The sequence below is a fragment of the Panthera leo genome, chromosome D3 (assembly GCF_018350215.1).
Source record: "Panthera leo isolate Ple1 chromosome D3, P.leo_Ple1_pat1.1, whole genome shotgun sequence".
Lineage (NCBI taxonomy): Eukaryota > Metazoa > Chordata > Mammalia > Carnivora > Felidae > Panthera > Panthera leo.
The window spans coordinates 22,705,855-22,850,033 of record NC_056690.1 but is presented as its reverse complement, the minus strand read 5'-3'; the positions used below and the strand labels follow the sequence as shown (position 1 = coordinate 22,850,033).

Sequence of the window (144,179 nt, the reverse complement as noted above, 5' to 3'; positions counted from 1 at the left end):
GAAGGACATTATATAATGATAAAGGAGCAATTCATCAGGAAAATATGACAACTATAAATATATATGCACCTAACACCAAGCAAATATACGGAGCAAACATTGATTAAATTGATGGGAAAAATAGACAGTAACAGAATAGTAGTAAATTTCAACATCCCACTTTCAATACTGGATGGAATGACCAGATAGGGTATCAACAGATCAACAAAGAAAGATGGACTTGAATGACACTATGGACTAACTGGGCCTAAGAGACATAAAGAAAACTTCATCCAAAAACAGCAGCTACACCTTCTTTTGAAGGGCATATGGAACATATTCCAGGATAGATCACAAATCAAGGCCACAAAATAAGTCTTAAGAAATGTAAGAAGATTGAAATCAGACCAAGTACCATTTTTTTAAATTTAAAGATTGTATTAAAAAAAAATTTTTTTTTAAATGTTTATCTTTATTTTTGAGACAGAGAGAGACAGAGCATGAGCAGGGGAGAGGCAGAGAGAGAGGGGGACACAGAATCAGAAGCAGCTCCAGGCTCTGAGCTGTCAGCACAGAGCCCGATGCGGGGCTCGAGCTCGTCAACTGCGAGATCATGACCGGAGCCAAAGTTGGACGCTCAACCGACTGAGCTACCCAGGTGCCCCTAAAGGTCTTATTTTTAAGTGATCTCTACACCCAACATGGAGCTCAAACTCATGACCCCAAAATCAAGAGTCGAATGCTCTTCTGAGACAGCCAGGCACCCTACCAAGTATCATTTCTAAGCACAATGGAATGAAACTAAAAATCAATAGCAGAAGGAAAACTGGAAAATTCACAAATATGTGGAAATTAAACAATACATTTGAATAACTGATGGGCCAAAGAAAAATCACAAGGGAAATCAGAAAATATCTTGAGACAAATGAAAACAATAAAGGGTTAAGAATTTGGCAAATGAGGGGCGCCTGGGTGGCTCAGTCGGTTAAGCATCTCATTTAGACTCAGGTCATGATCTGGTGGTTTGTGAATTCAAGCCATGCACTAGGCTCTGTGCTGACAGCTCAGAGCCTGGAGCCTGCTTCGGATTCTGTGTCTCCCTCTCTCTCTGCCCCTCCTCTGCTCACACCCTATCTCTCTGTCTCTCTCTCTCAAAAAATAAAGAAATGTTAAAAAAAAAAAAAAATTTGGCAAATGATTCCAAGGATGATCAAAGTTAGTAGAAAGAATATGAGATTTATGATGTGTTTACCTAGGTTTCAATCTCCAACTTTACCCCTTACCAGCTGCGTGACCTTAAGATAAACATTTTAAGTTCTCAGCAATTCCATTTCCTAAACTGCTTAAAATGGGATATTCATGGGGTACATGGCTGGTTCAGTTGGTAGAGTGTGTGACTCTTGGTTTTTGAGTTGTGAGTTCGAGCCCGCATGTTGGGTGTAAAGATTAATTAAAATCTTAAAAAAGTAAATAAATAAAATGGAGTAATCATAATTTCTTCATAAAACTGTTGTAGGATCAAATAAAATATTAGGTAGGACCCTTTAAACTGGAAGCCTGGATGTCACTATTCTTTGCCCTCTGCTCTGCCTTCATTGGCACTCACTCTTACCCTATTTATTGCACTGCTCAGGTGCTCCACGTCATATGTTTCAGCTTGAAAACAGCTTTTCTGACCCACATGGCCTGTTTTCATATAGTTGTTAATGTACATATTATAAAAAGCAGAACTTAGAGCATTAAGCCTAGATTATAAAATGTGATTAATTCCTGGTTTCACATTCACTATGTATGCAGTCTGGTCAGGTACATGAACTTTTAGCTAAGTCTTTCCTAATTAGTGAAATGGCAGAATCAATTAATGCCTTGCCTGTCACTGTTGGTGGTTGTGCTGTCTGAGAACATATATGGGAAAGCATATTTAAAACATGATTATCATTATTATTAGCTCATCTGTCTGGCATGTGATAGAAAAGTTTGTAAAGACTATATAAGAAATACACCTAGTCCACAAGGAGTAACCTTAAGTAGATATCTTCAAAGAGGATACAAGTTGGTTTTTTCAATAAAGACCAGTGTCACTAAGAACTCCTAGCACACAGTGACAGTATTACTCAGAATGTTTCATAAGACAAAAAAAAAAAAAGAATGTTTCATAAGACTAGGCTCTTAATACGATTTTACATTTCTCAACTGAGAAATCCTAATTTCTTACCCATTATTGTTCTAAAACTTTAGTTTCTCTCACACTCCTGGAACACACTTAACTCTCTCACTGTAAGCAAACAAACTTTAAAAAAAGGAAAGAAAATCTTCATTCTCTCTCTTACCTGCCTTCTATCACTGCACTATATCTATACATCCCTAGCACCTTCAATCCTGTCTCAGAGGATAAAGACCCTGTCTCTGTTCCCATGCCAGATATTCCTTTTTTAAAATTTCCTTTTAAGTTTTAAATTTATTTATTTATTTTAGAGAGAACAAGTGAGTGGGGGAGGGGAAAAGAGAAAAGAAGAGAGAGAATCCCAAGCAGGCTCTGCACTGTCAGCACACATCTGGATGCAGGGCTCAAACCTATGAACCATGAGATCATGACCTGAGCCGAAACCAAGAGTTAGACACTTCACCAACTGAGCCACCCAGGCACCGCCAGATATTTCCTCTTCATCTAGGGCTTTATGCCATAAGTCACTCCCTATATTATCTTATCTGTAGTCGCTCTTTTGCCACAAGATTCTTCCATTTTACAAACACGCCTGTGTCTTCTCAAACATAATTGTCCTTGAATTTTTTTTGGAAAAATTTTAGTTGGTTAGGGAAAAGATAATGATTAAACCATATTTAGAGGGGCACCTGGGCAGCTCAGTCAGTTAAGCATCTGACTTTGGTTCATGATCTCACAGCTCATGAGTTTGAACCCTGCATCAGGCTCCGTGCTGGCAGTGCAGAGCCTGTTTGGGATTCTCTATCTTGCCCTCTCTGCCCCTTTCCTGTGTGTTCTCTCTCTCTCTCTCTCTCTCTCTCTCTCTCTCTCTCTCTCTCTCAAAATAAGTAAACTTAAAAAAACAAACATTTAGAAAGAAAACCAGTAGTGGGGTAGTTTAAATCAGAAAGAGGGTGAGCTAGAAATTAATTGTTCAGGTGCACCTGGGCAGCTCAGTCAGTAGAGCATGCAACTCTTTTTAAATGTCTATTTACTTTTGAGAAAGAGAAAGAGAAAGAGAAAGAGAGAGAGAGAGAGAGAGAGAGAGGCAGAGTGCGAGTGGGGGGAGGGGCAGAGAGAGAAGGAGACACAGAATATGAAGCAGGCTCCAGACTCTGAGCTATCAGCACAGAGCCTGACACGGGGCTCAAACCCACGAACCGTGAGATCATGACCTGAGCCAAAATCAGACGCTCAACTGACTGAGGCACTCAGGTGCCCCTAGAGCATGCAACTCTTGATCTTGAGGTTGTGAGTTTGAGCCCTACATTGGGTGTAGAGATTATTTTTTTAAAAAAAGAAAGAAATGTTGTTGTTCAGTTTGGGTGTTTCTATAGTAATCAAGACAAGAAGTAGCTGGGACCTGAGCTAGAGTGGTGCCATGAGGATGAAAGGGGTGAATAATAAAAAAAAATTATGTAATTAGGGCTCAGTCAAGCAATCAAATTCAGCTCAGGTCATGATCTTGCGATTCATGAGTTTGAGCCCCATGTTGGGCTCTTTGCTGACAGCTCAGAGCCTGGAGCCTGCTTCAGATTCTGTGTCTCCCTCTCTCTCTGTTCCTCCTCTGCTGTCTCTCTCTTTCAAAAATAAATAAACATTTAAAAAATTATATAATTAAAACTGATCAACCTTGGCAAGTGAATGAATGTGAGACAGAGGGATGGAACAATAAAATAGAATAGTTTTCAAGCAGAGACTTCTATAGCCATACATAACAAAGAATACAGACTTTATAGAATTAGTTCAGGAAAGTCACGAAATAAATAGTGAGCTCTGGTGGGGAGGGCTGATTTTCAGAGTTGCCACATTATATTAAATTGTCCACTTTTCACCAAAAATTACAAGACATGCAAAGAAAGAAGAATTAACCGCCCCCCAACACACACACAAAGCAGTCAAGAAAAACTGTCCCTGAGCAAGCCCAGACATTGTACTAGACAAAGACTTTAAATCAGTTCATAAAAATGTCTAAGTAACTAAAGAAAACCATGTACTAAAGAACTAAAATGAAGTATGAGAATGATGTCTTACCAAATGGAGAATATTGATGAAGGAATAGAAATTTTATACACATACACAATGTGTCTCTCTCTCACTCTCTCTCTCTCTCTCTCTCTCTCTCTCTCTCTCTCTCACACACACACACACACACACACACACACACACACACACTTAGAATTCTGGAGTTAAAAAGTAAATAGCCATGGGGTGCCTAGGTGGCTCAATCAGTTGAGTGTCCAACTTCAGCTCAGGTCATAATCTCATGGTTAGTGAGTTTGAGCCCCATATTGGACTCACTGCTGTCAGCAAAGAGCCTGCTTTGGATCCTCTGTCACCCTCTCTCTCTGCCCCTTCCCTGCTCATTTTCTCTCTCTCTCTCTCTCAAAAATAAATAAATATTAAAAAAAGTAAATAGCTGACATAAAAAATTCACTAGAAGGCTCAACAGCAGACTTGAGCTGCAAGAAGAATCAGTGAACATAAAAACAGATCACTTGAGGTTGTCTGGCCTGATCACCAAAAAAATAAATCAACAGACAGAACCTCAGAGGACTGTGGCACACTTTAAAAGTACCAATATATGCATAATGGGAGTCCCAAAGGGGAAGGAAAAAAGAAAAAAAATATTCAAAGAAATAATGGCTGAAAACATCTCAAATTTAATGAAAAACATTAATCTACACATCCCAGCAGCTCAACAAACTCCAAATTGGATAATATGAAAGCGATCTACACTTAGACACATCATAATCAAACTTCTGGTAGTCAAAGACAAAGAGAGAATCTTGAAAGCAATGAAAGGGAAACAAATCATCACATAGAAGGTATCCTGAATAAGGGAAATGAATGATTTTTCATCAGAAACCGTGTTGACCAAAAGGCCATGGGATGGCATATTCAAGGTGCTAGACCATCAAGCTAGACCATTCAAAGACCATCAAGCTAGAATTTATATCCAGAAAAACTATCCTTCAAAAACAAAGGAGAAATTAAGACATTTCCAGATCAACAGCTGGAGAGAGAATCACTCACTATCAAATCTGCTCTACAATAGGGGCACCTGGTGGCTCAGTCAGTTAAGCATCCGACTCTGATTTCAGCTCAGGTCTTGATCTCACAGTTGGTGAGTTTGAGCCCCATGAAGGGCTCTGTGCTCACAGCATGGAGCTTGCTTAGGATTCTCTCCCCCTCTCTCTGCCCCTCCCCTGCTTGCATGTGCGTGCTCTCTCTCAAAATAAATAAACTTAAAAAAAAAAGAATAAAAAAAAAATCTGCTCTAAAATAGAAGGAATCCTTCAGGCTGAAATGAGAGGACACCAGACAGTACCTTAAATTCATATGGAGAAATAGAAACCACTTTGGTAAAGTAATACACAGACAATTATAAAGAGAACATAAATGTATTTTCTGTTTGTAAGTTGTTTCTCCTATCTGATTTAAAAGAAAACTGCAGTAATTATAAAGCTGTGTTGCAGACTTACAACGTTTATGTATAATGTATATATGTGATGATAACAGCATGAAAGGAGGGAGAGGAAAGGGAGCTACAAATAAGCAAAGCTTTTATAAACTATTGAAATGAACTTGCATTAATCTGAACTAGATTGCTATAAATTAAGATATTAATTGTAATCCCCAGGAAACCACTAAGGTAATAACTCAAAAAATTGTCAAAGAAATGACAATAGCCAAAACAATCTTGAAAAAGTTGGAAAACTCACACTATTGTGATCTCAAAAGTTACCACAAAGAGGTGTGCCTGGGTGGTTCAGTCGGTTAAGCATCCGACTTCAGCTCAGGTCATGATCTTACAGTTTATGAGTTCAAGCCCCATGTTGGGCTCTATGCTGACAGCTCAGAGCCTGGAGCCTGCTTCAGATTCTGTATTTCCCTCTCTCTCTGCCCTCCCGCCTCCCCAACTCTCTCTCTCTCAAAAATAAATAAACATTAAAAAAATATTTTTTAAGTTACTACAGTCAAAAATATTTTTTAAGTCCTATATACTGTTAAGACAGTATGGTTGTGGCATAAGAGCAGACATATGTATCAACGGAATAAAAGCTTAAGTACAGATATAAACCCTCACAGTTATGGTCAATTCTTGACAAAAATGAAAAGATAATTCAACAGAGAAATAATAGTCTTTTCAACAAATTATGCTTAGTTAAGTGGATATTCACATACCAAAAAAATGAAGTTGGATCCCTACCTCACATTATATACGAAAATTAACTCAAAATGGGCCGAGGACTTAAATGTAAGTACACTTAAATGTAAGTATAAAATTCTTGGTAAAAAGCACTGGCATAAATGTTTGTAATCTTGGATTGGCAATGGTTTCTTATATATGATACCAAAAGCACAAGCAACAGAAAACAGATAAACTAAAACCTTTTGGGTATTGAAGGACACCATCAAGAAACTGAAGACAACTCATAGAAAAAAATATTTCAAAATCATGTATCTGAGGAGGCACTTATATCCAGAATATATAAAGAACATTTACAACTCTGCAATAAAAAGACAAATAGCCCAGTTTTAAAGTTGGCATAGGATTAGAATAGACTTTTTTCCAAATAAGAAATACAAATGGCCAAAAGGCACATGAAAAGATGCTCACCACAGTCATTAAGGAAATACAAAGCAAAACCACAATGACATATCATTTCATACCCACTTGGATAGCTATTAAAAAAAAAAAAGTTGTGGGGGGGGGGAATGGAAATGACAAGGCAAGGATGTGAAGAAATCAGAACCCTCATACATTGTTGATGGGAATGTAAAATAATGCAGCTGCTTTGTTAACAGTTTGGCAGTTCCTCAAAAAGTTAAAACCAGAGTTACCATATGATCCAGCAATTCCACTCCTAGGTGTACACCCAAGAGACATGAAAACATATACCCAATCAAAAACTTGTACTCTGGGGCACCTGGGTGGCTCAGTTAGTTAAGCGTCCAACTCTTGATTTTGGCTCAGGTCATGATCTCACAGTTCGTGAGTTTGAGCTCCACGTCAGGCTCTACGCTGACAGTGCAGAACCTGTTTGGGATTCCCTCTCTCTGCGCCTTCCCCATTCATGCTCTTTCTCTCTCTCTGAATAAATAAACTTAAAAAAGAAAAAATTTCTACACAAATGTTCATAGCAAGATTATTCTTATTTACTTATTTCAAATTGAAGTATAGTTGACATATAACATTATATTTAGTTTCAGGTATACAATATAGTGATTCAACATTTAGATACATTACAAAATGCTCACTATGGTAAGTGTAATACCATTTGTCACCAAAGTTATATTATTGACTATACTCCCTATGCTGTACTTCGCCACCACTATTACATATTTATTAATGGAAGTTTGTACCTCTTAATCCCCTTTATCTATTTCACTTTGCCCATTCCCCAACCCCCTCCCCTCTGGCAACCACCAATTTGTTCTCTGTATTTATGTGTCTGCTTCTGTTTTGCTTTATTGGCTCATTTTTGTTTTTTAGATTCTACATATAAATGCAATTACACAGTATTTGCCTTTCTCTGGTTTATTTCACTCAGCATAATACCCTCTAGATCCATACATGTTGTTGCAAATGGCAAGATTTTCCTCTTTTGATAGATGAGAGGGGAAGATGGTGGCAGAGCAGGAGGACCCTCGGCTTCCCTCATCCCCAAAATTAGATAACTATGAAATATCCAAAATACTCCAGAAATTTATCTGAAGACTGGCAGAACAAACTCCATAACTAAAGGCAGAGAAGAGGACACATCAAAGAAAGAAAGTACAGGGATGTGGCTGGGGAAAGAAATGGATTGTGGCCACTGCAGTGGAGAGGGAGCAGTGGTGAATGAGAAGAGACAGACTAGCACACAGGGAAGTGCTCAGGGAAAACAAATCCCTGTAGCAATTGGCTTGGAAGGCAAGAGGACTCAAATTTCATGAGGTCTTGCAATCAGCAGGGCTTAAAGCCTGGAGTAGTTGTTGTTGTTGTTGTTTTTTAATGTTTATTCATTTTTGAGCTGGGGAGGGACAGAGAGAGAGAGACACAGATTCTGAAGCAGGCGCCAGGCTCCGAGCTGTCAGCACACAGCCTGACACAGGGCTTGAACTCATGAACTGCGAGATGATGACTTGAGCTGAAATTAGACACTCAACCGGCTTAGCCACCCAGGTGCCCCCAAAGCCTGGAGTTTTAAAGGTCAGTGCACTTGACTCTGGGAGAGCTTGGGAGACACTGGCACTGCTCTTGGAGAAAAGCCAGGGCAAATAGCCCTTCAGTGATCTGAAAAGCACCTAGGGCACAGAGTAGGGAAGTTAGTTGCCCTCAGAGCATGTCCCAGACAGGCAGCATTCACAAAAAGACCCCTCCAGGAACAAAGGAACTGGCTGGTGCCATTTCCCTTCCCCACCCCTCAGCATAAGCACAGGGCCACTTGCAGGAACCAGCACAGCATAGACATGTCCTGCCTAACTTGTTTAGATCAAACCCTTCATTCCCCATGCTCCAGAAGAACCACCATTCCCAGTCACACTTGCCTCAGTCCCAGTGCAGTAGGTTCCTTGTCCAAGAAGACCAGCCCAAACCCCTACCATCATGTCTCCCCACTGAGTTTTGGGAGGCCTTGGTTCCAGTGGCGGCAGTGACAGGTCTCATTTTACAAGCAGACCACAGCACATCTAGTAAAAAATGCACCACATTCAGGCCAGGGACCAAACACTACCTACAACAGGCAAAGAGAGCTTCTGCAGATGATGGACTGAAGGATAAAGCAGATAGGACACAACAGCAGAGTGCATGCAACACACATTGCAGACACTTCCAGAAATGCCAAGTGCTGGGGAACAGGGGGCACTACACTGCAGGATCTCTTCTTCATAAAGTCATTACTCTCAAGAACAGGAAATGTAACTGACTTTCCTAACACACAGAAACAGGCACAAAGACTTAGACAAAATGAGAAGACAGAAGAATTTGTTCCAAACGGAACAGGACAAGGCCATGCCTAGAGATCTAAGTGAAACAGATGAAAGTAACATGACTGACGGAAAATTTAAAGCAATGATCATAAGGATACTCACTGGACTGGAGAAAAGAATGAAGGCTATCAGTGAGATTATTAACACAGAGATAAGGAATAATATAGCAAAGATAAAGGGCTCAATAAACAAAATGAGAAACATGCTTAATTGAATGAACAACTGACTGGAATAAGCAGTGGAACAAATTAATGACCTAGAAGACACAGTAATGTAAAGTAATCAAGCTGAACAAAAGAGAGAAAAAAAATTATACAAAAACAAGAATAGACTTAGGGAACTCAGTGACTCCATCAAACATAGTAACATTCAAATGATAGGAGTCCCAGAAGAAGAATAAAGAGAACAGGGGGTAGGAAATTTGAGGAAATAATAACTGAAAACTTCCCTAATCTAGGGAAGGAAACAGATATCCAGATCCAAGGGGCACAGAGAACCACCAACAAAATCAACAAAAGAAGATCCACCCCAAGACATAATGTAATTAAAATGGCAAAATATAGTGATAAAACAAAAATGTTAAAAGAACAAGACCAAAGAAGACAGTTATGTACACAGGAAACCGCATAAAGTTATCAGCAGATTTTTCAACAGAAAGTTTCCAAGGCAGAAAGGAGTGGCAAGATATATTCAAAGTGCTGAATGGAAAAAACCTATCCAAAGAGGCTATCATTCAGAATAGAGAGATAAGAGAGATAACAAAAACTAAAGGAGTCCATGACCATTAAACCAGCCCTGTAAAAAATATTAAAGGGGACTCTTCAACGGGCACCTTGTGGCTCAATCAGTTAAGAGTTCAACTCCTGATTTCAGCTCGGGTCACGATCCCAGGGTTGTGGAATTGAGCCCTGCATTGGGCTCTGCACTAAGCGTGAAGCCTGCTTAAGATTCTCTCTTTCTCCCTCTACCCCTGTTTCCCTCCCTCTCTCTCTCAAAAATAAAAATTTTTAAAAGTTTTAAAAAAGGGGGACTCTTTGAGCAGAAAGGTCAAAAGACAATATGAAGGTAGGAAACACAAAAGCAATAAAAATAAATATTTCTGCAAAAATATTGCAGAAAAATATTGCAGAAAATATTGGTTTTCTGCAAAAAAAAAAAAAAAAAAAAAATCACTCAAGGAAACCATAAAATAAAAAGATGTAAGGGATGCCTGGGTGGCTTAGTCAGTCAAGCATCTGACTTCAGCTCAGGTCATGATCTCATGGTTCGTGAGTTAGAGCCCCGCATCAGGCTCTGTGCTGACAGGTCAGAGCCTGGAGCCTGCTTCAGATTCTGTGTCTCCCTCTCTCTGCCCCTCCCCTGCTTATGCTCTGTCTCTGTCTCTCTCTCTCAAAAATAAATAAACATTAAAAAAAATTGTTTTAATTTAAAAAAAAGATGTAAAATATGACACGATATATCTAAAGTGTGGAAAGGACAGGACTGAAGAATAGGTTCAAACTTAAAAGGACCATCAACTTAATATAAATTGCTATATGCAGAAGATATTATATACAAACCTAACAATAACTGCAAATCAAAAAACATTAATAAATATGCAAAGAATGAAAGAGAAAAAAATCCAATTATATCACTAAAGAAAACCAGCAAACAATGAAAGAGAGAAAAACAAGGAAGGATCAGAGAAAATGTTTAGAAACAACCACAAAACATGTAAAAAAATGACAATAAATACATATCTATCAGTAATTACTCTGAATGTAAAAGGACCAAATGCTCCAACCAAAAGACATAGAATGACAGAATGGATTAAAAAAGCAAGACCCATCTATATACTGCCTACAAGAGACTCATTGTAAAACTAAAGACACCTACAGATTTAAAGTAAGGTGATGGAGAAACATTTATCATGCAAATGTATGTCAAAAGAAAACCAGAGTAGCAATACTTACATTGGACAAAACAGACTTTAAAACAAAGACTGTAACAAGATGAAGAAAGGCACTGTATCATAATGAAGGGGACAATCCAACAAAAAGATATAACAATTGTAATTATTTATACACTCAATATAGGAGTACCTAAATACATGAAACAGTTAATAACAAACAAAGAAACTAATTAATAAAAATACAATAATAGTAGAGGACTTTAACACCCCACTTACAGCAACAGACAGATTATGTAAACAGAAAATCAACACAGAAACAATGGCTTTGAATGACACACTGGAGCAGATTGATTTAACAGCTAAATTCACAACATTCCATCCTAAAACAGCAAAATACACATTCTTTTCAAGTGCACACAAAACATTCTCCAGAAGAAATAACAAGTTAGGCCATAAAACAGGCCCCAACAAATTCAAAAAGATTGAAGTCATACCATTAATTTTTTCTGACCACAATACTATGAAAGTAGAAGTCAACCACAAGGAAAAATTTGGAAAGGCCACAAATACATGGAGGTTAAATAAGATGCTACAAACAAAGAATGGGTTACCCAGGAAATAAGAAATAAAAAGTACATGGAAACAAATGAAAATGAAAACACAATGGTTCAAAACCTTTGTGATGCAATAAAACTGATCTAAGAGGGAAGTTTATAGCAATACAGGCTTAACTCAAGAAGCAAGAAAAATCCCAAACAAATAACCTAACCTTACACCTAAAAGAGCTAGAAAAAGAACAAACAAAACTTAAAAACAAAAGAAGGAAGGAAAAAATAAAGATTAGAGCAGAAAGAAATGATATAGGGAAAAAAAACAAAAAACAAAGCAAAACCCAATAGAACAGATCAAAGAAACCAAGAGCTGGGCCTCTGGGGGAAAAAAAAAATCAAAACTGGTAAACGTTTAACCAGACTTATCAAGAAAAAAAGAGAAAGAATCCAAATAATAAAATCACAAATGAGAGACAAGAAATAACAACCAACACCACAGAAATTCAAACAAGTACAACAGAATATTATTTTTAAAAGTATATGCCAATAAACTGGACAACCTAAAAGAAATAAATTGCTAGAAATCTATAAGCTACCAAAACTGAAACAATAAGAAATAGAAAATTTGAACATACTGATTACCAGCAAAGAAATTGAGTCAGTAATCAAAAAGTTCCCAACAAACAGAAGTCCAGGACCAGATGGCTTCAAAGGTGAATTCTACCAAATATTTAAGGAAGAGTTAATACCTATTCTTCCTAAATTATTCCAAAAAATAGAAAATGAAGGAAAACTTCCAAATTTATTGTATGAGGCCAGCATTACCCTGATACCAAAACCAGATAAACACACCACAAAAAAAAGAGAACTACAGACCAGTATCTCTGACGAATACAGATGCAAAAATCCTCAACAAAATACTAGCAACCGAATCCAGCAATATATCAAAAAAATTATTCACCACAATCAAGTGGGATTTATTCTTGGGTTGCAAGGTGGTTCAATAATTGCAAATCAATGTGATATATCACATCAAAAAGAGAAAGGATAAGAACCATATGACCATTTTAAGAGATGCAGAAAAAGCATTTAACAAAGTACAAGATCCATTCATCATAAAAACCTTCAACGAAGTAGGTTTAGAGGGAATATACCTCAACATAATAATGACCATATATGAAAACCCCACAGCTAACATCATCTTCAATAGGGAAAAACAGAGAACCTTTCCCGTAAGGTGAGGAATAAGGCAAGGATGTCTACTCTCACCACCCTCATTCAACATAGTATTGGAAGTACTATGCAATCAGACAACAACAACAAAAATAAAAGGCATCTAAATCAGTAACAGAGAAATAAAACTTTCACTATTTGTAGATGACAGGATATTCTACATAGAAAACCCTATGGGGCACCTGGTTGGCTCAGTCAGTTAAGTGTCCAACTCTTGATTTCAGCTCAGGTCATGATCTCACAATTTGTGAGATCAAGCCCTGCATCAGACTCTGAGCTGACAGTGCGGATCCTGCTTGGGATTCTGTCTCTTCCTCTCTCTCTGCCCCTCCCCCACTCATGCAAACCACTCTCTCTCAAAATAAATAAATAAACATTAAAAAAAAAAAAGAAAACCCTAAAGACTCCAACAAAAAACTACTAGAACTGATAAATGAATTCAGTTAAAACCACAGGATAAAAAATCAACGTACAGAAACTTATCGTATTTCTATTCACCAATAATGAAGCAGCAGAAAGAGAATTTAAAGAATCAATTTCATTTACAATTGCACCAAAAATAATAAGATGCCTAGGAATAAACCTAACCAAAGTGGTGAAAGATCTGTACTCTAAAAACGATAAAACACTGATGAAAGAGATTGAAACAACACAAAGAAATGGAAAGATATTCCATGCTCATGGATTGGAAGAACAAATAGTGTTAAAATGTCTATACTACCCAAAGCGATCTACACATTTAATGCAATCCCTATCAAAATACCAACACCATTTTTCACAGAACTAGAATAAACAATCTTCAAATTTGTATGGAATCACAAAAGACCCCAAATAGCCAAAACAATCTTTAAAAACAAAAGTAAAGCATCACAATTGTAGACTTCATGTTATATTACAAAGCTGTATAGTCAAAACAGTATGGTACTGGCATAGAAACAGACACACAAGTCAATGGAACAGAATAGAAAATCCAGAAATAAACCCACAATTATATGGTCAATTAATCTTCAACAAAGCAGGAAAGAATATCCAACGGGAAAAAGTCTCTTCAACAAATGGTATTGGGAAAACTAGACAGCAACATGCAAATGAATAAAACTGGACCACTTTCTTACATTATCCACAAAAGTAAATTTAAAATGGATTAAAGGCCTAAATGTGAGACCTGAAATCATAAAAATCCTAGAAAAGAGTAAAGACAATAATTTCTGTGACATCAACTGTAGCAACTTTTTTTCTACATAGGTCCCCTGAAACAAGGGAAACAAAAGCAAAGAAGTATTCGAACTACATCAAAATAAAAAGTTTCGGGGCGCCTGGGTGGCTCAGTCGGTTGAGCGGCCGACTTCGGCTCAGGTCACGATCTCGCGGTCCGTGAGTTCGAGCCCCGCGTCGGGCTCTGTGCTGACAGCTCGGAGCCTGGAGCCTGTTTCGGATTCTGTGTCTTCCTCTCTCTGCCCCTCCCCCGTTCATGCTCTGTCTCTCTCTGTCTCAAAAATAAATAAACGTTAAAAAAAAAAAATTTAAAAAAAAAAAAAAGCTTCTACACAAGAAACAATCAACAAAACCAAAAGACAACCTACAGTATGGGAGAATCTATTTGCAAATGACATATCCGATAAAGGGTTAGAATCCAAAATATATAAAGAACTTAATAAAACTCAATACCCCAAAACCAAATAATCCAAATAAAAAATGGGCAGAGGACATGAACAAACATTTAGCCAAAGAAGACATCCAGTTAGCCAACAGACATATGAAAAGATGTTATCATCACTTGCCATCAGGGAAATGCAAATCAAAACTACAATGAGATATCACCTCACACCTGTCAGAATGGCTAAAATCAACAACACAAGTTGGCAAGGATATGGAGAAAAGGGAACCGTTTTGCACTCTTGGTGGGAATGCAAACTAGTGCAGCCACTATGGAAAACAGTATGGATGTTTCTCAAAAAGTTAAAAATAGGGGCACCTGGCTGGCTCCATGCATAAAGCATGCAAGTCTTGATCTCAGGGTTGTAAGCTCAAGCCCCATATTGGATATAGAGATTACTTAAAAATAAAATCTTAAAAAAAAAAGTTAAAAATAGAACTACCCTATGATCCAGCAACCACATTACTATTTACCCAAAGAATACAAAAACACTAACTCAAAGGGATACATACATGCACTCCTGTGTTTACTGCAGCATTATTTACAATAGACAAACTAGGGAAGCAGCCCGTATCTATTGATAGATGAACAGATTAGGAAGATGTGGTGTATATGTGTATATACATATATACGCATGCGCACACCCAATGGAATATTATTCAGTCATAAAAAAGAATGACATCTTGCCATTTGCAAACAACATGGATGGAGCTAGAGAGTATAAAGCTAAGTGAAATAAGTCAGTTAGAGAAAGATGAATACCATGATTTCACTCATATGTGGAATTTAAGAAACAAAACAAACGAGCAAAAGGGGGGAAAAAGAGAGACAAGTCAAAAAACAGACTCTTAACTATAGAGAACAAACTGATAGTTACAGAAGGGAGGTGGGGGGGAGAGATGGGTGAAATAGGTGATGGGGATTAAGAAGTGCACTTGTCATGAGGAGCACCAGGTGATTAAAATAAAGACTTAAAAAAATTTGGGGGGGTGCCCACGGAGAGCACAGCAGGGGAGAGGCAGAGAGAAGGGGACAGAGGATCTAAAGCAGGCTCTGTGCTGACAGACAGACAGACAACAGTGAGCCTGATGTAGGGCTCCAACTCACAAACCACGAGATCATGACCTGAGCCAAAGTTGGACACTCAACCAACTGAGCCACCCAGGTACCCCGATTAAAAAAAAAAACTTAAAAAAAAGTTTTTATTCTTTTTTCCACATGCTCACCAGCACTTGTTATTTGTCTTTTTGATACTAGCCATTCCAACCCATGTGAAGGTGATATCTTATTGTGGTTTTGATTTGCATTTCCCTGATGACTGGAGTTGTTGAGCATTTTTTCATGTGTCTCTTGGCCACCTGTATATTTTTTTTGGAAAATGTATATTCAGGAGGATTTTTTTTTTAAATTTTTACTTTAGGTAGGCTCCATGCCCAATGTGAGGCTCTAACTCATGACCCTGAACTCAAGAATCACATGTTCTAGAGGTGTCTGGGTGGCTCAGTCAGCTAAGCATCCGACTTTAGCTGAGGTCATGATCTCGTGATTTGTCAGTTTGAGCCCTGTGTCAGGCTCTGTGCTGACAGCTTGGAGCCTGGAGCCTGTTTCAGATTCTGTGTGTGTGTGTCTTTCTCTCTGCTCCTCCCCAACCTGCACTCTGTCTCTCTCAAAAATAAATAAACATTAAACACAACAAAACAGAGTCACACAGTCTACTGACAGAGCCAGCCAGGCACCCCAGGAGGATTATTCTTAATAGCCAAAAAGTGGAAACAAGCCAAATGTCCATCAACTGATGAACAGATAAACAAAATGTGGTATATCCACCAACGGAATATTGTTCAGCCATAAAAAGAAATGAAGTGTTGATATGATACATGCTACAACATGAATATCACACTTTAATTTTTATACTAAATGAAAGAAACCAGACACAAAAGACTATATATTGTATGATTCCATTTATGTGAAATATCCAGAACAGTCAAATCCATAGAGGCAAAAAGTAGATTAATGGTTTATAGGGGCTAGGGGAGAAAGAAATGAGGAGTCATTGCTGAGCATGGGGTTTCTTTTTGGGGTGATAAAAATGTTCTGGAATTAGTGGTGATTATACCACTCTATATAAATATGATAAAAAACACTGATTACACTTTAAAGTGGTGAATTTTATGTATATGTAAATAAAAGGTAAATTTCATTATTTTTTGTTTCTTTTTAATTTTTTTAATGTTTGTTTATTTTTGAGAGAGAGACAGACAAAGTGTGAGCAGGGGAGGGGCAGAGAGAGAAGGGGCAGAGAGAGACCCACGAGCTGTGAGATCATGACCTGAGCCAAAGTCGGACACCTGACTGAGCCACCCAGGTGCCCCCCCCTTTTTTTAAATTTACTTTTTGAGAAAGATATAAAGAGTGAGGAGAGGAGAAGCAGAGAGAGAAGGTGACAGAATCCCAAGTAGGCTCCATGCTATCAGCACAGAGCCCGATGTGGGGCTCAAATTCACGAACTGTGAGATCATGACGTGAGCTGAAACCAAAAGTCAGATGCTTAACCGACTGAGCCACCCAGGTGCCCCAGTGAAAGGTACATTTTAAAGAGAGGATGGTTTTCTGTACATACGCTATACTTGAAAAAAAGGTAACAAAAAAAGATAATGATTTCAAATTAGGATAAATGGAAAAATAATACTAACAACAAAAACAGGAAATTTGCAATGCAACCTTTTCAAAGATCAACTCCATTAGGCATAATTTGAACACATCCAGTTCATCACTGGGATATTTGGGGTTCTTCAACATCTATGCATTCATTCAATGTGTGTTTATTATGTCTTATGTCTAGGCACTCTTCAAAAAATAAAGGGAGAGGAATGTCCACAGAGGATTGATAAGGTGATATTTTGAATTCTTCCAATGCCTCTTACTACAGTAAATCTTTCTGCTCTGTGCACTAATGTGACCAAGATTAACATAGCCCCAAACTCCTGGCATATTTGAAAATACGACTTTCACAGGAATCTGGCTTTCTGGGAGTTTTGTTAGGTGTGAGTCACAGTAAATCTCTAAATGAGGTCTTCTTGAAATTCTTTCTCCCTTCCATTTTTTTTAATTTTTTTTTTTTTTTTACATTTATTTATTTTTGAGAGACAGAGTGAGACAAAGTGAGAATGGGGGAGAGGCAGAGAGAGAGGAAGACACAGGATCGGAAGCAGGCTCCAGGCTCTGAGCTGTCAGCACAGAGCCCGATGCGGGGCTCAAACCTACAGACCGTGAGATCATGACCTGGGTCGAAGTTGGACGCTCAACCAACTGAGCCACCCAGGCGCCCCCTCCCTTCCATTTTTAAAAGCTATGTACGTACGTGATTTTCCTGTTAATGTCTTACTCACTTTCCACTTGTTAAATCTTTCTCTTGGCAGAAAGAAATTGCTTTTTGTTTGTTTGTTTGTTTTTCGAGAAGAGATAGAAAAGCCTGCATTGGGGGCACCTGGCTGGCTCAGTCAGTAGCACATGTGACTCCTGATCTGTGTGTCACGAGTTCAAACCCCATGCTGGATGTAGAGATTACTTAAAAAAAAAAAGAAAGAAAAAGAAAGAAAGAAAGAAAGAAAGAGAGAAAGAAAGAAAAAGAAAGGAAAATAAAGGGGCAATAATTTAAATAAAAAGAGAAATAAAGAACATCTTGCCTCAAATGTCTTATATTTGCATTCAATTTGTGCTAAGATTAAGATCATAAGTATTCTGAATCTTAAATTAATAACCTTCTCAACCAGAGGTCATTAATACACATTTATCACTGAGTTAGTATAAATTAAAGGAAGAAAAAAAGCCTCTCAAAGGGCTGAGGCTGCACTACGGTCTCACAGGAGTTCCAAACCTGTTTTGTGGTAACTGTCACGTTCCAAGCATCAAAATGTGTAGAAATAAAGGGTTTCAAAATACAGGCTGTCAGTACTGTGGTAAATTTTGAACATCACCTCATCTCAGATCTCTATGAAGATGAACCAAGTAGCAGTTACGAAAAACCAGTTTAAAATCTATTTCATTTGAAATCTTTCCTATTAAATGATAAACATTAGGAAGTATAACATCATTTTACATGTCACCAAAACTCCTTAGTCAGCAGAAAAGAGAAACAAGTAGCCAAATAGAACATTTCCATAATGTTTCAGAATTATTACCTGCCCTGACATCATTTCTTAGGGCATTCAAGCAGGCAGCAACATGTCCCTTATAGCCACTGTCATTTCCTATTCCAATTCATTAAACACTAAGTTTTCCTCAGAAACATACAACCCACATGAAGATTCTTCTGCCAGTCAGAAAAGATCAATTCAAAGGATGTAGAAATCAATATGCAACTCTGAATGGCCATGAAGGCCGTGATAAATTGTCACCTACACATGGAATTGTATTTTGTAAGTAGCCAGGGTATGGGCAGAAGCAGCAGAAGCTTATAATAAAACCTTATAGTTGGACTTATTTCATTTTGAAAGGCCTATTTCATACTGACTGGCTTCTCTTTGGCTGCCAAAGAATGGATCAAGTTCAAAAGTTAAAGCCACGTTGGTAATCCTTTCTATTTGTCTTTCTCTCTAAAAATTACCCTAAATAAGTTAGGCAATATAGCTAGCTTACACATAGAGGCTTGATTCAAAATTTTAGTTCTTGGGTGCCTGGGTGGCTCAGTCAGTTAAGCATCTGACTTCAGCTCAGGTCATGATCTCATGGTTCATGAGTTCGAGGCCTGCGTCAGGCTCAGAGCCTGGAGTCTACTTCAGATTCTGTGTCTCCCTCTCCCTGCCCCTCCCCTGCTCTTGCTATCTCTCTCTCAAAAATAAAATAAAAACATTAAAAAAAAAACAAAACACTTCAGTTCTCTAAATCATTTTGTTTCTCTTCTCAGTGACACTTAAAATTCTGGGACTCCAGAGTCACATTCATAAAAACATTTATAAACACCACTGACAATAATTAATTAATTAAAAATCTCATGGCTACTATATGCCCCAATGGAGACCAGAATAAAATAACAACATAATGTGGAAATAAGGGCTTGAAATAATGCAGCTGGCACTCTCCTCTTAACTATGAATGAGGCATTTGGGATTGTTAAGGTAACATCCAGCTTTCAGAAGCATGCTGCTACCAGGAATGGAAAAAAAGAATCTTACACCTCCTTTTCTTTCCTAGTTCTAAAGTGGTGGGCAAAATGTCTGCTTTTACCGGTTTGAAATTGTCTAACCATTGCCAAAGAATGAGCAAAGGAAATTATATATACATGTTCTCCTCCTAAAATGTTACCTTCTTTGTGAAGCTGTCTTGATTCATTATTTAGAATGCATAGCTTCCTTTTCTACATTCCATCTTATAATTTATACTTCCATTAATATAGCATTAATATTTTCTATGTGAGTAATGTGTTTACAGGTATTCTTACTAAACTGTGAACTTCCACAGCTCAGAGACCAAATTATTATCTCTCTGGTCCCCACAATGCCAAGCGAAGTGCTTTACAAATGGCAGGTATAAAATAAATGCTTGATGAATGAATGCATATGGTGGTGTTAGCTTTATGAAGATTGTAAGTTATGATTTTAAGAGTTCTAATAAAAGTTGAAAGTAAAGAGGATAAAGAAACCACACTTTACTCTTAATTTCTCCCTCCACCCCAATTTCTTTTCTCTGTATTTGGTATCACGATTGTGTACACTGAAAAGGGAAATGCATCTAGAGATGTCCTCTTGAAAATATATTTTATATTCAATATGTCTATTTTTGACAACCTTCATGTAAACCATCTTTCGGAGAAGACTTCCAAGCTTAAACTGAACTTGATGGGGAAAGTTCCAATCTGTCAGACATTTATCTATTCCCTGTGACTAAAAGTGCTGTCAGATGCCTCAGAAAAAAAAAATCCAAAATCCTAACAGCTGAGAGGATGCCACAAGACTCTACTAACCAGGTGCTGCCTAGTTAAAATAATCAAGAAGGTAAAAGAAGGAAGCCTGAATTTAACTGAGAAGGAAAAATGGTCTTTAGCTCTCAAAAAACAAAGGTCTAACCAGAGACTGATTAATGAGGAGTGACAACTGTTTCAGGAACACAGAGTAAAAGGAAACATACATGTCTAAAGAGTGATAGGCAAGGAAAGTCATCTCAAATAAGATTCCCCTTCCCCACCTTATTTTAATTTGTTTCACATGTTATTTTTCTACTGGATACAGGGTTTGGCCAAACTTTAACTGGTTATTTGGAAATTTATACACAACGATCAATTTCTCCCACAATGTACATTTTTCCTTCCAAAACAAACAAGGTACTTTGCTCTGACAGGGACAATTTCCAATCTCTAAGCACTGAAAGGTACAAGAGAAGATGGGTAATCGTTTGAATATCATACACTTTTGAGCTCATTAGGCCATTATCCCCAGGGTAGATTTAATCAAAAGATGAAGGATACAAGCTCAAAAGCTTTTAGTTGACAAGAAGCAGGTCTTTGGCTTGGGATTTTCATGTTTGAGCTCTAAGTCATGTTCACAGAAAAGGAATAAGAAACTAGGTTGGCTGGAGATTAGAAAAGAGACTTGAAAGAAAGGTGTGAGACTTGTGACTTGGTGTCTTAACAAGCTTGAGGACTTTGCACAAATTACTTAAGCTCTCATCCCTAAAGTACCTTCCTCCCTTCCCCTTCCCTTCCCTTCCCTTCCTCTCTCTCTCTCTGTCTCACACTTGTGATGGGGGGGCGGGGAGTGGAGAGGGGGAATCTCTGTGCTGAGCGTTGAGCCTGAGACAGAGTTCCATCCCACAATCCTGGGATCACAAAAAAGTTGAAATAAAAAGTCAAGGCTCAACCGACTGAGCCACCCAGGTGTCCCTAAATTGATAATTTCTAAAGCCCCCACTGTTCCTATCAATTTTTAATTGTCTAATATTGTTCCTTAAAGTCATAGATTGGTTCATTCAACTATATGAATACCTTCAGTGAACTTTATAAAGGACAGTTTCTGCCCTCAAGGAGTGGATCAGTGGGAAGAGTGAAGAATTTAGTCACAGCTTCTAGGCGTTCATTCTTCCATTCAAGTTCTAAACAAAGGTCACAAGGAGCCCAGCAGGGAATGAGAACGGAAAGGAGTAGGAGAAACTCCACAGACGTACTTAGGAGGAAGAGAGGGTTATATATTTCCATCCTCCAATGTTTATTGAGTGATCACTGTGTACCAGGCACTGGGATGGTCACTAGACATCCAGGAGTGACCCAGACGGATGAGAACTCTACTACGGCTTACTGTACTCTAGGTGGTGAAGAAAAACAGATTAACAAATAAATGAAATCCAGACTGTGATACGTTTGAGGAAGGAAAAGTAGTAATGAGAGGTAATAACTGCATTTGCGAGCAGGGTGGAGAGAGAGAAACTTTCATTAGCACAGGGAAGAGGGGGAAGGCTCTTTGCATAGTTACCAAAGCTGAGACTTGAGGGCAGATGAGGAGAACAGCTACCACGGAGGGACTAGTGGTCCCCCCAGATGGAAGCTGGTAAATACTGACGATGGAAAGGGCTGGAGCAGAGAGACCATCTGCCAGGCTGGAGCTTAAAGACAATTACTTCTGGAAAGTTTGGGATTAAATCAGTTGATCTCAACCAAGGGCGATTTTGCATTTGACCACATCTGGAGACATTTTGGGCTATCACAATTTGGCAGGGAGAGGATGAGAAAACCTGCACTTGGGGCACCTGTGTGGCTCAGTCGGTTGAAGCCCAGACTCTTGATTTTGCTTCAGGTCATGTTCTCACGGTCGTGGGGTCCAACCCTGGGTCCAGTTCTGCCCTGAACGGGAAGCCTGCTTGGGATTCTCTCACTCCCTCTCTCTCTCTCTCTGCCCCTCCCCTGCTCGCACAGGCTCTTTCTCTCAAAATAAATAAATAAACATTAAAAAAAAAAAAAAAAACTACGCTAAAGAACAATTTTAGCCCAAATTATGGCTTAGTCATTATGTTATAAACTCATGTTTTTACCAACTGGTATCTTTTTTTCCTTCACTGCAGAAACAAAGTAAAACTAAGGTTTCAAGTGACCCCATGCTTCCTTTACCCATTTTCTAAGAAATCGCATTGCAGAGGTTCAAAGGACTTCACGAACCTTAGAAAAGCTCCACAAGGCACTGAGTATGTCCCTGAACGCGTGAGAAAGGATCTGAGGAGACCAACACCCGACTGCTTACGGGGATCACCTCGCTGAGGTTTCATTTGCGTAATTACAAATCAACGTTCGAAATAACGCAAAGTTGGGTCTATGCTAGGAAAGAAGTGAGATACCCTCAAGGATGAAAACGTCTGTCTCTAGACCTGTAGCTCCCGCTTCCAGGTTGACAGCCGTCCCCAAAAGCTCTAGATGCTTCTCCCTCATCCCACTGTGCAGTGGCCTCAGGCCTCTCTGTCCGCCTCACCACCCCCCACCCCCACCCCCGGCCGCCAGTCCCGGTCCCAGGCACGCAATAAAAAGCGGTCCTCCGGGCTTTAACCCAGCACCGCCCGCGTCGGCCTCCCCGCCGCCGCCTCACCTGGGCCGGCAGGCGTCTCCTCAGCAAGCCCCGCGGCGGGCTGTCCTCGACGTGCCGGCTGCGCAAGCCGAGTGGTCCTGAACGGAAGGGCCCGTCGGGGTTCGCGTGCGGCGCCGCGAGCCAGGCACGGGTTCCTCAGGCCCGGGAGCGCGTGGCCAGCCTTCGGAAGGGCGAGAAGGCGGCAGAAGAGACGCGGCGCCGGCGACCGGGGGGCATGTGGCGGGGAACCCAGAGCGAAGGAGGCCAGGCGCGGACGACGCCGGCGCCGAGGGGGCAGGGATCTCCAGGGGGCCGTTAGCAGCCTCTGGCAGCTTTTTGCATATTCATGAAGCCGAACAAGGCGGGCCGCCCGGACTTGACTTGGAGAGGTTATGAATTATTCATGAGTAAGAGTCTCTCGCCCCACCCAGAAAGGCGTCGTTGACTATTCATGAGCCCGAAAGGGTTTGGGCTCGAAAAGGCCGTTGGGCATCCTTCTGAGAGATCTGAGAGAGACCTCGAGGAGCTGAGGTGAGGGCTGTGCAGAGGCAAGGTGCCCGGAGAAAGAGGGCGCTTGAGCATTGTTACTTCCGTGTTCTTAGTTTAATTTTTTTTTTCCTTTCCTTTTACTTGAGGCTTTAAGTTTGATTTGAAAGTATTTCGCTGAGCCCCGAAGTACCCTGAGGAGAAGCGGGAAGGCGGGGGGGGGGGGGGGGGGGGGGGGGGGGGGGGGAGCTGAGGAAAAAAACAAAGAGAAGCTTCTAGATAACACCCTCCCCACCCACCCCCGCCGCCCTCAGGGCTCGATTTCGAAAATTTTCGCATATACCAGGAAAAAAAAAAAAAAAAAAAGAGTGGCGATAATTGTAGTGTGAACACCAAAGTAGCTATTGAATTCAGATTTCGGTGGAAAAGGAGGATTGAGTCTTGGTGAGGAAGCTGCAAGAGTAATCAGCGGCCAGTCAGGATGGGGCGGGGTGGGGGAGTGCGTTGGGTGTGGAGCTTTGGGGGTGAATTTAGCTAGGTCAGGTTTTCTCCAGACATGGAGGTGTTCTGCCAGAATCAGTCCTTGCCAGAATCATCAGGAGATGACAGAGCTGGGGATGGGTCCGCACGGAATGACCTTGACTCCTTTTCCACCTTAACCGGGACGTGCGTTTAATCTCCGTGGACTTTAGTTCCCCAAACAGTACAGGGGAGAAAGTGTCTTGAAACGCGAGATTAGCCAATCACCGACGTGTGTTCGGATGTGCAGAGCATGGGAGGGGGTGTGCGGTACATCATGTACTCGCTGGTGGAAATGAAGATAAAGCTGGGTGCTTGCCCCTAAAGGAATTTTCTTTCTTTCTCTTTCTTAATATCTATTTTGAGAGAAAGCGAAAGAAAGCGAGTAGGGGAGGGGCAGAGAGAAAAGGAGAGCGAGAATCCCAAGCAGGCTCTGCGCAGTGAGCGCAAAGCCCAACGGTTCTCATGACCTGGGCAGAAATGATGAGTCCCTCTCTTAATGAAGTGAACCACCCAGGCGCCTGCCCCTATAGGAATTTTTAATTTAATTAGGCTGAGAGTCTAATGTCTCCCCCATTAGAGCATCATCAATCTCTTGCCATGTGAACAGTATTATTTTACATCACTGTAATCCTAGATGATGACTGGCACATTGTGGTCACCCAGTAAATGTTGAATGAATGAATAATTGAGATAGCCTGAAGAAGATATTAAAAAACCAAAATAGCATGTACAAATACCCAGTTAATATAGTGGAAACCATTTATTCTGAGTGAGCTGGGAGAAGAAATTACCAGAGCCAAATGGGATTTATTAAAATGGTGAATGATAATTTGTGGAAGCAAATTCTGTGAAACCTCTGAGTAACTGGGTGACCTTTGACAAACCAAGTTCTTAAAAAAAATTTTTTTTTAAATGTTTATTTATTTCTGAGAGAGGGAGAATGCAAGTATGTGAGCAAGGGAGGGCAGAGAGACAGAGAGGGAGATAGAATCCGAAGCAGGCTCTGCACTGTGGGGCTTGAACTCACCAACCATGAAAGAGATCAAGACCTGAGCTGCAGTTGGACACTCAACCGACTGAGCCACCCAGGTGCCTCAATAAACCAAGTTCTTTTGTTGAACTTCGTTTTCCTCTTCTCTATTGTCAAAATCCATGACCCATTTTTTTTTAATTTTTTTTTTAACATTTTATTTATTTTTGAGACAGAGAGAGACAGAGCATGAACAGGGGAGGGTCAGAGAAAGAGGGAGACACAGAATCCGAAACAGGCTCCAGGCTCTGAGCCGTCAGCACAGAGCCCGACGCGGGGCTCGAACCCACAGACCGCGAGATCATGACCTGAGCCGAAGTCGGACGCTCAACCGACTGAGCCACCCAGGCACCCCTCCATGACCCATTTTGAATTAATATTTGTATACAGTGTGAAATTTAGGTTGAGGGTTTGTTTTGTTCTTTTTTTGGGGGAGGGGGGGTTGTTCAGCCTATGCATGTCCTATTGTTCCAGTACTATTTGTTAAAAAGACTATCTTTCCTCCACTAAATTGACTTTCCTTTTCTTTAAAGTGAAGAGATTGGATTATCTGTAGAGGATGTGTCCTTTCCCTTCCAATTCTATGTTGCTGAGCCCATTTAGGTCAAAATGTACTTCCTTTCAGTAAAGCCATCCTTCCAATCAGGCAAGAAAGATCATCTAGTTGCATTTATTAGAATCCAGCTATTCGATATTACTCATTTGAGAGAAAGGGGATTTGTTGGGAAAAAATGGTTTTGGAAGATTGAGAAAGATGGGTGGGGAGTGTTAGGAAATCAACTATTATTGTCTTTGGGCAAACATAATAAAACTGGTTTTTGCTTCACTCACAATGGCCAAAGAAGGAAAAAAGTGGCTTAGGCTTTAATGCGCTGAACAGTAGCTGGTTAATCTTTATCTGAATCTTGGATTCACACATAAAAGGGTAAAACAGTAAGCAATTGTGTCACCATTTTAAATAGGGCAGTTGAGATGTAGGTCAAGAGGTAAGCCTAGCATGAGTCTTTATCTGAGAAAGCACAGAAATCTTTTCTCTTTCTCAAGATCATAATTCTTGTCACAGAGTAGACAAGCATAAAAATGAAAGATATTGATGCCCTGTGAAGTTTCAGATGTTTGTGGGTCAAATATGCAAGCAAATATATAAGTGAAAGACATTTGAAAGTTAGAGTTCTGTTCTTCAAATCCATAGTTATGAAATCTCTCCTAGGTTTTTAGATAATGAGTTAGAACAAGGTGATAAAAAAACAATCAGAGTTATTCTCTAAGAGTGCATTATGTGTAGTGTCATACCTCCTGGGGCTGTTAGCTTGTGAGCTTTCAAAATTAAGCAGAGTTTGTACTTGAATAGGAGACTTCCACAAAACACCTGCTCAAAGGGAAAACAACAGTAACAACAGAATAGTTAGAGGTTGAAAAGAGCCTCGCTATTAAAAAAAAAAAAAAAAAAATTAGATACATTTTGCCTTCCTAAAGCGAACTCATTCTAGAAAAACAGAAAAAGACACAAAGACACTACTGTATTTAGAAATAAGCAAGCGAGCCCAACAACTAGGAAGGCACTGGTAGTGCATAATTTTATTTATTTACCTATATTTATTTATTTTGAGAGAGAGAGAGAGAGCATGCATGAAATGTGGGGGAGGGGCAGAGGGAAGAGAGAGAGAGAATCTTAAACAGACTCCGTGCCCAGAGCAGAGCTTGACGTGGGGCTCCATCTCATGACTATGAGATCACAATCTGAGCTGAAATCAAGAGTTGAACACTTAATGGATTGAGCCACCTAGCTTCCTGGGTAGTGCATTATTTTAGGTGGGATGAAAGCAAAAAGGGATTTTATTTTGGGGAGTCATTGTAGAAAAACCCCTAAATTGTGAGTCAGAGTTTCTTGAGTTTTATTCTCAGTTCTACCACTAAATGTTTGATTGACCCTAAGTCAGTTGACTTCTCTGGACCTTGATTTCCTCATCTAGAAAATTAGATGTTTGGAGTAGATGACATTCAAAGTTCCTTCTACCTATTAATATTAATATTCTGTAATTCTTTTCTAGATGCTTAATTCTTCCTTGTTCTTGTAGTATCTCTATTGATTCAGGAGATACTTATTGAGCATCTATTTTGTTTCAATACTGTAATCGTGCTGAGGATTCAAGAATGAAGTAAAGCAGGGGCGCCTGAGTGGCTCAGTCGGTTGAGTGTTCGACTTCAGCTCAGGTCACGATCTCGCAGTTTGTGAGTTCGAGCCCTGCGTGCTCTGTGCTGATGGCTCAGAGCCTGGAGCCTGCTTTGGATTCTGTGTCTCCCTGTCTTTCTGCCCCTCCCACGCTCATTCTCTGTCTCTCTCCGTCTTTCAACAATAAACATTAAAAAAAAAATTTTTTTAAAGAATGAAGTAAAGCAGACACAAAAGGTCACATATTACATGGTTTCATTATATGAAATGTCCAGAATAGGCAAATCCATAGAGATGAAACATGGATTAGTGGTTGCAAGGTGTCGGGGAGGAGAGAGTGGGGAGTGATTGGTAATGGGGACAGAGTTTCTTTTTGGGGAACAAAAATCTTCTAGAATTAATAGTGACAGTTGCAAAACCCTGAATATACCAAGATCCACTAAATTGTACCTTTAAAAAAACTTTGAAAAATAAATGAGCTAGACAGACACAACTTTACTCTCATGTTAGCTCACAGTAGGGTGGGATGGATACATAAATACAACCATGATACAGTATATATTACAATGGGCACATAACCCAACTTGCTCGTTGTAGTGAATCAGGAAATATTCCTTGAGAACATTATACTAAACCATGTCCAGGAGATAAGTAAGAATTGAGAATGGAGGAGAATGTTTCAGGCAGAAGGAATATTGCAAAAGCCTGAAAGCTGTAGAGAATATGGTCCTTTAGGGTAATCAAAGTAGATAAGAATAGCTGATTCATAAAAGTGTAAGGGAAAATGGTTAGAGATGTGGCTAAGAAGGCATGAGCCAGATCTTGAAGCCATGGTAAGGAGTTTGGATTTTATCCTGAGCAAAGTGGGAAACCATTGAAGAATTTCAGTCTAAGAAGTTACATAATCAAGTTCACAATTTAGAAAGAAAACTTTGGCTACGGTACAAAAAACAGCCCGGAGAAGGGCAGGATCAATGACAAGCAGACTAGACTGGTGGTTGTAGCAGTCCAGACAAAAGATGAGGCTAATTTGATCTAAAGCAGAGATAACAGCATGTATAAAGTGAGTAATGGACATATTTGATAAATGTTAAGGAGACTGGATGTGGAAATGAGAGAGGGAACAGAGTTGAGTCATAGTTTTCAGGCTTGAACAGTTAGGTATTTGATGATGTCATTTACTGAGCTAGGGAACAGAAATAGGTTTTGGGGGGAAAGAACTGACATTTAGATGTGTTGGGAACATCAAAGTGGAACTGTGTCATAGACTGAGGTATAGATTTCTAACTCCTCAGAGAGACCTGGGCTCCTTATATCCAATCATGTGAATAGATACAGTAATTGAAACAATGGGAATGTGTTTGTTCATCCAGGGAGTGTGTTTAGAAGTAAGAAAAAAAAAAAAAAAAAAAAAAAAGAGCTCCTAGTACAGAACCCTGAACACAAATGCTAAAAAAATGGGCGGGGAAAAAAGTCTGAAGTAGACAATGAGAAGGAACAACTGGAAGGCCGGAAGAAAACTAGGAGTTCAAATACTAACATAAGATTTTAAAAAATAAACATGCTTTATTACTTATAATGAAATATTTGTCAGTGTTCTAAGTGCCCTCTATATACTGACTCATTTAGTCCTCCCACAACCCTGTGAAGCTGGTACTATTACTATCCTTGTTTTAAGATGGGGAAACTGAGGCACACAATCTGCCCAAGATGATATGGCAAGTTAATTGTAGACTGAAATTTGATCCTAGATAATGTGACTCCAGAAGAGTGCGAGTACTTAACCATTATGCTAGATATGCTCTCTGGATGTACACATCCCCATATAAACATTGTAAGAGCCCTGAGAAGTTGGATTTATTGTCTCTGTTTTACAAAAAAGGAAACTGAGGCCCAGGGTGATTGCGTGATATGGCCAAGTTACAAAGCTACTAGATAGTTGAACAGAATTTGAACCTAGGTTTCTTAACTCCAAAGCTGCTTTCTACTACATTATACTGCTGTTTATTTCTCTCTTCACACACACATATATGTGTAAATAAAATTTAACTTTACTTATTTTAGAAATGTTAATTCCTCAGGTATTTACCAAATGCTAATAGTAACCAACTTTGAATCCTTTCTCAAAAACAAGTGCCCTGATTTGTCTCAGAGTTTTCAGTGATAGTATCAGTTTAATCCAGGTTTCTGTACATTCCTATATAGATATAATGTCCTAGCCATTATGTCCTAATTGAATGATGCTTTTTTCAGTGCTTGATTCTCTAGAAATGCCATCAGAATGTCTTATGATCATAGAAAATTTTTTTTAAGTTTATGTATTTAAGTAATCTCTACACCCAATGTAGGGCTCAAACTCACAATCCCCGGGATTATGCTCTACTGACTGAGTCGGCCAGGCACTCCCATAGAGAGATTTTTGTTTTTAAATCAATGAAGAAATCTATTTAAAAATTCTTCTCATTATTATTTATTATTTTTTAATGTTTATTTATTTATTTATTTATTTAGAGAGGCAAAAAAAGAATCCCAAGCAGGCTCAGCACTGTTAGCACAGAACCTAATGTGGGGTTCCATCCCATGAACTGTGAGATCATGACCTGAGCTGAAATCAAGAGTTGGAGGCTTAACCAATGGAGCCACCCAGGTGCCCCTATTCTTCTTATGTATTGTCTCTAAGACTAATAACTACCCCAGGAGGGGGTCATTTACATGGCTTAATGGACCAGAACTAGGGCTTAAACTTCTGTAGTTCCTTATTTTGCTCATTTTATTTCTTGAAGTTTTAAGGGAAACAATTGATGTGTTGAGTCAGATTTGAAGGTTATACACAGAAATGAAAGCTATATTTTGAAGTCAACAAAAGACACCTGGCAATGTTTAAGGACTAAAGGACTATTAGGTGGTTTTCAGTGTCCTACAGGATATTGTAAAAGAGTGTCCCCTAGTGCTGATCTGAAGAAGTAATTTGAGAGAAATTAAATATTACTTGTTTATAATCTCTATCACCATCTTGTGGCCGTGTCCTCAAATAATTCTGCCTTTTATTTGCAAAATCATCCAGAATCTTGCATTGTTCAATATACAAAAGAAGGTCGGTCACAGGCTATCCTGGGTGATCCAGAATGGAATTACTTTAAATAGGTTATTTGGTCAGAACTCCATAACTTGAAAAGCAGCCCCGATACAAATTAAATTAAGATCGGTGGCACCTGGGTGGCTCAGTTGGTTGAGCGTCCGACTTTGGCTCAGGTCATGATCTCACAGCTCGTGAGTTCGAGCCCCACGTCGGGCTCTGTCCTGACAGCTCGGAGCCTAGAGCCTGCTTTGGATTCTGTGTCTCCCTCTCTCTCTGCCCCTAACCCACTCACATTCTGTCTCTGTCTCTCTCAAAAATAAACATTAAAAAAAATTTTTTTTTAAATAAATAAATATCTTTGAAAAGAAAAAGGGAATTTGCTTCTTTGTTTATGCCAGTGAAGCAATAGAAGTGCAAACCAGATGTATTTCTTTCTCTTTTTTTTTATAACTTAAAGTCCCTCTGTTTTATTTATTTTTTTTTTAGTATACTCTACCCCCAATGTAGGGCTCAAACCCATGACTCCAAGATCAAGTCACATGTTCTACTGATTGAGCCAGCCAGGCACCTCAAAACTAGATGTATTTTCAACTTTCATTTTTTAAATTATATTAAAATATGCATAATATAAAATTCACCACCTCAACCATTCTCAAGTATACAATGCAGTGGCGACTAAGTGCATCATGGTGTTGTGCAAACAACACTGCTGTCCGTCCTAGAAAATTTTCATCAGCCTGAACAGAAACTGTATGCCCTTTAAACATCACATTCCTTCTATCCTTCAGCCTTTGTAACCTCTATTCTACTTTGTCTCTATGAAGTTGACTACTATGGGCACCTCTACCTTATGTAAGTGAAATCATGCAATATTTGTCCTTTTGTGTCTGGCTTATTTCACTTAGCATAATGTTTTCAAGGTTCATCCATGTTGTACCATGTATCAGAATTTCATTCCTTTTTAAGACTTGTATATACCATTGTATATACCACATTAAAAAAAATCCATTCAACTATTGATGGACATTTGGGTTGTTTCCATCTTTTGGGTATTGTAAATAATACTGCTATGAACATTGGTATACAAGTATTTGACTCTCTGCTTTCGGTTCTTTTGGGTATACCTAGAAGTGGAATTGCTGAATAATATGGTAATTCTGTTTAACTTTTTGAGGAACTGCCAAAATGTTTTTTACAGTAGCTGTATGATTCCCACCAGCAATGCACAAGGGTTCCAAGTTTTCCACATCCTCACCAACACTTGCTATTTTCCATTTTTTTAGAAAAGCCATCCTAATGGGTGTGAAGTGTGAACTTTAACTTTTGAGTTTCCTTTGAAAGCCAATTACACATGAAGTTAAATCAAGAAATCTTTTTAAGTTTATTGAGAGAGAGAGAGAATGTGCATGTGCGCGAATATATATATATAGCCACACACACACAGAACACAGTTGCCCTCTAAGGGAATAAAAAGGATGAGTAAAATATATTCTTGAGCGGTGACTGGGTGGCTCAGTCAGTCTGACTTTTGCTCAGGTCATGATCTCACAGCTAGGCTGGTGACTTCAAGCTCTGCATTGGGCTCTGTGCTGACAGCTGAAAGCCTGGAGCCTGCTTCGGATTCTGTTTCTCCCTCTCTCTCTCTCTCTCCCTCACTCATTCACTCTGTGTCTCTCTCTCTCAAAAATGAATAAAAATTAAAATTTTTTAAAAAATATATATTGTTGAATCTTTAGGTAATTTACAATGTATTTTTCTCCTTCAAATGTATTTGGGAACAAGCAGATCAACTTAAATTCTCACTGGGTGGTTGGAAATACTAGTCTAGAGATCGTAAGCCAAATTTATAGAAAACTGGTAGTGGAGATAAAAATGGTTATTAAACTAATTTTCCAAAGAATATAGTCAATGCTAATTATATAGTCCTTCTTTTGGAAAAGTCACAAAAAAGGTTATTTTGGCAAAGTCTCTAATTTTTTTTTCACCCCCACAGGTTTGACTTGTTAAAAGAATCTTGATACATTACTACAATGGCCACTGCTCAGCTCTCTCACTCTATCAAAATTCACAAAGCATCTAAGGTATTTACTAAGAACTAAACGAAAATCAATGACTATTTAGTGAGTTCAGAATCATGACTTTAATCTTTGGTGTTTTTTTAAATAGCAGTTTTATCAGTTAATTGGCACATAATATTCTGGCAGAGTATGTCTACATTTTAACTGCCTAATGGGCTGAGGATGTTCAAGAAATTAGAATAGATTCCTACAAAGTAACTGACTGGGTGCTTGTTTCATGCTCATATGTTTAGATTTTCTAGAGTAAAAGAAATCAGGAACAAAAAAGATGTTTAAAGAGAACAGTTCTCTGTTAGATCCTCATTTCCTGAAGCAATTAGGAAATTTTTGATCTGCACCATGATGTAATTTTAAGGACTGAAGGAAAGAGCACTGAGAAGAACTTGGAGGCTGGGCCCCTGGGGGAGCATGCCAGAGTCAGGCATCCTTCCTGAGTTCACAAGGGCAGGTCTGTCTTGTCCCATGACATTCATTAATGAATCATTCATTTATTAATTAAGAGCTTGATATTATATAATACATATTATAAATAAATCTTTATCTCCCAGAAGTTTAGAATCTGGTAAAGGAAATAAGATTTAAAGGAGTCAAGCCAATATAGAAAGCAGTATATACATTATATATGTGAAAAAGAGTAAAACAATACAAATTATAGGAAGTTAGAGATTTTGTATAGACTGGAATAGTTTGTATATTACTCATGAAGGAAATGTGATGTAAGGTAGACTTTGAATAATAAAAAGGATTTGAGTAGAGGAGAGAGAAGAGAATTCTATCAGGAAAACCTACCAACATGCTTTGGCTCAAAATGAGAAATGAACATTTTAGAGAATAATGAAGAACATATCCTTAGTGGAGTGGAGAGACATCATGTTGGTCAGAAAAAGGAAATAAAACCGAATGGGAACTTTGGGAACAAATTAATATGGATCTTAAAAGCCAAGCTAAGGAATTTATGCTTTATTCTTTACTTTTTTTTTTAAGGTTTTTAAAAAATTTATTTAATCTCTACACCCAGTGTGGGGCTCAAACTCACAACCTCAAGATCAAGAGTTGCATGCTCCTCCTACTGAGCCAGCCAGGCGCCCCTGCTTTATTCTTCAGTCAGGAGAGTGAATAAAATTGGGGTACCTGGGTGGCTCAGTTGGTTAACATCCAACTCTTGATTTCAGCTCAGGTCATGATCTCACAGGTTCGTGGGATTGAGCCCTGTTTTGGGCTCTGGGCTGACAGCAGGGAGCCTGCTTGGGATTCTCTCTCTCCCTCTCTCCCACTCACACTTGCTCTCTCTCCCAAAATAAATAAATAAATATTTATTTAAAAAAGAGAGTGAATAAAATAATTGTTTTAGGAATATTAAGCTGCAGCAAACAAAGGCAAGATTCCAGCTGAAGGAGAATTAGGGCAGAGAGAAAGTAGTCATCCTTCTGGCTTGAATTCAATATACTCACTGGATTCCTGATCTCATTTGGTTTCCTAAGTGTGCTTCCTTCCTGGGGGGAAATGCTGAGCTGGGTATATATATATGAATTACAGTCAGCTTGGGAGTTATTTTCTCTCTGTAAATTAACAAATTGATGTTTTAATATAAACAGATCTTTGTAGTTTGGACTGAATGAACTATTCCCAGTAAGTTTTAAGTGACTGTATGATTTTGTTACTTAATACTTAAAACAACAATAATAACAATTCTAGAAGCTAACATTTATTCAGCATTTACCATGTACTGGGCACTGTGCCAAGGGCTTTATATTATTGTTTCAATTAAACCTCACAATAAGGTGGAAACTGAAGCTCAGAGAAGTAAAGTAATTGTCTTAGGTCATGTAATTGGACAGCTGAGCTGTCAAACATCACGTATGTCATTAGCACACTGTCTTGTTAAAATAGCTTGACATAGTGTTTTTTATTGTCAAGTCAGTATTTTCATGTATTTGACATTTATGAAAACATCAATGATGACCCTTAAGGTATTAGATCAGTTGAGCTAAGAAAAATAAGAACAGTTGAGCTAAGAAAAATAATCCCTAGGATATAGAAAAATAACAGAACTTTAGAGGGCTTTTCTAACTATTGATCTTCATTACTGCAAGTGGCCTTTTAGATTCTATATTTAAAGTAAATGTCTTTATACTTTCAGGTTATTTAATTTTACAAATGGTTATTACTCAAGTGTTACCTTTAAGTTTTGGCAAGTTTTCAGTAAGGTGCCTTATATAGATGCCATGCCAACTATTACCCACTTACTCAAAAAGACCTTAATTTCTGAAGCTCTGTCAGTACAAAAAGCAGTTTTCTGTAAAATTTACATGCACACACATGCACACCACATACATACCTAATTCTCCTTCAGCTTTAAGTTTTCCTACTTCTGCTATAGCTTAATATTCCTAAAACAATTCTTTTACTCACTTTCCTGATCAAATCCACTGATTTCCCATTGATTGTAAAATAAACCATAAATTCCTTAGCCTGGCTTTTAAGATCCATACTGATTTGTCCCCAAAGTTCCTATCATACATGCAAGAGTATTATAATTTTATATTATTTTATTATATATTTTTATTTATTTATTTTATTGTATACTTATTATGTTATTTTATTATATACATTTTAACAACTGAATATAATATAATTTGATAATTCATTGCCAGTGTGCCAAAGAAGAACGAAGTTTATATAGCAAAATCATGACTAGAATGTCTTTTGGATATAGCTATAGAAAAGCTTTTTGTGAGTTCTTCTTCATCAAAGGCCTATTTGCGGGTAGTACCTGCCTCTAAGTAACAGAATTATTCAAACTTCAACAGTTGAAACTGTGTAGTATAGTAAAAAGACCTCTGAATTTGATTAAGATCATCAGAGACTTAACCATCCTAACAGCATGGAAGTAGTTTCACTTACTTTGTATTTTATATCGATAAAGTCATACAGTAGCGCTCATTTGTATGTGGTCTCTTTTGCTCAGATTTGTCTGTGAGAGTTATCATATTGTTAAATATGTTATTAAATTGTTAAATATATTTGTAGATTGTTAAATATAGTTGTAGATCATTCATTCTCATTTCCGTATATTATTCCATTACAGGAATATATGACAATTTGTTCATCCATTCTTTTGTTGATGGGCATTTGGATAGTTTCCATTTTGGGTCTATTACAAATAATGCTATTATGAACATTCTTTTGGTGAGCATAGGTATGCGTATCTGTCAGGTGTATATCTATGAGTGAAATATAGGTCATAGGACATGTGTATCTTTAGCTTTAGTAGATACCACTGAGCAAATTTTCCAAAGAGGTTGTACCCATTTATGCTCCTATAACCAGTGTTTCAAAGTTTTGATTGATTTATATCCTTGTCAACATTTGGTATTTTCTGATTTTTAAAAACTTTAGCCATTTTGGTAGGTAGTGTAGTGTTATCTAATTGTGGTTTTAATGTGCATTTCCCTCATGAAGTTTGAGTGCTATTTGTTGGCCATTTGGATATCCTGTTTTATGAAGTGTCTTATCAAGTCTGTTGTCCATTTTTCTTTTTGGTTGTCTGTCTTTTCCTTAGTGAATTTTAGGAGTTCTTCCTATATCCTGGATATGGGTCCTTTGCAGATATATGTATTGAGAATATCTTCTCCCATGTTCTCTTTGAACAGAAGTTCTTAAGTTTAATATAGTCTAATTCATCAATATTTAGAAAATACTTTAAAAATAAAATGTATTGACAAATGCCAGCTGGAGTTCATGAGACATATTTTGTGGTTGGATTAAATAAGAGCAAAAAGCAGTCTCAGACTAATTAATTGTTACAAAAATGATCAAATTTTTATTTTTATACATGTACACAGTAAATACTGAATATGACAAACATGTTGAAATGATAACTCAAGATGCAAAACAAACAATCAGCAAATATTCTACATGAATTTAAGTTGGTAGAAAATTCTTATATGCTGAAGTAAAATTTATGCGTCTGTCACTCTCTTATGACATTCCTAATATGGCATACCATTTCTTAGGGCAGACTATCCAATCAGTTAAGAATAACTGTATGAATTTTTCAATATATCATACATACACACATATAATTTAGAAGGAAGCTATTGTTAGCACTCATACATTTTATAGAAGGCTATCTGATATCTTACAGAACTTTAGTATTCTAAGTTCTTACCTTAGTATCCTGCAAAACTCTATCAAAGTACAAAAACATGGAGATACATGGTAGTAGAATAGTAAACGAATAGTAGTTCCACATAGGTAGAGTAGGGCGCATAGGAGAGGATAGGGAGTAGGGGCAGAGAGGAGGGGGTGGCAAATGAGGCAAGAGAGCTAGGCAAAGATAAGACTGATAGTTCTTTTTTTTTTAATTTTTTTAACATTTATTCATTTTTGAGAGACAGAGCATGAGTAGGGGAGGGGCAGAGAGATAGGGAGACACAGAATCCGAAGCAGGCTCTAGGCTCTGAACTGTCAGAAGAGCCCGATGTGGGGCTCGAACTCATGGACCGAACTCACGGACCGTGAGATCATGACCTGAGCCAAAGTCGGAAGCTTAACCGACTGAGCCACCCAGGCGCCCCGAGACTGATAGTTCTCAAATGCTCCACTAAGGTACTTGAACTCTATCCTATATGAACACTGGTCATGTCATAATAAGATTTATATTCTTTAAAGTTAATGATGGCAATGTGAAGGACAGAGTGAATGAAAGTAACTGTTGGCAGAGAGATCGGGGCTACAGCATGTAATAAACGGGAGAAGTAAATATGTCCTAAGTGAAGGCAGTGACAGTGAGAAGGGAAAGGAGAAAATATATTTGAGAACTCTTTTAGAGAGAATTATAGGGTTTAGTGCTTGGAAATGGGGTATGAACTATGAACAAGAAAGAGAAGCCAAAGATGACTCAACTTCTACCCTGGATGATTAGAGTGGAGGCTGATTAATTGGTCTGGGAATGAAACTTGGGATCAGGTTTCAGTGAAAGGTGATAGAGATAAATTGAGTTTGAGGGTTCTACAAAGTGGCCTAGGAGTAGATGTTCACGAAACAGAAACACAGAAGTAGGGCTTAAACAGAAATAAAGATTTGAAGTCTTCTCTGTATGGGCTATAGCTGAAGCAGTGAAACTAGATGAGATTACCCAAGAAGTGAGAACTATGCAAAGAGAAAGGACTGAAGAGAGAATTTAAACATTTAAAGGGCAGAAAAACTGGAAAAAATAAGAGATTGAGATAGATACAGAGGGATATGTGAAAAATCAAAAGAAAACTCTTATGGCAGCTGAAAGGGAAGAGGGAAGATGTGGGAAAAGTGTCAAACACTGCAGAGAAGTTACATAGTAAGAGGACAGAAGAGGTCGATGATAGGATGTACTTGATGACTTTGGAGAGAATGTAGGGGGTAAAAGATTGCATTTGGGGATCTGAGGAGTGTGTGAAAAGGAAGGAGATTATGTAATCATAGTAAAGCTCCAGTTTCACCTCAAACCCATGGATCATTGTGAAGTAAATTATACTAGTCTTGAATTGCTTGGGTAACTGTCCCTGACTTTCTTCTTTGCCTTACCTATAAAGATCAACTTTAATGCAGTTTTCAAAGCCCTGTTTCCTTTTTTTTTTTTTTTTTTTTTTTTTTTTTATTTATTTTTGGGACAGAGAGAGACAGAGCATGAACGGGGGAGGGGCAGAGAGAGAGGGAGACACAGAATTGGAAACAGGCTCCAGGCTCCGAGCCATCAGCCCAGAGCCTGACGCGGGGCTCGAACTCACGGACCGCGAGATCGTGACCTGGCTGAAGTCGGGCACTTAACCGACTGCGCCACCCAGGCGCCCCTCCTTTTGATTATCTGTAAAGGTATCAGATTTGAAGTCTTGAAAAATCTTTCCATCATATCTGTGGTAAAGGCATGATGGCTGAATATATTAAAGAATACTAATCTTTTTCATCTTTTTCTTTTTTTCCCCAGGAAACAGTTTTTCCATCCCAAATTACTAATGAGCATGAGTCATTGATAATGGTGAAGAAACTTTTTGCTACTTCTATCTCATGTATAACATATCTAAGGGGCCTGTTTCCAGAGAGCTCTTATGGAGAACGCCATTTGGATGGTAAAGTTTAACTCAATGATTATCTTGGCTTTTGTAGCTTTTTTCTTTACTTGGTAAGAGTAAACCTTTCATTTTTCACAGAGTGTGCTAATTCCAAGTCATGAGCATGTTCTTCAAGATCAGTTTGCTTTTATTTATTTATTTATTTATTTATTTATTTATTTATTTATTTATTTATAAGTAGACTCTGAGCCCAGAGCAGAGCCCAACACAGGGTCTGAACTCACAACCCTGAGGCCAAGGACCTGAGCTGAGATCAACAGTCAGACACTCAACCGACTGAGCCACCCAGACACTCCTTCCTTTTTTTTTTTTAAAGATTTTATTTTTAAGTAATCTCTATACTCAACATGGGGCTTGAACTTACAACCCCAAGATCAAGAGTTGGTTGCATGCTCTTCCAACTGAGCCAGGCAAGCGCCCTTCATTTTCCATTTTAATTTAACTATGTTTAGTGGTTCTACTTACAGGAATCATTACTGCCTAGCTGGATACCAAATGACAGACTGAGAAGAAAATAAATCTGTATAGACAAGCCCAGTAATTCTAAACCATACCTATTAAAGCAGCAGCTGGATCAAAATCTATTTGGGCGCTGTAGATTTGCACTATTTTGTGCCTCAGTTGAGTTTGTTTTCTGAGGTTTACTTTGGCATTGAGGAAGTTTAATGCAGCCAGGTGAAAAACTCTTTATACTGTTGACACATATAAATATGCTGGAAGAAAAGCATATTCATGCCAAACCCATTTGTTGATTAACATGGAGAGACAATTATTATTCTAATAGTGCTTTTCTTTTCTCAATTGCCAGGTCTCTTACTTTCCTCTTTTTTATTTCTTGTGTCTTAAACTTATGATCTCATTTCCTTATATTACAAGCTGTTTCTGGCTCCTTTCCTTCTCTTGTATTGAAAGAAAAAAAATGTACCTAGGACTCTTCAATTTTTTAGAATCTTTTATTATTAGCTTTAAAAGCTGAATTGTGATAACAATTCAGAAAAATCTTGCTGATTTGTCACTAAAATGGGAACTATCATTTAGGAAAATAAATGTAAAGAGCTAGAAGTTTCCTTGTAAGATCATATTTTTCAAGATCTAACTTAAAGTTCCTCACATCTGTATTTAATGATATACCTTGGCCTCATTCCAATTTAATTTTCTTAACATTTGATTCTCTATACTAGCATCAATGAAAGGCATGTGGTGCTATAAATACAAAAACATGATATTTGCAGTCATGACAACTTCATTTGTGTCATGCCTTCTTTTGATCTATAGAAAATAAATCTGTAATTGTGAATATGTTTATATGTAGCACAGAGTTGCATTTCTCTTCATTTGGAACAGAATTGGGAAAAATTGGAAAAAGACATTTTTGGGGTAATTAATTAAGGGTTTATTGTGCGTCAGTCACTACCCTAGGCATAGTAAGGGGGTGAAATGTTAAAAAACAAAATTCAACTGAGTGCATTTGAAGATCTAATTGGTTTTATTCAATAATTCATGAATAGTGCAATATCCAATGTAGCAAATAGAAATAGTTCTAAGAAGCTGTACAAAATGGAAAACTATTATAGGCAGGGTGGGACAAGGAAGTCATTAGTAAAAGAAAAGTTTGTATCAGGCAGGGTCACCTTCTTTGGTGGGGTGGGGAAAAGGCAGGGGTCTATCCTGCAGATTACCTCACTAGGGTTGATCAGGAAATTCCAGATTGACTGGTTAAAGTTTACATTCCTGCAATTAAGTCTTGGTTTGCTCTTTGTGGGGGGCAAGTGTTTCCATTTCAGGCCCTTTCTCTCTCTGTCTCTGTCTCTGTTTCTCTCTCTGTCTCTCTCTCTTTCATTCAACATGGGTAACACTATTACTTATGGCTTTATTTTTTGTGATAATGTTAGTGGAGGTTATATGTTTCCCTCTCAATGTTTGTACTTAAAGTAGCATACATCATAAATATGTTCAGTTCTCCTATGTCACTCTCTTTTTGGTAATCTCTAAATATTATACCAATATGGAGTAATTTTCATGTATCTCAATAGAGATAGAGAAGACATCAATTTTAGAACAGGAAAACAACATGAAAAGGTGAAGTGACATGCAAAGTCATACCTGTATCAGTGATTGATTTTAGAGTGATCTAAACCAAAACTCTTTAAAAAATTTTTTTTGGGGGGTGGCGCCTGGGTGGCTCAGTCGGTTGAAAATCTGACTTCAGCTCAGGTCATGATCTCACCGTTCATGAGTTTGAGCCCCACGTGGGGCTCTGTGTTGACAGCTCAGAGCCTGGAGCCTGCTTCGGATTCTGTGTCTCCCTCTCTCTCTGTCCATTCCCCACTCACGCTCTGTCTCTGTCTCTCAAAAATGAATAAACATTAAAATAAAAAAAAAAATTTAATGTTTATTTATTTATTTATTGTTAGAGAGAGAGAGAGAGAGAGAGAGAGAAAGCATAAGTGGGGGAGGGGCAGAGAGAGAGGGAGACAGAATCTGAAGCAGGTTCCAGGCTCTGAGCTGTCAGAGCCCAATGTGGGGCTGGAACTCATGAACAGCAAGATCATGACCTGAGCCAGTCAAAGTCAGACGCTTAACTGACTGAGCCACCTAGGCACCTCTAAGCTAAAATTCTTTTAATATGATTTTCCTGTTCTTCTCTGACTATAGTAAGGTGGTTGAATTTCAGATGGAAATTAATATTTGAGAATAATCCATGGGAAGAATTTTCGTCTGTATTTTCATTGAGAGGGAGAGAAATATGAGAGAAGTGACTTGAGAATTGAGGTACATGTTTTAAATTGGTTAATGGAAATGGTCTCAGTAATACCTTATGATTACTTGAAATTCAACAGAAGCAAAGAAGTAACACAAATTGATTTTGCAGCCAACTCAATTGTGCTGCATTGTAGAAGGGGAGACTGCTAGACTATAATCAAAATTGGAACTAAGCTAATCATCAACATAGAATTTATTTCTAAAGTAGATATTTAGAGATTCAAAATGTTTTTATAAGCTATAAAACTAAGTTATGCAAATAAAATAGTTAAAGGAAATATCCTTATTTAGCATGGACAGTTTTAGTACAGCAATCATTTAGTAGAGGAAAATAGACTGTGTTTCTATTTTTGTAGACCTCAGTTTAAAAATACTTCGAGAAGATAAAAAATGTCCGGGGTCACTGCATATTATCAAATGGTAAGTAATTGAAATTCGCAAAAGTAGAACAACATTATTTTTATCGTGGTTGAAATTACCCATAAGACTATTTGGGAAGATCATTTCCTTAAAACCATTTCTTTCTTCTTTCTCTTTTTCTCTTTCTCACTCTCCTTCCTTCCTTCCTTCCTCCCTCCCTCCCTCCCTCCCTTCCTTCCTTCCTTCCATTTCCTTCTCCTTCCTTCCTTCCTTTTTCTTCCTTCCATCTTTTTTTCTACAATTTCCTAGAAATTTATAACAATTATTTCATATAATTTTAAGATATTGATTTAGTTTATTTTTTGAAGAAAATGGACTTATACAAGGATAGAAAAATATTTGGCTCCTGAAACAAATATAACACTATATGTCAACTAAACTTCAATAACAAAAATTTTAAAAAGAGAGAAAAATAGTGGTCAAAATTTGATTACTCATCACATGCATATCAGTATCCTAAACATTATGGGAAGCAAAAAGAAAAATAAGATGTAGTTCCCTACCTTAAAATTGCTTACCTATTACTATAAAGTTCTATCAACATATTAAATGACACTGGGAGTTTTAAAAAAGTTTAAATGTAAGAGGTAAAATGATTACCAGTTTAACGTACCTCAAAGCAAAGAATATGCTGTACTGGATATTTTTTTGGCTTTTGCATCTGGTCCAAATTGACATCAAACATTTATTTCTTGACAGGATTCAAGGCTGTTTTGATGCTTTGGAAAAGAGATACGTAAGAATGTTTTTAAATTTACACCAAGATTAAAGAGTCATCTTTTATCCCTTAAAAAAAAATGTTTAGCCTTTATTTTGTTGTTGTGTAATAAGTGTACCATTGCCTACATTTGCATTTCTGAAACAGTTTCTTTTTATTTTATGTCTTTGTTGTCTCGTTAATGTCTTGTTTTCATTAATTAGAAAGGAAACCCTCACTTTTCCCTTTTACATACTCATATCTTTTTGACCACAGAATTTCCTCTGAAGTCACTGGAAGAGATCCAGAGGATGTGGGACAGAGGAGACAAGAATCTGGCATTTAGCACATTGAATATGTTCAAAATAGTTGCGATTAAATTCACAGATATGAAAGGAAAAAATAGACTTGAATAATCAGTTTTTATTCTATGTTGGTTATTTTGTTAACTATGTTGGTGCATGTATATAATACATTCCCTCAAAATAGTTAGTATTGTAACTTGGAGTTTTAAAAAATGCAGCTGAATTTTAAGTGCATCAGATCTTTCTTGCTGTCCAAGACAGCTATGAAGGGTGTAAAATTTAGAGGCCCTGGTCCTAGTTGAAGAGACAAGATGTATATAAATTAACCTTCTGCCTGTGTCCCCTCCTTTTCCCCATCTATATCTTCTTTTAACTTCCTCAATTCCTATTCCTTTAAGAAATTTTGAGGTGAATAAGCCTTACATAGGATTATTTAGTTGCACTCATACATTTCCTTTTTCACTGAACAGTTATTATTTATGATTTATTCAACACTGACCTGGGGGACTGAGGGATACAAAATTAAAACAGATATGGGATTGTGCACACAAAGATCTTCTAGACCATGGCAGAAAATACATGATATTCATATGCACGGCTGATGATCAGCCATGATACACTGGCCCAGCTGTGCCCGTTGTTAAAATATTGAAATATCAGGTGGTAAATAGCTGCTTCACTGAGACCCAGAATGACCCCCACCATGGCGTCCCCCTCACCTCATCACTGTCTCTTTTGGGATCTCCCCAGACTGATTCATAATCTAGCAATTAAAAGGTTAACATCTGGCCCAGGGGGAGCTTCCAGGAACCCAGCTCCAAGGCTAAATTGGCATCCTTTCCGATTGGCCCATACCTGTGCCATATTGTGCTGTTAAATGTTTATTTTTTTCATATTAGTTTGATATTTTTATGTAAAAATATCAGAAATATTTTGACTACACCTCTATCACAAGTATAAGTAACCATAATACTCATTAGAAATTGTTGCATGCTAAAGGAAAGATACTGATTGTTTACAATGGAAATATGGAAAAGGAGGGGTTATATCTAGTGAGGAGCATGAAGGAAATCCTCGGGAGAAAATGGCTTTTGAACTTTGAAGGCCTTTAGTATTTGGACAGGTTTAAATGGAGAATGCATACTGAATGGTGCTCATTCATTTTCCTTCAAATGAATTCCTTCCAACATTCTTCAGCATCCATCATTGACAGGCACTACAATATAGTTAAGAGCACAAGTTTTGGAATCAGTCTGAAGGAAATCCCATTTCTGCCACTTAACACCTGTATAATCTTGGGCAAGTACCAGCATCTTGGTTCCTCAGTTTCTTTATATACAAAATGGGGATAATAACAGAACTTACTCCTTAAGGTTGAGAATTAAATGGACTAATCTAAAGCACCGGTTTTCAAATGTGAGCTTGCATTAGAATCACCTGGAAGACAGTTAAAACACACATTGCCAGGCTCTACTCCCCAAAATTTCTGATGTGAGAATTTGCATTTCAGATAAATTCCAGACGATATTGAGACTGCTGGTTTAGGGACCATACTTTGAAACCACTGATTTAAAATTTTAGTACAATGCCTGGCACATAATAAACACTATGTAAGTGTTAACTCTTTTTCCTCCCTCCATCCCTCCCTCTCTACTTTCCTCCTTCCCTTCCCCTTCCCTTCATCTCTCCTTCCTTCTCTCCTCCCACCTTCTCTTATTCTTCTTTCCCTCCTTTCTTCTTTTCTTCATTCCTTCTCTTCCTCCCTTCCTTTCTTATCTATTTAGTCTGTGCCAGACATTGTACCTAAATCCTGGATGAGAGAAAAATGTGATTCCTCCACTCAAGGAGGTTACAGTCTAATGGAGTCACTTCTTAAATAAATAATTACAATGTTAGGTGTATTAAAATAGCAGTGTGATGTAAAAAGATTATCTACCTAGTTTGATGGATTTATTTTACTTAAATGACTACCTGTATGACTGAATCAATTAAATTTATTGTTTTGGGAGATTAAAAGACAACACCTTAGACGGATGGCCTAGATTCTTAATAGTATTTATATTTGCTTTTCAGTTGCTAGTATCTTAATTTCCTACTAGGAAATAGTTAATGTTTTTTTTTTTTTTTTTTTTTTTTTAGTTTTTATTTATGAGAGAGAGAGAGCACAAGCAGGTAAGGGGCAGAGAGAAGGAGAGACAGAATCGCAAGCAGCTTCTGTGCCATCAGCACAGAGCCCGATGTGGGGCTCAAACTCACAAACTGTGAGATCACAACTTGAGCCAAGATCAAGAGTTGAACATTTAACTGACTGAGCCACCCAGGTGCCCCAGGAAATAGTTAATGTTTTAAAATTAGCTTGAGTAGGGGTGCCTGGGTGGCTCAGTCGGTTGAGTGTCCGACTTCAGCTCAGGTCATAATCTTGCGGTTTGTGAGTTCGAGCCCCACGCTGGGCTCTGTGCTAACAACTCAGAGCCTGGAACCTGCTTCAGATTCTGTGTCTCCTCCTGTCTCTGCGTCTCCCCTGCTCGTGCTCTGTCTCTCTTTGTCTCTGAATAATAAATAAAAATATTAAAAATTTTTTTTAAATAGTTTGAGTAAAGTCAAGTTTGAGTATCTAGAGATTTTGAAAGATGTTCTGTTGAAGATGATGATTATTTCTAGATGTGAAATTTTAGGTGATTTTACCCTGTTTTCTTTGCAGTTCCTATTGTGCTTAAATTCTTTAAAGTAAGCATGTATGTATTTTTAGATAGCTATAAAAAAGAGACTATGTTGTACATAGCCTCCTAATTTGTCTCCTTATTCCCATTTTCAATCCCCTACCATTCTAACCCAGTGTCCACACTACATTCTTCAGAAATGTGTCTGATCATGTCAATCTCTTGCTTGAAAATCTGCCATGGCTATGTATGTATGTATGTACATTTTATTTATTGAAGTAATCTCTACACCCAAAGTGGGGCTCAAACTCACAACCCCAAAATGAAGAGTTGCATGCTCTTCTAATTGAGCCAGCCAGGCACCCCATTTCCATGACTTTTAAAATAACATTGAGAGTCCTTCACAGAGAACCTGTATAATCTGGTCTACACCTGCCTTTCCAAGTCATCACTCTCACCATTGCTAACCATAGTCAAGCCACACAAGGATTCTAGAACATGCCAAATGCCTTTTCTTTTTGTTGTAGTATTCTTTTTTGCCTGCAAAATTCTCTTCACTATCCATACCTTTTAGCTGGCTAACTCCAATGTATCTTTCAGGTCTCAGCCTAAATATTTACTTTCCCAGAGAAGTCTTTCCTGGCACACAACCCCCTACCCCAGCCTAGATTGTCCTTTTGTTTAATGTTCTCAAGCACCTCGTGATGCTTTGTCATAGCAATTAACACGATTGTAATGATGTACCTGTCTGTTTGCTTTTTTGTTTAATGTTTTCTCTCCTGTTGGTCTGCATGTTCCTTGGGATCAGTAGCCATTTCTATTTTTGAATGAATGAATGAATATAAAGTTTCACTGTGTAGTCTTAAAAATAAATTGTATGCAGTAACCAAAATAGCCACACAGTGTCACTAAAGTTTTATTCCTCAGGGTGAAATAGGTGAATAATTTGATATAAAATTATCAGTCCAGAAATTTTCTTTTAATTTTTTTCTTTTTTAAAAAATTTTAACTAGGTTCCATACCCAATGTGTGGCTTGAACTCACAACCCTGAGATTAAGAGTCTCATGCTCTACTGACTGAGCCAGCCAGGCGCCCCTGGTCTGGAAAATTTCTAATTTGTATTCTAGTTTTTAAATTTTTATCAGAGGCTAGATTGTATCTCTATCTATATATTGGATTACTCTTTCAAGCAGAGAGAATCTGTTTATAGTAATATATATGCAGGTAGGGCAAGGGGTTTTATAGACATACCAGACTTTAAAATTTTTTCTTTAGTAGATTAGTTTCAAAAGACAATTTTTTGGAGATACTTGTGGCATATTTAATGTTTAATAATAATGAATTATTTTGTGTATCTTTTGCTTCTTCAACTAAAATATAACTTTTAGAGAGTACAGATAGTATTTTTTTTGCATCCTTCCTCTCCCCAGCAGAACCCTATGTATGTAAATTTATACACATTTGAATAAATGAGTGAATTAGTATCCCTTTTTCAGATCTTCTACCCAAATCTTTGAACGTCTCTTAAATCATATTTTAATTAGCTTTTATTGAAAATAACAATAATATCTGTACAAGTATATACTAACAGTAGTTTTCTTTTCTCTTGAAGCTACACATGGCAGTACTTACAGTAAGTACACATTTAAAGACCAAGCCCATGTCTCTGTTGTCTTTTGGCAAGTAAAACATTAAAACAGTACTATCCCCACTTCTTCCTGAATTTATCTGTCCTATGACATTTTGGAATTAAAAAAAATAGAATCTGTCAGAAGTTTTTGTTTTTTTTTTTAATGTTTATTTATTTTGAGAGAGAGAGAGAGAGAGAAAGAGAGAGGAGGGAATGGGAGAGGGGCAGAGAGAGAGGGAGAGACAGAATCCCAACCAGTCTCTGCACTGTGATATGAGGCCCCAGCTTACGAGCCGAGCTGTGAGATCATGACCTGAGCTGATACCATGAGTAAGACGCTTAACCGACTGAGCCACCCAGGTGCCCCGAATCTATCAGAAGTTTTAATAAAAGATCACAAATTATGTATTTCTTAGGTATGTTATAATACATGGGGGGGTATATAGGATATACTGTCTGCTTCATATATTGGCCATCAGGATTTCGTTTTTAGAGTTACTTTAAAGACTTGGAGGTTTTTGTTTTTGCAGTTTTGTAGACTTTTTGGAGTTTTGTGCGCTTCTGGATATAACATGGTATGTATAGTTAAGAACAGAAAGAAAATGAGAAGATACTATTGGGAGTCTTAGATATTTGATTTACTTAAGCATTTTTAATTCAGTATTCAGTGAGGAATAATCTAGTAAGTTTCAGAAATTAAATGTTGTTTATTTTTCCTTAAACAGCTTTACACAAATCCCAAGGAACCTGAGGTAAGAACACACATTGAGATGTGATTATACTTTATATTTACATGTTTACCTGGGTTGAGGCTATTGATTATGTTATTAGCTTACTGTGTGAGCAGAGTAACTCATTATGAGCTCTTTCAGTGTGTTTTGTTATGAACTTCACCAATTATTTATTATGAGATTTTAAAAACTACTTAGGGGTATTAAAGAAAAAGCATAGAGGAAAGCCTATTCCCTAACATGTTAAAATTAAAAATCTCTGCCTGTATAAAATCACATTTATTATTTATTTTAACTGATTCTGAATCCTTTCTGTTTGTGGCCTTCTGGAAAATATGGCAGAATTCTAAACTTTTCTCCTTTTTGCCAATTAAATTCTCTTCTTTTTGAAGAAATTCCATAGATTTTTACATCTTCTTTTATCTCTAAACGTCTTTCCTATCCAATCCTACTCATACTCAAGGCCAATTTATGTTCAAATCTCCCATAAAAGCCTCTTGGCCTATGCTGTTCACACTAATTTCTTCCTTCTCTAAATTTCTTTTCTAGCAAGACTTCACAATTTAACATTCTCAGTTGATTCATGTAGATTACTTTATCTCTCCAACCAGATTTTGAATTCTTTAGGACAAGTGTCTTATCTTGTATTCTGTGTCCCAAAGTGAATTTCATAGTCCTTGGCATGTAATAGTTCCTTGTGCTACCTTGAATGGCAGCTGTGGCAATGATACAGAAATGGAAGGTGAAGGCCTCTATTCTTTCTTTTCATTCTGTTCTCTTTACTTCCCTCCTAACTTTTTTTCCTTTTCCCGTTCCCTGTTCTTTGCTTTCAATTTTCTTTCTTAAGCCTATGAATTTAGCCTAACTGATGGCATTCAAGACTAAATTAAGCATTTTTAGTTTTTAATATCCTTTTTGGGGAAGATTATAAATAGCTGTTTTAGCAAGGTGGAAGAAAGCTGGTACATACAGGTGGGTAACAATTCCTCAATCCCCAAACTACTGCTTTTTATCTTTCTCTTATTTAGTTTCAAAATGCTTTTTTTTTCTTGTAGGTTTGGAGGGAAGTTTCCCAAACTAAAACCTTCTGATAAATTGTTAATAAATTGGTCATTTTCTTAATGCAATTAATTATTTTGTTTTCTTATGTATACAAAATTCCTAGTCTGAAACCAGTGCTTTTGAGATAGTGAAATGCTGAATAAATTGGGCTTAACTGCAGAAAACTCTTATGGTGGAGGGTGTATGTGGGGGTGCTGTTAAATGAGCTTTGATACAAGTAAAATAATGAAGTTAGAAAACAAAAGCTTATAAAATGAGGTGCTGAACTATCATTTATAACCCAGAAAAGATATTTAATATTTTGAATGCTTGCAGATTGTTCCATATAGCACTGCTCCCTAACTTCTGTGTGTTCATGGCACACTTTTGATTACTAGAAATTTTAGTGTCATGTTTGAGGGTATTAAAAGACTCAAAAGAAGGTGAAACCAGTCAGCAATAAGTACAGTATAACTACGGAATAGCAATGTTCATAATGCCTAAAAGTATCCATGGGATTGCACTATTTTGTAGTTGCTGTTTAACGTCAAGCCACTGATACAACTACTTACCTCCTAATCTCATTTTTTTATATACTCACAAAACCACATTCCCACATAAACACAGTCTTTCTTTGGCATTTATCTGATATTGTGCCATGTTTCTTGATTCATATCTATAGAAGTATATTCTTCCCTAAACAAAACTAAACAAACAATAGCAATATTAATATATACCTGAGGCAAAAGCATTTTACACATGGATTAAAATTTGTAGTGATTTTGTGAAGAGTCTCTCATGGAATAATAGTTGCGAACCTCTGTCTTAAATAAGTGTGCTTACCCAATCCAAGGGCCAATGGAGTTTTGTACAAAGTTGTGGTGTTCCTATACTTGCAGTTTTGTTCTGGTTGCTCCATTTCATGACAGAGATGAACTGACAGAGATAACTAAAATAGTGATGAGGTATAGTATAGCTTTCCTATAGACACATACTACAAAATATGTGGAGAGTATTAATAAGATGTGTAAACCAAAATGTGAATATGTTAAGAAAAGGTTTACACGACTTAATGCATGATAAAACTGTAAAGAATGGCTAGGTTTCAGGGCACCTGGGTGGCTCAGTCAGTTAAGTGTCTGACTTTGGCTCAGGTCATGATCTCACAGTTTGTGGGTTCGAGCCTCGCATTGGGCATCTTTGCTGATGGCTCTGAGCCTGGAGCCTGCTTCAGATTCTGTGTCTTCCTCTCTCTGCCTCTTCCCAATCATGCTCGGTGTCTCTCTGTCTCTCAAATATGAATAAACATTAAAATTTTTTTAAAAAAAAGAATGGCTAGGTATCTTACTGTTTCACCGTCTATTCCTATGTGCCTATTGAAGGTGGTCAGCATCCACTTTTAATAGATTGCTTCAAGAACTGAACTATATGCGGTTCCTGTTTCTATTTTGCTGTGCAGAAGCTTTTTATCTTCATAAGGTCCCAGTAGTTCATTTTTGCTTTTAATTCCCTTGCCTTTGGGGATGTGTCGAGTAAGAGATTGCTATGGCTGAGGTCAGAGAGGTCTTTTCCTGCTTTCTCCTCTAGGGTTTTGATGGTTTCCTGTCTCACATTCAGGTCCTTTATCCATTTTGAGTTTATTTTTGTGAATGGTGTGAGAAAGTGGTCTAGTTTCAACCTTCTGCATGTTGCTGTCCAGTTCTCCCAGCACCATTTGTTAAAGAGACTGTCTTTTTTCCATTGGATGTTCTTTCCTGCTTTGTCAAAGATGAGTTGGCCATACGTTTGTGGATCTAGTTCTGGGGTTTCTATTCTATTCCATTGGTCTATGTGTCTGTTTTTGTGCCAATACCATGCTGTCTTGATGATGACAGCTTTGTAGTAGAGGCTAAAGTCTGAGATTGTGATGCCTCCTGCCTTGGTCTTCTTCTTCAAAATTACTTTGGCTATTCGGGGCCTTTTGTGGTTCCATATGAATTTTAGGATTGCTTGTTCTAGTTTCGAGAAGAATGCTGGTGCAATTTTGATTGGGATTGCATTGAATGTGTAGATAGCTTTGGGTAGTATTGACATTTTGACAATATTTATTCTTCCAATCCGTGGGCAGGGAATGTCTTTCCATTTCTTTATATCTTCTTCAATTTCCTTCATAAGCTTTCTATAGTTTTCAGCATACAGATCTTTTACGTCTTTGGTTAGATTTATTCCTAGGTATTTTATGCTTCTTGGTGCAATTGTGAATGGGATCAGTTTCTTCATTTGTCTTTCTGTTGCTTCATTGTTAGTGTATAAGAATGCAACTGATTTCTGTACATTAATTTTGTATCCTGCAACTTTGCTGAATTCATGTATCAGTTCTAGCAGACTTTTGGTGGAGTCTATCGGATTTTCCATGTATAATATCATGTCATCTGCAAAAAGCGAAAGCTTGACTTCATCTTTGCCAATTTGGATGCCTTTGATTTCCTTTTGTTGTCTGATTGCTGATGCTAGAACTTCCAACACTATGTTAAACAACAGCGGTGAGAGTGGGCATCCCTGTCGTGTTCCTGATCTCAGGGAAAAAGCTCTCAGTTTTTCCCCATTGAGGATGATGTTAGCTGTGGGCTTTTCATAAATGGCTTTTATGATGTTTAAGTATGTTCCTTCTATCCTGACTTTCTCAAGGGTTTTTATTAAGAAAGGGTGCTGGATTTTGTCAAAGGCCTTTTCTGCATCAATTGACAGGATCATATATGGTTTTTATCTTTTCTTTTATTAATGTGATGTATCAACGTTGATTGATTTGCGAATGTTGAACCAGCCCTGCATCCCAGGAATGAATCCCACTTGATCATGGCGAATAATTCTTTTTATATGCTGTTGAATTCGATTTGCTAGTATCTTAATGAGAATTTTTGCATCCATATTCATCAGGGATATTGGCCTGTAGTTCTCTTTTTTTACTGGGTCTCTGTCTGGTTTAGGAATCAAAGTAATACTGGCTTCATAGAATGAGTTTGGAAGTTTTCCTTCCCTTTCTATTTCTTGGAATAGCTTGAGAAGGATAGGTATTATCTCTGCTTTAAACGTCTGGTAGAACTCCCCTGGGAAGCCATCTGGTCCTGGACTCTTATTTGTTGGGAGATTTTTGATAACCGATTCAATTTCTTCGCTGGTTATGGGTCTGTTCAAGCTTTCTATTTCCTCCTGATTGAGTTTTGGAAGCGTGTGGGTGTTTAGGAATTTGTCCATTTCTTCCAGGTTGTCCAATTTGTTGGCATATAATTTTTCATAGTATTCCCTGATAATTGTTTGTATCTCTGAGGGATTGGTTGTAATAATTCCATTTTCATTCATGATTTTATCTATTTGGGTCATCTCCCTTTTCTTTTTGAGAAGCCTGGCTAGAGGTTTGTCAATTTTGTTAATTTTTTCAAAGAACCAACTCTTGGTTTCGTTGAACTGCTCTACCGTTTTTTTAGATTCTATATTGTTTATTTCTGCTCTGATCTTTATTATTTCTCTTCTTCTGCTGGGTTTAGGCTGCCTTTGCTGTTCTGCTTCTATTTCCTTTAGGTGTGCTGTTAGATTTTGTATTTGGGATTTTTCTTGTTTCTTGAGATAGGCCTGGATTGCGATGTATTTTCCTCTCAGGACTGCCTTCGCTGCATCCCAAAGCGTTTGGATTGTTGTATTTTCATTTTCGTTTGTTTCCATATATTTTTTAATTTCTTCTCTAATTGCCTGGTTGACCCACTCATTCTTTAGTAGGGTGTTCTTTAACCTCCATGCTTTTGGAGGTTTTCCAGACTTTTTCCTGTGGTTGATTTCAAGTTTCATAGCATTGTGGTCTGAAAGTGTGCATGGTATGATCTCAATTCTTTTATACTTATGAAGGGCTGTTTTGTGACCCAGTATGTGATCTGTCTTGGAGAATGTTCCATGTGCAGTGGAGAAGAAAGTATATTCTGTTGCTTTGGGATGCAGAGTTCTAAATATATCTGTCAAGTCCATCTGATCCAATGTATCATTCAGGGCCCTTGTTTCTTTATTGACCGTGTGTGAAGATGATCTATCCATTTCTGTAAGTGGAGTGTTAAAGTCCCCTGCAATTACCACATTCTTATCAATAAGGTTGCTTATGTTTATGAGTAATTGTTTTATATATTTGGGGGCTCCGGTATTCGGCGCATAGACATTTATAATTGTTAGCTCTTCCTGGTGGATAGACCCTGTAATTATTATATAATGCCCTTCTTCATCTCTTGTTACAGCCTTTAATTTAAAGTCTAGTTTGTCTGATATAAGTATGGCTACTCCAGCTTTCTTTTGGCTTCCAGTAGCATGATAAATAGTTCTCCATCCCCTCACTCTCAATCTAAAGGTGTCCTCAGATCTAAAATGAGTCTCTTGTAGACAGCAAATAGATGGGTCTTGTTTTTTTATCCATTCTGATACCCTATGTCTTTTGGTTGGCGCATTTAATCCATTTACATTCAGTGTTATTATAGAAAGATACGGGTTTAGAGTCATTGTGATGTCTGTATGATTTATGCTTGTAGTGATGTCTCTGGTACTTTGTCTCACAGGATCCCCCTTAGGATTTCTTGTAGGGCTGGTTTAGTGGTGACAAATTCCTTCAGTTTTTGTTTGTTTGGGAAGACCTTTATCTCTCCTTCTATTCTAAATGACAGACTTGCTGGATAAAGGATTCTCGGCTGCATATTTTTCCTGTTCAGCACATTAAAGATCTCGTGCCAATCCTTTCCGGCCTGCCAAGTTTCAAAAGAGAGATCAGTCACGAGTCTTATAGGTCTCCCTTTATATGTGAGGGCATGTTTACCCCTTGCTGCTTTCAGAATTTTCTCTTTATCCTTGTATTTTGCCAGTTTCACTATGATATGTCGTGCAGAAGATCGATTCAAGTTACGTCTGAAGGGAGTTCTCTGTGCCTCTTGGATTTCAATGCCTTTTTCCTTCTCCAGTTCAGGGAAGTTCTCAGCTATTATTTCTTCAAGTACCCCTTCAGCACCTTTCCCTCTCTCTTCCTCCTCTGGGATACCAATTATGCGTATATTATTTCTTTTTAGTGTATCACTTAGTTCTCTAATTTTCCCCTCATACTCCTGGATTTTTTTATCTCTCTTTTTCTCAGCTTCCTCTTTTTCCATAACTTTATCTTCTAGTTCACCTATTCTCTCCTCTGCCTCTTTAATCCGAGCCGTCATCATTTCCATTTTGTTTTGCATTTCGTTTAAAGCGTTTTTCAGCTCCTCCTGACTGTTCCTTAGTCCCTTGATCTCTGTAGCAAGAGATTCTCTGCTGTCCTCTATACTGTTTTCAAGCCCAGCGATTAATTTTATGACTATTATTCTAAATTCACTTTCTGTTATATTATTTAAATCCTTTTTGATCAGTTCATTGGCTGTTGTTATTTCCTAGAGATTCTTCTGAGGGGAATTCTTCCGTTTGGTCATTTTGGATAGTCCCTGGAGTGGTGCGGGCCTGCAGGGCACTTCCCCTGTGCTGTGGTGTATAACTGGAGTTGGTGGGCGGAGCCGCAGTCAGCCCTGATGTCTGCCCCCAGCCCACTGCTGGGGCCACAGTCAGACTGGTGTGTGCCTTCTCTTCCCCTCTCCTAGGGGTGGGATTCACTGTGGGGTGGCGTGGCCCGTCTGGGCTACTTGCACACTGCCAGGCTTGTGGTGCTGGGGATCTTGCGTATTAGCTGGGGTGGGTAGGCAAGGTGCACGGGGGCAGGAGGGGCAGGCTTAGCTCGCTTCTCCTTAGGTGATCCACTTCAGGAGGGGCCCTGTGGCAGCGGTAGGGAGTCAGACCTGCTGCCGGAGGGGTGGCTCCGCAGAAGCACAGCATTGGGTATTTGCTCGGAGCAAGCAAGTTCCCTGGCAGGAACCGGTTCCCTTTGGGATTTTGGCTGGGGGATGGGCGAGGGAGATGGCGCTGGCGAGCGCCTTTGTTCCCCTCCAAATAGCTCTGTCGTCTCAGGGCTCAGCAACTCTCCCTCCCTTTGTCCTCCAGCCTTCCCGCTTTCCGAGCAGAGCTGTTAACTTATGACCTCCCAGATGCTAAGTGGCGCTTGCTGTCGGAACACACTCTGTCCGTCCCCTCCGCTTTTGCAAGCCAGACTCGGGGGCTCTGCTTGGCCGGCAGGCTGCCCCTCCACCCCAGCTCCCTCCTGCCAGTCCGTGCAGCGCGCACTGCCTCTCCGCCCTTCCTACCCTCTTCCGTGGGCCTCTCGTCTGCACTTGGCTCTGAAGAATCCGTCCTGCTAGTCTTCTGGCGGTTTTCTGGGTTATTTAGGCAGGTGTAGGTGGAATATAAGTGATCAGCAGGACGCACTACGCCGCCATCTTCCTCTCTGGGCCCAGATTCCACAGTTCCTGTTTCTAGTCACATTTTGCTTTTAGAGACTTTGTTTAAAAAAAAAATCCTTGGGGCGCCTGGGTGGCTCAGTTGGTTAAGCATCTGACTTCAGCTCAGGTCATGATCTCACAGTTGGTGGGTTCGAGCCCCGCATTAGGCTCTGTGCTGACAGCTCAAAACCTGGAGCCTGCTTCGGATTCTGTGTCTCCCTCTCTCTCTCTCTACCTTTCCCCTGCTCGCACTCTGTCTCTCAAAAATAAATAAACATTAAAAAAAAAAAAAACCCTTGTAGAGGGGCACCTGGGTGGCTTAAGTCGGTTAAGCATTTGATTCTTGACTTTGGCTCAGGTCATGATCTCACATTTCTTGAGTTCGAATCCTGTGGCAGGCTGTGTGCTAACAGCATGGAGCCTGCTTCAGATTCTCTGTCTCCCTCTCTCTCTGCCTCTCCCCTGTTCTCCCTCTCTTTCAAAAATAAACAAACATTAAAAAACAAGAAAGAAACCTCAGTGTTAAAAAATTCCTTATAAGGATGAAATCCTATTGAATATGAACTCTAGCCTGGCTGAATATTTATTTATTCAGCATTTTTTTAAAAGTAGGCTCCAGGCCCAACATGGGCTTGAACTCACAACCCTGAGATCAAGAGTTGGATGTCTTACCAACTGAGCCAGCCAGGTGCCCCAATTCAGCAAATATTAATTGGGTTCCCTTTATGTGCCTAACACTGTTCAAAGTATAAAAACACAGGAGTTAATGGGATAAATAAGGTCTCTGTTCTCTGGAAGTTTGCATTCTTATGCAGGAGGAAAAACAATAAACAAACGAAAACTAGCAAAAGAGTTTCAAATAGTCATAATGCTATGAAGAAAATAAAAGAAAAGTAGTGTGCTGGAGAGTGCCAAGGCGGGGAATGGAAGAGGAAGGATTGGAGGGCAGTCTATGGAAAGCCTTCAGAGCTAAGCATGAAGGGCCAGAGGAGTCAGCCTATGCAGGTCTGTGAGAGGCAATGGCACATAACTGGCAGAATAGCACAGGAGTTAACACTGTAGGTGTTGAAGTCAAATCCTTACTAGATTCATGTATAGTGAGGATAATAATAACTACCTCAGAGCATTGATTGCATAAGAATGAATAACTGTAGAGCATTTAGGGCAGTGCCCAAATATTATTATCATCAACTGGAGACAGCATGTTCCAGACTATAGGTGTGCAAAGGCCCTAAGCCAGGAAGGCATCTTGTGTGTTCATGGACAGAAAGGGTGCCCTGAGCCTGGAACTTGGCAGGTGGGAGGGAAAGAAGCCGAAGATAAGGTCAGAAAGGTAGAGAGGGGACAGATGTGTAAGGTCTTGTGGGCTAAGGTAGTTTGGGATTTTATTCTAAGGGCAATAGGAAACTGTTGGGGGGTGTTTTAAGCAAAGGAGTGACATGGTCTCATTTGTGTTTTCAAAAGCTCTCTGGCTATAGAATAGAGAATGAATTACTGGTCGAATAGTTTACAAGTAAGCAGATCAGATGAAAAGAGAAGTGGTAAAAAGAAAGAGAGAAAGAGAAAGAAAGAAAGAAAGGAAAGAAAGAAAGAAAAGGGAAGAAAAGGTAAGAGAAGAGAAGAGATAGTGGTGGGTTGGACAGGGAGATAATAATGGGTGGACTTGGGATATGCTTTGGAGAAAGGCCTGACAGGTCTTGCCAGTGTATCGGAATGTGGAGGGAGGAGAAAGGTTATACATTGTTGTTGCTTTGGTATCTGTGAATAGATTCAGTATGATTAACAGAAACCATCACTGAGTGGTTTAAAGGCCCATCTTTATTAGGCAACACATTAATCTGAAAAGCAGGAAAATATTTTATGAAATGTTAAGAAGAGACTAATGCCTGCTGTAAATATATCTTTTGTCATAAATCAGTCAGATGGAAGTTATAAGAGGTTAGCATTCTGTGTAAAAAATTACAAACATAACTCTTTTATTAATTGCTTCAGGGGCCAAATAATAAAGTGTTAATAAAATCATCAGCTGCTAAAGGATCTCCTCTTGTTATAATTAAAAAAATAGAAGAACTCAGAGTATCAGAAAGCTAGAGTCTTTGTGAAACATGGGCAGGCAGGAAGAATAGGCATTGTTTGCTTGACAGGGCAATTACACCCAGCATTAGCCAAGAGAGGATGTTGCGTATCTAGCCTGTCTGGAGGAAACGTGTTGCTGTAGGCACCTCTAGTGTCACACACCTCTCCTACTGTACTCATAAAACAGTCTTCTAAATTTTCTTTGATTTCCCAAGTAGACTGTCTTGCTAGAAAAATTTTTTTCTTTTAAATTAAGTCCACTGTGAATTAGTTGTTTTAGAGTTTAAGCAGCATGAGCCAATTTCCCCAGGACCTGATCACCTATGATTAAATTGTTTGCTAAGGTTGAAGAACAGCAGAGTTGGAAGACTAAGTCTTAGAGTAGAGAAAAGTAACAGAAACATTGAGATGTTTTCTGATCAATCTAACATCCTCATTCCCACAGTGTCAAGGAACAAATACTTAAACAGATGAATGAAGGGCATTTTTTGTGTTCTAACTTAAACTTATATCCTTTACCTGTCTTTAGGACCTTCTCTAGATATGTGGACAAACTTTACAATGTATCCGGACCAAACGTTTGCTTCAACTACTAGACAATCGTTTTATTTTACATGGAGTATGTTTCTCATGAGGATGTGTCCCTTTTTATTTCTAGATTTGTTAACAGCGAGGGGAACAAATAGCATTGGTATCTAGTTTTTAGTGCAGAATCAAAAAGCAAGATCTGAAGTCATAGATCCTGGTTCCTTTTTTTTTTAATATTTAAAAAATTTTTTTAAGTTTATTTATTTATTTTGAGAGAGACAGAGACAGTGTGAGTAGGGGAGGGGCAGAGAGAGAGAGAGCGAGGGAGAGAGAATCCCAAGCAGGCCCCACACTGTCAGCACAGAGCCCAATGCAGGGCCTGAACTCACGAAACCATGAGATCATGACTCAAGCCGAAACTGAGAGTTGGACACTTAACCAACTGAGCCACCTGGGCACCTGGATCCTGGTTCCTTTTTGAATTTTTCTAGTTTTCCTGTTGCCATTCTAGTCTTCCTGGAATTACTGTAGTAGCCTCTTAATTTCTCTCATGGTTTCTCTTCTTCCCTCTGCACTATTAAAATAACCAGAGTGATCTTTAAAAAAATGTGAATCACTACCATGCTTAAAACACTTTAGTATACTTCTGGTTTACTTAGAATAAAATCCAAACCCCTTATCATGGCCAATAAGGTTCCACAATCCTCATCTCCTACACTCTCTCACTTGCTTATTCATCTCCAGCCACTTGGCTTCCTCTTTGACCCTGAAAGAGGCTTACTTCCCTACTTTAGAACTTTTCATTGCTATTGCCTCTGCCTAGGATACCCCACCCTCCCCCAGATCTGCACATGACCTCCTTTTGTCACTGAGGCTCAATTCAATCATCATCCCTTCAGGGAGGCCATCTTTGGCCCTTCTAAACCAAATTAGCACCTCTCCCTTCAATTCTCTGTAACAGCTTTTTCTTCATATTCTGCACAGCATTTATTACTATCTGAAATTATTTTATTTGTTTATTTACTTATTGACTGTCTTTCTCACTAGGCTTTGTATTCCAGGAAAACAGGGACCTTTTTTGTCATGTTCACCACTTTAACTCCAGTGCCTAACACAAAGTAGACATTCCATAAATATCTGTTACATGAATGAATGCATTCTCAACTGGTCTCTCTGTCATTTACCTGTGCTGGGTCAGATACTTGAATCTGTGTCTTAGTTTCTCCATCTTTGAAACACTAACAATAGAATTTGCCATCTTGGGGCACCCAAGTGGCTCAGTCGGTTAAGTGGCTGGCTCTTGATTATGGCTCAGGTCATGATCTCCCTGTTGGTGAGTTCAAGCCTTGCATTGGGCTTTACACTGACAGTGCGGAGCCTGCTTGGGATTCTCTCTCTCTCTGTCCCTCCCTTGCTCTCTCTCTCTCAAAATAATAAATCAACTTAACAAAATGAATTTGCCATCTAACTCATTTTTAGCATGGAGGAGAAAAATTAAGCTATATTTATATCTGGAAATATTACTCCTGAATGATATAATGCTGTGACACAAACAGGTATATGGTATTATAGTAGGTATACAATAAAAATATTCCCCACCTATCATCAGGTAAGGTTCTGGATTTCCTTTTTTTAAGTAATTTCTTTCTCTGTTTCATTTGATGTTTCTAGAAAGTGACTGAAATATACCAGTTCAAATTCAAATACACAAAAGAAGGAGCCACTATGGATTTTGACAGGTAGAATCTAATTAATTGTTTAATAAACATGAGAAATAGGATTGAGGTAAACATAAGCTTCTTGAAGCCATAGATAGGCCTTATATTTCCTTTGTAACTTCCCCACCGATCCTACAAAAACCCTCTATTATAGAAAGAGACTGTAATAATCGTTTAAATTTCTGAAATCTGTGGATGAAATTGATAAGAGTAGAGTCTTCCTTTGCTTCTTTTCCTCTTCTCATAGGTGATGTTAGTGGGGTCTAAAGACAGTCAAGCTTGGTGGTTAACTAAAGACAGTCAAGCTTGGTGGTTAATAGTTCCAATTCCTAATGCAGAGAGACCTAGCTTGGGACACTCTATTATTGGTCTAACTTTGGACAGATTACTCAACCTCCCTAGATGTTAATATTCTCATCTGTACAGTGGAATGAATAATATTTACATCATATGGTTGCTGTGACTATTAAATTACGATGCATAGACAAAACTTTGCCCATGCCTGGCACATTTTAAAAAGCTGTAAATGGTACCTGATGGTAGTGGCAGTGATGGTGGTGGTCCTCGGAGGCAATGGTGGTTGGTGGGTGGCACAGCAGTCGAAATATTAATGAGGCTGTCTACATGGTGTTGATTGAAGAACTCTGTAAGATTCTATCTAGCCACTAATCTAAACTTTCTCAATCGCTGTGCCAAGGTATTGATCTTCTCTGCCCTCAAGATAGCTAGCCTGGGCCTGGAGTAGATGAAATCCCTGAACTATTTGCCTATAGACACAAATATTCTCATCTGCTTGTCCCAGTATATCATACAAATGTAATTTTCTGTGTGTGTCCCTGTATGGAAAAAAGATTGGAAAGCACTGCATTTTCCTATCAAGTCTAAAGTGCCAAATTAAAAAAAAATTTTTTTTAACGTTTATTTATCTTTGAGACAGAGAGAGACAGAGCATGAACAGGGGAGGGGCAGAGGGAGAGGGAGACACAGAATCCGAAACAGGCTCCAGGCTCTGAGCTGTCAGCCCAGAGCCCGACGCGGGGCTCGAACTCACAGACCGCGAGATCATGACCTGAGCCGAAGTCAGCCGCCCAACCGACCAAACCACCCAGGCGCCCCTAAAGTGCCAAATTTTAGATACACTAATGGGTTAAAGAGCAAAGACGTGGGTATTTGTTTCAGAGGGTCCCCAGTATAGATGGAGATATTTTATTGAAAAGCAACATTTATTCCTATCCCAGTAGCTTTTGGATTCAGAAAGATCTAATTTTGCTGATGAGATAGAATAGAAGTGGAGAGGATGGATGATAGTGAAAAGCCCTGGGTGGTAGAGGGCTCCAAGTCAGGGGAATGAGTGCCCATGAAAGGAATGACTCTGAAGAGAAACGTGGCCTAATTCTCAATTTTTTGTGCTATTAGCTCTGTCTTATCATTTACTGCAAGTTTGAGAATTTCTCTCTGAGATTCACTTCCTTAATTATTCCCTTATTTGTAAAACACAGCACTAGGATGTGAAGAGGAAGTAAGTTCTAGGAATGAGAATTAAAATATTAATCATCATAAACTAATATATATATATATATGTATATACATATATATATAGCATTTGAAAGATTATACACTTTTCATACATATTCTCCCACATTAAACAGTTGCCTTTTACTCTCTAAAATTCAAATGTACTACTGGCAACCAGATTAATCTCTTTTATGAAGGCATATATGCCAAGAGGTGAGCAGTAACACAAATGGCCAAATCTTTCAGCTACTAAGGAGGAGAGAAGGTAATGCATATTACTAGTTTCCTAGAAACTAAAGGTAAACATTTATTTAAATGATTGATCATACAAAATTACCTTATCACCTCTTCCATGGTAAAAATAGCTTCCCTTTTAAAAGAGTGCAAGAGAGTCTTGAGTATGATTTTACATGATATGATTTTATGAATATGATATATACTGAAAGATCCCATAAGCTACATGCTACATGCCCCTTCACTCAGGCTACCTATTTCAAATTGGTTAAATCTTAGTAGACAATATATTCAAAATCAAAAGAGGACCAAATGTATTCACTTAATAATGTCTGTTTTATGAATTTACATTTCCTCCAGTACTCAATTAATTAAGATTATTTTTCACTATTGAATGCTTACTATGTGAAAGGCATTGTGCAAATATATTGCAGTGATAGTTCTTCCTAGAAACTACTCAAATATGAGACCTATTTGAAAAGAGAATTTTGGAGAGAAATTAAAAATATTTAGGGTTAGAAGGTAATTTGGTTCAACTTATTCATTCATTCATCCCACAAATATTTATTGAGTATTTACTGTAGCTGGCACAAGACAGTACTGTGGGCATGAGAAGATATAGCCATGCATAATCTAAAGGGGAGCATACAAACAGTTATAAACAGGAGTAATGTATGGGAATTATCAAGAAAAAACTTCCTTAAAGAGGTGACACATGAGCTAGCTATCAAAGGATGAATTTAGGAGAGTCAGAAAAAGAAGTGGGAAAAGTACAATATGAGCAAAGTGAGCAGCATGTGCAAAGGCATGTAGGTGAAAAGAAACTGAGTAGTAAATGCGGATGAGGTTGGAGGTGAGGGTGTGGCTGGTCATGAAAGGCATTGCACACATACCATTCTTGAATTTGATTGAAAGGTGATAGGTGTAATAGAAGAATTTTAAGCAAGAGTGATATGAGCAGATTTTCCTATAGGTGTGTTGTTGCAGCAGTGATATAGAGAATGTTATTGCAGTGTGGACAAGAAGAAAAGCTAGAAGAATAGATCGCCATTGTTGCAATCCATGTAGGGGAGGGGATGTCTCTGACAGATAACCAGACAGTAGAAAGGCCCAGAGCTGATGACTGATTTTCTATTTGGAGATGTGTAGAGATGTGTAAAAGCTTATCTCACAAGTGAGCTAACAGACCTAGAGTGTCTAAATGACTTGACCCAGGTCATTCAGCTAGTTAGCAGCAGACCCAATCAAGTCTTCTAATTCTTTTTTTTTTTTAAATATAATTTATTGTCAAATTGGCTAACATACAGTGTGTACAGTGTGCTCTTGGTTTTGGGAGTAGATTCTTGTGATTCATTGCTTACATACAACACCCAGTGCTCATCCCAGCAAGTGCCCTCCTCAATGCCTATCACCCAGAGGTTTGTTCTCTGTATTTGAGAGTCACTTATGGTTTGCCTCCCTCCCTCTCTGTTTGTTAACTATTTTTTCCCCTTCCCTTCCCCCATGGTCTTCTGCTCAAATTCCACATATGAGTGAAAACTTATATCTGTCTTTCTCTGTCAAGTCTCCTAATTCTAAGTCCACTGTTCTCACTGTTATGTGGTTATTTGTAACTCAAATTTTTAAGAAATCAGGTCATATTTAAAATGCCTTAGGAACTTGCTACCTAAGAAATCCATTGTATATACATTGCAAAAAGTACAATCACTGCTCTAATTTACATTCCACAGATATTCTCAAGTGTCCTGATGTTTACTTTGTATTTACTTGATTATATGGTAAAGAGTTTTGTTCTTTTTGAAATAGATTTTCAATATTGTATATGACTGAAAAGTATGCTGTTTTTCTATTTGGCTATAGTAGTAGTACAAGCTTCGAAAGTGGGACAAACAGTGAAGATGTTAAGAAAGCCAGTGTTCTACTGATCCGCAAATTGTACATACTGATGCAGAACCTTGGACCCCTTCCTAATGATGTTATACTTACTATGAAACTCCACTACTATAATGCAGGTAGGTGGAGACCACTAGTCAAATTCCTTCTATTTATTTATGTATTTATTTATGAATTTGTTTATCTATCTATTTATAGAAAGCATGAGCTGGGGAGGGGCAGAGAGAGAGAATCCCACGCAGGTTCCCACGCTGTCAGCGCAGAGCCTGATGCAGGGCTTGAGCCTACAAAAATGATGAGATCATGGGGCGCCTGGGTGGCGCAGTCGGTTAAGCGTCCGACTTCAGCCAGGTCACGATCTCGCGGTCCGTGAGTTCGAGCCCCGCGTCAGGCTCTGGGCTGATGGCTCGGAGCCTGGAGCCTGTTTCCGATTCTGTGTCTCCCTCTCTCTCTGACCCTCCCCCGTTCATGCTCTGTCTCTCTCTGTCCCAAAAATAAATAAAAAACGTTGAAAAAAAAAAAATTAAAAAAAAAAAAAAATGATGAGATCATGACCTGAGCCAAAGTCAGACGCTTACTGGGACTGAGTCACCCAGGCGCCCCTAGTCAAATTCCTTCTTAAGCGTTGAAGTAATATTTTATATAGAGAGATTTTTTTTTCTTTTTCTTTTTTTTTTTATTTATTTTTTAATATTTGAAATTTACTGTCAAATTGGTTTCCATACAACACCCAGTGCTCATCCCAAAAGGTGCCCTCCTCAATACCCATCACCCACCCTGCCCTCCCTCCCACCCCCCATCAACCCTCAGTTTGTTCTCAGTTTTTAACAGTTATAGAGAGATTTTGTAAGCATCTGAGAGATCTGTTGGTATACATGAAAGATTAATCTAACTTCTTGATTAAATTTAAACACAGTTTTCTTGGTTTTCTGCCCTTTTCATTTTGCAGTGACTCCTCATGATTACCAACCCCCTGGTTTTAAAGAAGGGGTAAATTCACACTTCCTGCTGTTTGAGGGGGAGCCTGTAAACCTGCAAGTGGGATTGGTCTCCACTGGCTTTCATAGTATGAAAGTAAAAGTCACAACTGAGGCCACCAGAGTGTCTGATTTGGAGAACAATCTCTTTCAGGAGAACAGCACAACTGAGATTGCCCATCAGGGTCTAGACTTTGATGAGGAAGAAGAAGAATGCAGCAATCATGTAAGACAAAGCTTTAGTGAGACTCTGTTGCTTCAGTTAAACATAGCTAACATTTTCCAGTTCCTACACAGGTTATATCACAGTAACAGTCCAATGGAGTATGCCAGGTATAAAACCTAAAACAAAACTAGCTTCTGACCTCAGGGAGTCTTTATTGTAAAAATGTACTGTCTTCAAGAAGGGAATATACTTTGTTAGATGAAATTGTCCATTATGAGGAGAAGAAAAAGACTTTCCAATATATGAATTTTATAAAAGGTACCCATGAATTTCTTTCTTCCATTTATAGGTAACATTTTTAGGATTTAAAAAATATTCTAGGTATTTATTCATACTCACTGGAAGTATAAATAAGTTCTTGATTACTGGGATAATTGAGTGGTCAGAGGTGGTGGAAAAGAAGTTACAGATAATCTCAAGTCAGAGTGAATACAAAATGATAGTCAACTGTTGGTTATGTGGACAGAGACAAGCTTTGGGCTAGGTCCCTGGGAAAAGTCAGGGAGCTTGTTTGGAGCCACTGGAGCCAAATAGATAGGACTCAGCCCTTTACCTTCCTACTTTCTCCAGTAGAGACTAGAGTTGAGTACTTGCGAGGGCCCCACTGTGTCCTAGGTAAATCCACACCCTGTCATCTAGATAACAAAGTTTAATATGTGTCAACATTGTATTAAAAGGATTCTGAGCTAGACATAAAGGGTTTTTAGAATACTTAGTGGGAAGTGATGCTATAAAATCTTTTCAGGAACTATTTTCAGATTAGGATGCTAATTTGTTTGCCTGAGATAGTTTGAGTCTTCCTTAAAGGGATAACTATAGTAAAATAACTTTTGAATGTTCTTTCTGATTCTTTAAATCTGGTGTATTTCATATATTGAAAGAGGTCTTATTTCAATTAATATAAATAATATAACCAAACAAGATTTTTTTTCCATCTTTAGTATTTTCACAATGTCATACATGCTAATGGCTTTAGAGTCTGATGCAACTTTCTTCTGAATCTGTTCAAGGAAGATATAGCTAACATAGGCTAGTTTTAAAAAAATAAAGGTTTTTTTTAATGTTTATTTACTTCGAGAGAGAGAGAGAGCAAGTGAGCGGGGGAGGAGCAGAGAGAGAGAGAGGGAGAGAGAAAGAATCCCAAGCAAGCTCTGTGCTGTTAGAGCAGAGCCTGATGTGGGGCTCGATCTCACAAACTGTGAGATCATGACCTGAGCCAAAATCAAGAGTTGATCACCTAACTGACTGAGCCACCCAGGTGCCCCCAAAAAACCAAGGTTAAGAAAATAATGAACACGATTCAACTGGATTTTTATCTTTCAAAATTAAGAATTTCTTTCTCTTTTACCCATGGAAATGAAACCAGACAACTTGAGAATGAATAATTCAATTGATAGATTAAATAATACATGTGATAACATTTGTCAAGCGTATGTTTAGTAGGAACTATTTATACAAAGATCAGAATTTTGTGGTAAACTCAGTCAATTCAAGTTCCTTCCTCAGCCAGCCAATTATATGAAAGGATTTAAGTAAGTCTAGAGAAGAGCTTACTGACAGTTTGTCACTCAGAATTCTGTTTGCTTTTATTTTATTTTATTTTATTTTATTTTATTTTATTTTATTTTACTTTTACTCTTAAAAAATTTTCTTAGGGGTGCCTGGGTGGTTCCATCAGTTTTGTTTGTGGGTTGTGGGTTTGTGGGTTTGAGCCCCGTGTTGGGCTCTGTGCTGATGGCTCAGAGCCTGGAGCCTGCTTCGGATTCTGTGTCTCCCAGTCTCTCGGCCCCTCCCCTGCTCATGCTCTGTCTCTCTCTGTCTCTCAATAATAAATGTTAAAAAAAAATTTTTTAATAAAAAAATAAATTTTTAATGTTTTTTTGTTTTTGTTTTTGTTTTTTTGTTTTTTTGTTTTTTTGAGAGGGAGAGAGAGAGAGCAAGCAGGGGAGGGGCAGAGAGAGTGGGAGACAAAAATCTGATGCAGGCTCCAGGCTCCAAGCTGTCAGCACAGAGCCTGATGCAGGGCTCAAACCCATGAACCATGAGATTGTGACCTGAGCTGAAGTCGAACACTTAACCGACTGAGCCACCCAGGCACCCCTTATTTTTAATTTTTGAGAGAGAGAGTGCAGGACAGGGGCAGAGGGAAGACAGAATCTTAAGCAGGCTCCACGCCTAGTGTGGAGGGCTTGATCTCACAACCCTGAGAGATTATGACCTGAGCTGAAATTAAGAGTTGGATGCTTAACTGACTGAACCACACAGGTGGCCCCCCCTTTAACATTCTTAAATCCAAGTGTAACTTACATATGGAAAAACACATCATAATGATATTGCTCAGTAAGTATTCACAAACTGGACATCAGGACTGGGATGAGGGTGAAGCAAGCATGGTGAGAGTAAGCACGTTCTTAAATTTTGCTCCTTAGGTAACCTGTTTGTCTCACCTTTGTCCCAGCCTACTGAATAAACGTGTGAAATCAAAACCCAACGAAGAAACAAAATACTTTGAAGTCTTACTTTGTAGTCATTCAATAAGAATATCTCTATCCTGACTTCTATTAGCATAGATTAGTTTCTCTTGTTTTTAATTTTATAGATGTAGAATCAGAGTATGGGCCATTTGTTCTCTCAACATTATGTTGTGATATTTATCCATATTCTTGCATGTTCTCACTATTCATTCATCTAATGTTGATGGGCATTTAGATAATTTTCTGGTTTTGACTATTATGGATAGTACTGCTCTAAACATTCCGAACATGTTTCTCAATGAAATATGTACATATTTCCGGTGAGAATAGAACGGCTAGGAGCAGATTTGCTGCGTCAAGAATATGTGTGCATTTATTTTTATTTTATTTTATTTTTAAATGTTTATTTATTTTTAAGAGAGAGAGAGAAAGTGTGTGCACATGAGTGGGGGTGGGGCAGAGAGAGGGAGACAGAGGATCCAAATCAGGCTCTATGATGAGAGCAGAGCCGATGCTGGGCTCAAACTCACAAACGGTGAGATCATGACCTGAGCTGAAGTTGGACGCTTAACCAACTGAGCCACGCAGGTGCCCCTGCATTTAGTTTTAATAGATACTACAAAACAATTTCCAAGGTGATTGTGCTAATTTATATTCCCATCAGCAATGTATGAGAGTTGTGGTTGCTCCACATCCTCACCAACCCTTGGCATTTTCTGTCTTAATTTTAGCTGTTCTGATGGGTGTGTAGTGGGATGCCACTGTGGTTTTAGTTTATAGTTCCCTGATGACTAATGAAGGTGAGCATCTTTTCATATGTTTATTGACCACGTTGGATATCCTCTTTGGTGAAGTGTCTTTCCAAGTTGTCATTTTTATTTATTGGGCTCTATTGGATCGATCATCTTTCATTTTTACTGATTTGTAGTTCTGCATATATATTCCATGTGTAAGTCCTTTATCAGATACATGTATTGTCAGTATCTTTGACTTTATGAGTTGCCTTTTTAGTGTCTTAAGAATGTGCTGTGGCAAATAGTTTTTAAAAAAACTACTGTGTGCAGTTTTTTTAAAAAAAATTTTTGTCTATTCGGAAGTTTAGAGATGTTCTCTATGTTCTTCTCTAAAAAGGGGACATAATTACAGAAACAGAAGAGATTTTTCAATTATAAAAGCCCCCCATGAATAACTTTATACCAAAAAATATAAATATAAAATATAACGTAAATATAAATACCTTTCTCTCTCCCACCTTCAAATATTTGTATATTTTGGTATGACGTTATTTGTTCTCTGTTTCATTCATGTTGTCTGGTTTGGTTTTGTCTCCCTAACTTCAAATTGATCTTTCCATCAATATATAGACATATATATCCTACAAGTGCCTCAAATTCAACATCTCCAAATAGAATTTCAACTTCTGATCAAATATGCTCTTTCTTTCCTCAGGTTCCTTACCTTGGTGTTGTAACCATCATTTTATCAAACAGCCTGACCAGGAATGTGTTCAACTTCTGTGTTCTCACTTCTCACATCCCTTTGGTTACCATTTCCATCTATTTTGCCTTTGAAATATTTCTCAAGTTTGGCTCTATTGCCATTGTGCTGATTCAGGCTGTCATCCTTGCTTTCTTTGTGACTGACAGCTAAGTCTCCTTACTGAGTCTCCCTGATGTCGGCATTGCCTCTCTAATCTGTCTTTAGAGTACCAGAGAATGAGGGTAGTAAAACTATAATAATCATTTTCAAATATTTCAAGTTCATTTATTTTGTGTAACTTCAAAGGGCAGAAGGAGAGACAGGAAATGAAAATCACAGGGGTGAGAGGAGGTTGATTTTGAATCATTAGAAGGAAGAACTTTCTTTTTAAAATTTGAAAGCATTATTATAATGACATTAAGGTAATTTAAAAAGCAATGCAAATCTTCTAACTGCTACCATCTTATCAATAATGTTCTTTTTGTATGTTCCATCACCTCCAGTCTTTTTCCACAGATACCCATATTTGTATATGGTTTTAATCGTGGTTTATATATACAATTTGTTTTACTTTTATACTTAACTTTATAAATATGTCCCACCTTAATCTTCATATTTCTAATTTTAATGAACTTTTGTTTTATATAGGTACTTACTCTACCATTTCCCTACTTTTAAACATTTAAGTTAGTTCTTGATATTGCTATTATAAATAGTGTTATAATAAATACTTTTGTATGTATGACAGAATTTTCCTTGTTTTTTAAGGATATGGTATCAGGTGTGAAATTTACAGAGTCTGAAATTTCCACAGCTCTTTAATGAGTATTACCAAATCATTTTCTAGAAGCTTGCCAGCTTCTCTATCTCCTCAGGATAGATTTTCTAATAATGACAATTGTTTAATAAACCTGACTGTCTTGAGAAAGGTGAACTCTTGTCACCAGCTGTGTTCATACACACACACAGACACACACACACACACACACACACACACACACACACACACACTGTGTTCAAAATAGAGTATAGATGATGGTCTCCAGGGTGTTGCAAGAGAAAAATCATGATTTAGGGGAAAAGTTAAACTTATTTGACCTCTGAGATCCCTGTCATGCTAAGATTCTCTGGGATGTTTTTTGAATTCCTATCAAGAGCAATACCTTGCTGAGCATTGTAAAGAAGACAAAAGCATACAAAATATATTTTCTACATTTGGTAACTCTGGCTGAAGAGAAAATACCTACATAATATAATGGCAAATAATAATGGAGAGTATATGAATGATAGAAATAATTTTAACTAACAATAGAGCATTGTTCTCGGGGCTTTACATGTATTGTCACTTTTAATCTTCCCAGTTATTTTATGAAGTAGAGTCTATTATTACCCTGCAATGAGGAAACAGACTTAGAGAAGTTAGCACAAGACTGCATACACAGTGAATAAGTAGCAGGGCCACAATTCAGATCAAGGCAATTTGACTCCAAAGCCTGTGCTGTTATGATACAGAAATAAAGATAAATTGGCACTGTGTGGGAAGGTTTCATTGAATTGGTGATTTTATGGATGAATTATATTTTAACTGGCAGATTTTAAGGCAGAGGACGTTCCAAACAAGTTGAAAAGTACGTAGAGAACTTCTGTCTCCATGACTTGTAATTCCAATACTGAACTTTCCATACCTTTCCCTGTATTCTATGTCTTTGCTACAATCTCTACTTTTGGTAACCTCTAACTCAAAGATTTTTTTTTTTTTTTTTTTTTTTTTACGTTTCTTTATTTTTGAGAGGCAGAGAGAGACAGAGCACGAATGGGAGAGGGGCAGAGATAGAGGGAGACGCAGAATCTGAAGCAGGCTCCAGGCTCCGAGTTGTCAGCTCAGAGCCAGATGAGGGGCTCGAACCCACGAACTGTGAGATCATGACCTGAGCCAAAGTCAGACGCTCAACTGACAGAGCCACCCAGGCACCCCTCTAACTCAAAGATTTTTAAGAACTTTCTTAAATCATAAAATTTTCTTTTAAAATAGAAAATCTACAAAATTTTGATCAAATAGCTTATACTGCTTTTTCACCAGTCATCTATAGTAAAGAGGCAATTTAACATATGATCTTGTTGTGAGACTACTATAAGATGGAAAAAAATTTCTTTCACACAATTTTCTTTTTCATCTTATTCCTTATCTCAGTCACAGAAAAAGAAATATGAAGAATTTTCATCAGTAGTTGAAATTATTCAATATTTGAATAGTACAAATATTCATTTTCTGGTATGATCGATCCTTAAGATCCAAGGAACAATGTAAAAGTGAGATTGTAATTTGGCAGTAAATTCAGAAATGATAAAAGCACACAGGTTTGAAATTTTAAAAAATTTTAAGTTATAAGAACTCTTTTTTTTTTAATTTTTAAATGTTTATTTATTTTTAAGATAGCATGCACACACACAACAAGCAGGGAAAGGGCAGAGAGAGGAAGACAGGATCCAAAGTGGCCTCCATGCTGACAGCAGAGAACCCAATGTGAGGCTCAAACCCATAGAGCCAGGAGATCATGACCTGAGCTGAAGTTGGACGCTTAACTGACCAAGCCACCCAGGTGCCTCAAGTTATTTTTTTAAATTTTTTTTTCAACGTTTATTTATTTTTGAGACAGAGAGAGACAGAGCATGAACGGGGGAGGGGCAGAGAGAGAGGGAGACACAGAATCGGAAGCAGGCTCCAGGCTCTGAGCCATCAGCCCAGAGCCCGATGCGGGGCTCGAACTCACAGACCGCGAGATCGTGACCTGAGCCGAAGTCGGCCGCTTAACCGACTGAGCCACCCAGGCGCCCCCAGGTGCCTCAAGTTATAAGAACTCTTAAAACCTAACTCCACTTGGAAAATAGAACACAGAGCCCAAGTAGGAGACCAAGGAATCCTAGAACAAAACAGGGTTACATAGAACTGTCTGGAAAACCCCATCCTAAATATGTCCTTATCATTTTATCTACCTCTGCAACACCTTCAGGATAGGTCTTCTTTCCTAATAGCAATGGTTTGGGGCTTAATATCTAGCTAGTAAGGGCACACAAACACAATGGCACTTCCTAGTATACTGGGAAGTTGGGCCTGTTTTCTCTGTTGTAGTTAATTGGACAGATAACAATAGATCTATATACTAGACAGAAAACCCTGGACAGGCTTCTTTAAAGAACTCGCTATCTTGTGACAATCAACACATGTTCTGGAATTGGATATGGAATCTTATTTAAATTTTATGCTGTTTAAATGCTGAGGGAAAAGTACTTCTTTCTAATAGAGTACTAAAATACCTTCTAATAATTAACTCAGGCTCCTTAAAGGATTCTAGTAATTACTGACATGTACAGACAGCTATAAAAAAAATGGAGGGCTGGGGTGCCTGGGTGGCTCAGTCTGTTAAGCCTCCAACTTTGGCTCAGGTCATGATCCCATGGTTTGTGAGTTCGAGCCCCGCGTTGGGCTCTGTGCTGACAGCTCGGAGCCTGGAAACTGCTTCATATTCTCTGTCTCCCTCTGCTCTCTCTGCCCCTCCCCTGCTTGTGCTCTCTCTCTCTCAAAAATAAATAAATATTTTTAAAAGTGGAGGGCTAATGTTGCCTACATCTACTTTAAAGACTGATGGTCCTAGTTTATTAAACCATTATAGCTGTTTTAGAATTCATATTTGTATCAATTTTTTAGATAGGGGCCCATATGCTATAATTTTCTAATTTTCCAAGCTCTTTATGAGTCTTTGTACCTCCATGTTAGAAAGAATTGTTAGATATTCTGTACACATTTTTCTCTAGGCCTTTCCTTTGTACCTAGTAATCTTGATCCAGCATGGTATATTTTTCTCATCTGTGACACATTAATTTAACTGATGGATAAATAATTCATACAAATGATGTTTTTTGAATTTGAGCTAAAGACAGAATTTTTAAGAATATAACAGCCACAAGTATTTCTTAAAAACCAATTCAATAGTTTATCATTTTATTTAGTTACAATGAACATTTTTGGATGCATTTTATTCCTGCATGAAGCCCATTTTTTACCCTTTTACACTAACACATTTGATTAGTGAAAATGATTTGTTTTTGAGAAATTAGAATGTAAATTACATTAGCATCAAAGTAAATGGTACCATTTAAGTGTGGACTAGAAAGATATTTTCTGAATTCCTTAGAATTTCTTTGTATTCCAGCTAGTGAATTGAAATGAGAGCCTTTTCATTCAGAATATATTTTTTCCTACTAAACTCTAAACTGAAGTTTTGCATTTTTGAGGTATAGTCTGGTGGTTTTCATAGCATCACATCTCATGAACATATATGCTTTATTTGATACAATGTAGTGTTGGCAAGGATATCTTAGATTCTTGGAAATGGAGTTGATTATTGAAAACGTTGGAGAAGGCACATTATCTACAGAAAATATTCAGACTTAAAAACCACACATCATTCTCTATCATGGAGCTATAGTCCTTTCCACAAAGTTTCTTTTTGTCAAATAGGAACATTTTTTCAATTAATTTTTGTTTTACGTTATAGAATGTAAATGTTATCCTCTATTAACCATGCAAGGAGGAATGAAAGTTGGTTGAATTTCCCACAGCCCTATAAGTCATTTCTTTTTTTTATATGAATCATTCTATAACCTATCAGAGAATTATTTCTAATGGGAAGAGCCACACTAATTATCTGTTATGTTTCACTTACATAAAGAAATAAGTATATTGATATTTATTATCGCAGAAGAAAAGTTGAGTATAGTGAGTAACCTTAGGTAGGAGCAATTTGAATGTACTATTATTAAATCCTAGCAGTAAAATAAATAAGTTTTGTTTAAAAAAAAAAAAGGCGGTGGTGGGGGAGTGGGGCTCCTGGGTGGCTCTGTCAGTTAAGAGTCCAATTCTTGATTTTGGCTCAAGTCATGATCTCACCATTCGTGGCATCAAGTCCCATGTTGGGCTCCATGCTGGAGCCTGCTTGGGATTCTCTCTCTCTCTCTCTCTGCCCCTCTCCCCTCAAAGTAAGTAAGTAAACTTTATTTTAAAAAAGGGAGTAAGACTTAGAAATGTTCTGTTTAAAAAAAGATACTTGTGAGGGGCGCCTGGGTGGCTCAATTTGTTGAGCATCCAACTTCGGCTCAGCTCATAGTTCATGAGTTCAAGCCCTGCATTGGGCTTGCTGCTGTTAGTGTGGAGCTTGCTTTGGATCCTCTGTCCCCCTCTCTGCCCCTCCCCCGCTCATATTTTCTCTGTCTCAAAAATAAATAAACACTAAAAAAAAGATTCTTGTGGGGTGCCTGGGTGGCTCAGTTGGTTAAGCATCCAACTCTTGATTTCAGCTTAGATCATGATCTTGGCAGTTCATGAGTTCTAGCCCAGTGTCAGGCTCTGTGCTGACAGTGCGGAGCCTGCCTGGGATTCTCTCTCTCCTCTGCCCCTTTCCTGCTTTCTCTCTCTCAAAATACATAAACAAACCTAAAAAAAAAAGATACTTCTAATAGTCTGAAATAATACATGTTATCATACTAAAATCATTAAACTAAAACAAATATTAGGTTCTATTTAAATTAGGATTTTTTTTCTCTTCTTGTAAGTGGCCTGAGGTGATCTCTGAAAATGGTTTGCTATTCACTTGACCCAGAAAACTCTAAAAATCATGCAAATCAGGAGGCTCAAATCTTCATGTTCACCTTAAGAACACACGTGAAATTGCCCAGGCCATCAAGGATATGCATATCTGAAAATCACCCAAGTATCTGAAAGATATCACTTTGCAGAAGCAATGTGTGCCATTCAGTCACTATAATGGTGGAGTTGGTAGGTGTACCCAGGCCAAACAGTGGGATTGGACACAGAGTCAGTGGCCCAAAAAGAGTGGTGAATTTTTACTGTAGACAGTAATGCTGAACTTAAAGGTTTAGATGTAGATTCTCTGGTCATTGAGTATATCCAGGTGAACAAAGCCCCCAAGATATGGCATAGAACTTACAGGGCTCATAGTCAAGTTAACCCATACATGAGCTCTCCCTGCCACACTCAGATGATCCTTACTGAAAAAGAGCAGATTTTTCCTAAACCTGAAGAAGAGGTTGCATAGAAGAAAAAGATATCCCAGAAGAAACTCAAGAAACAAAAATTTATGGTCCAAGGGTAAACTGCATAACATAAATGCAAATAAAAGTAAAAAAAAAATTAGGGTTTTTTTCAAAGTGAAGACTTTGTTGAGTTTAGTTAATTGTACATTGGAAAAAAATAATAATGTTACTTAATTATCTAGAACTATATTCAGTTGGCCAATTTTTCTAATACTTTTTATATGTGCTTCTAGTTTTCCATTTGAAGCCAAATTGTCTATTGGTAAACAGAAAAGATTATGGTTTATAACAAATCCAGGCATCATAGGGAGAATAATTCTTTTAGCATTTATATTAGGATCTCAAAACTGAGATCAAAGACTTCAGAAGACTGGTGCTTCAGATAGTGGTAAAGAACTAGAAACAGAAGTTATATGTATATACTTTATGGAGCCACGACCTCAAATTAGCTTCTTCCTGCATGATGGACCTCAAATTAGCTTCCTCCCTTGATAACCAAAGTTAGAACAAGAAGAAACTTTATACCTAATGACACATTTTTGATATTTAAACAAGTCTACATGAAGCTCATTGTGAAGAAAGTTGAAAGTAATATTCTAAAGTATTCTAGTTGTAAGCTATCAACATTTATTCAGTCAGCAGATTTATATGAAGCCTATCATGTGTGAGTCATCATACAAAGGTAGTGTGCACAAAGATAAACCAAATCCCTGATTCAAAACTGTTTAGGAAAATAAACAAAAAAATAGCTGTGTTTTTTAAAATACATTTTTAGAGAGAGAGCAAGCAAGGGAGAGGAGCAGAGGGAGAGAGAGAATCTTTTTTTAAAAAATATTTATTTTTAAGAGAGAGGCAGAGAGAGACAGAGAATCTGAAGCAGGCTCGGAGCTGTCAGCCCAGAACCCAACTTGGGCCCCAAACCCACGAACCGTGAGCTCATGACCTGAGCTGAAGTCGGACACTTAACTGACTGAGCCACCTAGGCACCCTGAGAGAGAGGGAGAGAGAGTGAGAAAAGAAATATTAAGCAGGCTTCATGCTCAGTGTGGAGCCTAACTTGGGGCTCAATCCCATGCCCCTAGGATCATGACCTGAGCCGAAATTGAGAGTCAGATGCTCAACCACTGAGCAACCCAGGTGCTCCCAAATAGCTGTTATATAAATAATATCACCATTCAGTAAGTGCCCACAAAGAGCTATATATACATGGTTTCAATTAATCCCAACAACAACTTTGCATAACATTTTACGGCTGAAGAAATGAAAGTTCATAGACATTAAGTAGCATGTCTAAGTTTGCCAGATTACAAACCATCAGAATCAGTATTTGAATCTAGGTGTCTCTGGCTTCAAAGCTCATACTCAATCCATTAAATCTTATATTCATTCATATGGGAGAGAATGTGAAAAATCCCACAGGACAGCAAAAATCCAATAGAATGATCAAATTCCACTTTTAGTCATGAAGAAATAATGTTAACAGACTTGCTGTCTTGCTGTGAACAGCTAGGGAACTAGGAAAAATATGTGAAGCAACTATTTTCAGATTTTAAACAACAGAAAATACAGAACTGTGATCCCTGAGAGAAGAAAAGCAGGATGAGCCTTAAAATTGGCCTGTCAGGAGGTACTCTGGGGACCACCACCACAGAGAGGGGGAAAACAAGCAGAACATGACCATCTTGCTGAGTTGAAGAAACAGAGATTAGAGTTTGAGAAAGCTGAAGTAGTTGGGGACAGAATATCAGAAGGAAGGGACCTATACAGAGAAAAAGCTCCAGAAGTTGGCATAGGGATCCCCTGAGTCTTTGGTTGAATATTCAGCATCTCAAGTTTGGTTAGAAATTCTATAAGGTTGGACAAAGAAATCTGTTGGGGAGTTTTCTCCCCATTCGTAAGCTAGACAATTCCTAGAGTTGTCACAGCGCTGGGAAATAGTCACAAAATTACCGGTTACATGGACAGACCTTGTTGAAAACCCAGAATATTCAGTAGGGACTCCAGATAGGTTACACCTTAGCAGTAGAACTAAACCAACCCTTTAGTGAAGTCCTCCAAATTCAATCTTATTAACAGCTTAAAAACAAGCCTTGAAAGGATCTGGCTTACTTGCCTGCCAAAATAAAATTCAACACTTTTTAGGGGAAAACAACCAAGTCCAAACACTCAACTATGTACAATTCTTATTGTCCAGAATCCAGTAAAACTTTATTGACATATAAAGCAGAATGAAATTTTTTAAAGTAGTATCTATGCCCAACGTGGGGCTCGAACTCACAATGCCAAGATCAGGAGTCACATGCTCTACTGACTGAGTCAGCCAGGTGCCCCCGGCAACCAGTGAATATCAATCATAACCAGTGAATATCAATCAGTAGATGGGGCACCTGGGTGGCTCAGTTGGTTAAGCGTCCGACTCTTGATTTCGGCTCAGGTCATGATCTCATAAATCGTGAGATTGAGCCCCGCACTGGGCTTTGCAGTGACAGCATGAAGCCTGCTTGGGATTCTCCCTCACTCTCTGTCGCTGCCGGTCCCCCATGCACACTTTCTCTCTCTCCGACCCACCCCCACTTGTCATGCACTCTCTCTCTCAAAATAAATAAATATTTAAAAAAATCAGTCAGTAGAAGCAGACCCAGAAATGTCAGCAATGATAAATTTAGTAAAGACTTTAAAACAGCTATTATACCAAGTGCAGTGATAACCTATGTTTGCACAAAAACATGTATACAGATGTTTACAGTGGCTTTATTTGTAATCTTCGAAAACTGGACAATTCAAATGTTTCTTAATGGGGTAATGGATAAACTTAAAAGGAAACAAGCTGCGAATACATGCAACAACGTGGATCAATTGCAAATGCATTATGCTGAGTGAAAGAAGCCAGAATCAAGACTACATATTGTATGATTCTGTTTACACATTTTTCTCTTTTTAAAAAATATTTATTTATTTTGAGAGAGAGAGAAAGAGAGAGAATGCTTATAAGTGGGGAAGGGGCAAAGAAAGAGGGAGAGAGAGAATCCCAAGCAGTCTTTGCACTGACAGAGTGCATGCAACTCAGGACTCACTCTCACAACCATGAGATATGACCTGAGCCAAAATCAGAAGTCAGATGCTTAACTGACTGAGACAACCAGGGACCCCTACAACATTTTTCTTTCTTTAACAACTTTATTGACATATAATTCATATACTATGCAATTTGCCCATTTAAAGTGTATGATTGAATGGTCTTTAGTATTTACACAAAATTTTGCAACCATTGCCACAATCTTAGAACATTTTCATCACCTTAAAAAGAAACCCCAAACCCTTTAGTTATCACCTCCATATTTCCCCATTTCTCCTTTCCCTCAAGTCTTGAGCAACCAGTAATATATTTTCTGACTTTATAGATTTGCCTATTCTGGATATTTCATATAAATGGAGTTGTACAATGTGTAGTATTTTGTGACTGGCTTCTTTCACTTAGCATTATGTCTTCCAGTTTCATCTATGTTGTAGATGTATGTATAAGTACAATAAAACCTTGGTTTGTGAGCATAATTTGTTCCAGAAACATGCTTAGAATCCAAAGCACTTGTATATCAAAGCAAATTTACCCATAAGAAATAATGGAAACTCAGATGATTCATTTCACAACCCAAAAATATTCATGTAAAAATGATTATAATACTATACTATAATACAAAATAATAAATAAAATACAAAATATAAAGAAAAACAAATTAACCTGCACTTACCTTTGAAAACCTTCGTGGTTAGTGTGAGGGAGACAAGAAGAGAAGAGAGTTATTGTGTAAGGCGACTTTTACTATCACTAATGGAATCACTGCTGTCTATTGGCTCAATGGAATCTTTTTCTTTTAGTGCAACTTTATTAAGGAACCTATCCAATGATATTTACTTTTGCCTCCTTTTGAAGATTTTGTGGAAATGTGACATTGCATTGATGATCATCCACAATCCCGTAGCAAGAGAGAGAAGGACCATTGATTCAACTGTGATCATGTGATGTCGGCATCATGTACTGCTCATATTGCAAGACATCACTCATTTTTCAAGTTAAAGTGTATTATAAATGTTTGTCTTGCGGAACACTCACAGAACAAGTTACTTGCAATCCAAGGTTTTACTGTACTTCATTCCTTTTTTGTGGCTGAATACTATTCCATTGTAGGGATATACCACATATTGTTTATCCATTCATTATTGATGGACATTGGGTTGTTTATACCTTTTGACTGTTATGAATAATGCCACTATAAACATTAATGTACAAGTTCTTTTTGAACACCTATTTTCAATTCTCTTGGGTATGTACCTAAGAGTGCCATTCCTGGGTCATATGGTAACTCTATGTTTAATTATTTGAACTCCAAAACTGTCTTGTAAAGTGTCTGCATCATTTTACAATCCCACCAGCAGTGTATAAGAGTTCCAATTTTCCCTTTTTTCACCAACCCTTATCATCTTACTTTTTGATTCTAGCCATTCTAACGGGTGTGAAGTAAGGGTATATTATTGTGGTTTTGATTTGCATTTTTTAAAGTTTATTCGTTTATTTTGAGAGAGAGAAAGAGCCAGTGAGGGAGGCACAGAGAGAGAGGGAGCCAGTGTAGAACCTGATGTGGGGCTCAAACTCATGAACTGTGAGATCATGACCTGAACCAAAATCAAGAGTCAGATGCTCAACCAGCTGAACCACCCAGGTGCCCTTGATTTGCATTTTTTAGTGACAGATGTCAAGCATATTTTCATGTGCTTATTGCTCATTTATATATCTTCCATGGAGAAATGCTTATTCAGATTTTTTGCTCACTTTAAAGTTAGATTGCTTATCTTTTTATTGTTGAGGTGTAAGAATTATTTATTTTTTTCTGGGTCTAATTTCTTATCAGATATGTGACCTGCAAATATTTTCTCCCATTCTATGGGTTGTCTTTTCATTTTCTTGATGATGTCCTTTGAAACACAAATAGGGTTTAATTTTGATCTAGTCCAAATTATCCATTTTTATTTTGTTGCTTATGCTCATGCTTCTTGTGTGTGTGTATGTGTGTGTGTGTGAGAGAGAGAGAGAGACAGAGACAGAGACAGAGACAGAGACAGACAGAGACAGACAGAGAGAGAGACAGACAGAGAGATCTAAGAATTCTTTAACAAATCCTAAGTCATGACGATTTACATCTGTATATTTACTTCTTAGAGTTTATGGTTTTAGTTTTTACATTTAGATCTTTGATTCATTTCAACTTAATTTTTTATATATGGTATGAAGTATGGATCTGACCTTCTTTTGTATGTGGATATCTGGTTGTCCCAACACCATTTATGTTCATATGTGTAAGAGATATTAATCTGTAGTTTTCTTCTTTTTAAAAATATTTTTTTAATGTTTATTTATTTTTGAGACAGGGAGAGACAGAGCATGAGCAGAGGAGGGGTAGAGAGAGAGGGAGACACAGAATCCAAAGCAGGTTCCAGGCTCTGAGCTGTCAGCACAGATCCCAATGCAGGGCTCGAACTCACAAACTGTGAGGTCATGACCTGAGCATAAGTCGGATGCTTAACCGACTGAGCCACCCAGGTGCCCTAGTTTTCTTCTTTTTTTAAAAAAATTTAATGTTTATTTATTTTTATTAAAAAAAAATTTTTTTTAACGTTTATTTATTTTTGAGACAGAGAGAGACAGAGCATGAATGGGGGAGGGTCAGAGAGAGGGAGACACAGAATCCGAAACAGGCTCCAGGCTCTGAGCTGTCAGCACAGAGCCCGACGTGGGGCTCGAACCCACGGACCGTGAGATCATGACCTGAGCCGAAGTCGGCCGCTCAACCGACTGAGCCACCCAGGCGCCCCAATGTTTATTTATTTTTAAGAGAGAGACAGAGTGTGAGTGGGGGAGGGGCAGAGAGAGAGGGTGACACAGAATCTGAAGCAGGCTCCAGGCTCTAAGCTGTCAGCATAGAGCCCACTGCAGGGGCTTGAACCCCCGGGGGGTGAACCATGTGCACCTGGGAAGAATGTATATTCTGCTAATGGGTGTAGTGTTCTATAGGTATCTGTTAGGTCTACTTGGTTTATACTATTGTTCAGATCTTTTATTTCCTTGTTAACCTTCGGCCTAGTTTTCCTCTTCATTACTGAAATTGGGGCATTGAAGTCTCTGACTGTTATCGTTGAATTGCCTGCTTCTCTCTTCATTTCTATCAGTTTCTGCTTCATGTAATTTTGTGTTATATTATTAGACATATATATGTTTATAATTATTTTATATTCTTGATGGATTGGCCCTTTTATCATTATAAAATGTCTCTCATTATCTCTAGTAACAAGTTTAATACATTCACATTAATCTTATTGATAGAGTTGGATTTATGCCTGCCATTTTACTTTTTCTTTTCCACGTTTCATTCTTTTTGTTCCTCTATTCCTCCTTTATTGCTTTCTTTTGCATTGAGTGAATATTTTTAATGAGGCATTTAAATTTCTTTAGTTGTTTTTTTTTTTTTTACTATATATGTATATTTTATTGGTTGCTTTGGGGCTTATCATATAAATCTTAACTTATCAAAATAAATTTCAGGTTTTTGCTAGTTTAATTCCAGGGAAATGTAGCAATGTTACTCCTATATGGCTCTATTGTCTACCTTCCCCCTTTATATGGTATTATTGTTATACATCTATTAGTGTTACAAATCCAACAATACATTGTTATAATTATTACTTTATCATCTGTAGTCATTTCCTTAGCCCAATGCAGCTTTGCTCCCATTCATCTTCTTTGTGTTGATATTGGTAAATATATTATATTTCTTTATGTTATAGGTTGAAGAATACATTACCTACATATTTTATACAATGCTTTTTACTTTATTTTTAAGCTTTATTTATTTTGAGAGAGAAAGAGTACACACAGGTGGGGGACGGGCAGAGAGAGGGGGAGAGAGAGAGTCCTCAGCAGGCTCTGCACTGACAGTATGGAGCCTAATGTGGGGCTCCAACTCATGAACCGCTAGATCATGACCTAAGCTGAAATTGGACACTCAACCAATTGAGTCACCCAGGCATCCCTGTATAATTGCTTTTTAAATATGCCTTTGTAATACCTTTTATTTATTATTTTTTACACTGCCGTTTATTTATTTATTTGTTTGTTTTTTAAGATTTTATTCTTTTAAGTAATCTTTACATCCAACATGGGGCTCAAACCCTACAACCTCAAGATCAAGAGCTGCATGGTCCACTGATTGAGCTAGCCAGATGCCCCTACACTGCCTTTTATAATTGCATAATTACCAATACCATTTCATTGTCCTTTGTTTTATTATGGCAATTTAAATTACCATCTGGAGTCACTTGGAGTTGCTTTTAATCTGAAGCATATTCTTTAGTATTTCTTGTAAGATGGGTCTGCTGGCAACAAATTCTCTCAGTTTTTGCTAATCTGGGGATGTTTTTATTTAATGTATATATAAATCTACACATATATGGATTTGCTTGATATAGGATATATAAGATATAGAATATAGGACAGTTTTTCTTTGAGCACTTCGATGATGTTATCCTATTGCCTAACTGGCTTCCATTGTTTCTGCTGAGAAGTCAGCTGTTAGCCTTATTGGGTTCCCTTGTAAGTGATGAGTTGTTTTCTTTTGTTGCTTTTATGATTTTTTTTTTTTTAAGTAGACTTCAGGCCCAGTGTGGAGCCCAGTGTGGGGCTTGAACTCATGGCTCAGGTCATGATCTCACGGTTTGTGCACTGTGGTGCAGAGCCTGCTTGGGATTCCCTCTTTCCCTCTCTCTCTCTCTCTATTCCTCCCCCACTTTCACTTTCTTTCTCTCTCAAAAATAAATAAATAAAACTTTAAAAAAAGTAAGATGTCTGAACACTTCAATTAAAAGGCAGATGTTGTCAAATGAATTGACATATGCTATTTAGAAGAAACACACTTTAAATATGGAGAGTCAGATAAGTTAAAAGTAAAATGATGGAAAAAGATATACCACACAAAGACTACTTGTAATAAAGCTGGAATGACAATATTAATATCAGACAAGGAAGATTTTAGGATAAGGAATATTATCAGAGCTAGAGATATCACAAAATAATGAGTCAATCTTAAAGGTATATACAGTTAATAACAGAGTTTCAAAATACATGAATCAAAACCTGACAGAACTAAAGGAGAAATCAGCAAATCAATAATTATGGTTGATGATTTCAGTACTCTTCTCTCAATAATGGAGCAATCGATTTGACCTCATTAATCTTACAAAATCTTACAAAATCCAATAACTATAGAATATATATTGCTTACAAGTGTTTGTAAAACCAAGTTGGACCACATTCTGGGTCATAAAATAGGTGTCATTAAATTTGAAAGGATTATAATAAGTATTTCTCTGACCATGGAGTTCTATTAAAAATTAATAACAACACAATACTGGGAAAATATACAAAAATTTGGAAAATATTGAAAGTATCAATAAACTTGGTAAACTTCTAACTAGACTGACTAAGAAATAGAGAGAGAAGATACAAATTACCAACATCAGGCATGAAGGATGAGATATTGCTATCAATTCCACAGACATTAAAAGCAAAATAAAGGAATGTTGTGAAAACTGTATTCTGATAAATTTGATAACTTATATAATATAAACACATTCATTGAAAGACACAAATTACCAAACTGACACATGTAGAAATAGATAAACTTAATAAACCTGTATTTCTTAAAGAAATTGAATTCATAACTAAAACCCTTCATATAAAGTAAACTCCAGACTAGAGGGTTTCATTGGTGAACTCTATCAAACAAATAAGGAAACAATAATGCTAATCTTAAACAAACTCTATAAGAACATAAAGGAGAAGTCTTCAAACTCATCTTATAAGGTTAGCATTACCCTAATACTAAAACCAGACAAAGACATTACAAGAATAGAAAACTACAGACTAACAAATATCCCTCATGACTGTAGATGCAAATGTCCTTAGTAAAATATTAGCAAATCGAATCTAGCAATATGTGGAAAAGATAATGTATCATGACTAAATGGTTTTTATCCCAGCAATGCAAGGTTTGTTTAAGATTTAAGAACCAAGGTAACTAAAAAAAAAAAAAAAAAAAAAAAGAGTCAGTATAACTCACCATATTAACAGAATAGAGGAGAAAGCCACATGATCACCTCTGTAGATGCAAAAAAAGTATTTCACAGGGGTGCCTGGGTGGCTCAGTCGGTTGAGTGTCCGACTTCAGCTCAGGCCATGATCTCGTACTTCGTGAGTTTGAGCCCCGCCTCAGGCTCTGTGCTGACAGCTCAGAGCCTGGAGCTTGCTTTGTATTCTCTGTCTTCCTCTCTCTCTACCCCTTCCCTGCTTGTGCTCTCTCTCTCTCTCAAAAATAAATAAACATTAAAAAAATTAATAAAAAAGTATTACACAAAATTAAACATTCATTTGTAATTTTTATTTTATTTTATTTTAATTTTTTAATGTTTACTTTTGCCCCTCATGTGTAATTTTTTAAAAAGAAACTTTTAGAAGCACCTGGGTGGCTCAGTCAGTTGAGCATCCGACTTTGGCTCAGGTCATGATCTCACGGTTTGTGAGTTAGAGCCCTGCTTTGGGCTCTGCGTTGACAGCTCAGAGCCTGGAGCCTGCTTCAGATTCTGTCTCTGTCTCTGTCTCTGTCTCTCTCTCTCTCTCTCTGCCCCTCCCCCATTCATGCTCTCTCTCTCAAAAATAGATAAACATTAAAAAAAATTTTTTTTAATGAAACTAATAGAAAACAAGGAATAGAAAGGAACATCCTCAACCTTTTAAAAGATATTTACAAAGAACCTAAAAGTAACATCATACTTAATGGTGAAAGACTAAACACTTTGCACCTAAGGTAGAGAATAAAACAAGATATCAACTCTTACCATTTCTATTGTACACTATACTAGAGGTCCTAGTCAGAGAATTAAGGTAAGCATAAGAAATAAAAGGCAAAAAAAAAAAAAAAAAAAAAAAAAAAAAAAAAAAAAAAAAAAAAAAAAAAAGAAATAAAAGGCATACACATCGGAAAGGAAGAAATAAAACTGAATTTCTTTGAAAATGACATGATTACATACATAGAAAATTTCAGGAAATATGTAAGAAAGATACTACCAGGATTGCAGGGGCACCTGGGTGGTTCAGTTGGTCGAACATCGGACTCTTGATCTCAGGTTCAAGAAGAGTTCAAGCCCTACACTTGGTGTGGAGCCTACTTAAAAAGAAAGACTAGTGTCTTTCAGGATTAATAACATGAATTTAACAAGGTCACAGGATATAGGCTCAATACATAGAAATCTATTTTATTTCTCTATTCTATCAATGATAAATTAGAAGTGAAATTTACAATGCCATTTACAGTAGTATAAAAATTCAAAATACTTAGAGCTGAAATAATAAGACATATGCCAAGACCTGTACAATAAAAACCATAAAACACTGCTGAGAAAAATTAAAGAAATTTACCATGTTCATGGATTGGAAACTTGATTAAGATGTCACTTTTACCTCAACTGATCCATACATTCAATGAAGTCCCAGTCAAAATTCCACAGGTCACTTTTGTAGAAATTGACCTGAGTCTAAAATTAGCTGAGTCTAAAATTTAAATGGGAATGCAAAGGACCTAGAAAAGCCATAAAACTTATGAAGAAGAACAAAGTTGGAGAACTTACTCTATCAGATATCAAGACTGTAAAAATACACTAAACAAAGTAGGGTGGCATTGTGGTGAAGATAAACATATAAATCAATGGACTAGAATGCAGAGTTCAGAAATATACCCACACATATGTAATCAGGTGATATTTTTACAAAGGTACTTTATCAAAACTTCTCTTCCAAAGACATTGTTAACAAAATGATAAAGCAAGCCAATACTGGGAGAAAATATTCTGAATACATACATCTGACAAAGAACTTGTATTCAGAATATATAATTTTTATATATACAGATTCATTACTTGTGTTCGTCACTCAAACACAAATGTGGCCCATTTAAATATGGTAACTTGGGTACTCCTTCAGTTTTGGGAAATTTTCTTCAATTATTTCCTTGATGAAAATTATGTCGTCTTCTCAAATTCCTCTGTTTCTTTCTAGATCTCCTAATAGATAGTGGACCTTCTACACAGGCACTCTATTTTTTAAAAAATCTTTTCTCTCCAATTTTTTGTATCTTTTGCTTTTGTTGTACTCGTACTCTTTTGTCCTACTCTTCTTTTGAGTTTTCATTTATATTGCTGTTCATTTCTAAGAGCCTTTTGTTATTGTTTTCTGAATGTTCTTTTTTATACTATACTGTTTTTGTTCGTGCTCAAAGAATTGTCTCTTGTCTCAGAAGATACTAATTATTTCTAAGTAGATTTCCTCTCAGTGTATGTCCGTTTCCTCTGTTTGTTTGCCATTTCCACCTCTACCTCCGTGCATCTCTTCTACCTCTCTCTCCTCAGAAGTCTGAAAATGGCTGTTAGTTCTGGGTTGTCTGCTCATATTTAAGAGTGGAGAGACTAGAAAGCCCTGAGCTTATAGATGGTTATGATTGTGGCCTTCACTGTAGAATGAACTTCAGGCCTTTGGGAGAATTCTTAATGTCTGTATTTTAAAATTTTTCCTCTAGGGGCGCCTGGGTGGCTCAGTCGGTTAAGCGTCCGACTTCAGCTCAGGTAACGATCTCACCATCCGTGAGTTCAAGCCCCGCGTCGGGCTCTAGGCTGATGGCTCAGAGCCTGGAGCCTGATTCCGATTCTGTGTCTCCCTCTCTCTCTGCCCCTCCCCCATTCATGCTCTGTCTCTCTCTGTCTCAAAAATAAATAAACGTTAAAAAAAAAATTTTTTTTTAATAAAAAAAATAAAATTTTTCCTCTTGGTCAGAGGAATCTGTGCTCAGAATCTGTGTTCATCCCCAGTGTTTTAGCAGCCAAATAGAGATGGAAGCCTAAGGGTCTCTGCACTTAGTATGTATAATTTTACTTAATTCCCCTTAATTCCCCCATAATTAATACCTTTCCTGGAGGGTGCTTTGTATATCCCACTATCCAAAGACTATCACCCTCTCTAGAGAATAAACTTACGATATTATACCTTGGTGAGCAAGGGGCAACTGTTTGGTTTGCAAAATTGAGGAAGGGATCTGAGGATTTCAACTTCATAAATGTCTTTAAGTTGATCTTATTTTAGCTCTTCTACTCATCCTCTTTATCTCCTCTTCCAAAAGTACACGATGCTGGAAATCCCTTAGACTGATGTTCATTTGGGTGGTCTTTTTGCTTCACGTCGCTGCTGGTTTAAGTTTCCAGCTATGTTAGTTATCTTTCATGTATCTGCTTTCCAGCTCCCAAAATTTCAATGCTTTTGTCTTCCTTTTTTATTCTTTCTGTAATTTGGGGTTTCTGATCTTTAAATATATCTCTTTACCAGCATTCTGGTGGGATTTGGAGAGGAAACTAAATAAATGTATGTGTCAATCTACCATCTCTACCCAGAAGTCAGTGAACATGTTTCTAAAAAAATAAGTATGTCAAGGATTTGTTTAAAGGAGATGCAGTGCATTTAAACATGAAAAACATGGAATGTTTTTCCATTTGTGTCTTCTTCAATTTCTTTCATAAGTTTTCTATAGTGTTCAGCATACAGATCTTTTACCTCTTTGGTTAGGTTTATTCCTAGGTATTTTATGGTTCTTGGTATAATTGTAAATGGGATCGATTTTTTTATTTCTCTTTCTGTTGCTTCATTGTTGGTGTATAGAAATGCAACTGATTTCTGCGCATTGATTTTGTATCCTGCGACTTTGCTGAATTCATGTATCAGTTCTAGCAGCTTTTTGGTAGAATCTTCCATGTAGAGTAGACTCATGTCATCTGAGAAAAGTGAAAGTTTGACTTCTTCTTTGCCAATTTGGATGCCTTTTATTTCATTTTGTTGTCTGATTGCTGAAGCTAAGACTTCAAACACTATGTTAAAAACAGTGATGAGAGTGGACATCCCTGTCATGTTCCTGATCTCAGGGACAAAGCTCTCAGTTTTTCCCCTTGAGGATGATTTTAGCTGTGGGCTTTACATATAGTGCTTTTATGATGTTAAGGTGTGTTCCTTCTATCCTGACTTTCTTGAGGATTTTTATTAAGAAAGGATGCTGTATTTTGTCAAATGCTTTTTCTGCATCTATTGATGGGATCATATGGTGAAATAAGTCAATCAGAGAAAGATATCATATGTTTACACTCATATTGGAACTTGAGAAACTTAACAGGAGACCATGGGGGAAGGGAAGGAGGAAAAATAGTTTCAAACACAGAGGGAGGCAAACCATAAGAGCTCTTAAATACAAAGAACAAACTGAGGGTTGATGGTGGGGGTGGGGGAGAGGGGAAAATGGGTGATGGGCACTGAGGAGGGCACTTGTTGGGATGAGCACTGGGTGTTATATGTAAGTGATGAACCAAGGGAATCTACCCCTGAAACCAAGAGCACACGGTATACACTGTATATTAGCTAACTTGACAATAAGTTATATTAAAAAAATAAATAAATGTTAGATAGAATTCACCTATGGGGAAAAAATAAACATGAAAAACACCTCATAATACCAAAAAACTACTACAAAATTATATTTTAAAGATTTAAGTCTAAGTAGTCTCAGGAAGAGAATATAAACTCATAATTTTCCACTTGGAAATAAATACATCAGCTGGGTAGGCTGCTGGGTATAATAATGGCATCTGAAAATATTTGCATGTTTTAAAACTTCTCACTCATACTCTATCTTCAGAATATTGTAGTCTCAATTTAGGAAAAAAAGTATTGGTAGAGGATAGTTTGAAAGTCCAAAAGATACTTCCTGTTAGTTTACAAGAACACAACAGAGAAATCAAATTCCTCCACTTGGTTTTGGATGCTTTGTGTCATAATCCCTGACTTTGTTCAAAAGCAAGATTTTAAACTTCTCAGTTAGGAGGGGAGGAAAATTTAAGTGAAGTTGGTGTAACCATTAAGTAGAAAAAAGCCTTTACATGATCCTAATTATCCCCCTAGTTAAAAGGCTTTTTCCTTCCTCTCCTTACCAAATTTTTCACAAGATGCTTTCCATTTACTGCGCCCTCCTTACCTGTTCTTTGGCTCAGAAAGCTGGTCACTTCACTCATCTTCACTTTCCTAACTACTCTCTTCAGAATAAATAATGACTTTTTAATTAATAGCTCTCACAGTCTTTACTCCTTTTTTTCATTCTTCTTGATCTATTTTACCATATTACCTATATATTCTTCTTAAATACTCTTCTTATTTCTGTGATATTATACCGTTCTCATTCTTTGCATCTGTCTGACCTGTCATCCATTTCTCTGTCACTTTTGTTCCTCCCCCCACCTCTAATTGCAAGCAAACTCCAACATCTCCAGTGTCTTTGACCATATACTTTTCAAGCTCTACATACTTTTCTTTGGAGGATTTATCCCATCTCTGGCTTCAAGCAACACATGCATGCTATTAAGTCCCAAATGTCTTATCTAGGGTCCTCTTGCCCCAGAACTTTAACTTTCTATTGGGAATTTCCACTTTGATCCCACCATTGTGTCAAATCCAGTGTGCTAGTCTTTTTTTTTTTAATGTTTATTTTTATTTTTGAGGGGGGGTGCAGGACAGAGGATCCAAAGCGGACTCTGCACTAACAGCAGCAAGCCGGATGTGGGGCTCAAACCCATGAACCACAAGATCATGACCTGAGCCAAAGTGAGACGCTCAATGCTCAACCCTAAACTGACTGAGCAACCCAGGTGCCCCCAGTATGCTTGTCTTTTTATTCACCACTGCCCTCCTGTTTTCACATCTAGAATGAATTTTCCTACCCAGTTTCCCTGCCTCTCTGCATCAACTCTATTCTTTCAATGTCTTAAGTTCAGAATTTTGAAATCATTTTCCTTATTTAGTCAGGTATCAAAATTCCCCCAAGCCTTCCCTTTCTGGTCTGATTTTACTGCCAAAACTTGAGTCTCTTGCATTTGAATTGCTGCCACAGCCTCCTGCACTTTCCTGCATACCACTGACAGTCTAATCTTCTTTATAACTTTCATCATATCACTTCCCTAATTAAAATACCTCCTGACTTCTGTTTCCTACTATCAAGTTAACACACCTCTACCTGGCTTTCAGATTGCTCATGATCTGGCTCCACTTTACATAATGTTTCCCACTGTTACCCAATATGTTCCCCTTCCTTGAGTTGGATCAGTTTTCTCACTGTCATAAACAAACCAAGTTCATTTCTTTTTTTTTTTTTAATTTTTTTAATGTTTATTTTTGACAGAGAGAGAGACACACAGACAGAACGTGAGCAGGGGAGGGGCAGAGAGAGAGAGAGAGAGAGAGAGGGAGACACAGAATCAAAGCAGGCTCCAGGCTCCGAGCTGTCAGCACAGAGCCCAATGCGGGGCTTGAACCCACTAACTGCGAGATCATGACCTGAGCCGAAGTCGGATGCTTAACCAGCTGAGCCACCCAGGCACCCCAAACCAAGTTCATTTCTGCCTCCAAATCTTAACAAATATACTTTTCTCCTACCTGGAATGCCTTTCTTCTTTCCATTGACCAAATCCTATCTATCTTGCAAGAGAACTGTCCATGTTTGCTCTGTCCACTTCTCTGCCTTCTGTTCTCTTTAATCAGGCATTTAATGCACTTTAATCAGGCATTCTTCCCCACTATTCCACTGTCCAATACACAATTCATATTATTTTCCCATCATTAGTCCATCTTCAGTATTTCCAATCTTAGTAAATGAAACCATCATTTACCCAGTTGCTCTAATAAGACCTTAGCAGCCATCCTTGGCTCATCTCCTGTATAACCCACATCTAGTCCATCAGCAAGTTCAGTGAGCTCTCTTTTCAATATATATTTCAAATCTGACCAGTTCTCACTATCTCAAGTCTACCACTCTAGCTCAAGTAAATAGTACCTTGCAGTGCTCTCTCTGCTTTCATTTTTGCCTTTGCACTGTTTGACACAAGACATCTAGAATCTTCTTATATTTTTAAAAAATATTCATTTATTTTGTGTGTGTGTATGTGTGTGTGAGAGAGAGAGAGAGAGAGAGAGAGAGAGAGAGAGAGAGAGAGAGAAAACGCTCTCACAAGCAGGGGAGGGGCAGAAAGAGAGGGAGAAAGAGAATCCCAAGTAGGCTCTGCTTTGTCAGCACAGAGCCTGATGCAGGGCTCAAACCCATCAACTGTGAGATCATGACCTGAGCTGAAATAAAAAGTTGGACGCTTAACCAACTGAGTCACCCAGGTGCACCCAGAATCTTCTTTTAAAGATATATATCTGTTTATGTCACCTCAATTTCGATGGTCTTCTAGGTCATACCTGATCTGCTCTAGCCCAAGTCTCCCAATTTTAGCTCCTGTCAGTTTCCCTTCACTCCTTCATCCCACTTCTCTGGCTTTCTTTCTGTTTCAAGAACAAGCCAAATTTATTGACACCTCATTTGCATGTGGACACATTTCAAAATAATCACTAGATAAGTTTGAACAGAATAAATGTGAGTTTCCACAATATTTGTCTCTGTATAATTTATATAAATAATTCTGTTTATATGTGTAAAACATATATCAACAGGAAAAAACAAGAAAATATACAATTTTTTCTCTAAAATAATCTTTTTTGGGGTGCCTGAGTGGTATAGTCGGTTAACTTTGGCTCAAGTCGTGATCTCCCAGTTTGTGAGTTTGAGCCCCGCATCGGGCTCACTGCTGTCAGCATAGAGCCTGCTTTGGATCCTCTGCCCCCTACTCTCACGACCCCTCCCCTGCGTGCGCTCTGTCTCTCTCAAAAATAAGTAAACATTTAAAAAAATAAATAAAATAAATAATCTTTTTGTATAAATTTATGTTTATTTTGAAACAATCTCTTACAGAAAAGCTGCAAGTACAACACAAATGATTTTCTGAACCAGTTGCTTTATCACTCCTGAAATACTGCATGCAATTCCTAGAAACATGGACATTCTCCTACATAATCACAATACAACCATGAAAATCAGGAAATTAATTCTGATACATTACTATTACCCAACCCTCAAACTCCATTCAAGTTTTGCCAATTGTCCTAATAATGTCCATGATAGCAAAAGGATCCAGGTTACATCACATGTTGTATGTAATTGTTAAATTGCTTTAACTTCCTTTAGCTTGGAACTGTTCCTCAATCTTTCCTTGATTTTCATGACCTTGACATGCTTTTGTGTATGTGTTTTTTTATAAGTTTATTTATTTTGAGAGAGAGAGAGAGTGTACGCACGTGAGTGTGGGGGAGGAGCAGAGAGAGAGAGAGAGAGAGAGAGAGAGAGAGAATCCCAAGCAGACTCCTCACTGTCAGTGTAGAGCCTGTTTTGGGGTTAGAACTCACAAACCATGAGATTATGACCTGAGCTGAAATCAAGAGTAAGATGCTTAACTGACTGAGCCACCCAGGTGCCCCATAATTGTTTTGTGTTTATTAAAGTATAGTTGACACACAATGTTACACTAGTTTCAGGTGTACAACATAGTGATTCAACAAGTCTATACATTGTGCTACTTGATAAGTTCTTATAGAATGGGCCAGTTATTTTGTAGAATGTCCAGTGTGGGTTTGTCTGAGGTTTCCTCGTGATTAGATTCAGGGTCTTTGCATCTTTTTCAAAAATACCAGTGAAATGGTGCTGAGTACATATTGCTTCTTGTCAAATGGCATATGATTTTGATCTGTCCATTACTGATAGATGTTTATTTTGGTCACTTACTAAAGTGGTTTCTACCAGCCTTCTCTACCGTAGAGTTATTCTCCTCCTTTTGTAATTTAAAGTAGTTTTATAGGGAAGTTCTTTGAAATTGTGTAAATTATCCTGTTTCTCATCAGACTTCTCATTCATTAGTTATATCAGTATAGACTCATGGGTGCCTATTTTTATCCATTACTATTATTATTTATTTTGATGCTCTCATTGTCTCAGATTTTGCCAGTGGGAGCCCCTTCAAGCTTGCTTCTGTGTTCTTCTTTAATGTTTATTTATATATTTTTTTAAGAGGGAGAGAGAGAGAGTGTGTGTGTGTGTGTGTGTGTGTGTGTGCGCGTGTGCAAGGGGGAAGGGCAGAGAGAGAGGGGGACAGAGAATCCAGAGCAGGCTCTGTGCTGACAACAGAGAACCCCATGCAGGGCTCAAACCCACAAACTGTGAGATCATGACCTGAACCAAAGTTGGTCGCTTAACTGACTGGGCCATCCAGGCACCCCTGGCTTCTGTGTTCTTTGACATGTCCCCTCGATTCTTTGAGTACTTCCTTAACATTCTGATACATCATGCTGTTTCAGGCTCATCTTGTACCTTCCTTGTTCCAGTCCTGGAATCAGCTATTTCTCCAAGGACATGTGTTTGTTTCTTTGTTTTTTTAAAATTTTTGTTTGTTTTTTTATTTAGAAAGAGCACGTGTATGTAAGTATAGAGAGAGGAAGAAAGAGAATCCCAAGCAGGCTTTGCACTGTCAGCACAGAGCCCAATGCAGGGCTCGATCTCCCGAATCATGAGATCATGACCTGAGCCAAAATCAAGAGTCAGATGCTTAACCGACTGAGCCATCCAGGTACCCCAGGACACCTGTCTTTTTTATTAGTTTATTTTAGGAGCCAAGACATGGGCTCCCTCAGTGGACAGAGCTGGAAATTATGTGTATGAACCTGTGCATGCACACACACATACATCTATATTTATGTCTCTATATGGAAATCCACGAGTTCACACCTATACTGCCAATTCCAATCCAATACTATAGAAATCATTCTAGTTTTCTCACTTTCCATATTTGTAATTTTTCTCCACTAGTGAGAAACCTGGCTCCCATTATGCTTAACATACTTAATTAGTCCCCTCCAATGTAACCAAACTCCCATCCTCGTTACCTTCCCCACACACATATAGATACCCACCTTACCGCTGTAGGGCTCTGACCCTCCTGCCCTGGGCCTTTGCCCCTTACCCTGTTCAGGGTGCTTATCTTGATCTGCTACACCTAACACTGGTGTTTGGTGTTAAGACAGTACTGTTCATCAAGGGATGGGAAGAAGAAGAACTAAAGTCAATATTTTATTTAGAAAATGCATTCTAGTTAGCATAAATTTGACTACAAGTTGAGAAGGCTATAGCATTTTTGTTCTCTTTCCCCTAACAAAGCATATGTTATCAATATTAATCAGTTTGTAAGACCATAGAAATCAGTGGACAAGAAGCCAAATTCATTTTTTAAATTTTAATTAAAAAAATGTTTATTTATTGTGAGAGAGAGTGAGGGAGGGGCAGAGAGAGGAGAGAAAGAACCCCAAGCAGGGTTCAATCCCATGAACCCTGAGTTCACGACCCAAGCCAAAACCAGGAGTAGGATGCTCAACTGACTGATCCACACAGGCACTGTGCCAAATTCATTTCTTAAAGAACATCCAACCTAGATCAATGTAAAACAAAACATCCACCAAAAAAAAAAAAATTCCCTCACATTGTTTTCATCTTTTGTTCAGATGTTTTGGTATATGGACACAGCCTCAGAATCGCTATTAACCACTAATGATTATAATAAGTTCATGAACCTCACATTTTGAAGATGGTGGTTTCTGATGCCTAAGGCCCTTGAATAAAAATTAATTTTATCTTTTAAAACTGAGAAATGCAAATATTTCATCACAATAAGATTTCTGTCATTCAGTTATACCACAAGACTTTGCAAGGCAATGTCTACATTGAACTGATTGTCCTTTGAAACTTCAGAACTGAAACTTCTGCAAGATTGCCCTTGATAACCATTTCAGAGACGAAGCCGTGATGAGGAGTCAGGATATTGCCATCAAAGAGGCTACAACCCCTGGAGACTACAATGTTCCCAGGACAAAAATACCCAAATTTGCCTACAAATCCTTTACAGATATAAACTAACCATTCCCCAAAGTAGCTTTCTCATTCCTACTCTTATTCCAAATTTTCGTTGTCTGAGAAAGGCGAATTTAGCCTTTCTTCTAAATCAAGATATGATATGACTAAACTTTTGTTTAATTCTAAGTCAAAACATTCCCAAACTCCCACTGCATTCCTGAGAAGCCCTAAATGCTGTTGAAGTGCTCTCATGGCCATGTCTCATTCCTTTAGAGAGCCCAGCACTCTATCTGTAGCTTCCCGGAGGCCATGGAAAGGAAACACAGGCTCCGTGACTGCTTTGACCAGGTGGGTCAGATTAGCTTTACAGTTCACTTACGAGGAAGCTAACAAAGCTCCTCTGTGAGTGTTTAAGCACACCTTACAAAACTGCTGATGACCTCATGAGCCAAAGAAAGCAGGTCTCACATTGTGGACTAAGCCTAAATATTAATACTACTTTATATTTATGTAGTGTCTTTTTTCCAAGGAGCTCCAACCTCTTTACAGACATTATGTCATTAATCCTCAAAGCATCACTGTTTGGTACATGGCAAATATTATCCCCCTCCTTTTTCTTTTTCTTTTTTTTTTTTTTACTGTGATGGAAACTTGCAAGTCAGTGATGGAACCCAGCCCCCTAGTTCTGAGTCTTTGCACTATACCATGAAAAAAACCAGATGAATAATTTTTCAAGCTTATTCATTGCTTCTTGGGTGGGATTTGAAAAGATGTCTGTTTATATGCATTTCAATTTTCAGTGTCTCTAGGTTCTGTGTTCCTCTTTTCCTTTTTCATTTTAAGTTAAGCACTTTCAAGCATATGTAGTTCATCTTCCACTGTTGGGTTTACAGGAATGCCAGAAATTTGTAGTTGAAATTTGAAATGAAAGACTTTGTTATTGAATATGTAATCTGGCTTATCTGTCAGAGATACTTTATACATTTCATACCCCAAGATTAGTTAGATTTTTAAAAAATCCCTTGACCAGCTCAGGGTACATTTCTTTATAGCAACCACATATTCACCAAAATCAACTAGATACATCCAGTTTGTAATGAGTGATTAACATATACCAGATAGGGGTGCCAAACATTTTTAAATACATGATCTTATTTTACATACGTAATATTCCATGAGAACCTGTTAGATTAAGTCTTGTGTATGTGGAAACACTCTCTTAGTGTAGGGCAAGAAAAAAAAGGCACTAATAGAAATATGGCCTTAGCTGCTTTATCCCCCAGAAAAGAGCTCAATTAATTCTAATTCCCTTAGTGGAAATCCCCAGAATAAATATTTCCACAAAAAGGGAACATGTGGCTAAATTCTAAAAACCACCAGGCATTAGCTCAATACTCACAAACTAAAACACACACACACACACACACACACACACACACACACCTTAAAAAATCAGTTCCTGCATACTCAACAATTAATTGCAAAACACAAGGAGAACAAAACACAGTCATATCTAATGACAATAAATATTTCTTGATTTCACGTACACACTTCCTAATCAGGAATATTAGAATCAGGAATTAGGAACAATAGTGGCATAACTTTAAGCACTCACAAAAATCAGTTTCATATCTCATTTTTTAATTCTTTTATATGACCCAACAATCATGTTGTTTTCCAAATTGGTGGTTGTCTATACATCACTGAATTAGACAATAGCTGTGAAGAGAGAGATACTGGGGGAAAATCAGAAAAATTCTTCTAAAATAAAGAGAAACTTTCAATTTTTACTCATTAAATTCGAAATGCCTCAGAGTAAAAGTGCACCAGATGCCCTGCAACAATAATACTATTCCACTCGAAATAATATTCTAAATAAATGTTGTTTAATTTGAAACTGAGCAGCCCTAACCCCTCATGGAAAATCTTTATAGGTTGGAAAATATGTATAGTATGTCATACTTTAGGTATATAATTTAGCCAAATTCTGTAGCATAGCTACACTGCAGTTTATACTCAACAACCTTGGGTTTTTAAGAAAATATATTCATAATATTCTAAATGTTTGTTTTTTCTTGTCATAGGAATGTTAGCTAAAGGGAATACCTTGTAACTCAAGTAAAAGTTTAGTGATGGTTTAGAAAGTTTAGAAAGTGGTAGTCAAAAAACTGATGTTTGCCCTAGCAGGTTGCCATGCATAGTTGTATTGATTGTGCACTGTGTAATTCCAAGGACACCTAAAACATAGACAACAGTGTAAACAGCAACCCCTGGAGGTGAGCAATTTCTGGCATCTTTGATTAGTAAAGCTTTTGAAAATGCTCATGTTTTTTCCTCTGATTCACAACTGAAGACCAGTTTGTGAGCTTCAGTGGGACTTTTGTTATTATTCCTTAACATTTTTGTTCGTGTGCCAAGTTCTTCCTCTCCATATTGGTTCCGAAAGACTTCCCTACTGACTGAGCTGCAGCACACTGGTCTGGCATTCTCCCAGTTCTAGGTTTTCATGAGTCAGGGAAAACGTGTGCAGTTTGAGAAGCTTGTCAGACATGCTCAACCAGCCCTGGGCTAATTTATGAAGTCGTTCCCCCTATTCTTCTTTTCCCTCTACATTCCTACAGTATGCTGCTTATACCTTTATTTAGCCCTTACTTCATCCTACCTGTGTTAGAAGTTGGTTAGAGTTCATCGTTTACACATCTGTGTTCCCCACTACCTTGAAACACTACTGTCCATTCCTGTCATGCCTTCCTATTGCTCCCATCACCACAGCAGCACTTAGCACAGCCCCTTGAATTTCTGCTTTCCTTATTCTCCTCTTTTACCCCTCCACTCTTTGATCCTCTTTCGTTTCCTTTAGTCAGGAGGAAAACTTGTGGTGTCTAGATGGGGAAGATAATTGGAGGCCATAAGAAGAAAGCCCACCTTCATGTGATAGTAGACCAGGAGTGACCTTGTAGATACGTCTATTACTTGGTCACAACCCTCCACTTCCTCATGTACTCTTACTGTCGCCAGGACTTGGTCCAGTTTTAGTAAAACAAATGGAAGATAATGACATTGGGAATTTTACAACAGTTGAGTGATTTCAAAATGAAAATAGAACAGTTTCTGGAAGGGTATATAAGAAACTGTTAACAATGGTTGCCGTCTAGGAGGAATTGAGTGGTTCAGGAGTAGTAGGGAGAGTCTCACTATATACCCTTATTTTTACCTTTCAAACTTTCTACTATGTGACTGTATTAGTTATTGAAATAGAGAAACAAAACAAAATACGTGGAAGCAGGAAATTAAATAACTATATGTTAACTAAACTAATGCCATTGAAAATTCTGAAAGGATTCAACTATATTAAAAAAAATAAAAGTAGATCAGAAAGAGAGGTATGATTCTTTTTATTTTGTGTTAGAAACTGAAAATGTTTCACCATTTGCTGGAAAAGTAAAATAAAAATTAAGTTTAGGGGGCACCTGGCAGGCTCAGTCGGTAGAGCATGCAACCCTTGATCTCAGGGCCATGAGTTTGAGCCCTACAGTGGGGGCAGAGATTACTTAAAAATTAAAAAAAAAAAATTAAGGTTAGGTGTCTGCCCCTCATATAAAACTTATCCTCCCTGTCAACATCCAGCTACTTCTCTTTTGAGGTATTCTTTTTTCTTTTTCTCTTCAAGTGAACTCAGGGCCAATTTAAAGTGGAAATCTGACTTCTGAGTGAATGTTATCTTTGCCATTCTGCCTCCACCTTGTATGAAAGAGCTTTTGTGGGTAGGGGATAGAGTCCCTAAGTGCTGTCAACTTTATTCTTTCCTTCCTGCCAATGAGATTAGGCAGTTATAAACTGAGATTTGGATATCACACCTATAGAGACCTTCCATTTCAGACAGTCTTCATACCAGAGTGGTCTTTTTCTGTACATTTGATGGGACCTATCTCTACAGTCATTTCTGTACTTTCAACACCTGCCAAAGCACTTTATAAACACTCAGATTCAAGCAAATGACCTACATAGCAAATCTATAAGAAGCAAGGTATCACATTTCCAATTCTGTATCTATTATCTCTTCATCTCTTTTTTGAAGAATCAGCAAACCCATGTCAAATTTAGTACATCTAGTAACACCATCATGTCATTGCCTGTAGGTTTCCTCCTACATGCCACAAACCAAGAAACAACTTCTTCATTTTTATAATTACTTCAAGTATGTGCTTGAGTGTGTTTATATGTGTTGTGTTTTTTTAAAAGCAAACTCTACCCCCAAAGTGGGGCTCAAATTTGTGACCCCAAGTTCAAGAGTCCCATGCCCTGCTGACTGAGCCATCCAGACATCCCTGTTTATGTGTTTTAAACGTCTACCTTTAGCTACCACAGAATTAATAGCTAATTACTCAGACATTTGGAAGTAAGAAAGTAACTGATATTCTTCTATTGAAAAGTATCTAATAAAATTTTAGAATATTTTGTAATTTATAAAGGTAAACCAAATAAACTTGAAGATTTTTTATGTTCTTTTTTAAATTTAATACACTATTAATATATCCAAAATATTATGATTATACCATGTAATATAAAAATTATGAAGGTTATGCTTATATTCTTTATTTTGTTTGTAGTCTATTTTACGTTCCTTTATTACCTTTCTAGTTTACAAACAAAAATAGTTTCATAATGAAACTTTCATCATATTGAAATAAAGGAAAGCAAAAGAGGAAATAATAAGCATGTTGATTATAAACATATCAAGTAATTAAAAAGACATATTTTAACAAAATTAATAAGGAAATTAATATGGAACTTCTTATTTTTAATATAACTTTATATAAGTCACACATGAATACATTCTCATAGATAATTCAAAAACTACTCATAAAGATATTCCATGCCTTTGACTTTGTACTTAAAGTACACACATGCACACACACACACACATACACACACACACACAGACATAAGATGTGCTGTCTAATATGGTAGCTATTAGCTACATGATTTGAATTGAGATGTGCTGTAAGTGTAAAGTATATACTGGATTGTGATGACAGTATAAAATGAAAAGAATGTAAAATATCCCAATAATTTTTCATTGATTACATATTGAAATGATAGTATTTTCAATATGTTGGATTAAGTAAAAACAATTCAAATTTAATTTCATCGGGGTGCCTGTGTGGCTCAGTTGGTTAAACGTCCAACTTCAGCTCAGGTCATGATCTCATAGTGAGTCCGAGCCCTGCTGCTAACAGCTCAGAGCCTGGAACCTGCTCTAATTCTTGTCTCCCTCTCTCTCTGCCTCTCTTTCTCTCTCTCTGCCTCTCTCTCAAAAAAAATAAATAAATAAACATTAAATAATAATAAAATAAAATTTAATTTCATCTGTTTCTTTTTACTTTTTGTTTTTTTGTTTTCTTTTTACTTTTTAAAATATATCTACTAGAAAATTTAAAGTTATGTATGTGGCTTGTAATAGTTTCTTACATTCTTTTTATTTTTTTTTCTTTTTATTTTTTTTCTTTTCTTTTTATTTTTTTTAAGTTTATTTTTTTATAATAATCTCTATACCCAACATGGGGCTCGAACTCAAAACCCTCAGATCAAGAGTTGCATGCTCCTCTTACTGAGCCAGCCAGGTGCCCCCATTCTTTTTCTATTGGACATCACTTTATAAATGTATAGAAATATATGTGTATATATAGTGTATGTACATATACACACATATAAATGTGTATATATTTGATTTGTGGACATTTAAAAAGCATAAATGGGATAATACTGTCTTTTTCTAAAACTTGATTTTTTTTCACTTCTTAGAGATTTTTCCTCTTCAGTACATTTAGATTAACCACATTCTTTTTTTTTAACTACTGCGTAGTATTCCTTCGTTGTAAAATGATCTGGTTTATTTTAATTTTCTGCCATTACTGGAACATTTACATTGTTTTTACTTTTCCTTAGGAACATTGTTTCAGGGAATGTCTCTCTGTATGGGCATATTGGAAATGTTTCTCTAGAGTAGTTTCCTAGGGTTCAGAGGATATGTCATCTGAAGTTTTCATAGATCTTTCAGATTGTCATCTTTTTTTAAAAATTCTTTTCGTCCCTCCCTTCGTCCCCGGGCCTCCGAGAGCGCCTCTGCTCCGCGGCCTCCGCCCTGCCGCCATGTACCGCTGCCTGGGCGAAGCGCTGCTGCTGTCCCGCGCCGGGCCCGCCGCCCTGGGCTCCGCGGCGGCCGACTCGGCCGCGCTGCTGGGCCGGGCCCGCGGGCAGCCCACCGCCGCCGCAGCCCCGCAGCCGGGGCTCGCGCCGACCGCCCGGCAACACTACAGCGAGGCGGCGGCCGACCGCGAGGACGACCCCAACTTCTTCAAGATGGTGGAGGGCTTCTTCGACCGCGGCGCCAGCATAGTGGAGGACAAGCTGGTGGAGGACCTCAAGACCCGGGAGAGCGAGGAGCAGAAGCGGAACCGGGTGCGCGGCATCCTGCGGATCATCAAGCCCTGCAACCATGTGCTGAGCTTGTCCTTCCCCATCCGACGCGACGACGGCTCCTGGGAGGTCATCGAAGGCTACCGAGCCCAGCACAGCCAGCACCGCACGCCCTGCAAGGGAGGTATCCGTTACAGCACTGATGTGAGTGTAGATGAAGTGAAAGCCCTGGCTTCTCTGATGACCTACAAGTGTGCTGTGGTTGATGTGCCATTTGGGGGTGCCAAGGCTGGTGTTAAGATTAATCCCAAGAACTATACTGATAATGAATTAGAAAAGATCACAAGGAGGTTTACGATGGAGCTGGCAAAGAAGGGCTTTATTGGTCCTGGCATCGATGTGCCTGCCCCAGACATGAGCACGGGCGAGCGGGAGATGTCCTGGATTGCTGATACCTATGCCAGCACCATCGGGCACTATGATATTAATGCCCATGCCTGTGTTACTGGTAAGCCCATCAGTCAGGGTGGAATCCATGGACGGATCTCTGCTACTGGCCGGGGAGTTTTCCATGGAATTGAAAACTTCATCAATGAAGCTTCTTACATGAGTATTTTAGGAATGACACCAGGGTTTGGAGACAAAACGTTTGTTGTTCAGGGATTTGGGAATGTGGGCCTGCACTCTATGAGATATTTACATCGTTTCGGTGCTAAATGTATTGGTGTTGGTGAATCTGATGGGAGCATATGGAATCCAGATGGTATTGACCCAAAGGAACTGGAAGACTTCAAATTGCAACATGGATCAATCCTGGGCTTCCCCAAGGCAAAACCCTATGAAGGGAGCATCTTGGAGGCTGACTGTGACATACTGATCCCTGCTGCCAGCGAGAAGCAGCTGACCAAGTCCAATGCACCCAGAGTCAAAGCCAAGATCATTGCTGAGGGTGCCAATGGGCCGACAACTCCAGAGGCTGATAAGATCTTCCTGGAGAGGAACATTATGGTGATTCCAGATCTCTACTTGAACGCTGGAGGAGTGACGGTATCCTACTTTGAGTGGCTGAAGAATCTAAATCACGTCAGCTATGGTCGTTTGACCTTCAAATATGAAAGGGATTCTAACTACCACTTGCTCATGTCTGTTCAAGAAAGTTTGGAAAGAAAATTTGGAAAGCATGGTGGAACTATTCCTGTTGTGCCCACAGCAGAGTTCCAAGACAGGATATCGGGGGCATCCGAGAAAGACATCGTGCACTCTGGCTTAGCTTACACTATGGAGCGTTCTGCCAGGCAAATCATGCGCACAGCTATGAAGTATAACCTGGGGTTAGACCTGAGAACGGCTGCCTATGTCAACGCCATTGAGAAAGTCTTCAAAGTATACAATGAAGCCGGTGTGACCTTCACCTAGATGGAGTGTGGCTGACCTCTTCACTGCCCTCTTCCCTCTTCATCTGCAGGCCCTTCACAAGTTTACATGTAACCACAGGAATCTGTCTCTCTCTCTCTCTCTCTCTCTCTTGACTTAATAGATAATGGACATCATTCTCAACAAGTCAGTCCAAATCAGGCCCTTTGAGAAAAAAGAAATTAAGGTTAGGGGATCATGTACAAGCTGATGAATACGAACATAGAAATTACCTAAGCCAGAGAGCGATTTGGGTATTTTGCCTTTAAATGAAAAGTCCCTTCCATCCGGCTATACCGCCTTGCTCCGCGGCTGCTTCCCAGTACAGCCAGAGCTGTGGCTAGGAAAGCACCTGTCATCCAAGAGCAGTCAGTTGCTTATTACTTCAGCTCTGGACAAGTCTGAGACGTGCTGTAACTTTGATACATCTAAGTAGCAGGTGTGTGGCATTTTCAGAAGGTGGCATGGTCCTCAAGTGAGTTACTGGTATTTTTACATCAGCAAAATAACTCAATTTTACAGATTGCAACAAAAATAAAAGCTATTTCTCTTTATGCATTTTATTCTTTTAGAATAAAATAAGTATGTGCTGCTGTAATAAAAAAAAATTCTTTTCAATGTTTATTTATTTTGAGAGACAGAGACAGAGAGAGAGAGAGAGTGCATGTGGGCGGGGAAGGGGCACAGAGAGGGAGACACAGAAACCGAAGCAGGCTCCAGTCTCTGAGCTGTTGGTACAGAGTGCAACATGGAGCTTGAACTCATGGACTGTGAGATCATGACCTGAGCTGATGTCGGATGCTTAACCGACTGAGCCATCCAGGTGCCCCTGTCATCTTTAATTTAAATCATCTTGAATTTAAGAGAAGTGCCACTTTTAAAAATTGTGGAAAAATATATATAACATGAAATTTATTTATCATTTTAACTATTTTATTTTATTTTATTTTATTTTATTTTATTTTATTTTATTTTATTTTATTTTATTTTACTTTAGAGAGTGTGCACATGAATGGGAGAGAGGGGCAGAGGGAGAAAGAGAGAATCTTAAGCAGACTCCATGCTCAGCATGGAGCCCGATGTGGGGCTTGATCCCACAGCCCTGGAATCATGACCTGAGCTGAAATCAAGAGTCAGATGCTCAACCAACTGAGCAACCCAGGCTCCCCTTAACTATTTTTAATGTACAGTTGTGTGGCATTAAGTTCTTTCCCATTGTTGTGCAACCATCACCACCGTCAATCTCCAGAACTGTTTTATCTTCCCCAGCTGAAGCTCTATACCTATTAAATAATAACTCTCTATATCTCTCCTTAGCCCTTGGTGACCACATTCTACTTTCTGCCTCTTTAAATTTGACTAGGTACCTCATATAAGTGAAATCATACAATAGTTATCCTTTTGTGACTGGCATATTTATTCACTTAACATCATGTCCTCAAGGTTCATCCTCATTGTCGCATGTGTCAGAATTTTCTTCGATTTTATGACATTAATATTCCATTGCATGTGTATATTACATTTTGTTTTTGTATTCATCCATTGATGGACATTTGGGTTGCTTCTACATTTTGGCTGTTGTGAATTATGCTCCTATTGACATGGGTATACAAATATCTGTTCAAGTTCCTGCTTTCAGTTCTTTTGGGTATACACCTAAAAGTGAAATTGCTGGATCATATATTAATTCTATCTTAAATTTTATGAGAAACTGCCATACTATTTTCCATAGTAGCTATACCATTCTACATTCCCCCCACCAATGCACAAGAGTTCCAATTTCTCCATGTCATCCCTAAAAACTTTACTTTCTGTTTGGTTTTTCAAAAAATAATAGCCATCCTAATGGGTATGAAGTAATATCTCATTGTGGTTTTGATTTGCATTTCTCTAATAATTAGTGATGTTGAAAATCTTTTCATTTGCTTATTGGCTATTTGCATATCTTTTTTGGAGAAATGCTGATTCAAGTCCTTCACCTGGTTTTTAATCAGGTTGTTTGTTGTTGAATTACAGAAGTTCTTTATATATTCCGTACATTAATCTCTTATCAGATATAATGATTTACAAATACGTTCTCTTATTCCACAGGTTGTCTAGTCACTCTCTTGGTAGTATTCTTTGAGGCACAATTTAAATTTGATAAAGCCAATTTATCTATTTTTTCTTCTTTAAATTTTTTTTTTTAAAGTTTATTTATTTTTGAGAGAGAGACAGCGTGAGTTGGGGAGGAGCAGAGAGAGAGAGGGAGACACACAATCCAAAGCAGGCTCCAGGCTGTAAGCTGTCAGCTCAGAGCCCAATGCGGGGCTTGAACTCAAGGAACTGTGAGGTCATGACCTGAGCTGAAGTCAGACGCTTAACCAACTGAGCCACTCAGGCGCTGCTGTTTTTTCTTCTGTTGTCTCTGTTTTGGTGTCTAAAAAATATCTTAAGAGAATTTTGCCAAATATAATGATACGAGCTTCCCTCTATGTTTTCTTCTGTGAGTTTTGTGGTTTTAACTTTTATGTTTAGATCTTCAATCCTCTTTTTTTAGCTTTTCTTTTTTTAAAAAAATTATTTATTATTTTTTGAGTAAACTGTACCTCCACTGTGGAATTTGAACTCACAAACTCGAGACCAAGAGTCACATACTTTACTGATTGAGCCAGCCAGGTGCCCCTCTTCACTCCATTTTGAGTAATTTTTGTATGTGGTGTAAGGATCCAGCTGCATTCTTCTGCATGCAGATATTCAGTTTTCTCAACACCATTTGTTGAAAGACTTTATTTTCCCCATTGAATGCTCTTGACGCCCTTGTTGAAAATCATTTGGTCATATAGGTGAAGATTGATTTCTAGGCTCTCCATTCTATTTCTTGGCTGATATGTCTGTCTTTATGCCAGTACATGTTTTGATTGCTGCAGTTTTGTAATAAGTTTTGAAATCTGAAGTATGAGGCCTCCAACTTTGTTTTTCTTTTTCAAGATTGTTTTGGCATTTTGGGAGCCTTTGAAATTCCATATGAATTTATGAGTGGATTTTCTATTTCCACACACACACACACAAATGTCATTAGGATTTTCACAGAGATTGTACAGAATCTGTAGATGTCTTTGGGTAGTATTGACATCTTAACAGTATTAAATCTTCCAATTTAGAAACATGGGATGTCTTTCCATGGTTTTGTCATTTTGTATCTTGATTGAGAAGGCCTTTCCAGTGCTAAAGTTATAAGCAAATTTTTCTATATTTTCTTCTAATAAGTTTATGGTTTTGCTTTTTCATCAGGCTTCTTAAACTAGCTGGAATTTTTTTTTTCTGATATGAGAACATTTTCCCATTGTGTTGGCATTACTTGAATTGTCTTTCCTTTCCTGCTAATTTGAATGCCACTTTTATCATAAATTAAAGCCCCATACATACATAGGTTTGTTTTTAGACTTCTTATTCAATATCACTGATCCATATGTCTACTTCTAAGTTGTTACCATTATGTCTTAATTACTCTTTGTATTATGTTTTGCTATCTGGAAGGGCAACTCCTTTCCTCCCATAGTTCTTTTCTTAAAGATTTTTCTGTACATTTTCTCTTCTAGGTGACTATTAGAATCAGTTTACTAAGTTCCAACAGACATACTATTGGAATTTTGATTGGGATTACACTAACTTGATAAAATAATCTTGGGAAAATTGCCATTTTTACATTTTGAAGAAATGTCTTTGCATTTTGAAGAAAAATTATTTTTAGTTTCTGTATTTCCATTATCACCATGGTCCCTAGGAAACTTTCTATTTACTTGGATTATATCCAGATTGCCACTGTAAAGAGGTTTGTCTTACAGAACTTTTTGTGAAAGTTGATGAAAATGTTCTTTATCTGTGACGTCTAATATGTGAACTTGAAGTGTGGCTAATACAACTGAGGAAGTGAATTTTAAATTTTATTTAATATTGATTGATTTAAACTTAATTTAAATGGTTACATTTGACTAATGGCTACTGTAACAGTGCGGCTTTAGGATGTATGAATAACTGTGTAATTGAACAGTTATTCTCTAACAGTAGAGGTAGGTAGCAAATCCCCAAATTATGTTTTTGTAATTGTGTTTTTCTGACAGCATAAATGTTTGTAAACAATTTGTCCTTTATGTGGGTCTGGGTTTAATTTCTTTGGGAATTCTTTTGCATTAATATTACGGTTTTATACTCTCTGCAGTGCAATGCCTTACTCAATGTCTTTCACACAGTAGGTATCAATAATTCTTTTGCTACCTACCTCTACCATTAGAGATTAACAGTTAGAGATTAATCTTGAAGGAATTATTCAAAATTTAACAGAAAATAAGTCATAGAAGATTTCCATTTTCTGAAATTCAGGAAATAGTGAAGAGGGAAAAGAATGAGGTATGTTTGGAGAATGTAACTGTATTAGTTTTAGAAGGCTGTAACAAATTACCACAAATTTGGTGGCTTAAAACATTAGAAATCTATTCTTTCACTAGAGGCCAGAAGTCCAAAATCAGTGTCATTGGGCTGACATCAAAGTGTAGGCAGATCCAAATTCCCTCTGGAGACTCTAGGGGAAATTCTGTTCTTTGCCTCTTCTAGCTTCTGGTGGCTGCTGGCATTCGTTGGCTTATGGCCACATCACTCCAGTCTCTGCTTAGGTGGTCATGTTGTCTTCTTTGTCTGTGTTCAAATTTCCCTCTGCTTCTCTCTTATAAGGATACATGTGATTAGGGGGCCTGGGTGGCTCAGTCGGTAGAGTGTCCAGCTTTTGCTCAGGTCATGATTTTGTGGCTTGTGAGTTCGAGCCCCACGTCAGGCTCTGTGCTGACAGCTCAGAGCCTAGAGCCTGCTTTGGATTCTGTGGCTCCCTCTCTCTCTGTCCCTCCCCCGCTCACACCCTGTCTCGCTCTTCTTCAAAAATAAGTACACATTAAAAAAATAAAAGCATAAAAAGGATACATGTGATTATATGCAGGGTCTACCCAGGTAATCCAGGATAACCTCTCCATCTCAAAATCATTAATCATACCTGCAAAGATCCCTGCCCCCCCACATTTTGCCATATAAGGTAACATTCATGGGTTCTAGGGATTAGGACATGGAATATCTTTTGGCAGCTCATTTTTCAGCCAACTACAACAATCCAGTTTGGCTGGAGTAGAGGATGCCTGTGGCAGTAGAAATGCTAACAGCTGTCAGTCACTGAATGACTTGTGCATATGCCTTGCTATATCAGATGCTCTATCTGTGCTATTCCATTTACTCATTACAAGAATTCTGTGTAGGCATTAGATGAGAGAAGAATGTAAGGTGACTATGTTTTCCACCTTTGATGACTGGGAAATGGTGATTAATAGAAATTGAAAAGTCATGAGGAAAAATTGGTTACAAAGGAAAAATAGTGAACTCAGCTTTGGCTGTGTTTAGTTTGAGGTCCTGTTAGGTTATGACCCAAAATAGAAGGATTTGAACCCTACATAGAAATCTCCTGCAATTTCCTACTTTCATTTTCCCCTTTGGGATGAAAACATAAATTATAAGGAGCACTAAATTTGAAATCAGGAGACCTGGGTTCAAGACTTCCACTTACTGTGTGAACTGAACAAGTCATTTTGCTTCTCTGAGCTCAGTTTCCACATCTGTAAAAGAAGAATAAAAACCCCTCCCTGCACTCATACAGTTATCATAAGGAATAAATGAGATCATATTTGTGATGCTTTTAGCACAATATATGGTCTATGGTAAGCATTCAAATGTTTGTAAAAAAAGCAAAAATTTAATATGTTAAACTTACATATTTTAATTTTAAGGTGATATAGCTTAAAACCGTCCAGAACCTAAGCAACAATTAACATTAGTTTTAAATGTCTATCATTGGCTGCCTTTCTCATTGTTCAGACTTTCACCACTTAAGTGTCTTAAGCACCACCCAAAATCAATTCCTTCTCTTTGTAAGTGGATAACCTAAATTCAACTTTGTAAAAATAATTATGGCCATCAAATATGGATAATTCAACTTCCTTCCCCTATATTAAAAAATGTACACATATCTATATCTACTTTTACTTCCTTCCTTCCAGACCTCAAGTAATATCCCATCTTTTTGTTTGTTTGTTTTAAGTAGGCTCCATGCCCAGCATGTAGCCCAATGTGGGGCTTGAACTCATGACCCTGAGATCAAGACCCTGAGATCAAGATCTGAGCTGAGATCAAATGTCTGATGCTTAACCAACTGAGCTACCCAGACAACTCAAGTAATATCCCATCTTTTGTCCATAGTGAATACATCTTTCTGTATGTGCTCTTGATGCAGTTTCCTCCATCCTGAGCTCCAGATCACATCATCAATGGCCTGGTGAACATCTTCATTTGGATGTCTCACTTCCAATTTCAGAATCTTGAAAACAGAGTCAATTATTTCTCCATCCATCCTCCCCACCATGCTCCCACCACTTACCCCCTGAGCTTCCTCTGTTTCCTATCTTGGTCAATGCCATTACCAGAAACTTACGTAATTTTTGTCATTTTTTACTCCTTTATTTGCCTTCCCTGTGTTTGTTTCAGTGAATGATTAAGTCATATTAAGGTTTGGGTTCAGGCATTTGTTCTCTCTCCTCAGCCCTCTGCCTTATTAGTCCTCTCCTCTCTAACTTCCTTGTTGCTCTTGTTTTTGCCCAGGTCGGTTCTCTTCTGAAGTAGCCTCATTGCTCCTTGTCTTATTCCTCTCCAGTCTACCATTCACACTACTGCCACAGGAATCTTTCTAAAACAAATCTGCTTTCAGAAACTTTTGATGGCAGTCCATTACAGTACAAAGTCCAAACTTCAGAGAAGGATGTTGTCTGACCCAGCCCACCACACTATCCCCTTTATATTAGTTGCACTGAACTATCCCAGTTCTCCAAAATATTCTGCTTTATACACCTGGACTTGGGCTCCTTTTGTCTAGAAGAGTCTCCCTGCAAACTCAATTTCTAATGCCATTTGCCTGGTGAATTTCTCTTCATCTTGCACTATTTAGTGCAAGCTCTGCATCCTTTTTGAAGCCTTGCCAAGCTTCCTCAGGAAGAGCTAATAAGATCTTTTTGGAACATCTGCTGTACCCTATACATGACTATCATTTCATCTGTAGCCAGTTTGTTTCCCCCTACCAGACCTACACACATGTACTATGTCTTGAGCAGCTTTGTACTGTTAGTGCTTAGCACATTATATCTGGCACAGAGAAGGTACCCCAAAATGTTTATTGAATAACTGAATTAATCCTAGAGCTCTTAAAGCCATATGATGCTTTAGAAAATATGGAGAAAGGGAGAACTGATATAATAACTTTTGGATATTAATGGAAATATGTGGTTATGACTCTACGGATAATACATATTTACCTCCTAAATAAAGACATCTGTGGCCCAGAACCCTGGTCATATATTTCAGGAAATCAAGAAAGTAAATGAATTCACAAATTCTAGTAAAACATGAGACACTTCCCAACATACAAGAGAGCTCACAGCTCTGCTGGAGTTGGAGGTATATGTTCTCTTTAAGCATTCAGTTTCTTACTGCTCATTCATCAATGTTAACTTGACCTACATTTGAGCTAATAGCATTTATTTTATACTTGTTGTTGATTTACCTTTAATTGTGAAAAAAAAAAGGATAAATGTTAAGAGAGAGGAACCAAAACTAACATCACTGCTATAACTTACTTATAGAGGCACACACCATCTCTGAACCATAAAATTTCTTGATCTGGGAACTTCCAAATCCAAAGATTCCATGCTTAACACTTGATTATAAATCTATACTGGTAAGGACTGGTTTTCTAAAGAGAAAACATTTTGTGAGATCTGACCTGACAAATAATTTTGAAGTAAGCAAAATTCACTGCACTCTCATCTCACCCCAGGCACATAAAGTACTCATGATATTTCCTGGTTTCCTGGGGCTGCCCCCTCCCCCCTTGGCTCCCCACGCAGATCCAGCTCCTAATGCAAAGTAAGTACTGTACCCTGAACTGCTCTTTCTATATTGAAACTTATGTCTGCTTTCCAAGGCCTGTGAGGCCCTGCTTTCAGCAGGCTGCCACTTGGAGACCATTTGATGAGTTAATTTACACTAACATCATATTGAGTAATAATCCCAGGAGTATTTATATTTTTAACAGGAGTGTATTGGATACATAGCATTTAACCCTAAGAGCCAATAAAGGGACATTTCTCACTTTCCCATATACCTTCCATGTGTTTTCATGATTCAATGTCTTTAAATGTACTGAACCTTCTGCCTAGAATGACTTTCTTACCTCACCTCCTCACTGTCTCCAGTCTGGTGAACTCCTACTCATTATTTAAGACTCCACTCAATGTCCCTCTTTTGCTAAGAAGACTTTTCTAAATTTCCCAGGGTGAGTTGGTTACTCCCTCTTGACTTTTATAAAATTTTGTGTATTTGCCGTCTCAATTTTTTTTTTACTTTTTATATACTCTTCAACTGACTTCAAGGTGACTTCTGTCCCCACAAATCCGATGCACCTAGTAATTTCCATGTGGCTAAATTAATTATATATATTTCTGTCTTCATCTTTCTTGACCTCCCAGCAACTGACACTACTTACCACCACCATTGTCTCTTTTATTTTCTCCAGTCTTTCTTAGAACTCTCTTCCCTTGGCTTTCTTTACATGACAGCCTGCTAGTCTTTTATCTCTCTCTTTCTCAATCTCCTTTCTTGGCTTATCTTCCACCTAATCTCTAAATGTTGGAGTTCCTTAAGGCTATGTCCTGGCCCCTTTCCCTTCTCACGCTCAGATCTCTCAATAAACAAACTCTTCCACACCCATGTCATTAATTAGCCTCCATGTGCTGATGACTCTCAAGTTTTCATCCTTATCCTAGACCTCTCTCCTGAGCTCCAGACTTCCATATACCACTGCCTATTCAATGTGTCGACTTGGGGGTTTCACATGTTCTCCAAACTCAGCAAGTTCAAAACTGCCATTGTTCTCTACCTGAAAAAACAGTACCTTCATCCATAAAGTTAGTTAAACCAGAAACTGGGAGTCACTATTGACCTACCTACCTGTTCCTTACTGTCATATCCACTTGGGCATCCTTCTGACTCTATCTTCTAAATATTTCTCTCACTGTTGACTTCTCTTCATCTGGACTGTCACCCAAGTTATCCCCTTACTACTACCACAGTATGATTCATCACCCTGCATCCACTTGATGCCTCAAGTACCTTTCTACACTGCAGGCAGAGTACACTTTGAAGATTCATTCACTTATTTATTCATCGAGAGATATATATTGAGCCCCTACTATGTACAAGTTGTGACCAAGACAGACAGGCATGTCCCTGATCTCCTGGAACTCTATTGAGAGCATATGATTAGGGGACCTAACTTAATTGGAATTAAGGTAGGGAATGTTTCTTTGAGGAAATAATTTTTCATCTGAGATCTAAAGAATGAATATGAACTAACTAGACAAAGAAGTAGAGGGGAAAAAACATTTTAGGCAGGAAGAACATCATATGCAAAGGTCTAGAATCAGGAAGAAGTACGCTTTGAGAAAACTGAGGGCAGAGAGTGAGAGGTCAAGTGGGGAGGTGAGGTTGGTACTGCTGGGCAGAGCCAGGTCCTGGGGGGTAGTGATTATAACTGAGAGATATTCGGGGGTGCCCCCTCAAATGGCCTGCCACAGTGGATGAGTGTGTGAGTTGCAGGTGTGAGCATTCTGAGGAGAGAGGGGATAGCTTTCATCAGGGTCTTATAGCCAGCCTGTGACCCCTCTCCCTCCCTAGAAATGTAAAGAATCACTGGTGGTGTGTGGAAAAAAGCCAAGATATTAACTTTGGTCTATTTCCTAAAAACAGTGAGATGTCCTTGGAAAATAGGAAGCCAAAAAGTAACACAGCTAGATTGTAAAATCCATAGGGCAGGGATTTTTATCTCTTTTGTTCACTGATGTGTCCCAAGCACCTAGAACAGTACCATGCACAGAGCTGGAACTCAATAAATAATTGCTGAATTAATTAATGGATGTCTATTGTGGCTACTGAATGGATTTTTATTATATTGTATTGCATTATATTATAATCGTGCACTTAATGCCTCTTTCTTATAAGACCTGATCCTTGAAAACGTCTGTGTCTTCATCTTTTTATTGCTAGAGATTTTGTCCTAGTGCCCAGCATAGGGCTTGTCTTACATTCATCTTAAAAATGCATTCATTCTTTCAGCCAGTAATTTAAGAGCACCTACCAGATATCAGGAACTGGTAATACAAAGATAACTAAGATACTGTCACTAACCTCAAGGAGTTTATCCTCTGGATGAGCATACTGATACATAGGCCTGATAATACTATGTAGTAAATGCCACAAAAGGGGTAAGAACAGAATGCAACCATAGAGATATCTCAGAAGGCCAGTAGGCAGAAGAAACTCCAGGGATGACCCTGGGCCTGATGATGAAGGGAGAAGCAGGGCATGGGAGTGGGCATTAAAGGCAAAATCCAGAGCGAAGTGAGTAGGGCCCTTTTGGGGAACTGCAAGTAGCTCTCAGTAAGTCTGGACAAGATGAAGCTGCGGAGGTAGGCAAGGGCCACACAGAGTCTGGACTTTATCCTGAGGACAATGAGAAGTCATTAGTGGATGGATGAGAGCGACTGACATGGTCAGATTTCATATAAGACAAATTAGGCTCCAGAGTGGAGAATGGATTGGAGAAGCAGTAGTAGTGGGAGTTCAAGACTTAGTACTTGGGAAAGATGATGTTGGCCTGGGCTAAAGTAGAGGCACTGGCAGTAGAGAAAAATGGATGGATTTGAGAGCTGTTAAGGAGGTAGGATCAATAGGAATTAGCGGTTAGTTAGATGGTAGTGTGAGAATGATGGAGTATTCATGGATGAGTCTTGGGTTTTCAATGGGACACCCCTAGGGGAATCACAGAGAGTGGGAACAAAGATTTGGAGTTGGCTTTGAGAGGCAGATGATGAATTCCAATTTGGACACATTGCATTTGAGTTTTCTTTGGAACATCCATGTGGAGACTATTAGTAGGCAGTTGATTACACACACGGATCTGGAGTTCAAAAGGAAGATCTAGGCTGAATATATAAATGTGGAGGTCTTTGCTTATAATTGGTGACTGATTCCCAGGAGACATATGCAGAATGTGAAGAATAAGGAGAAAAGATGGCCAAATACAGAACTCTGGGAGAACATTCAAGTAACAAACATTTGTTTTTCAGTAAATGAATAAAGGAATAAATGATAAATTGAATCATTTAGAAGAAAGGACCCTTTCCAGTGCTGTTCAAATACTGTCACCAAGTCAGCTAGCTATCCTATCTGTGCTTAAGGCAAAACCTGTTCTCTGGCTTCTCAAATGGAGAACATGTTACCAAGCCAAAAATGGAAAGTAGGGAAATATCCTATAGCACAAAGCATATCTTCAGGGCTTTTTTCAGACATATATGTAGATACTCTACTCCTGAGGCCCTATTGGTAAGTGTATCATAGTAGCCTCTTGTTAGTCTGTATAAAAGAAACACTTTAAAAGCTAACTGTTTAGGGGCGCCTGGGTGGCTCAGTCGGTTAAGCGTCCGACTTCGACTCAGGTCACGATCTCGTGGTCTGTGAGTTCGAGCCCTGGGCTCTGGGCTGATGGCTTGGAGCCTGGAGCCTGCTTCCGATTCTGTGTCTCCCTCTCTCTCTGCCCCTCCCCCGTTCATGCTCTGTCTCTCTCTGTCTCAAAAATAAATAAACGTTAAAAAAATTTTTAAAGCTAACTGTTTAAATATAATATGATGTGCATTAGACATCATTTGATGATCATCCATTGTTGCTCAGATCACCCAGATAATCTGTCTGGGCTGCCTGATCACTGGCTCTTTGCTTGCCTGGTTGGCTTTGGCATCATATATGCAAACTCAGCCAGTTGAAATACACTCAGAAAAATGTATGAATAAATTGTTGGTTTATATACAGTTCATATAGATTATTCATCTATGTTAGAAAGTGTCCCCTGACTGATCACATACTTGCTTTTGAATGCACTAGTTTTCCATAAACCCATTGAGAGTTCCCAGGCCTCACTGGTTGCCTTGAAATTGTATACATTATTAAAGATGTTTTGATTAACTCACTGCAATAAACATACAGTTCTGAAACTTGTAATAAAACTGGTTTACTTTTGAGTAAAGAAGAAAAAGAAAACAATACTATTAAACCATCAGGCCAACTTGTCATTTGAGGATTTGTATATCCATCTTCCTTTCTTCTCAGTATACCCAGACTTGATAGAAGTGAGGAAATTTTCATTGGAATGGAAAGCATACCCAAGCAACATTTCTAGAAAAGCTGAATTTTACTGAGTGCTTTTTTTTTTTTTTTTTTTTTTTTTTTTACAGCCACACTGTAACAAATTCATCTCCTGGATAAAGAAATTGGTTGTTGTGCTTTATGTTGCTATTTCTTTCCCTTTAGTGCAGACCATTTCATGCTTTTACATATCTAAACAAACCAGTTATTTGATGAGCTGCTCATTTTATTTTTTCAGAATTTTACAATCGATGTCTTAGTTTAAGCCAAAGAGAATTTGTGGTTTCTGAGATCAGAAATTCAAATGCTTTCTAAAACTAAAGAAAAACAGTGATTAAAGTAGCCATTTGTAGACCCAATCTTTGGTTCTAAATGGTACCTAAGTGCTTTCTTGACACTCCTACTATTTTATAGTAGTAACATATCAATAATAACAAAAACTTACATCTATAACAGAAAACAGGATGGTGTTAGAAACCTCTATTAGATATTCTGACAAATCTTGCTTAAAAATATGTTTTATTCCATTTTCCTACCAAAGAAAGAAGAGAGGATATTGAAAAACCTTTCCTCCCATCTAGTGGCTGGAAAATATAAAAACTCTGTGTTTCTTGGAATTACAGGCATTAGGGATTGTTTGCAAGATTATAACACATCCAGTTGTTCTCTCAGTTAAGCAAAAATAAGCTTTAAAATCTTTACTAAATCCGAGCCCAATGGGAAAATATATATCCATGATGATTCACTAATTAACTTCCCTCTAATCAATAATATACACTTCTCTTCCAGCAGAAAGAAGGGTCATGTCCTCCCCAATTGATTAATCTGAACATATGATAGGAAAGATAAGGCTGTATGTTGCTGCTAACTGAAATTGGGACTTCAATTATATTTGCTTCTAAAGTAATCAGTGCCCTAGATCTCTCCTGACCCTTAATTGCTCCTTGTTGGCCCCACACCTTGACAACTCTTCCCTTAAGAGTTGGATGTGCTGAATTCACTGAAGGGAGCCAAGAAACTGTCCCTGAAACTGGCTGCCTCCAGGGGACCTCAGCTCCTGAAACTTGGAATACCAGACTCTGATACTGGCAGCAGGGCCTCTGTGCAGGGCCAAACCAGTCCACAGGAAAGCAGGTTTGGATCCGTTATGCAGCTAGAGGGATTAATGCTTGGTCTACCTGTCTTGTATATGCCTTGTGCAGACGTCAAAATCTCTGCTGAATTGTGCCTCTCTGGTGATTCTCACAGATTCAAAGAATGAATTTTGTGTACAGTCAGCAAAGTTCTCAGAGCTCCAGGAAGAAGAGGAAGGTCAGCGAACCAGTGAAAGTCTTCATCCCTGACAGAAAATGAAAGTTAGATACCTTCACTGCATTTATTCTAAAATAATTTTATTTTACAACAAACATGCATGAAGTGTCTTAATAGGAAAGTAAGTTCCTGTCACCAAAATCTTTTACTAAATTTGTTGCTCAACTTTTTTAATCAATTTACTAAGTGCTAACTTACTGAGTAGAGCATGGGTTCACTTTGCCACAAGAAAACAAAGTTATTGGGGCTGCCTTGGGATAGCATTACTTTAAGGCTGAGTTAGAGACAAGACAGCCTTTATATTTGTAAAAGAACCACAGCAGCTATTTTGAAAAGACATAAGCTGTTGTTCTCAAAGGAAGGAGGGTTTTCTTTGCATAACTAAACTCCCCAGGTATTTAGACTACTGTGAAATGTTGTAACTTGTTGTAACCTGTGTACTGGAACCCTCTATAGCTTTATTAGAATTCCCACAGACTTGCATGGATGTATGTGGTGGTGCTTATGCAGGTGTGATTTTTATGTTAACTTCAATCACGAGATTGATCAGCCAAGTGTTGGACCAAAGTGTACTCTCCCTGTAAAGTTCCTCAAATCTGGCCCGATGCCCTGCTCTGTTGGCCAACCTGAGACAGGCAATAGGTTGCAATGCAGAAGACTGGCTCCCTTCTTAAGGCCCACGTTGAATGCTTCCCAACAAATACTTCAGTTTATCAGTCTATAACCTGCAGACTGTTCATTCCCTCATTCTGAGGGAATTTTGACAGACTTAATGATTAGTATTAGATGAATAATAAGTGACTGAAAGTGTTTTTATTATTTAGTAACATGCAATTTAATAACTTAATTTAAATGGATAGGACTTCAATAAGCTAAATGTTGAATATGTGTGCTTTCCAGTTAAATAAAACCAAAATGCACAGTATTTTTTTTACTTCTCTGTTTTTCTTAGTTTGATGTTTCTTCAAATGTAGTAAGGACATCTGCACCTGGAGCGCTTGTTAAAATACGGAATTACCAGGCCTGTTTCATTTCTACTAAATCAAAATCTTGGAGGGTGGGGCCCTGCAGAGAACTCCCAGGATTCTATTGCACACGTAAGAACCCTGGACCTCTGACCCAGACTAAGAGGAGAATCTCTGGGGCCAGACATGTACTTTAGCCAGCAGAAGGCTGCGGGTTATCATAACAGAGAGGAAAATCTGAGAAAGCCTGTCTGTCCAGCACTACCCTTTGCCAGACTCTCATCCAAGGCCTGCCAGGGAGGAGCATTTTCCCCTCTCCCAGCATGATAAGTATACTCACTAGGCTTACTCTGCCACTGCAGGGAGGAGGGAAAGGTATTGGGTTTATTATATCCTTCATAGGATTGTAGCCTGAGTCACCACAATTTCTTTTAAGAGAATCATATAAAGAGATTAGCTGTCTAGTAGAGGGATTAAGTTTATTTTGTGTCCCTCCAGAGGGTAGATATAAGACCAAATTGGTGAAAACTATGGGAGGTCAATCTTGCTCAGTTTAAGGAGGAACTTTTAACTTTACAGGTTGCCAAAATTTTGAAATGGGCTGCCTTCTGAGGTAGTGAGCATACCTCCATTGTAAGTGAACGCAAGGGAGCTTTACAATGACCCTAGGAGTCCTTGACTCAAAACAAATTAGTTATATGGAGTATTTAGTCAATCTGGATTTCAGGAGAAACCATTTTGTCTAAAAGGGGAATTTGGCTCTCGATCTGTATTTACGATTTTCATTATTTGGCCTAAGATCAAAGTCTAGAATCTGAATCTGTCTAGAAAATTTCTATAGTGATTTTATTGTCTCTGTTAACAACCCTCCTTCCCCAAAGGAATGGTCTTTTATTGAGGCCACTAGGTGGAATGTGTATGCCCAATGTGTGTGTGTATATGTGCATGTGCACATGTGTGTTTGGCAGCAGAGAGAAGCTTCCGGGCCTATGCCCTTGGCTGAGCACAGGCACACAGGGAAGGAGATCTATTATAAGAGGATCTGAGGTATGACTGGCTGGCTCAGTCGGAAGAGCATGCAACTCTTGATCTCAGCGTTGTGAGTACGAGCCTCATGCTGGGTATAGAGGTTACTTAAAAATAAAATCTTAAAGAAAAAAAAAAAAAGGATCCTAGAACCATGAAAATGTGAACTAGCTGATTATACACACCAGACTTCATATGTGCAACCAGCTGTCAAGATTGGAGGGTTTCAATTGTATTTACTGAATGATTTATTGGTAGGGGGAAAAAAAATCTTCTTTTCTCTAGTCTATTCATTTCTGGCCTTAATAGTAATGGAATGGGTGAACAAGTTCATCAAGGAGCTAGAACTTCAGTGAAAAGAATGAAAACTTAGACCCCAAGCTGGAGAGTCTGAGGTGTACACTCTAGCCATTCCCTCCCCCTGCCTGTGTTTGGTTCATCAGTGCACTTACAAAGACTAGATGACGACAGCTTGGAAACTGGGACATTGTTAAATTAAAAATGATGCAGGGGAAATTTGACATCGGCCGTTTGGGGTTTTTCTGTCTTTACAGAAAATTGGTTTAGCTGGAAAGTGATGGGGTTAGACCCATGATTGCCGCTAGCCTTTGAAGCCAAGCACCGAAACCACACCTTCATTTCCCCTCTTGCAGGTCCCTCTGGTGTCTGGTTCTTTCATTCTCCAGCTCACTTCTGCCAGGAAGAGGCTGGAAATGTTCATCAGTGTCAAAGTTGCATTCACACAAGTTCAAAGTTGTGTATGGTTTTAAAATGACACTATTAGAGCCAATTTCAATGTATCTTAGCATTTGTTAATTTGTGGTTGCAAATCCAATCGTATTGGATCTTTGGAGATTTCCACAGATTCTTAAAGTCCAAATAATTCTCAGTTATAATCATCATCATTCAGAAGGAATATCCAGATGATAAAATGAGGTTTAACAAACTGCTTGTAAGAGTTAAGACAAGGTTCTCCACACTGAATGAACCTAGATTCTATACAAATGAGAAAATGCCTTTGTTTATCCCAAATGTATCCTCTTTAGAAAGAATTGGTTTGTATTTTTTTAAAGGCAATATTTTAACTGTGATTGTATGTTGTGTAATGAGGCCCTGGCTGAGACTTGCTATGCAGTTTTCAGTTTCTGCAGAGGATGAGGGCACCCTTTAGGGCCTTAATTAACGGACTCTTTGGTTATGCAATGGTAAAGCCAAGATCCTATCCAGAAACAGAGAGGCTTGAGATACTGATCTGTTCGTGTAACTTCCCCTTGGGTGCACTACAATTTTGCAAATAAGGTTTTACCTTGTGGAAGTGTCACAGTTGTTGAGTCTGACTTTTGTAGGAGGTGGTGGGCTCACAAAGTCTATTGGCTGACTGTGTGGGAGGTGGTGGGTAAACCTATAGTGATTTTAGGTTGATCCCTGCAACCTGGCTGGAAACTGCATGTGAGACTTGCTCCATAGGGCATCCTCGGGAAAGCCTCATTAAACATTTCAGTCTGGTCTTAATTGTGTCATGAGGTTCAGCAGTACAGGGGTTTCATCATGACAGAAGTGGAGAGGCAGGCTCACTGAGATAGTCAAAAACATCCAAGACAGACCGATGGAGCATGGAACACTCCTCGAGGACTCAAATACTTAGGACAGAAACCTGGTGTAAGAGTGGACTTTTGGGGGTCATTATTTGGATATTGCGGAACTCCTTAAGACTGTGGAAGTCTCAGGCATCTGCGTTCCATTTGGATAATTACTAATCAGCTTTGGGGTAAGCTGGCAAAGTTAGGTTTTCATCATCCTTTCATCAAAGTAGTTAAGGAAAAGTTTAGGCTGCTGACTTCAAAACTGGACTGCCTTTTTCTAAACAAGTTATTTCCCCTTCCAGCCCTCATATTACTCAATCTGTAACATGTGGATAATAATGGCACCTACCTGGTGACCCTGTTGTGAGGATTAAAGCAAGGTGATGAAAGCTAACTGCCCTAAGCATGCATAAAGCCAGTGCTCAACAGGTGTTCATCAGTTTTGCTGTTTTTTAACTCTTGGCATGTCTCCTTCCTTAGTCTTGGGAGCCCACGATCACTGTGATGCTTTTTGCCCACCTGGAGATCCTGTATCAACACCCACTCCAAACCCGTGCTAGCAGTCGAACCATGCTCCCAGTTGCCTCTCTTCTCAACACCCTCCCTGCTCCTTTCCCCAGATGGAGACTCCTTTTCTCTCAAGACAGTTCAGTGGCAGGGAGGCATCAGATTAGGTTTAATATGCTACTGTCCCACGTTTGCATTTTCAAACAGAAGCTTGTTAATAAGAAAAATGAATCTCACCTAGGGAATGTGATCTGAGAACAGATTGAATAAACAGGGAAGAATAAAATCTAAGGAGAACTTTGTAGCTGTCTTCAAATATATATGCGGATGTCATGACATGCAGGGAACCACAGACAAAATCTGTATTGTTCCAAAGAGCAGACCACAGACCCAGTGGGAAGCAGTTGCAGGGAGGCAGATTTGGGCCCAGTATATTGAAGAATTTCTACCCCATGCTCTAGCAAAATGCCTGGTACAAAAGGCAATCAACATTTTACAGTTTTTATTAACAACTAGAGCTGTCAGCTGGTGACTGCTTCTGGACGTAATGAGTTCCTCATCATGAGAGGTGTTCAAGCTAAGTTGTCCAGGATGTTGTTCCTTTGGATAAAAATTGAATCCAATGCATACTGAGGCCTCTGCTAGCTGTAAAATTCTATGACACTTTTATTAATGATAGAATTTCAACAGATATTTTGGGGCAAAGGGAGATTTTATAAATCCATTTCCCAAAAAGCAGCAAAGAGGTTAAAACTAGGGGGTTCTGGAGTTAGGCATCACCTGGGTTCAAACCCTGGTCATCCTACTTACTAGTTGTGTGACTCTGGTCAGGTCATTTGTTCTCTCTGTACTTCAATTTACTCATCTGTGAAATGGGGGCAATAATAGTGTCTTCCTTACAAAGTTATTATGAGACCTAAGTGAGTTAATACAGGTTAAGTACTCAGAAGAATGTTTGGCACACAGAAAATTAATGCTCAGTACATGTTAGTTATGAGGTATTATCTGATATCCTTGCTACTCTATACCTTTTTGTGTCTTTTCAGTATATGGAAGGAGATCCTTTGTAGCATAATTGACCCTGACCTTGTTTTTTCCCAAATCATATGCCAGCCATGACCACTGTAATTAACCAGTGCACATTCTATCTCCTATAAGCAAGCTTTAAAACTAACCAAGCAGACAGGGCTTGTGACGCACTGTTTATGAAGGATCCTGCTGATGAAACACAATCATGGCTATGGACACGTTAACTCTGCTATATGCCTGGTAAGTGGTAGGTGCCCAGTAAATATTTGTTGAATGAATAGATGAACTTGGCAGGGTTCTTATTATTTCCTACATTTTATTTATTTATTTCTGATTAGGTAATACATCCACATGATGTAAAATTCAAAAGGAACAAAAGACTATATAATGAAAAACATCTCTTCCACCCTGTCCCCAGCCACCCAGTTCCCTTCCTCTTAGGGTAACTAATGTAACCACTTTCTCGTATATCCTTCCAGACCTATTTTAGGCACAAATAAGTAAACATACTAGCATATGCACATTCATTTCTTTCCCTCTTTATTAAACAAATGGCAATATACACTGTTCTAGGCCTGTTTACTGAAGGGGTCCCAGAGGGGGTGAGCATGGGCACATTAAGGAGGAATTAGAGAAGAGCTCAGAGACAGAAAATCAACCAGGAGACTTTTGCATTAACCCAGAAGCAAAGTGATTAGGGCCTGGACTAGTACATTAAGGAGGGTTTGTCAGGGAAAGAAGTATTTGAGTGGGGTTTTTTTTTTTTTTTAAACCTTACCCCAGGGTAACCACCACCACAATCAAGATCTAGAGCATTTTTTGTCCCTTCTAGACATTCTCTCATGTCCCTTTGTAGCCAGTGCCCCTCCCAGGGCCCACACACCCACTCCTCTGCTTTGTCAGAGTTTTTCAGCTTCTGTGTTTCAGGCCTACATGGCAGGCGGTGTGGTGAGACCTCCACTCAGCAGAGCTAATCACCATATTAGTCAACATCAGTGGCGCTAACACTGGGCCAGGCACTCTACTTAAGCACCTACATGTGCCCATCCATTTAATCCTCCCCAAATCAAATGTGGTAGGTGCTGCTGTTATCTCCATTTCAGAGGAGATATCTAAGATACAGAGAAGTTAAACCACTTGCCCCAGGTCGCACAGCTAGCAGAAGCAGGATTTTGAACCCAAAGTCATCTTGCTTCCAGAGACCATATGTGAAAATAATCAAGAAAATACTCAAACTCCAACAGAAGGACTTCATTACTATTTAACAAGATCAAAGGAGGGAAAAAAAATCCTTAGTAGGTTAATATAAAATGGATTTGTCAGGGCACCTGGGTGGCTCAGCCCATTAAGTGTCAGACTTCAGCTCAGGTCATGATCTTGGGGTTCGTGAGTTGGAATCTCGCATCAGGCTCTGTGCTGACACCTCAGAGCCTACAGCTTGCTTCAGTTTCTGTGTCTCCCTCTCTCTCTGCTCCTCCCCTGCTTGCATTCTCTCTCTCTCAAAAATAAGTTATTATTATTATGTATAATTAATAAACATTAAAAAATAATAACATAAAAAATAATAAAATAAAACGGATTTGTCTAGCAGCCTTCAAGTATGCTTTAAATAGCTAGTAGCCTTTCTTGATAGGCATAGTCTATCAGTGAGCAGAGTTTCATTCCCCTGCCTTCAGTGTGCACACCAGCCATGCTGCTTTCTTCTAAGAAATTATAACCTTTAGAACTACCTCTTTATGTTAAAGAACTGGTGTGGTCAGGGCATTACTGAGAATGACAACTATCTCTGCCTATCTGTGGGTCCCAGAATATGCATGTCATTCTGAAACCACAAGGAATTGTGGTGAAGTCCCCTGGCCACATCTCTCAACAAAGATTTATCTGTTTCACTGTTGCCTCCAAAGAGCTTTTCTTCTGGACTAAGATGTTAATTCCTAGTGATGTCTACTAATGGGCCTTCCCTAAGGAGGAGCCTATTAAAGGAATTAATTATACTGCAGGTTCAGAAACTTGCCAGCATAATGAAATGGCTCCCCAGCTGTAATAGTGTGAGAAAGAAGCCACTGAACTAAATCGTAATGCAGACAGGTTCCTATAAAGTGAGAGGCAAGTTTGCTAAGATAACTATAGACCCTAGGAGAAACAGGATAGTGGAAATCTTAATAATGAAGCCAATTTCCACTCACTGATTGGGTTTTATTAAATATAGATCATATTTTTCCAAACATTTCCAAATGTTTATTACCACTTCGATCTCTTATTTGAGACCTATGTTTACCACTTATTAACATTGCCAATTAACCTTACAATGCAACGTTAATGTGTTTATTTTAATAAGAAAATACTTATCAGGGTGCTGGTTGGCTCAATCAGTTGAGCGTCGGACTTTGGCTCAGGGCATGATCTCACGGTTTGTGAGTTCGAGCCCCCGTTGGGCTCTGCGCTGACAGGTCAGAGTCTGGAGCCTGCTTTGGATTCTGTGTCTTCCTCTCTTTCTCTGCCCCTCCCCCACTTGCTTTCTGTGTCTCTCTCTCAAAAATAAATATAAAAAATAATAAGAAGAAGAAGAAGAAAATAATTATCTCCAGTCAACACAGAATAAAAGAGAATGGGCTTAGGATGCAGTCAGTGTGATTTGAATCTGAGAGAAGGTGGTAGAATTATCTTTTCTGGAAGTCTAGGTTGGTTTCAGTGCAGTATGCCTAAAGTTTGGGGAGTAGCTCAGATGACTTTCTGGTCTTTTATTCCTCTGTGTGGTCCATCTTGCACTGTCCAAATCTCCAGAAATAACAACTGCAGAAGAAAAAGATAGTGGCAGATTAATCATAGTGCTAGGAATTGTGCTTGTTACTGGTAAACCACCAATTCATTGGTTTCTAGGTCGATTGGGGTGGGGGTGGTGGTGCAGGGTAGGATAATGTGGGGAATTTACTAGAGATTTGTTAGTCAAATTCTGAATTTTAGTCTTTATCTTGGTTCTCCCTTTATTTCTGGACAAGAAATTTATCTTCCCATTTCTTCTGTTTCATTAGCTGCAAAACATGGATGGTGACCCACCTAGGGTTTTTAACAACCATGAGGCAGAACCAGTGGGTGGGGACAGTCTACTCTAAATCTGGTGTGGTGCCTGGAATCCCTCTGCTTGGACTCTGGGTTAGTTGGGAGGATGGATGGAGAGTTCCCTTGGAGGGCAAGCCCGTTCATCAATGGTTCTAGACAGAGCCTAAATCCCAGGAGCCAAGGGAGACCAGAACAGTTCTCTGGCCCCTCCTCCCGACATGGAGATTATTGTGGAGCAAAAGCGAGATTCATCTGAACCTAGTCTATGGTTAACTGAAACATGGGCTTTTGTCAGAATGAACTCAGCTTAAGGATGGGGCAAGTTTTTTTTTGTTTTTAATTAATGAAACTCATTTATGATTGCAGAATGCATAGAACAGCCGTTTGCATGCTATGAACTCTTTAAGATGGTATGGTGATGACACACTGTATAAACTAACTTTGAAAAGTTAGAGGTTGCAAGATGATAAGACACCTTTCACTACCTTGCTATTGCTTGGGTTTTAAGTGTTTCTTAGAATGGACAAGCTACATAAAATCTAACCTAGTTCTAGCTAAAGGGCTAACAGTTCTGATGGAAACTGTTAAACCAATTCTGTAACCAAAATGATAAACAGCTTAAAACTGCCAGGTATCAGTATTATTGTAATATTCCCTTTATCAAAAACCTATAACTGAAATTTATAGGTAAGAATTTACAGTAAGCAGCAGGTACTTGGAAACTTGTCAGTTAAGGTTTCCCATTATAGAAGAACTTCTGCTGTAAGCCTTTTTAAGCCTCCAAAGTCAGAAAATTAAAAAAAAAAAAAACTTTCACAATTAGTTTCTAAGGAAATTATATAAATGTCATGATACTAAGAGAAAAGCTTTAGATTGTCATTTCCAATAGGACATAGCCTCCTAAAGAAAAAAAAACACCTTTTTTTCTGGTGTTGGGAGGGAAATATATAAATAACAATCAAAATCTATATTCTTGATATGTTTCTAAAGAAAATAGTTAACTAAATTACTCTAAAGTGACTTCATTTCCCGCTACTCCCCAACCTCCTCAAAATTGAGAATACAACAAATATTTGCATAGGTTTATTATTCACATTTAATCATGAATAATTCACTTTGTACAGACAGCTGGGTAAACAAGAGATTTGGAGTTTCCTTTTTCTAGACTGTTTTTCCCTTGGCTGAAAGGAAACAGCATCAGTGTGGTTTTATAGGATTTTCAGTACCATCTTGTCCTCCTGCCCCAGGCAGGAGGCACCGTCCGTTTTGTGCTTCTTTCTTTCCAGTTTCTTTCTTTCTGTCTGTTCCTGGGTTACACCTCACCAACACATGTTTTTTTATCACAAAAAAAAAAAAAAAAAATGAGCTCTATCATTCAGTTCTTTGGTCTGTAAGACATGTATAAGTTTATGGATTTGCTTTTGTGTAGATACTCTCCTGTTGCTGGGAAAAGATCCTTCTGAACTCATTCTGCCTCATCATTATACCCTTCATCTTCTATCAGTCATTAACAATTTCACAACTATTTGACTATCTACCACAAAGCCGGTTCTCATTTCCCTCTGCTCCTCCCAGGCCTACGTGAGGAAGTGAGGCACGTATCACTGAACCAGGTTTACCCAGGGCATTTCAACCTGGGCAAGGGGGCAGAATTTACCAAAGGTCAAGGATCCTTCCGGTTCTGTGAATGTCATGAATCAAATTGTGATAGTATAGCTTGTGGTTTAGGAGAGAATTAGGCTTGCCGTAATTCAGCTATGACCAAATGAGGGAGTGGGGGATGGTTATAGTATACCCCTGGGAAATCCCTGCTCTTTGTCATGACCTGGCAAATAACTTTAAGAATTTGAGCTACCCATCGAATGTCATGCATCCACACTAACTATATTCGGTGAGGACAAACAGAAGCATAGGGATATAAGTGTCCTCAGTTCAGCAACACTTACAAAATATGAACCCCATAGAAATATGGCCAATGACATTCCAGAGAAAATGAACCATGATTTGACTAAATTAAAAAGTCCTTTCTTCTTCATTTAGCAAATACTTGGCTAGTGCTTACTATGTGCGAGACATCTTGTAAGAACTTTCTACATATTAACTCTTTAATTCTCATAACAGCCCTATGTGAGGAATATGAGGCACAGAGAAATTAAGTCATTTGCTTAATGTCACTGAAAGAAGTGGGAGAACCAGAATTTGAACCATGCAGTCTGGCTCCAAAGGCTGTGCTTTTAACAAAACACCATGCTCTACTATGAGTATAATACTTGCTTATGGTAGAAAGTTTGAAAAATAAGAAAAGTATGAAGAAGAAGAGAAAATTACCTCATAGTCCCACCACTCATTATAGTATAATTGTGTATTTCCTGTGTGTGTGTGTGTGTGTGTGTACAAAAGCATTTAATTTAGTGGTATCTCTCTCTCTCTCTCTCTCTTTTCAGTTAGCTATACCTTGTGAACATTCTCCCACAGAAAGATATTAATTTGATTGAACATTCAGATAATTTTCATAGTCTGCTTTGTAAATACTGGCTCAGCCAAGTCTGGAAGCATTTACCATGATTGGTGGGGTGGGGGCTACTGATTTAGTAGATGTCTTATTTCTCCAGGGTCCAAGAGCTTCCCTGAAAATGGACTCAGCGTGATTTCTTTTAAGAGACTTGAAAAAAGTACTGTAGCCTAGAAACATAGCGTGACTTTTCCCATCAAAACATTTATGTTGTCTCTACTTTGCATTGTTCAGTTTTCTTAGGGGCGGGGCAGGGGGTGGTGAGTCTTGGTGCAAAGAAAAATGTAGGCTAGTCAACAGGAAATCTGAAGTCCTTGATACGGCACAGTGGCCTCTAATCATACCCTGGCATGGCTGCTTTCTCTTTCTTTGATAGGTGTTCCAGTAATAATAATAATAATAGTAGTAATAGTAAATGTTCAAAAAACCCCATTTACCTGGTAAACAAAACTGTTATTATATGCCAAGACGTTAAAGAGCAGGCTCTGAAGCCAAGACCGTAGTGGTCGTTGCCATGACCAGCGACAGCTTTCGGCCAGGTCACATGCCATCCTGTTAATAGCCAGAGAGGTAACCAGCATGAATATGTTCGACCTAACCTCAAAACCTCTCAGGAACACAGAGAAATTGGCTTGAAAAGACTGTTTCTCTTTTTCCCTCCTTAATTGAATTTCTAGTTCTAATTAAAGAGGCAGCAGCAGAAAAACGTATTCAAAAGGGAAAGTCAAAGAATGACTCCCATCTCTGAAGAATACCAGTCATGGCGTTAGAAACACAGTCACATCGATCCTCACTCTTCCCTTGAGTTGTGTCACCCATTTACAGGGGAGGAAGGGGAGAGGGGGACCAGGCACCAACCTTTACAATGAGGTTGAAGTTCCGTCTCTGGGAATTACTTTTGTATGCGCATAAATTTCCACAATAAGTACCTTCTGGAGTTTGCATGCAGCTGAGTTGCTCTGTCAAGCTTCCTGTCCAATGTTCTAACTTGAGTTGTGCTACCAGAAAATCAGGTGTATCTCAACTGCTAAGTCAAACTTGGCTTTTTTGGAAACCAGAACTCACTAGCTTGAGCCCCTAAATCCACCTCACCACCTTTTTTCCCTTTAGATTACCTTTTACTCACAGTCACTGGTCCTATGTCCCCTGGGAGCTATTGCAGGTAGGAGCTGTTTGAAATTTAAGATGCAATACCCGGCAGACAAATGGATAAAATGATTTTTTTCTTTGACCTAAAACTAAGGTCAAATCTGTATTCTCTTCCTTTAAGCTCTTGCGAGTGTTTTGAAAACTAGTTCTACTCCTTTCTGTCAGAGTCTTCTAGTCCTGGGAAGGCATCGGGTCAGGTAGCCAATCAGCTCTTCCAACCAACAGCCTGTCACTGCTTCTCTCAGATTCACAGAGACTTCTTCGAAGGAGGGGTTGAAGATGTGGGGGAAAATGGGTGGGGAGGGCTATACTATAATAACTATGACTCAGGACAATATAGAAGTCACCTTTACATGGGATTTACAAAGCGCTTCTAATGTATATCATTTCACAGAAGTTTTACAATTGTGTCAGGGGGGTGGGTTGGACCATTCAGCTCAGCTCAGAGAAGTTGTGTTGACTGCCCCAAATCGCACAGCTAAGAACCTGAGTCTGAGTGCTGTGATGTGTGCACTGTGACCTTGCTCTCACCTTTAGTGTCCCTGGTCCACACCTTGTCTGGCTTTCCTGTAGCACCACAGGCCACATTCAAAGGCTATCTCTCCAAGGCTTACCAACCTGTTAAATAGCATTGGGTTTTGGTGTCCCTCTACCCCTGTCTGAAGGCTCCTCTCCTGAAACCCCCATTGCCTGCTGTCCCCATACGTCACATTCTCCTAGGACTTCCCAAGGCAACACCACACCCAGGCCTTTTCTCCTGGATAACCACTCATGCCTTGAACCTAGACCTCTTCTCCCACAATTAGGCTCACTTACTCTGTGTCTTATCTCTCTGAGTCCTGTGAGGGGAGCAGTTTGTGCTGAGATGCTAAAAGCTGGCACTGGCCTTCTCAAAAAATTAAAAATAGAACTACCCTACGACCCAGCAATTGCACTACTAGGCATTTATCCAAGGGATACAGGTATGCTGTTTCGAAGGGGCATGTGCACCCCAATGTTTATTGCAGCTCTATTGGCAATAGCCAAAGTGTGGAAAGAGCCCAAATGTCCATCAATGGATGAATGGATAAAGAAGATGTGGTATATATATACAATGGAGTATTACTTGGCAATAAAAAGGAATGAAATCTTGCCATTTGCAACTATGTGGATGGAACTAGAGGGTATTATGCTAAGCGAAATTAGTCAGAGAAAGACAAATGTCATATGACTTCACTCATATGAGGACCTTAAGATATAAAACAGATGAACATAAGGGAAGGGAAGCAAAAAGAATGTAAAAACAGGGAAAGGGACAAAACATAAGAGACTCTTAAATACAGAGAACAAACAGAGGGTTACTGGAGGGGTTGTCGGGGCGATGGGCTAAATGGGTAAGGGGCTTAAGGAATCATTGTTGCACTATACGCTAACTAACTTGGATGTAAATTTAAAAAATAAATTAAATTAAAAATAAACAAGTAATAAATAAAAGCTGGAACTGGCCTAATATTCTATTACCCCACATCCCTCAGGACCATTTGATGGCTCTGTGAGCTTGGGCAAGTGTGTGAGTTGAGCTTTACATGTACAATGGAGACAATAATTTGTTACAAGTGAGGAACAAGTGAAATCATCTGGGTGTTATATACATCAACTGAATAAACCCATCTTTCTCTCCTAAAGCGGATTTCAGGGCACCTTCCCCTCTCGCCTTGGGTTCCTGTAGCGGCCTTACTTTCCTCCAGACCTGGTCCCTGCCAAACATACATTCGCCACCCTGGCGGAAGGTATCTTTTCCAGAGTACAAGTATGACCAGAATTATCCCCTGCCTAAACCCTCCAGCAGCTCTGCAGGGCCTCAGAGTCAAGTCCAGGCTCCCTGGGGTGGTCTTCAAGACCTGCATGCTCTGGCCCTGCTCCCCTCACCAGTGCTCAGTGCTCACCTCTTGAACTCAGCGCCAGGTATATATCACGCCCTCCTCTACCTCTAGGCCACTGAGCAGGCTGTTCTCTCTTCTCCAACTCTCTGTCTTTCCCCTTTCTAATTTCTATTCATCCTCTTCATTCTTTAGCTTAAGTATCATTTCCTCCAAGAAGTCTTCCTGAGTTGGGTCAGATGCGGCCCTCTCCCGTCCTTCCTCCCCTCCTAGCACCTAGAACACACCTTAACTCCCTGGCTTGCCCATAAGCTCCTTCAGGGCCTGAACTACACAGGTTCCCAGACCCACTCCTGACTCAGGGCAGGCAAGAAGGCAGTGAATGAATGAATATTCCTGGCACCTTTCCTGAAACACATAAAGCTCAATTATTTTTTTCAGGCATTTGACTCTTACTTGAAAATATTTGCATTTCAAAATCCCCACCCTCTTTGCATTTGAAAATTCCTCTGCTTTCAGTGTCTTGCTCCAAAGAAAAGAATAACTTTGGGATATTAAGTCTTACCAACAAATATAGTATTTTTAATCCAAAGGGGAAAAGGGAGACTCAGATAACAATAATACCATGAGATAAATTAGAATTTATACTTCTATGGCATATTCATATGATTATCTCAATTGATTCTTATAATTCTCCTATTCATTGTATTGGACTCCTGTTTTACAGGGCATATTAATGACATAGAATTGCAAGTGGCAGAAACCATCCTGTGTTAACTTAAGCAAAGAAAAAAAAAAGCAGAAGGGAACTTATAAGTGAGCAGGGGTGTCTCATGGAACCCAAGGCACAGAGTCAGTCATTATAAAGCCTTCAGGGTTTTTGTTTCTGCTTCTTTCTACACATGCAACTCATTCTTCTCTCTCTTCATAATGCCTTTTTGGTACCCAGTCCATTGGCCGAGATGGCTGCCCATGACTCCAAGGTCACCAGTCACAGGCCCAGCTACATGAGGGGGCTGACAGACTGTCCTTGAACCCAGGCACAGGCCCCCAAGGGAGATACTCTGATGGTCCAGCTGAGTCAGGTCAGTGACTGCAGTGAAAGAGCAGGGTGACAGTTGCACAGCACAGGTGCCCATTCTCCTGACCCTGTGGCAATGGTGGGAGGGTCTGGGAAGGGAGGGAAGTTTCCAGAGAAAGGGGTCCCCTCCAAGGAGGTTAAGACACTTGGCTGAGAGCAAAGGAGGCCCAGGTGAAGCCAAGATGAAAGTAGGAGTCAAACACTGATCTTGCCCAAAAGTCTCCAATCATGTTTTACAATTAAGAACTAGAAATATTGAGATTAGGTACAGTTATGACATATGGACCAAAATATGCATTCTACAGTGCCCATGTAGTACAAAAATGGCCTGCTGGCAGCTTGGCAGGAAGAACATGCAGATCTATATAGGAACCTTTTGCCAGAGCTTAAAATTAAATTAAAACAACCTTATGTTAAATCCCAAACAAGAGAATCCCAAACCAATTAAGTTTGTAAAACAATCATGTATAAAACTCAATGATAATTTCAAAAATAAATGTAGTGATTTTGAGATTCATTGAATTTCAGTAGAAGTGGTTTTTAATATAGAGTCTATTGGTTTTACATTTGCTTTTACGAATTCGGTAGACTCTTAGGAGGACTTGAGTGGCTCAGTGGATTAAGCTTGGTTTTGGCTCAGGTTGTGATCTCATGGTTCGTGAGTTGGAACCCCTGCATCGGGCTCTGCACTGACAGTGCAGAATCTGCTTGGGATTCTGTCTCTCCCTCTTTCTGCTCCTCTCTCTCTCTCTCTCTCTCTCTCTCAAAACAAATAAGTAAACTTAAAAAAAAAATTTTAAGAGTTCTGTAGATTCTTAGAGGCAAAAGAGGTAAAGCAAGTAGGAACGGGGACCCAGGTCCTGCCTCTGAAGATCTCCTTCACTCTGGGCCTCACACCCATCTACCTGAGTGTCCCTGTAGTCCCTCTACAGAACCCTGGCATTCTTCTGAGCAAGGGCACAGCCTGGTTTGAAAAATCTCTGATCTAGCCTAGATGAGAGAATGAGACCCAGAGCAGTGGTTCTCAAACTTGAATATATGAAAACACCCAGGAGCTTTTTAGAGATGCATATTCCCAGGCTCCACTCTCAGAGGCAGAGTCAAGGACTCTACAACCCTCCCAGGTGGCCCAGCCAATTCTTATGCAGGGGTCCTCTGCATGGCGGGAGCCATCTGTCCTAAGTCACTAGTGAGAGAGCTGAATCCAAGACCCAGGCTTCCTGATGTCCAGTTCAATGCTTTTCCTACCAGATTTCACTGACTGCAACTGTTTCTAACTGTTAAAATACGAACTTCACTACTTTAAAAAATCTAAATCAAATCAATGACGAATGGAGAAACAAAATGTGGTGTGTACACACAATGGAATATTATTCAACCTTAAAAAGGAAGAAAATTCTGACACCTGCTACAATATGGATGAACTCAGAGGACACGATGCTCAGTGAAATAAGCCAGTCACAAAAGGACAAATAGTGTATGTCCACTTGCATAAGGTACTTGGCAGTAGTCAAATCATAGAGGCAGACAGCTGACTGGGGGCTACCAGGAGTTGAGGGAACAGGGAATGAAGAGTTGTTGTTTAATGGATACAAAGTTTTAGTTCAGGAAGATGAGAAAGTTTTGGAGGATGGTAGTCACAGTTGCACAACAATGCCAATGTACTTATTGCCACAGAACTGCACACTTAAAAATAGTTACAATAGTAAATTTTATGTTATGTGTATTTTACCACAATAAAAAAACCCACAATCAAATTTTTGTCTGCACTTCAAGGAGATTTCATTTACCATTTTGTAGATGGGAAGATACATTTAGAAATCAGCTGGCTTCTAGGGACGCCTGAGTGGTTCAGTCAGTTAAGCATCTGACTCTTGATCTCACCTCAGGTCTTGAGCTCAGGGTTGTGAGTTCAAGCCTTGCGTTGGTCTCCATGCTGGGTGTGAAGCCTGCTGAAAGAAAGAAAGAAAGAAAGAAAGAAAGAAAGAAAGAAAGAAAGAAAGAAAGAAGAAAGAAAGAAAAACAAAGAAGAAAGAGAAATCAGCTGGCTTCTGGATGTGGGTTCTAGACACTAAACTTACTCAACTGCTCTAACTGCGTGGCTTTGCGCCTCACCCCCCACCTCCAGAATGGTTCTCTCTCGTGGTCACTCCCATGGTGCTGCCTTTTTAGCGCCTGCATCAATGCCAGTTTATGGCTCACCCTAACACCTGCTAAGAGAGTAACAGAGGCAACATGCTCTAGTAAGGCCTGAGGCACTCACCCTGGAGGGAAAGAAGAGCAGAAAGAAATGAGAAAAGGAAAAGTGAGGCTGGAAAGAAACTCTGGAAATGGTGAACATGGACCTAAGAACACATGGAGTAAGAGCTGGGAAACTATTAAGATGGGAAACTTTAATATGCCCCCCACTTTGTTTTTAAAGTTTATTTACCTATTTTGAGGCAAGGGGCGCAGAGAGAAGGAGAGAGAGAATCCCAAGCAGGCTCCTTGCCATCAGTGCAGAACCTGATGTGGGGCTTGATCTCACAAACCGTGAGATCATGACCTGAGCCGAGATCAAGAGTCGAACGCTTAACTGACTGAGATGTTTGTGGCCCCTTTTCAAGAACAGCTGTAGCATTGGAATTTCCTAGAAAAATGGATAGACACGTTTGAAAACAGTGAAGCACTGCATGGAAGTAACTGGAAACCAGGCTTCCTCCTGATCTCTGAGATGTCCCATCACTGAGCAATTATAAGAAAGAGAAAGCAAAGACAAGCTGAGAAGCCACATGTTGTAAGTTCTTGGTCATAACACAAATTCCATTCTTAGTTGATAAAAGGGGCATGAATTGCCACGAGCAAGAAAGGGGAGTGAAGAGAGAGCAAAAAAGAAATAAGAGAGAGGTCAGTGCTAGCTTTCTGAGACTGACATTGTGATGAGTTTTCTTTCCCTGCTCAGCAAAGTTTATCTGGTAGTCGTAAGTTCATGGCGTTGGGCAATTGTCCAAACATTTGGGGAAGTTACTCATGAAGAAGAAGCCAACTCCAGACAGCTCATTGGGAAATATGGAGAGTCAGTGCCTGGGTGGTTTTCATAGTAATCCAGGATTTATTAAAGCTCAGAAAGCAAGCAGCAGAGAGGATTTTTATAATGAGCCAGAGTCATCATTTCGATAGAAAGGAAAGTTTTTCTCTGGTCTGAAGGAGGTGGCAGGCCCCAGGAGGCTAAGAGGAGGGGGTCTTGTTTTGTAAGTGCTGTGACAGATCCTGGGGACTCCAGCAGTGGTAGAACGGTTCCCTTCTGAAACCCCTCCCCTCCAGGGTACAAAGTTTTCAATTGTAATTGGGAGAAATTAGACTCCATGATCTAATAGAGCTAAGTTTTTGCTCTCAAATATGGTATGATGTGACATCAGCATCTCTGCCAGATTCTGTTGCTACCCAGGGGAAGTGAAACGCAGGTGGACCGCGTTTGTAACATTGATTTAGTCTTCCAAAGTTATATGAAAATGAAGTAATTTTAAATTGACCAAGGTAGTTAAAGAAACCCTGCTTGCAATCTTTTGTAAATCTAGATATGCTTCTGAAAAGAAGGTAAACAATTTTCAAAATATTTTGCTTGTAGCTCTGAATTTTGATTTGTCTCCTTTGCTGCTAGAACATTCAGAATGTTGTAAATGTTGCAGTTCAGATGAATCATCTGTCGCTATCCATCTTGATTTCCCAGAATGTTTTATCAAACAGATTGGTTCTCTGAGTGTGAAAAATCTAATAATTCTATGGGGCACCTGGGTGGCTCAGTCAGTTAAGCATCATACTCTTGATTCTGGCTCAGGTCATGATCTCATGGTCGTGGGATTGAGCCCCACATCGGGCTCTGCCCTGACAGGTTGGGATTCTCTCTCTCCCTCTCTCTGCCCCTCCCCCACTCAAGCTCTCTCACTCAAAATAAATAAAGTTTTTAAAAAAGAAAAATCTAATAATTCTACAGCTTCCTTGGAACTTTATAATACTTTACCAAATTTTTCTTAAAAAAAAAAAAAAAAAAACTTAAAAAACACATTCCGAACACACAGGAAGACCACACCATCTGGCCCTTGAACACAGCTTAGGTTGACTTTTTAATGAAGAGCTAGTTCCTAGGTGTAACTAGATGGTGATTATCGGTGCTCAGTTCAATCTACATACCTTGTTTGGAGAGGGTTCCATGCAAGGCACAGGCGGGAGAGGAGGGACAAACATCACAGGGACTCAGGGCACTGCAGGCCTGCAGTGAGGTGAGGGACAGCTTCATAGAGGGGGTGACTTTCAAGCTAGATCTTGAGGGGAGAGGTTAGGATACTCAGAGTCAGGAAGAACATTTCCTACCAGGAGGAACAAAGGAGAAACTGCTCAGAGGTGTGAGGATGGAGAAGTGTTTGAGGACAGAGGATGCACCAATGTGGTATGGCTTCCAGAAAGGAGAGGAGGGTAGATCCTGGAAAAGTTTCAGAAGAAATTATGAAATAAAGGTTTGTAAACATTTATGAGAGAACAATAATTGTTAGGAGTCACTAGGCATGGATTCATTAAGAACTAGTCATTTCCTGTTTTTTATAAGGTTACTAGACTGGTAAACTGGAGGATATTGTCAAGGGGATTCTTGTGATTGTCTGGAAGTTTCTATGGTCCTGTTCAGGAGTGGAATGGAAGGCCCCGAGTTCTACCATGCATCTCACTTCAGTGGGGCATCTGACCTCGCCAGGTGCAGTGACATTCTTGTTAAGAGTGTGGTTTGTATGACTAAACATTCATCCCCAAAGAGGCCTGAGGATGGACTGATGACAGGACGGAGGGTGGGCTCCAGTACTGACTGTGACTCCACATTAGGCCCCTTTCTTTTTTCTGTCTTCATCCCTGTTTGCCAGTGACATAAAGAAACATACAGGATGCATCTATTAGAATTTCAGATAATATAAAATTGGAAGGGAAAAATAAATGTATCTATGGGTGTGTTGGAAAAGATCTCTTGGGGCTAGAATAGTGAACCCAAACAAGCAGCTAAAATACAATAGATATAAATGTAAAAGACTGTAAGTAAGATCAAAAAATCAACTACTCCAGAAGCACATGGAGAAATGTCTCAGTAACAGTTGGTGTCAAAAGAGACATTTTAGTTTACCATAATATGACCTAACAGAGTGATGCGTTTGGCGAAAAAGACTATTTAGTAAACATACGGTGTCTATATATTCTTTAATTCAACAAATCCTTATTTAGCCCCCCAATATGTGTCAGGCACTGGGTTGGGCAGCAAAAACACTGGAGAACAAGACAGGCAGAGTGCCTGCCTTCAGGCAGCCTGTAGTTTCCTAGGGGAAGGACACAAAGACACAAGAAATCACTACAACTTGTGACAGAGGCCTGGAGAGACACAAATGAAGGTCAGAAAGAGGGTGAGAATGAGGGACCCATTTTTCTTGGGGTGGCCATGGCAGGCCTCTTTGAAGAAGTGGCAGTCAAGCTGAGGCCAGGTGCAGGGAAGGAGAGGCAGAGAGGCAGAACACGCCAGAGTGCATGGGCTGTGAGTGCAGAAGGAGCTTGATGTGTTCTGTGAACTGAAAGACCAATGAGGCTTGTCCATATTTGAGGTCACCAACATCCATTGTCCCATTCTTCCATGGTGATGGGGTGCTGACACTGGGCAGTCCTGTTGTACTACATTTCCCAGCATGTGGCCATGGGATTGCATCGTCATCGTTAGTGGAATGGTAACAAACGGTCTGTGTTGAAAGCTGGCCCCCATAAGAGGTATATACACCACCCCTCACCCCACCATGCTCTTTTTGTTTCTTGCTGCCTGCATCCAGGACATGGCAGCAACCTAGCTTGGACAGGAACGCCCCATGGAATAGCAGACAGATCTCCAGCTGGAAAGGGGTCTGGGTCCCTCAATGCCTGCAGAGAGCAGGGCACTCGCTAACCTGGATCTTTCACCTTGAGAGAGATCTTTAAGCCACTGAATAGTACCACATCTCTTACTTAAACCTAACTGTTACAGAAACAAAGGAGTACTAGCTCCACCAACCCGTTCACATTTAGACACTGCATTTAGTTCAAAGGGTCACTTTTTAAAAAAGAGACGTTGACTGTTGGAAGCATATCCAGGGAAAAGTAAGAACCATGACATTTAGGAATCAGAAAACCAAGTCAATAAAAATCTGCTGAAGATGCCGTAGTTGTTTAGTCTGGAAAAGGGATTTCTCGGGGTGACATGATTGATGGCCATCTTCAAATGCCAAGGAAGAATGAGGCTGAATTGGGGTGGCTTCTCTGGGACCTACAGGCACTTGGGTTTTATGATGAGGCAGATTCTAACTCAATACAAGGGAGAAGCTTCTAATGATGAGGGATTATTAGAAAATTCCAGGTTGAGGGGCGCCTGGGTGGCTCAGCTGGTCAAGCGTCTGACTTAGGTTCAAGTCATGATCTCATAGTGAGTTCGAGCCCCACATCAGGCTCTATGCGGATAGTTGAGAGCATGGAGCCTGCTTCCAATTCTGCATCTCCCTCTCTATCTGTTCCTCCCCTGCTCACACTCTGTTTCTCTCTGTCCCTCTCAAAAACAAATAAACATTAAAAAAAATTAAAAAAAAAAAAAACCAAAGAAAATTTCGGGTTGCTTTGAGTATCAACAGCTTCTCCCCCAACTGTGTCCAAGCAGAGCCTGGCTGGCCACTTGTGAGGAGACATTTACAGAGGCATTTGTGGCATCATTGTGGAGATTCTAACTAATTCTAAGATTTGGGGTAAGGAAGGTGGTAAATAATGCACGTTGAAGACAGGTCATAATGGGATTGAATGTCAGTTTGGATTGAACGCCGGAGGCAAGGGGACTCTTGGAGGTTTCTGAGTACAGTAACGATATGATAAAAGCAAGGAACATTGCTTCGGCCAACATCGGGGGAGAAATCCTGATTTTCACAGCCCGTGCTGGTGCTCGCCTTGCCTGAACCATGAGCGATTTAAGGAAAGCCAAGAGTAAAGAATATTGATTTTCATTACTTTATTCTTGAGATAATCCAAAAAATATTTTGGGGCTAGCATTTTTTTTTTTTTTTAACTTATCTTCCAGATGAGTGATCTCTTTAGTCCAAGGAACTCGAAGTACTTTTCACCCTAGTCTCATTCAGTCTTGTCACATATCTGAACTACTATGTCAGGGGCAAGAATGTCAAACCTCCTCTCTCAGATAAGAAGAAGGCCTCACAAAGAAGGGCAGTGAGTTGTTCAAGGTCAAGGCAGTGAGTGAGTCAGTGGCAGGGCGGGCTTTTTGACTGAAGTCTGCCACACTGCCTGGAGCCCGGGCAAAGGGTGCCTCAACTAGGAATGTCTTCCACCAACCAGAAAAACCAGCTGGAACCGACAGTCTCTCCAGAGTGGGAAATTAGTTGAGATGTTTCAGTGTCAACCAGTTTTGCTTTGCAGGACAGATGAGGAAAGTGAGGCTCAGCAAGGCCACGCAGGCCAAGGCCTAGCTGTGACTTGAATGCAGTTCTTGGGTTCCTGGCACTAGATCTTACCAGCCCACCTACCCGGACAATGGTAGGCTCAGGAACACCCCATACTCCAATTACCTGGAATCAACAGGGCCATCAGCATTAGCTCCACTGTCTGGAAATATAAAGGCTCATATTGGCTTTGGCCACCAAAGAGAGGAAACATTCTGCAATCCTTGAAAACTCGCAGCTGAGGGGGGGTGGGGAGAATTGTTTGAGCCTTGTAACTACAAAGTCAAAAGGGAAAACATGTGTTTCACATTTGTCTTGGGATGGGAAAGAAAAACTTTTTCTTTCACTTAATCTCGGTTTAAACAAACAGAGAGACAGCCCTTTTTGTAAACTCACCGAACGTCAAATATCGTTCCCTTCGCATGGCATCGGTTTACTAAGCCACTACAGAGCCACTTTCCTCACGTAATCCCCTCGATTAGAAGGCACTTCAGCTTGAAGAGGGGCAACCAAAATAATACACATTGCCTCTGATGAATTGGACGAGAGTCAGCCAATGGAGTCAGGTTTCCAAATCTATAACCTCTTGGTTTCAGCCAGAGACCCGAGGCAATACGGCTTTAGTCATGACTCAGGATTTTGGGAGTGAAGGCAAGCACGTCAAGTGATGTAAGAAAATTCCCCCACTCCCCCATCCCACTGGCTTCCTCCCCACCCCCCACCCCCCACCCCCCAGGGAATTCAGCCAGAGCGCACTGTGGGGGAGGGGTTGCAGAGTCACCGGGTGCTGAGTTGCCCGGCACACCTCCCATCACGGAGGCAGTGGCCAGCATCAGCGCCTGACAAAGGAAGTACTCAGTTACAATTACTTTCCTGTTGGCCTGCAAGCTCCGATAATTGCTTTGCAATGTGTGTGTGTGTGAGAACCTCATAAAGTAAACCAAGAAACAGAAGGCCAGGTCTGGGCTAAAGGGAAGTGTCAAGTGGGGGAGGCTCGTGATGCAAGCCTACCTTTGAAGTCACTTTGTTTGTGAAAAGTCTGCTGGGCTCTCTCTTAAGGAAACTCCACTGGAATGAGGTTTCTGTGCATGTGGGGTTTAAGGCTATTGTTTTTGGCTACGATTTTCACCTCAAGCCCTAGCTAGGACATGTATAAATCCCATAACAACAGCCTGACATGAAATTGCTCACCCTCTCACAGCATCAGGGGACTTTTACTCAGGCGGATTTTGAATGCTTCATTGTTCAATAGGACAGGAAGTTTACTCTCAATGTAAATGAGGAATCTTTTTTTTTTTCCCTCCTTACCTCCTTGGAAGATTTTCACTGAGACCTGCCTTGTCATCCCCAGTCTAGCTTCTTCCATGTCAGCAGCTGCAGCCTGGCCGTGCTGTCTGGGTTCCTTCTCAGAGTCAGTTTTCTTAGGACTAGATTTTTAGGCTTTTCCCTGGAAGTGACACTGGGTGGTGGTCTAAGGGAGACCTAGGGACAGGGAAGAGTTGTGTCTTCTGAAAGGGTTGGGTTTCTTTTTTCAGTTTCTTCAACTCTGACATTGACCTAGGTTTGTTTCTTGCACACACACAGAGCCCCGCTGCCAAACCTTATGATGATCTTAGGATACATCACATGGTGGGCCTGTATCACATCAGTTCACATTTGGAACATTGGGCTAGGACTCTAATGTCAGAATGTGTCCAACTAACTGGCATCAGCAAGTAGGTGCTTAATTCAGAACCATGACCCTACCTTCCATTGGAGCAAATCCCCGAGAACGATAGAAACTTCTAGAAAAAGCATTGCAGGCTCCCCCATTTCATGACACACTCTGTAGACAAACTCTTAAAAAGGCACAAGAAAACTCTTCTTAACATTTTGCTGATGCCCACCCCACCCCCTCCAGGAGACTGGCCAAGAGAGACCCTCAAAAAAAGAAGGGGTTCATAGACACAACTACTTTTAATCAGAGGAAACCACATAAGGATCATGAAGAGGTAAATGACAGGGACACTGACCTTGTAGGATGAGTAAGCCCTAGTCTGCTTTGTTCTCTTATCTCCGAAATCTTTTTTTTTCCTATATATCTGAAAAAAATCAGTAATAAGCTTTTAAAAAGAAAAAGAAAAAAGTCAAGCACCGTGCATAAGCCCTAGAGATCATTCTGAAGTCAAAATATCATTGCAACTGTCTTCCGCTCATGGCTTCATCATCAACACCGCCAGTGTCATGATAATCCTAAACAGCATACATGCTAAAGACTTTTTTGTTGTTTAAAATTGTAGTGTTGACCAGGGCTTTTATGTGTGTGTATGTGTCTGTGTGTGTGTGTGCATGTGTGTGTGTACGTGTGCGTTTTCATTTGTACCAGGTCAAGTACAATTAAGCAAGAAACAGCAACCTCATTCCTGGCCGAGGCTCTGTTCTCAGACCTGCTTTCGTATGACAAACACCTGCAGAGATCTGTCTACAACACAGGGAAGCCTGAGTGTCTCTCCCAGAGGTTCTGAATTAATTGAGCTGCTCTGGGGTCTGGACACATTCATACATTCATTACAGTGCACATCCAAGGTCACCATGCACTAAACTAGTCCAGCCCTTAATAAAGTCTCCCTCCCCTGGTCCACAAGGCCCACAGTCACCAGCCCCTGGGACAACATCTCTCTTCTCTGGCATTTGTCTCCTCTCTCTGCTAACCCTGGCTTCACCCTAGGTTTCAGCATCTGGGATCTGGCCTCCTCTGTGACCATCACTGTGGCAAAACAGTTCTCCCCAAAATGCCCTCAAGTATAACTCAACATTCTAAGCTACTCCTTCACACTCAGTAAAAATGACTGCATTTGTGAGGATCCCGGGTGTCTCAGTTGGTTAAGCTTTTGACTCTTGGTTTTGGCTCAGGTCAGGATCTCACAGCTTGTGGGTTCAAGTCCCACGTTGGACTCTGCGTGGCAGCGTGGATCCTGCTTGGGATTCTCTGTCTCCTTCGCTGTGTCTCCCCTGCCCAAGCTCTCTCTCTCTCTCAAAATAAATAAATAAACATTTTCAAAAAAAAAAAAAATGACTGTATTTGTAACGCATCCAGTCATCCTTACGTAATGAGGTGAGGAGCACCAGGCTGTAGTTTCGTGACACCTGACGGCAAGGGCCCAGGGCAAATCCATCCTATGCAAGGCACCAATAACGACAAGTCATAAACTTTCAGGGCTCGGGGCCCATACCAGAGCTTGGCACCTCATAGATGCTCAGCAAACTTCTGATAAAACTGAATGTGTCAAGTCTGTCAATACAGGGTGCTTCCCCAACCTAATCTGGTTCTTGAAATTCAAATGATTAGATTGAGAAAAGATGTCTGGTGATTACAAAACTCCCTCTCAAGAACTCAGTAGTGGCAGAATTAGCCAAGGACACGCAGCAGCTCTCAGCAGATGGGCACACGCACCTTACCCTGCCTGCTCCCGCTCACAGCTCTAGACTTGGAACGGCGTTTCATGCCATCACAGAAACAGGACTCAGGAGTTTCCTTTCCACCAAGAAAGCAACTGAGTTGTTGGTGTTATAAACCACTCCTCTGGGATGACGCTCTACGTTGGAGATTGTCGATGGTAGACATGGGAGTGTTCTTCAATCTGCATAAACACTCAAGTGCCCCAAGCCTCCAACGCGGCCATTTTGTCTTCCTTGGCCCTGTCTTGCCCATCACACCCCACTCTGAACCCATTTCTGGAAGGGGGTGCTAGACATTGAGGCAGCACCTCATCTACGTGGTACTGAGTCACACTCATATTTTTAGTTAATAATATGTTCAAGGTCTGCTAGGACAGGCCTCTCCCAACTCCACCTCACCCTTCTTTTCCAGAATTGTCTTTGCCATTTTCTCTCATTCATTAAATGTGGATTTATTTATTAAAAAAAATCAATGAATCCTTTGAGGTTTTGATTGGAATTGCAATGAATCAGCAAATTCATTTGAGGCTAAAGAATTGTTCTAAATTGAATTTCCCCGTTTAGCAACACCTATTTTATTCACATCTCTTTTAAAATTTCCCAGTACAGGGGCACCTGCTTGGCTCAGTAGGTTAAGCATCCGACTTAGGCTCAGGCCATGATCTCATGGTTCATGGGTTTGAGCCCCACATCAGGCTCTGTGCTGACAGCTCAGAGCCTGAAGCCTGTTTTGGATTCTGTGTCTCCCTCTTTCTCTGCACCACTGCACCCCCCATACCGCACCCCCGCCACTCACGCTCTGTCTCTCTTTCTCAGAAATAAAGGTTAAAAAATTTGTAAAAAATAAAATAAAATTTCCCAGTACAATTGTGTAGTGTTCTTTATCAGGATCCCATGCGGGTTTATCAAGAAGTGGTTTATGGCTTCAGGTAATACTATGACTAGGGTTCTCGGTAGCTTACTGGCATATAAGAATGCCTTGACTGTGGCGTGTTTATCTTGTGCCCAGTCATTTTTCTAAATATTTTTCTTATTAATTCCAGTAGTTCTTATCCGGTCCCTTAAATTTGTTAAGGGTGCAACCACAGGGTTACAAAGAATGATGTGTGGTATTTTTTTTTAAGTTTATTTATTTTTGAGAGTGAGAGAGACAGAGAGCAAGCAGGGGAGGGGCAGAGAGAGAGGGAGATACAGAATCCCAAGCAGGCTCCAGGCTCTGAGCTGTCTGTCAGCACAGAGCCTGATGTGGGGCTTAAACGCACGAACCATGAGTTCATGACCTGAGCTGAAGTTGGACGCCCACCTGACCGAGCCACCCAGGTTCCCCTGAGGTTTTGTACTGATACATGAGTCAGGGGGGTAGTAGTCTAGTGTATTAGTGTCCTGGGCTGCTGTAACAAATGGGATGGCTTCAAACAACAGAAACGTCTCACAGTTCCGATAGCCAGAAGGCTGAAATCAAGGTGTCAGTAGGGTGGGCTTCTCCTGGAGGTTCTGAGGGGGAATCTGTTCCAGGCCTCTCTCTTAGCTTTCCCTACTTGTCAGAGATCCCTGGAGATTCTTGTATCACTCCCGCTCTACTTCTATTTTCACATGGCCTGCTTCCTCATGAGTGTGTCTGTATATGTCCAAATGTCTTACTTTGTAAGGATATCAGCCAATGGACTTAGGACCTGCTCTAATCCAATATGGCCTCATCTTAACAAATAGCAAAGACACTATTTCCAAATATTCATGGGTCCTAGGGATTAGGACTTCAACATATCTTTTTGTGGGGGACACTATCCTGCAGCATCCAGTGTGCTTGTTTCTGACCAGTTTGCTTCTAGAGCTTTGGGGCCAGTTCATGAACCATGTTTCAAGACGTCCACTGAAATATTGCTCACGTCTGTGTGAGGAATGATCATGGTAACTATAGTCAGCTTGGATCTAGGAGGCCCTGAGACGAGCATAATTTCTGCCTTCACTTAGCTACAGGGCTTTCGTGGTACCCATAATCTGTGTTGTTCCGGGGGGGGGGGGGTGACATTCTGAAGGAAGCAAATTCTGGCTCAATCTAATTTGACTCAAAGATCCAAGGGATCTTTGGATTAAGGCCATCTGCCAAGGGGCATCTCTCTGCAGCAGTAACAAGTTACATCATCCTTCACCCATCTGACAAATACGTACGGAGGCCTACTAGGCCTGGTACTATGCGCCAGGCAGCAGGCCCTGGGCCAGGTTCTGGGGCAGTGACAGGTTCCAGAGACACACAGGTGTTGCCCTCAGGAGGCTCACAGTCTAGTGGCCCCAGAAGGGCCCAAGCAGCCTGGGTGTGCATAGTGCTCAAGATGTTAGGAATGAGATTCTCTTTGGAGAGAGTATGGCCAGATGACCACCGTGTTCCCTCAGAGCTAAGACACTGTGGCCTTTATGATCCCTGAGGCAAACTGTAGAGGAAAGCAGAGGTTTGGGCAGGAGCATGGGGTAAAGTGAATTTATAAACAAAAGAATAAAGGGTTGAGGAGCCTGGGTGACTCAGTTGTTAAGCTTCCGACTTCAGCTCAGGTCATTATCTCATGGTTCATGAGTTCGAGCCCTGCTTCAGGCTCTGTGCTGACAGCTCAGAGCCTGGAGCCTACTTCGGATTATGCATCTCCCTCTCTCTCTGCCCCTCCCTCACTCGCGCTCTCTCTCAAAAAACTAAATAAACATTAAAAACAAAAAAATTTAAAAAGGACTTAAAAAAAAAAG

General features: G+C 39.0%; 2 protein-coding genes and 1 pseudogene across 7 annotated transcripts; all 3 read left to right on the top strand.

Moving 5' to 3' along the window:
* Nucleotides 1-23,101: 23,101 nt before the first annotated feature.
* HORMAD2 (HORMA domain containing 2) lies at nt 23,102-116,690 on the top strand. 6 transcript variants are annotated; one of them, XM_042909823.1, is made up of 12 exons: nt 23,102-23,566; nt 32,319-32,406; nt 38,369-38,510; nt 41,633-41,696; nt 42,396-42,432; nt 46,972-46,992; nt 47,715-47,741; nt 59,393-59,460; nt 63,049-63,200; nt 64,031-64,071; nt 64,213-64,284; nt 68,208-68,895. In XM_042909823.1, exons 2-12 carry the CDS (start codon nt 32,356-32,358, stop codon nt 68,406-68,408), a joined length of 876 nt encoding a protein of 291 aa, XP_042765757.1. In that variant the 5' UTR covers nt 23,102-23,566; nt 32,319-32,355; the 3' UTR covers nt 68,409-68,895. The 6 variants fall into 6 exon arrangements, with proteins under 6 accessions (XP_042765757.1, XP_042765755.1, XP_042765754.1 ...); XM_042909820.1 differs by having other exon boundaries at nt 23,108-23,566; nt 63,052-63,200; nt 64,031-64,284; nt 68,208-68,893; XM_042909818.1 differs by having other exon boundaries at nt 23,113-23,566; nt 64,031-64,284; nt 68,208-68,891.
* LOC122203965 lies at nt 73,870-74,407 on the top strand (annotated as a pseudogene).
* Nucleotides 100,399-102,730, top strand: LOC122203223 (glutamate dehydrogenase 1, mitochondrial-like). The gene has a single exon (XM_042909817.1). The coding sequence runs from the start codon at nt 100,454-100,456 to the stop codon at nt 102,134-102,136; it is 1,683 nt and encodes a 560-aa protein (XP_042765751.1). The 5' UTR covers nt 100,399-100,453; the 3' UTR covers nt 102,137-102,730.
* Nucleotides 116,691-144,179: the final 27,489 nt, after the last annotated feature.

What these genes read in the sequence shown, in the direction of transcription:
- HORMAD2 (XM_042909819.1), top strand. Translation starts at nt 32,356, where the DNA reads ATGGCCACTGCTCAGCTCTCTCACTCTATCAAAATTCACAAAGCATCT. An exon ending in ATGCTTTGGAAAAGAGATAC is followed by an intron (nt 42,433 to 46,971) that starts GTAAGAATGTTT and finishes TTTCTCTTGAAG; the next exon opens with CTACACATGGCAGTACTTAC. An exon ending in AAGAAGAATGCAGCAATCAT is followed by an intron (nt 64,285 to 68,207) that starts GTAAGACAAAGC and finishes TTCTTTCCTCAG; the next exon opens with GTTCCTTACCTTGGTGTTGT.
- LOC122203223 (XM_042909817.1), top strand. Translation starts at nt 100,454, where the DNA reads ATGTACCGCTGCCTGGGCGAAGCGCTGCTGCTGTCCCGCGCCGGGCCC.